Source organism: Talpa occidentalis, unplaced genomic scaffold (genome assembly GCF_014898055.3).
Source record: "Talpa occidentalis isolate TD23 unplaced genomic scaffold, MPIMG_talOcc4v2.1 talOcc4.14, whole genome shotgun sequence".
NCBI classification, from domain to species: Eukaryota; Metazoa; Chordata; class Mammalia; order Eulipotyphla; family Talpidae; genus Talpa; species Talpa occidentalis.
In genome coordinates, this window is record NW_023601433.1 from 1997268 (window position 1) to 2110704 (window position 113437).

Genomic DNA, 113437 nt, shown 5'->3' on the forward strand with positions numbered 1-113437 from the left:
GGACGAGCTGAGTCCGGAGGGCGGCCCGTCACGCCTGCAGATGCGCCGCAGGGGCCGCGCCCGGGCCCGGGGAGCCGCGTTCTGGGAGCCGCTCCCGCGGACCGCGGACCCCACGCGGAGCAGCGCCCAGTCCGGTTAGGTTAGGGGCGGGGGCGGGGGCGGGGGGGGCTCGGGGCTCGGGGCGGGGGCTCGGCCGCGGGGAGGGAGGCGGAGGGGGCGGGGCGCGGGGCTGGGTTGGGTGCGCGGGGCGGGGCGGGGGCGGCGGGGCGGGGGAGGGGCGGGAGGGCGGGGGAGGGGCGGGGGGCTGCGGGCGGGCGGGCGGGGGCGGGACTACAAGTCCCAGGCGGCTGTGCGCGGCGGCGCGGGCGGCGGGGGCGCGCGGGCGGGGGCGCGCGGCGGGGGCGCGGGCGGCGGGGGCGCGCGGGCGGCGGGCGGGCGGGCGGCGGGGGCGCGGCCATGCCGGGGCGCGGGGCGCGGGCCGAGGCGGGCGCGGCGCGGGCGCGGGAGCCGGCGCGCCTGTGCGGCTACCTGCAGAAGCTGTCGGGCCGGGGCCCGCTGCGCGGCTTCCGCAGCCGCTGGTTCGTGTTCGACGCGCGCCGCTGCTTCCTCTACTACTTCAGGAGCCCGCAGGACGCGCTGCCGCTCGGCCACCTGGACATCGCGGACGCCTGCTTCAGCTTCCAGGGCCCCGGCGACGCGGCCGAGCCCGGCGCCGCCCCGCCCGCGCACTTCCAGGTGCACAGCGCGGGCGCCGTGGCGGTGCTCAAGGTGGGCCCCGCGGGGCGCGGGGGGGGCTGGGCGGCCGCGGGCGGGGACCCGGCGCCCCGCAGACCCGGCGCCCCGCAGACCCGGCGCCCCGCAGACCCGGGACCCGGGGACCCCGCAGACCCGGCCCCCGCAGACCCGGGCGCTGGGCGCCCACTGCCCGGCCGCGAGTGGCGGAGCCGGTTCTGTGGCTCCGGCCCGGCCCGCGGGAGAGGTAGCAGGGGCGGCTGCCGCCACCGCCCGCCGTGCCCCTCCCAGCAGGAAGGAAGCGCGCGATGCCCGCGGGCCGGGGGGAGAGTGGCCGCGTCCCGAGTCCCCGAGACCGGGCAGAGCGCGCCCGGGCCTGGGTCCGGCGGGGCCCGCGGTGGCCTCCCGGCCTGCTGGCTGCCGGGGTCTCCGCCCGCCCCCCGGCCGCCCGGCTCTCCCGGCCGTGGCCAGCTGGGCTCTCCAGAGCCCGGGCGGGGCGCGGAGGCCCGCTGCCAGCTGGCCGAGTGGCGGCCGGCACTGGACTGCGCGCCGGGGCGGGCGAGGCCTCCGCAGGTCCTGCCTGCTCAGCACTTGCATTTCCTGCAGGGTCTGGCCAGTGGCTCTAGGGCCTCCCCACGGCCATAATAGCCCTGAGGCCGCAGCGGTGCCTCCGGAGGAAGCTGGCGGCTGCTGGCGGGTGCGGCCCCGTTGGGGCGGCGTAGAGTGTGGGGTGCCCATGCCCGAGGGGCCTCGGGCTCTCGGGCGCTGCCGTGACACAGGGGCGTGTCTGGAGACAGCCCCACGCTGTCCCGGGGGGTCTGGGGGGGGACACCGAGGACCTTGGACCTACGCCCGGGCCGCCAGGCGGGGTCTGCGCTGACCGGGGCACCGCTGCCCGCACCCCAGGGGAGCGTCAGGAATTGGCGACGGGCGGGCAGGGACAGGAGGGAGTCGGGGGCGGGGGGACTGGGCCAGGGCCAGGCCGGGAGGGCGAGGGGGGTGGCCCCACACCTGCCCTGCCCCGAGCGCAAGGAGACGCCGTCCTGGGGCCAGCCCTGGGCCAACACGGGGCTTCGCGGTGGGGAGGGCGGTGGACCGCGGCCGGGCTGTGGTCCCGCATCCTCCTGTCCTCGGGGGGCTGCCTTAAGAAGTCAGGAAAGCGACTTCCCGGGGGCTGCGCGCCAGGAAACAGCACGTGAGAAGCTGGTCGCCACGGAGCAAGGCAGCGGCAGCCCAGGCCTGTGCCGTGAGCCGTGGGGGGGTGGGGGCCAGGCCGGGTGGCCGGGCTGCTGGGGCGGCCTCCGGCAGGCGCCTCCCTGCACAACCGAGGCCTCAGGGAGCGACGCCCTCAGCCTGCGGATCCAGCGCGGGGCGGAGGCCAGCAGGCTGGGGCACGGCCCGTGGCCCACGGCCCGCTCAAGGCTGGACGCTGCCAGGGTGCCGCCCCTTAGCGCTCACCGGAGCGGTCCCAGGACATCTCGGTCAACTTGTCTTTTCCGAGACGCCAGACTGGTCCGGCGCCAGCAGCTGCAGAGGCGGGGAGGGCCCAGCGGGGAGTGGGCCGGGGTCTGTGGGAGGGGGCGCCGGCACCAGGCAGGAGGCTGAGCGCGTGGGGGTCTCGGCCCTGTGGGCCCCCGGCGGGCGCGACGCCGCCCACTCTGTGGGGGGCCCCCTGTCCGGCGAGAGGTTGAGGTTTCACACGTGTGTGCCACGCTGGAGTCTGCAGCTGACGCGCTGAGGCGTTGCTGCTCCCGGGCGGGGCTGGTCATGGGGGCCGGGGGGGGGGGGCGGGCTGGTCATGGGGGCTGGGGGGGCAGGCCATGCTGGCCGAGCCTCCCGGGGCTGCTCTCATGGACTTCTCGAGCCTCTTTCCCCGGGTGTGGAAGCTGCTTCTTGGGAAGGGAGGGAGGGCGGGCATCTGGGCGGTAGGCGCTGGCCGCCATGGTGCCCTCTCACCAGCTTCCCAGCGCCCGTGGGGCAGGCAGCGGGCCCTAGAGGGAGGGCAGAGCCCCGAGGCCGTGGACACCCCCGGGGGTCACCAGAGGGGCTGCTGTCCTTGGAGCATCGCACGGGGGTCTCAGGCCTCGGGGGAGACTTGGGACACCTCCCTGCCCGCGACCCCAGTGGTGCGGTCGGCCGGTGCTCCGCCTGGACCCTCGGGGGGGTCGGCCCCACCTGCCTGTGCCTCCTGGCTGTGCTGGGCATCTTGGCCCAGCCGGCGTCCTGCCCCTGGTGCTGGGCCGCAGGGACCGAGGGGGAGCCCAGTGACCGCCCGCGCCGCCCCTCCCGAGGCCCCAGCGCTGGCCAGGGCCTGCCGTGGGCCTCTGTTTCTGTTGCTGGGAGGGAGGAGGGAATCGGGGCTCTGCGCTTCTCGGGTGCAGGTTGCTGGCCACCCCGGGCCTGACTTGGTCCCTGCCGGGGGCTGGTGGCTCCAGGCGCTGCTGTCCGCCCTCCTGCTGACGGTGGCTCCGGGCACCAGGTGCGGCTGGGCCTCCCCCAGGCTCGCTGGGCTCGTCTGCGCGCATTCTGCCCCCTTTCCTCTCCTGGCCAGGGCCTGGGGCCTATGCCCGCCCCGCCCCGCCCTCCATGGCTGCTGGGCTGGAAATTTAAGAACGTCCAGGTTTTCAGAGAGAGCTGAGCTGCAGCAAGCCGCTGTCCCGGGCAGTCATGCTGCCTCCGACCGGCCTGGGCACTGGTCAGCTTTGAGAGCCCTGGGCACTGGTGAGTGCACTGAGGCACTGACCATCCCAGCCAGCGACTGCCCACTGGGGGGTCGGGGATGCATTCCCCGTGAACAGCAGCCTTAGCGTGGCGCCTGCCGTGGCCCTCTGGGGTGGTACTGTCAGCAAGAGCCGCGTGGGCAAGAGTCGGTTTGCCTGGTTCCAGCCAGTGCCTGGTGGGTCCCCGCGGGGGCTGGCGTGAGTGAGGCCACGGTCAGGTCTAGCGCGCGACGCAGCACCGCCCGCTGTGCCGGGGGCCTCGGAGCTGGGCGTGCCCCTCACAGCCCCGGTCGCCACGGCCGCCCCGATCAGGCCTGTGGGCAGAGCTGTGGGTCTGGGGACTGGTGGCCCATTACCCTAGTCCCGCCCCCACCTGCTCCTCTCTTTGCAGGCCCCAAGCCGCCAGCTGATGACCTACTGGCTGCAGGAGCTGCAGCAGAAGCGCTGGGAGCACTGCAACAGCCTGGCCCCAGCCCGCTGGGCCGGCAGGGCCTCCCCCGCCCCCGGGGACCCCTCCCAGGGGCTGCTGGCCAGAGACAGCACTGCAGGTGAGTGGCCCGCGGGCCCCGCGCCCTCGGGTCCAGGGCCAGTGCTCCCAAAGGCGGCCCTTCTGCATGGCCGCCTGCGGGCTGCCCTGCGCTCAGGGCTTGTGCTCCGGATGCTCCGAAGGACTCGCTGCAAGGCCGGCCCGGCCCCCAGATGCCACATCTGGGGGCACGTGGTGACTGATGTGTGACGCCCTGATCTGCTGGGGCTGCTGGGAGCCCAGCTGGCCCCAGATTCGACCACAACCCCGGCCTGTGGCGGAGCAGGACGCCAAGCACGTGCCGCTTCCTGGGACGGGGGGAGAGCTGCTCCCAGATGGGGCCCGTGAGCCCCTCGCCAGGGCAAGGCTCCGTGGGCAGGCGGCTGCCCGGACACAGACTCCTTCTGGACTTTCTGTGACGGTGGGCGCAGGTCCTGGGGGCCAGGGGCGTTGAAGGAGGCCACCTCCAGGCGGTCAGGAGGGCAGGGGTGACCGGGAGGAGCTGGGCAGGGGTCGGGAGCTGACCTGGAGAGACGTGTGGGCGCAGCTGTGTTCAGGGACGATGGGCCATGGCTGAACGGGGGGAGGGCGGCAGGTGGGCCGCCAGGGGCTCGAGGTCCAGGCTGGAGGCACACTGGCCGAGAGCACAGAGGAGCCGAGTTGGGGACCCTCCGGCCCCAGGACTGGAGGAGCCAGAGATCGGCTGGCCAGGGCCGGAGCAGTGGCGACAGTGGCCTGCTGTGAGGACACGCTGGGCCGCAGTCGGGGCAGAATCCCCGATAAAGGGGCTTGCGGGGTTGGGCGGCTGCAGGAGGTGGGCGAGGGGCGTGGGGGCGACGTGTATCTCCCCCGGGCTCCCCCTGCTGGCGAAGCTCCCAGGTCGGAGGCCGGCGCCTGGCCACTGTCCGCCCCTCCCACCTCCTCCTGCGAGACCATGACTTGTCACGTGAGGGGGGGAGGGTGCTGACCGGTGCCTGCTGGGCGGCTCCTGCTCCGCCTGCCCCCACGCCTTGTCCCGTCCCGAGTGTCTCGCTGCTGATTCGGCCACTCCCAGGGGGCTTTGGGACGTGTGTTTCTGGGGCCAGGGGCCACTGCCAAGTGTGGCGTCCATCCTGCAGCCCTTTGCACCCAAGTAGAGCGCGCTTCCAGGGCGGGCTGGCCCCACGGTATCTCTCTGCTCTGGCGCTGCGGTGGGGAGGCTCATGTCCGCTCCCTTTTTTTCAGATTCGCTTTTTCTGCACCCAGATGCATCTGCAGAAAAAGCCAGAAATGTCCTCGCTGTGGAAACCGTCTCTGGAGAGTTGGTGGGAGAACCCCCTGCCAGCCAGCCGGCCCCGGGACACGTGAACCCCATTAATTTCTCCTTGAAGCAGTGGGGCACTGAGCTCAAGTGAGTTTGAAAGCAGCTTATGGAGCGGAAGCGGATTGTCTCTGGCGAGACTGCCCGGCCTTAGCCGACACCACAGAGTTGTGAGGTTGTGCCAGTCACGTGGCTTGGCACAGCTCGAGAAGCCGAGGAGCACACCCTCTGTGCGCCATCTGTGCACCCACTGTGCTCTTGGTGTGCACCTACTGTGTGCCCTCTGTGTTCTTGGTTTGCGACTACTGTGTGCCTGCTGTGTTCCTGGTGTGCACCCGCTGCGTGCCCTCTATGTGCACACCCTCACACACTCACGTCCAGCCTTGTGCACACAGGGGCCACGCCAGGAAGTCCTTGTTCATGGGGGGCTGTGCTTCCTTTGAGGGGACACCTTGGTGAGACGTGACTCACATGCAGGCTGCTCGTTTGAAACACGCAGCTTGGAGGGCAGCACGTCCACTCCCACTTACCATGGCCACCAGTGTCCCTGCCCTAAGGAGGCCACCAGGCCTCGCAAGCCCTCCTCCCAGGTGGACTTTGGGGTTGTTTCCGTGTCATAAGTCAGTGGGTCCAGTGCTGTGTGGACTCCCCAAGAGGCCCATAGGTCTGAATGGGGGTGTCGCCTGGAAATGGCCCCCCGGCCGCTCCTCGCTCCTGTGCTGAGGCCACAGCGCTCCTGGCAAACCTGCTGGGTGCAGAGGGCCTTGTAAGGAAGCGTGGGGAGCCTGGGGTGAGCGAGGCCGGGGAGCAGGATGCGGTGAGGGGCGGGGGCTCAGCGCACGTGCAGCTCCTTTGCAGTGAAGCTGGGGGGGTGGGGTGATGAGATGGGCCCGTGGGTGCACGTGGCCACAAACCCCGGCCTGCTGAGTATAGCTGCCCGGGGGCCAGGCCCGCGAGTTTCCTGCCACTGCTAAGTGGTCCCGCCCGCAGGCTGGCTTTCCCACCGTCCACCACCCGCCAGGGCCCCTGGGGCAGGAGTCACCCACGCCTCCTGCGGGCCAGGCCAGGCGTGGGCGTGGGGCAGGGGTGTGTGGGGGTGGGGCCTATGGGGGACAGGCAGGGTCAGGGCGTGCAGGGGGTGGAGCCATTGGGGGACCCCTGCTCATGCCGTGCCCCTCTCCCCAGGCTGGTGAGCAAGCCCAGGGGTGCTGTCCAGGGCTCTGCCTCGCCCCTGTGCTGTGGGCTGCTGGGCATCTGGGGGCGGTGCCAGCTCCTGGTCCCACCAGCAGTGGGGGTCCCGGTTTCCCCACCACTGCCCCTTTGGTGGACACAGCAGGTGTTGGGGGTGCTCGCCAGTCTTACATGGGTGACGCCATGACGTTAGTTTTGCTCCACGACTTAAAAAGCGCCGTCCCTTCTCGCGGCAGAAACTCCATGTCCTCGTTCCGCGTCGGGTGGGGGCACGGCGAGCGCCGGAGGAGCGTGTTCTACACCAGCGAGGAGTGGGAGCTCCTGGACCCCAGCCCGCGGGAGCTGGAGGAGTCGGCGCAGGAGGAGCGGCGGCAGCAGAGTCCTGAGGAGAGCAGAGGTGGGCGCGGCCGCCCGCTCTGCGCGGTCCGGGTTTGGGCTGCCTCATGCTGACCCAGTGGGGGCGGCGGAGTTTTGGGGCCTGCCAGGAGGGTTTCCGGGGGCTCTACCTTCCATGCTGGGAGAGGCCCCCACCTGGCTTGGGCCCACCTGTGCGGGTGAGGGGTGTGAACAAGGCCGCCTGTCCTGGGCTGCAGCGACTGCACTCCCTCGAGGGGGCTTTGGGCCTGAGGATGCCCCTGACTAGCCACCAGGATGGGGCAGCGCCCAGAAAGGACGATGGAGGGGGGGGGACGCGCAGACAGGGTGCTCAGGCGGGGGCGCTGCTGAGCCCGGGAGGTGGGGGGGTGCACGCGGGAGGAACACCCTGCCTGCGCCAAGAAGCACCTTTGACTTCCGCAGGAGGCGCCGGCTCGGGCATCGCCTTCGACCAGGGCCGCATCTCCCACAAAGGAAAGCGCCCGCTGAAAGACATCATCGGTGCCTACCGGCACCGGAGCAGCAGCGGGGACCCCGCAGCCGAGGGGGCCCCGGGTGGCAGGCTGGGCCCCGACCCGCAGCTCCCGGCCCAGGCCCAGCAGGAGGAGCTGGAGCAGCTGAGGAAGGACCTGTCCAGCCAGAAGGTAGCTGCCGCGCCCGCCCTCTCGGCCCAGCCCTACCCCTGCCCCCGAGGCCACCGACCCGGGCTTGGGCCCCCCCCAGCCCACCTCACCCCTGCTGAGCGCCCAGGGCTCGGGGCTCCCCATCTGGCGGCGCTGACCACAGGCCACGCCCCCTCCCGCTTCTGCCGTGGCCGCCGCTGGGGCGAATGTCCTTCTCCAATCAGGGGAAGCCCGGCGCGGCTCCGGTGAGGGGTAAAGGGCCTGTGAGCCCCGGCCGCCTGCCCACCCCAGCCTCCCTGTTCTGTCCGCTCCTGCCCCGCCCCGCCCCACCCATCCTGCTCCCTGTTCCCCCCCCTCCCCCCAACCCTCCCCCTCCCCCCGCCCCCCCAGGAGCTGGTGCGGCTGCTGCAGCAGACCGTGCGGTCCTCCCAGTATGACAAGTACTTCGCAAGCAGCCGGCTCTGCGCGGGGGTCCCGGAGGACACGCTGGAGCTGCTGCACCAGAAGGATGAGCACATCCTGGGCTTGGCGGGCCAGCTGGAGCGGCTCTGCCTGGAGAGAGACCGCCTCCAGGAGGAGGCGCAGGCCCTGAAGAGCAAGGCGGGCGAGCTGGGCCAGCAGCTGGCCATGCTGCTGGAGACTGTGCAGGCCAAGGACGAGGTCATCGTCAAGCTGTCGCGTCAGCTCAGCGAGAGCCCCCCCGGTGCGGACCCCAGCTCCCCGACTGGCGCAGACCCCCTGGAGCTGGACCGGCTGAAGGTGAGCAGCTGCGGCCGTGCCGGCGGGGCGTGGGGGTGTCTTCCGTCCATTGCGGGGCGGGCGGCTGCTGTGGCGGCGGCCCGATCGCCCTGAGTCATTTCTCCGCCGACCGGGCTTGGAGGCGGCCCAGCTGGCAGCCCGGCGAGCCCAGTGGTTGGACCCGCTGCTTCCCGCTGACTGCCTGCGGCCAGCCCCAGCGCTGAGCCAGGAGCCCAGAGAGCGGGCGCCAGGCGGAGGGGCCACTGGCCCCCTGGGGTGCTGGCTGCAGGTGCCCCTGGCCCACGCCACGGTGCTTGGCGGCGGGAACGCGTGGCCCCGAGGCCCCAGGTGTGAGGCGGTGCCTGCGCCTGTGTCTCCTGAGGCCGTGGGAGCCCCTGGGGCACGCTGCTCCTTCGCTGCCTTAAGCGGCGTCCCTGAGGCACGACGCCCTTGTCACCCACTCACAGGCCTTCTGGCCGTGAGTCCTCAGCTCACAGCTCTTCCTCCTGCGCCCCCGCCTGCCATTGGGCCAGGTGTCCAGCAGCAGGGTCGATGCCCCCGTCTGGCCACACGGCATCATCTGGGAAGCAGAGACGGGGAATGAGCCTGGGCCCGCAGCGCTCAGGCAGGGAGGTTGCCGGGCTCAGAAGGCACCCGCAGTGGGCAGGTCCACTGGGCCGCAGAGCTCTGCCGACGCCCGCTCGGACCTGCCCGTGTGGTCTGCGAGCTGACCACACGCCGTGTCAGGCCAGGGCTCTCACCTGGACACGCGCCGGCCCGGGACCTGGCCGGTCCTCACTGCTGCTCTCAGCGCCTCAGCCCGGACAAGGTCCTCCCGGTGGCCCGTTAGGTCCCGGCTGGAAACACAGAGGACACCCACGTGTCCCTGCCCCTCACGTCCGTCTGTCCAAACCGGCAGCCCCTGTCCATCGTGATCAGCTGGCCTCTCGCTCTTTTCCGCTGCCCAAGCTGCCCTGTCCCGTGGTCGCTGCCTGCTGGGGCGGGCGAGGCCATGCTCTGGGGGAGGGGGCCCCACGATTCAGGGGAAGGGCGGCAGGGAGCCCCTTTGGCATCTGAGGTCTTGTCGTGAGGGTGTCTCCTGCAGCGCAGGTCGGGGCGTGGCCTCTGCGGGGCCTTGGGTGCTGGCGGGGGGTTCCCAATCTTCCTGGGGCTGCTGGGGGTGCTCAGCGTCCCGAGCTGCCTGAGGCCAGACCCTGGGGCAGGCCGGAGCCAGGGGCATGTCCGGCCGGGCTGAGTGGGAAATGCCAGGCAGGGGCCTACGGGGGTCTAGGGGGCTGCCCCCTTAGAAGTGGCGCAGACGTGGCGCAAGCCATGGAGTGGGCTGACTGACACTCGAGGCGCTTCTCCCATCTCTTCTGTAAGTTTGAAATTCCCAGTGTGGGACGCCCGAGAGCGAGAGCGAGCTTTCCCCGCCGGTGCCGGCCCTCGGCCCTCGCGGACGCTAGGCCGGGCCGCGTGGTTGGGCCCCGGGGCGGCCTCCAGGTGGGGCCCCTGGGCCGCAGTCGCTGTGGGAACCGACGGGGTGTTTTCCCCAATAGGATAATCTGCAGGGGTACAAAACCCAAAATAAATTTCTGAATAAGGAGATCTTGGAGCTGTCGGCTCTACGCCGAAACGCGGAGCAGAGAGAGAGGGACTTGGCAGCAAAGGTGGGTGCATGGGCTTGGCCCGGCGGGTGCGAGGCTCAAGCCGCAGGCAGGGACGGATGCGGCCCGCGGGACGGACACCGGGCTCTGACGCACGCAGCCTCCTCTGTCCTGCTGCTTGTGGGGGCAGAGCGGGGGCAGAGTGGGATCCCCGGCCACCTCAGGTCTCCCAGCTCCAGCCAAGTGCTGCCCACGCCCCTCTGCTCCCACACTGAGTGGCCTCCCGAGAGGCAGATGGGCCTGACCCCTTCAAGCTTCCTGGGGAGCTGCGTGGGCTGCCTGACCTCTGGGGTGGCCCGTGGCCGCCTGTGGCGCCCTGGAAGGGGCCCGTGCTGGCTGGCCCAGGGTGTGTCCCTCCAAGCGCGGGAGGGGCCTGTCCACCAAGGAGCCCAGCTGACCGCTGGCTCTGCAGTATTGCAGCCTGGAGGCCAAGCTCTGCCAGATAGAGAGCAAGTACCTGATCCTGCTCCAAGAGCTGAAGACGCCGGTGTGCTCGGAGGAGCCGGGCCCCGCCCGGGAGGCCATCGCCCGGCTGCTGGAGGATGCCCTGCAGGTGGAGGGCCCCGAGCTGCTGGAGCAGGCGCCGCTGAGGCCGCACCTCGTCAGGTAATGCCAGGCGGTGCCTGCCATGGCTGGAGCATCAAACAGGGGCTGTGGGGTCAGAGCACAGGGCACGCTCCAGACCGCGGCCTGGGGGCCTTGCTCACGGCTGCGCATGGACATCATGAGGCCCGTCCCATGGGTCCCTGGGGTGCAGAGACGCTGCCCCGAGCCCCCGCCGAGCGTGCTGCTCTGTGAGGAAATCCACACAGCGGGCTGGACCCCTTTCTCTGGGCAGGACCTGCTGGTCACGGCCTGTGGCCTAGAGGCTGCTCTGTGTTGCCTCCCCCTGCTGCTGAGTAAGGGTGTGGACCCCGCTCTCAGCCCAGCAACAACCCCACCCCCAGCTTTCTCTGCGCCCTTTCACCCAGGAACGCTGCATTTTGTGAGCGAGATGGTGTGTGGGGCGCGCACAGACGCCCCGTGGAGCTGGGCTGGGGCTGGGGCGGCGCAGGGGTGGGTCTGGCCTCCGGGGCCGCAGGGCGCGCTGCGGCGGGGGCGGGCCTTCTCTGCTTCGCTGGCTTTGGCCTTGGCACACCTTTCCTCGCTTCTCTCCCAGCGAGTACGACATCCACGGGTTCCGGACCGTGCCGGAGGACGATGAGGAGGAGCGGCTGGTGGCGAAGGTGCGCGCCCTGGACCTGAAGACCCTCCACCTGGCGGAGAGCCAGGAGGTGTCCACGGGGGTCAAGTGGGAGAACTACCTGGCGAGCACAGTGAACCGGGAGCTGGCCCGCGGCCCCGAGCTCAAGAGCCTGATCCGCGCGGGCATCCCGCACCAGCACCGCTCGCGCCTGTGGAAGTGGTGCGTGGACCTGCACACCCGCAAGTTCCGCGAGGGCGCCCCGCCCGGCTACTTCCAGGCCATGCTGCGGCAGGCGCTGGAGCGGCCGAACCCAGCCTCCAAGCAGATCGAGCTGGACCTGCTGCGCACACTGCCCAGCAACAAGCACTACCGCTGCCCCACCTCGGAGGGCGTGCAGAAGCTGCGCAACGTGCTGCTGGCCTTCTCCTGGCGCAATCCCGACATCGGCTACTGCCAGGGCCTCAACCGGTGGGTCCCCGCGGGGCGGGGCGGGCGCGGGTGGAGAGGACTCGGGGGCGGGATGGGCGGGTGGGGCTAGGGGGTAGGCGCAGACCGGGCGGGCGGCGGGGGGAGCGCAGGCTGTCATGAGTGCTGCGCTATTGGGGTGAGACTGCAGAGCACGGGGGCTGGTGCCCTCCTGCTGGCCGGGAATGGACGTTTGGCACCATTTATGGGGGTGGCCCCCCAGATGGCAGGCTATGGCCTCTGAGTGACAGGTGTGCCGGGGGAAGGGTTGGGTGAGCACTGAGGACACTGAAGCTGGGGAGTCCCAGGGTGCTGCGCCTTTGGCAGGTGCTGAGCTGCAGGCTGGGGCCATGTGGCAGGCTGCCCGTGTGTCCCGCCGTCCGGCATCGTGCCCCACAGGCAACTTCCAGACCAGGGCGTTTCTCTCCGGGCCCTCTGGCGCACCTCCTGGGCTGCCCCCCGTCCAGAACTGAGGCCTGGGGAAGGTGCAGCCCAGAGCCTGCCCCGAGGCCCAGCCCAGTGACTGTCCTGCACTCCCTCCTTTCTGCCCCGGCCCTGCTGCCTGCCTGCGTAGCCCCTTCCCGGTGCAGGTCTCTCTCTAGCCTCTCATCTGAGATGAGTGTTCCTAATCTTACCCCAGGAAGGACGACTCCAAAGCCAGACCCTGAGCTGCGGCAGCTGTGGGTTTCCCTGCGTGGCTCCCGGCAGCCGTCCTGGCCCGGGACAGCCTGGGCTGTCTGCTTGTTCTTTCCCTCCTGCCTGGTGTGGGCCGGGTGTGCACAGGGCGGGTAGGGGGTGCTCACAGGGGGTGAGTGGGTAGGGTTCGGGGGCCGGGGAGCAAGCAGGCCAGGGGTGCGAGGTGCTGGTGGGGGCTGGGGGGCGGGCAGAGGTGCTTTGACGCTGGCACACCCCGGGCTCCTGCCCCTGGAGGGCTTAGTGGGAGCTGCTTGCAGTGATCCCGCCCAGGCGTGTCCTGAGGACCTGGCTCTGAAGTGGGGCTGGGGCCGCGGGAGCCCCGGGGTGGGGAGCCGTGCTGCTGCTCAAGCTGAAAGGAGGTGCATCCCCTCGAGGACAGCCGTGACCAGAGGGGCGGTGGCACCTGTGTGTCTCAGAGACTGAGTACCCATCTGGGAGGGTGCTGTGCCCCTGGGGGCGCTGTGGGGGTGGGCACCATGAGGGGGCACCGTTAGGCAGAGTGTGTGGGTCGGGGGGGCCGCAGGGCATGGGTGCTGTGCGCCAGCCTCACCCCTGTCTGTGCACATAGGCTGGCAGCAGTGGCGCTGCTGTACCTGGAGCAGGAGGACGCCTTCTGGTGCCTGGTGGCCATCGTGGAGGTCTTCCTGCCCCGCGACTACTACACCAAGACGCTGCTGGGCTCCCAGGTGTGCGGGCGGGCGCTGTTGGGGCAGGGGTGCAAGCTAGCCGTGGTCGGCCCCTGCCGAAGCTCACAGCAGACTGGGTGCCCTAAGACCCGGGCCAGGCCCTCCAGGGACCAGCCCCTTCGGCCTCCTGAGGGGTGGCGGCAAGCCTGTCCCCGCCCCCGTGGCTGGACGCGGATGGGGGTGCTCCTGGCTCCCCTGCACTGCTCAACTCGCCCTCCTGGGCTCAGGGTCCCAAAACGCAGGTCCCAGTGCCTGGACTTGGGGAGCAGTGGGTAGGGCTGGGGTTAAAGGCAGGGCCCAGCGGGGGTGGGAGGGCGGGGCCAGCAAGCAAGGCCTAGTATCCTGCGGGGGGCGCAGGCTGGGGCGTCTCCCGGGCCTCACCCACGCCCCCTTCCGCCGTGGCAGGTGGACCAGCGCGTGTTCCGGGACCTGATGAGCGAGAAGCTGCCACGGCTGCACGCGCACCTGGAGCAGCACCAGGTGGACTACACGCTCATCACCTTCAACTGGTTCCTGGTGGTCTTTGTGGACAGCGTGGTCAGCGACGTTCTCTTCCGGATCTGGGACTCCTTCCTGTACGAGGGCCCGAAGGTGGGGCGCGGGGTGGGGGGGGTGCTGGGCGTCTGGGCGGGGCGTGTGCACTGGGGTCCGGCGGGCGCGGCCCCTCGCCAGCAGTGCTACCCTGAGCACATGCGCGGCTGAGGTTCCTGGCCCCGGGCGGGCGCCATCAGTGGCCTCGTGGCTGGCGGAGCCGTCTGGGAACGGAAGGGGCTGCTTCTGGTGTCCTGGCTGCTGCTCTCGGCTGGGCCGGGTCCTCCTCGGGCCACACATGTGCCTGCACGCGGGCCCACCTTGGCGGCAGCTGTGCGCGGCTCCTTCCTGGACGCTGCACGTGAGCCAAGGTCTCGGCAGGGTCCGGGTGGCTGCCAGCCTCCCCGCGTGGGCAGCTGCGTTACAGTCCCAGCTGGCGTGGCAGGTGCTCCAGCAGAGCCCACCTGCCTCTGGCAGCGCCACACGGGTGGGGCACATCTGTCCACGGTCTGCAGGGGACCGTCATGCAGGACCGTCCTCGCCAGCTCAGCCGGCGTCCCCTGTCAGCCGCGGCAGGGAGCTCGAGGGGGTCTGTGTGGGCACGGCTTTCCCAACGAGAGGCGGGCGCCTGCCCAGAGCCGCCGGGGACACCCAGCCACGGAAGCTTGGCCCCTCGCGGCCATGGTATAATCCTTAGTTCTCTACTTGTGCCGAAAGGACGCGTCTGGGCCGTGTTTACGGCCTGCGTCTGGTTCCGGAAGCCCCAGGGCCCGCACTTGCTGCTGAAGGGGGCGCGGGCGCGGACGCTGGGTCTGGCCGCAGAGCGCGTCCTCCGGGAGCGGGAGGGTCCTGTGTGTGGAGGGCTCCTTTCCGACTGGCTTCGAGCCCGCCTCTCCCCGGCCTGGCCACAGGTCATCTTCCGCTTCGCCCTGGCCCTCTTCAAGTACAAGGAGGAGGAGGTGCTGAAGCTGCAGGACTCCATGTCCATATTCAAGTATCTCCGGTACTTCACGCGCACTGTCCTTGACGCTCGGTGAGTCCCGGCCCAGACCCCAGGCGGGGCCTGCCCTGGCCATCCCAGCGCCTGTCCAGGCCTGCGCAGCCGAGAGGACACGCCCTGTGGCCACCGACGTCTGACCCAGCAGCTAAGGCAGCCGGTCAGCCAGGCGGGGGCCTCGGAGCGAGACCTCTGCCGGCGAGGAGGGTGGCCGACGGGGCCTGCCCCTGCTGTGGCGGACCTGGAGGCCGGCGCAGGCCACGCTGGGGCAGGCGGTGGGGAGGGTGCCTGGGAGGGGCCTCCAGGGGCACAGCCAGGCCCAAGGGAGAGGCTCAGCAGGCGGGGTCTGTGGCCAGCAGGTTAGGCCAGAGAAGGGCGTGTTTGGTTGGACGGGACGGCACCGAGAGCGGGGGCCTAGCTGGGAGGGGCTCCAAGGATGGGGCAGAGCGAACCAGTGGAGGCTTTGAACTTAGAAGGCCCTGGTATTCCTGCCCAGGGCCAGCGGCCCCGCCCCGCTGCGGCCCCGCCCCCCCCCCCCCGCCCGCCTGTGGGGAGGCCGCTGCGGAGCTCGAAGCCCCTGCGCAGCTGGGTGGGCGCGTGCGCCCGCGTGAAGACCAGAGCCCTTGGCCCGAGGCGGGGCTCACGCGCGCGCCCCGCGCTTCTGGCTGCAACCTCGGTTGGACGCCCCTGCGCCTGTAGCCTGGGGAGCGGGCTCCTGGGGCACAGGCCCCCCCTCCGCTCAGGGAGAAGCAGGGGCCGAGGGAGGAGCGGGGTGTCACGGGGGGCGGGTGCTGTGGGGTGCCGAGGGAGCGGGATGGCGTGGAGCAGCTGTGGCCCCAGGGCCGCTGTAGGTGGGACGCGCGGGCCTCCCATACACCGCTGTTCAGGGCTCGCTGGGAGATGGGTCTCGCGGCCCGGGAACGCCCCGCGGGGCCAGCGCGCCTCAGTGGGCCTCGTGCGGGGCCGCCCCGCTGTCTACCTGCCCAAGCTGGGCCGGCTCCCCAGTGCACTAGGGTCAGGGTCCCTGGGGGTGTCGCTAATGCCCAGCCTGGCCGGGCCCCGTTTTTGGGAGCTCCCAGACTCATGGCGCCGGGGGTGCCGTTCTGGTAGCGCTCGCGCTAGGCCGTGTGGGAGCGGCGGGCAGGCTGGCCCTCCGCGGACCGCGGCCGCTGCACCGGCCTCAGCTGAGGGGCAGCTCGCTCCGTGCTGAGAGGGGCTGGGTCTGTGGAGGCCAGGTGGCCCCCAGAGCGCCCGCCCCGCATCAGCAGCGGCTTCTGCCAAAGCAGTGACACCCCCACCCTCCGCTGAGCCGGGCACCAGGCTGGGGGGCAGGCAGCCTCCGGGCCCCAGGGCGGGGCTCCTGTCCTGGCCCGACATGTGACCGCCTGCTGGGGCTAAGCCTGTGGCGGGGAGGGCGCCGTTGGCTGGTTTTATTTGCCCTATGGCCAGGCCCACGAGGGGCGCTGGGCACCAGCGGATGTCAGGCCGGGAGGACGTGGAGGGCAGGGCCCGGCCCTGAGCAGCTCCTCCCCGCAGGAAGCTCGTCAGCATCTCCTTTGGGGACCTGAACCCCTTCCCGCTGCGCCAGATCCGGAACCGGCGCGCATACCACCTGGAGCGGGTGCGGCTGGAGCTGACGGAGCTGGAGGCCATCCGCGAGGACTTCCTGCGGGAGCGCGACGCCAGCCCCGACAAGGGCGAGTTGGGGAGTGACGAGGAGGACGCTTAGTGCCCGCCGGCCGCGGGGCGCTGGCTCCTGCCTGCGTGCCAGGGGCCTTGGCCCTAAGACTCCCGAGCGTTTCCTGCCCCGAGTGGCGGCTGGATCCCCAGGAGGCCCCGTGCACCGTGGCTGTGAGCAGGGGAGCCCCGGCCGGCAGGTCCTGCCCCACGCAGTCAGAAAGTCTCCAAGGGCATCCCCGGGGCTGAGCCACCCCTGCTAGGACTTGCTGGTTCGTGGCTTTGCGGGTGCAGCTGGCGAGGCCTCCGCGGCTCCTGGGTCCCGCCCGGGTCTGCAGAGCAGCCTCACCTCCAGGCCTGGTCCAGGGACACAGTGTCGGCTGCTTGCAGAGCGGGAGGCCCCTGGGCTGGGCCAGGGCTGTGAGGCCTGTTGGGCCTGTCCCCTAGGCTGCCTGTGCGCGGGGTCGCTGGCCAGGGGCTTTCGTTGACCACTGCCGCCTGCAGTGTGAATTCTGGCCAAGGCGCAGGCAGGGTGGTCACTCCGGAGCAGCCCCTGCAGGTCTGTGAGCTGCTGGCCGAGTCCCCATCGTGCGGACTGGGCTGGTCTCCTCCGGTGTCAACAGTGTGTGATCATTACCTTTTGGGGGGCAGCTTCTGGAGGCTCTTCCAGAAGCCGGGCGGGAGGGGATGGGTGAGGGTTGGGCTCTGGGGTCATGCAGCCAACCCGCCCGTCCTGGGCGCAAACCCGCCATTGCTCCTGGGAGGGCGGCCTGGAAGCAGCTGGACTGCGGCCCTGCCCGGGCACCCGAGCTGCTGCCTTTGCAGGGGGTTTGAGAAACCGGGGCCGGGGGGTGGGAGCTGAGACCATTTGGTGTGAATCGCTGGCGAAGGCCCCCCACGTGCGCCCCCACCACCCCCGGCGGACCCACAGTGGCCTGAGGCCGGGCCCGCTGGGAGCCTCTAAGACCTGACCTGGCGGGGTTTGTTCTACGGGCCGAACGTCTGTTAATACTTCTGTATATTTTCACTACAGTTTATATTTTTATAGGCTATTTTTATGGAAGTGTTTCTGGATTTTCTACATCTGTTTTGTATGGCGCGTGCCCCCACCTGTGCGTCTGCCACCCCTGCCCACCCCCTGCCCACCCCCTGCCTTCAGTGGGCGCCCCAGCGGCCGGCGCCCACCAGGGCGAGGGGAGTCCCGCGGCCCCTCCCCACGCGGCCCTGCTGCCGGCCGGGACCCGCTGGTAGGACCGGGTGCCCCGCGCCCCCCTTCTCCTGACTGCAGCTTCCGTGCTGACCTTCGAGTTAAACGTTGGAAAATGACTAAACGCCTAAAGCAGAATAAACAACTAATTTGTATAAAGTTCCGACTGGAGACACGTCAGCCCTGGGGACCCGCCCAGTGCCCACGGGGCGGGTACATCCCACTGCCCTTGGGCCTGGGCGGGGACGTCCTGGACAAGGACGATGCTGGGGCTCCAGGGGTGCTCCCAAGCCCACCTCGCCATCCAGCCCCGCACAGGCCAAGCTGCCGCTGCAGGGTGCGAGGGCAGCCCTACGGCGGCGTCTGAGGACCTAGGGGCCTGGGTTGTGCAGGGGGCACCGAGGCTCAGCAGGGCCTGCAGAGGTCGTCCCCCTCCCACATGGTCGTCCTGCCTTTTCATGGAGCAGGCGGTTTGCCTGGAGCCAGCACCCGCGGGCAGCCCCTCCCGCAGCCCTGCCTGAGTCATCTCCCCCTGACAGCCCCGGGGGTGGCCGAGCCCCCAGGCCGGGCGAGATGACTTGCTGTCTGCGGGGCAACGCCTGCGGGTCTCCCGGGCCCACTGCGATGGACTGGGCTTCCTGAGCCTCGTGGGGGGCCAGCAGGCAGGGGACACCAGCAGGTGGGCAGGCCCCGGCCTGGGCTCCCTGCCCGGAGGAGGTGGAGAGCAGCGCTCCCCAGCCTTGGCTTCGTAGGCAGGCCCAGGACTGTGGGCACGGCCGCCGCCAGGCCGTGGTCTGGACTCCTCTGCCCTGCCGGCAGCAGGGTGCCGAAGGCCGCACCGGAGGGGCCTGAGGAGGGCGGCCATGTGCTACTTACCCGGCCGCCCAGGCCCTTCCCACGGAGGGGACGAGGAAGACCACCCTGTGCCACCCCTGGGTGTGTCTGGCTCACAGGACCAGAGGGAAGGGACAGTCGGACTGTGGCCAGCGCTGGGCCATCGGTCAGCATGGCGGCCTCCGGCCAGGGGCTGTCCCCCAGCACAGGGACAGACTGGCTGGGGGGTGAGGCTGGGGGGGCCGCTTTGTCACCCCCAGGGTCACAGCCTCACTCATGCATATGACAAGGACGATGCTGGGGCTCCAGGGGTGCGCCCAAGCCCACCCTCGCCATCCAGCCCCGCACAGGCCAAGCTGCCGCTGCAGGGTGCGAGGGCAGCCCTACGGCGGCGTCTGAGGACCTAGGGGCCTGGGTTGTGCAGGGGGCACCGAGGCTCAGCAGGGCCTGCAGAGGTTGTCCTGCCCTCATGCCACCCCCGCAGCCCACCCTCGTGACCCCCAAATCCAAGGAGCCGAGGCACACTTTGCAAGGTAGATCATGTTTACACGTGCCGCGGCGACGTGCTTCACGGGGGGAGGGGTGGCGGCTGCGGAGGGAAAGCACCATCTGGGCCAGGGCCGGCTCCCTGCGGTGTGCTGGGCACCCAGGCCCATGCGCGATCAGTCTGTGCGGGCGTGGGGGCAGGGTCCGTGGCGGGCGGGGCGCCCTGGCCAGGCGGGGGCAGGAGCGGCAGCACTGGGCGCGGATGGTGGGCAGCTGGCAGCGGCCCAGCAGGCGCAGCATCTCGCAGAAGCCGAAGGCCAAGCGGTCCCGCTCGCAGTCTGGCGGGCAGGTGGGGGTCAGGGCTGGGCCGGGCACGGAAGGGCCCCGCCCCGTGCCCTGGGGTTCCCTCGGGCTGTGGTCCTGGGAGCACCGGCAGCTACCGCCAGGCCCGACTGGCTCTGCAAGCTCCCTGGCCTGCCCCGGCCAGCCTGCCAGGACTGCCAGAGGAGGCCCGAGGCCACAGCAACCGCCCCGCCACCCCACGCAGGCTGCATCCCAGGTCAGGATGAGGTCGGGGCTGAGCCGGGCGGCAGAGCCTGTGGGGCCTGTCTGGGCGGCAGGCGCGCTATGTCCTGGTCAGCTGTACTAGGCAGTGGCTGGCTCCCAGCCTCCTGGCCTCGGCCTCTGTGCCCGCAACTCCCCTCACTGGGCCCTGTGAGGGTGGGCGTGGGGGACAGCCGCAGCCCCCCCACCAGCTCTGGGTGGCAGACCCTCCCCCACGCTGGGCCCGCGACCTCGCTGGCCCCAGCCCCTCAAAGGCCAGGGCACAGTATCCACTGCCCGCTGCCCGCAGGGCCAGTACAGGGTCCTAGATGTCCCGCCACAAACCACCCACACACCCAGAGACGCCAGGCCTCAGAGTCTGAGCCCCCCACTGCCACCGCGATCCCCACCCAGCGCCGACCCCACCCTTTCCCCACCTGGCCCCGAGTGAGGCCAGCCAGGGCCGCGGGGCGACAGGCCCCACGGGGTGTGGCGGCAGCAGCCAAGAGACGCCTGCGGAGGCCGAAGCCGTGCCTGCTCGTGGCTGCCAAGGGCCAGCACGGGGAGGCGGGCAGTACAAGGCCAAACCCCAGGCTGGGCGTGTGAGGCAGGCGCTCTGCGGCTGGGGGCTCCGCAGAGAGATGGGCCAGGAGGGCAGCCCCGCCCCCCAGGGTTGGGGGCAGTGGATGTGCGGGAGGCAGAGGCCGGAGGGGGCAGGCGCCGAGGCTGCACAGCTGCGGGGCCAAGTGAGGCCAGCGGCTTGCCCCGCGGGCTGCGGAAGCACCCCTGTGTGCACACGTGCCCCGTGCGTGAGTGGCCGCCTCTGGCTGGGCCCCTCCCCGCCAGGACCCCGGGGCCAGGCCTCGGGCGCTCCAGCCGGATGGACACAGCTCGTCGGAGACAGGCCTGGCCTCGTTGGGGCACCGAAGGGAAAAAGCTTGCTCGAACCCACGTGGCAACTTGGGGGCCGGGTGCTGCCTTGCGGCAGAGCCCCAAGGCCTGCGGGGGCCCGTTGGCTCTGAACTGGTGCATCCTGTGCTGATAACCAGCCCACGGGGCTGTGGGCAACCCCCACTCCCCACTGGCTGCTGCCTCCCCTCCCCCAGCGGGGCGGGCACTCACGGGCAGGCGCAGGGGGCTGGCAGTCCTGGGTTCCACATGGCCGCGCACTATCCGGCCCGGCCTCGTGGCCGCACTGGCCGCTGTCCTCCTCGGGCAGCCCCGTCTGGGAGTTGATACAACTGACCAGGCGCCGCTGGACACCACCGCCGCAGGCAGTTGAGCACTGTGGGAAGTGGGGTGAGTGTCCCGTCTGTCCCTGCGCCAGGGAGTGGGCACCCAGACTCCAGAGAGCCACCCCCACCCGCTGCCCCACTCGGTGCCCTGAGGGTCCGTACCAACCCCAGCTCTTGGGGGCCGAGCAGAGGGCCTGAGGGGAGCAGGACAGGCGGAGGGGGAGGCCCCCTGGCCGGGCTGGTGTGCTCAGAAACACCCCAAGGGAGCTCTTCCCGTGCTCCTTCACCTAGCCCTGCCCCCAGCCCCGCCAGCAGTGGGGACAGCGGAGCCATGCCCGCCTCAGGACTGCCCGCGGGACTGACCCCTCCAGGCCCCGTCCCGGGCCTTGCACAGTCTGGGGGGTCATGGCCGCCCTGGGGCTGCAGGGAACCCCCAGGAGCCGCGCTCACCTGGCCCCAGGGCCCCACCACCCACTGGGCGCAGGGCTGGGTGTTGCAGGGCCTCGTGCCGTTGGGCCGCAGCGCCTCCTCGCAGAGCCCGGGCTCCGGGCAGGTCACCAGCCGCTGCTGCTCGCCGCCGCCACAGGCCTCAGAGCACTGGAGGGGGCAGGGTCAGGCCGGCCAGGGCAGGGCCCCCAGCCCGTCCCACCTGGACCCCAGGCTCACCTCCCTCCAGGCAGAGGTGTACCAGCCGAGGCAGGGCTGGGCCCCGCAGGGCCGGCGGGTCGGGGGCTGGGCAGGCCCCGGCTGGCAGTGGAAGGGCCGCAGAGGCCGGAGGTCACGCGTGTCCACGCACTGCACGTCCCGCACGGAGAAGCCTCCCCCGCAGCTGCGGGAGCACTGGCCAGAGACGCGCATGCGCGTGGGCCCCGGAGCACAGGCTGCCTCGCCCGCCTGCCCCCACTCCCCTGCAGGGCCCGGGCCACCGGAGCGCAGAGGGGCGAGGGCCACCGCGCTGGGAAGCAGAGTTAGGGTGCCTCGGGGGGGGGCAGGCACAAGGGCAGGGCAAGCTGGCAGGGCCCACGCACCTTGCTCCAGCTGCCCGCCAGCCAGGTGGCGCAGGGCCGCAGGTGGCAGCGGCGGGCAGGCTGGGGGCGGCTGGCAGGGGTGCAGTCTTCCTCCCGGCCGGAGCTGCAGCGCACGGGCCTCCAGGCGGCGCCCAGGCCGCAGGTGGTGGAGCACTGGGGGGCAGGGGGCTGTGAGGCTGGTGGCCTCCGGGAGACTGGGGGGCATTGCCGCCCTGCCCTGGGGGCCACAGCAGGCCCCCCCACCGCCCGCCAGGCCCGTGGCTCCCAGACGGTCGGAGGACGTCTCTTCACGGCCGCCCCCCAAGTTGGGTTGAACAGCCCATTTCTCCCACCCAGACGAGCTGGGGAGCTCCTGCGTCAGGACCCCGTGCTGTCTGGGCGTGCGCCTGGCCCTGAGCGAGCTGCCCGCATGCCCACACGGCTCCAGGGACACAGGCAGGGGGCTCCACCCAGTCTCGCCAAGAGGACACCGAGGCCAACGGGCACTGGGTGACCGCGCAGCTGCAGTGTTCCGAGTCCTGACCAGAACCCCCTAACCCTGCACCCCACTCCCAGGAGGCAGGACACACAGGCTGGTCTCTGTACTCACCTGTGCTGGGGGGGACGGTCTGTGGCCCTGCTCAGGCCCCCCGCCACCCCACGGGCATCCCACCCACCAGCGCCCCCCACACTTGCCTCACTCCAGTTGCCAACTTCCCAGCTGGCGTTCCCGGCAGGCGGCAGGCCGGTGGAGGGCTCCCCCTCAGCCAGGACGGGGGCCCAAGGCCAGGCCTCGGGGGCTCTGCTGCTGTGGGCCGGATGAGGATAAGCAGGGTGGGCAGCGGCACGGAGCCGGGGGACGCTGCGGGGCCCCAAGGCCCCGGGCTCCGGGTGGCCGCCAGAGGTGGGCGCACAGTGCCAGCCGGGAGGAGAGGCCCTGGCGCCCCCGGGGTCCACAGGCCGGGAGGGTCAGCTGGCAGAGTGGTGGTGGGGGAGGGGGTAGCACCCCCCACGGGGGGCTGCAGTTCACGCTCCAGCGGCCCCCAAGGTACAGCCCCGGGAGTCCCCGGCTCCACTGGGTCAAGCCTGGGGGTTGAGGGAGCCGCGCCCCTGGAAAACAGCGGGGCTGTGGGGCTGGGCCTTGGGGGCAGGGGCGACACGCCGGGGCCGGGGGCTTCCTCCTCATCCTCAGAAACCTCGTTGGTCTCCTCCCACCGGGGAGCGGGAGGGCCGCTCTCGCGGCCCTCGGCCCCCCGGAACGCAGAGTGGGTCCCGGGGCAGCAGGCAACTCCGTCCCGCCCTCAGAGGTGGGGGGCCGGAGCAAGCCGGGGAGCCCAAGGCCTGGGGCCCCTGTGGGGGCTCCCTGCTCAATTACAAAGGTCACAGAGTTCACCGGGGCTGGCTCCGGGGTCGGGAGTGGGGAGGGGTCAGGCTGGCGGGGCCGAGGGGCAGGGTACGTGCCCCGGGCCCCCTGGTCCTCGGTCCCTGGAGGCGCGCTGGCTGGCGCAGGCCTGCTGGGGGGCGGGGGCGTCTGGCCCCCCGTGCCCGCCTCGTCGGGGCTGGGCTGCCCGAGGGCCCCGTAGGACAGGTCCTCGTGGAAGGTGATGAAGTTGTAGTCGTAGTAGAAGTCGTCCACGAGCACGGGCCCCGGCAGGCCCGGCCGGGGGGCCTCGTCGATGGCATTGTCCTCGGGGGCCGGCGCGGGGGCCGGCGGGCGGGGGGGCGGCAGGCGGGGGATGAAGTCCACCTCGTTGAAGAGCTCGTGGCTGTAGGAGCCGCTGCCGGAGCCTTCGGGGCCCAGCACGCCCGGGACCCGCGGGCAGGGTGGCAGGGGGCAGGCGGCCTCACCGGCTGGCCGCTGGGCCTCCTCGCAGGGGACGCTGCTGTCGTTGGTGCAGAGCACGGTTCGGTGCCGAGTGCCTGCCCCGCAGGTGGCTGAGCACTGCGGGCACGGGAGGCTCAGGCCGGGAAGCTGAGTGGGCACCCTGCTCCCAACACGCCAGCGCCCCCACCTCACCCGCCCTGCCCTATCTGCCCCCCAAGACCGCGGTCCGTGGCAACACCTGGCCGGGGCAGCCCCCAGGTTCTGGGCAGGAGCAGGACCCGGGATGCCCCGTCTGGCCGGCCCCACCTCCCCGCATCCTTCCACCCCAACGCACCTGAGACCAGTTCCCCACGGCCCAGGTGGCCGGACAGGGCACGTGGTGGTTGCAGGGGGTCTCGGCGGGGGGTGGGGGCAGGTGCTGGCAGGCGGGCAGCTGCAGGGCGCGCTGTTCATGTGGGCCCACGCCGCGGACGCACAGCACGGCGCGCCGGGACAGGCCCCCAGGCCCGCAGGAGCGGGAGCATGGCTGCCACTCTCCAGCCCACCACCTGCGTCGGAGGGCGGGCACGTGGCGGGGGCGGCACCGGCTCTGGGTGCCCAGCCCGTGCCCCGCCACCCCGCCCTGGTCTGTCTGCGGGCGAGGACCGCAGATGAGGGAGCAGGCCCATCGGGCCAGCCAGAGGCGCCTGGGCCTGGGTCCGCCTGAGGGGCTGAGAACTGGTGCTGGGGCCATCAGCTGGTGGGGCGGGGGGTGGCCAGGTGGGGGTTCGGAGCAGCCAGGGCAGTGCCCGGCAGGCCCACCTGGCGGGGCAGGGCTCCTCGCTGCACTTCCGCTGGCGGTCCTCGGGCCGGCCCAGGGGGTCACAGTGCCCGTCGTCCACGGGGCCCGCCTGCTGACTCATGCAGTGGACGCTCTGCCTCTGTGTACCTGGGGGGCCACGTGCTCAGCCTGTGGGCACTGGAAGCCCTGCCCTCAGCACCGCCAGGCCCTCGCTGCCCAAAGCCCTCCACACTGCCTGCTGACCCTCCAGGTCCTCGGCTTCCGCCCCAGCTCAGGCTGAGTGGGCGGGACCAGCCCAGGCCTCCTCCCGGCGGAAGAGCTGCTCTGAGCCGGCCCAGCTGCTCTGAGCCTCAGCGTCGGCCCCTGCAACAGGGCACAGGTGGGCACAGGTGCTGACCGGCTGGGGCCTGCAAACCCCACCTCGCCACACCCACCTCGGCCCTGCTCAGACGGTGGGGGACAGACCCCAGCCGTGCTGCGGCCTCCCACCGCCAGAACTGCTTTTTGCTCAAGTCACGGTGGTTCCTGCTGGAAACCCCCTGCTGCAGTGAGGTGATGGGAACGTGGGCAGGGGCAGGGCACCCGGGACACAGAAGGGCAAAGGGACACGGACGCTGGGGTGGCAGGTGCCCGCCTCCCAGGAGGGGCTGGAAGTTGGGGCGCAGGCGGGACAGGCTCTGGGGGACCAGGCGGCCTGCTGCAGCAGGAGACGCAGCCCAGGGATTGCCGTCGGGCTCAGGGCGCCGTGAGCCGTCGTCCTCACCTGAGCCACAGGTGACCGTGCACGCGGTCCAGGGGCCAAAATGCCAGGAGAACACGGGCAGCTGGTCCTGGCCGGGCGCTGCGGCTGCCCTGTGGATGGTGTACTCGTAGCGCACGCCAGGGTTGCGCTCCTGGAACAGGAGCTGGGGGGCAGGGGCGTGAGCACAGGGGCCGGCCATCCCCCACCTGCCTCCGGGCTAAGCTGAGCCCGATGGGGAATCAGAGGCAGAAGGAAGTGACCACCCAGCACCCAGGTGCCCCCCACCCCCCGCGCCCCCGCACAGGTGGGCACCTGGATCCACACGGGCCGGAGAGTGGGGCCCCGGGACGTGAGGTTCTCCCAGTTGCCGGCGCGCCTGTAGGTGAAGGTGGCCCCCGCCACCAGGTAGTCCCCGGCCCACTGGATGGTCCAGCCGCCGTTGAGGAAGTGCTCCTCAGGGTCCTCGCCCCGCAGCGCCAGGAAGTTGGCGGCCTCGGCCACCTCCTCGATGCGGATGTCGCGGGCGCCCGCCGGGATCAGCGCCACATCCACGTAGCCTGCGGGCAGGGCGGGGTATGCACAGATGGCGGGGCGGCTGCCTCACCCCTGCCCACCGCAGCGTCAGCGTCCACCCCAGCTGCTGGCCAGCTGTGCCTTGTTCGCCCACCCCAGGGCGCCCCTCCTGGGGCCTCTGCCATTAAGGCTGCGCTGCCCCCCACCCCCATGGGACGGAGCAGACCCAGGCCCCAGGTTCTGCTGGGTCTGACCCAGCTTGCTCCGCCTGCCCTGCATTGCCCGGCCCAGGGCCCTGAGGGGTCAGGGGGCTCTGGGGGGCATGGCCTGCTCCTGGTCCAAGCCACCTGCGGCTCCCTGTGCTATCTCCAGCCCCTGGGGCACCATACCCAGCCCCTCGGCCTCCTGGAAGGTGGCTGTGACCGTGTGGCAGCTTGAGCCGTTCCCGCGGCACACGCCACAGCGGTCCTCCTCGGCCCCCGAGTCGATCTGGAAGTCACAGCCCACGCTCTGCAACACAGGGGGGCAGCGTGAGCCCTGCCCGCGCCGACGCACCCCGTGGGCCCCTCCCCGCCTTTCCTCAGCCCCGAGAGAGGGAGTCAGGCACCAGGTGGGCAGGAAGTGGGCCCCTGGTGCCCAGTGTGGACAACTGGTCCCAGGAAAAGGAGTCGGAACCCAGGATCCCCGCTGACTACCCTGAGCCAGGCCCCTGGGCCCTGGCCTCCGTCCCTGGAAACCCCGATAGCCTTGGACGCAGGCCATGGCTGCAGGGGTCAGGGTGGGGGAGCCGGAACTGCCTGCAGACCCCAGCTCCAGCGCCTCACTCAGCCCTGCTCCTGGACACACCCCGGGCAGGTCCAGACTGTGGGGTGGGGCACAGGCAGGGCTGGGGCTGTGAGGGGGCCAGGCCGGCCAAGGGCTTCACTGGCCTCGCTGGAAGGCCCAATGGCACAACTGAGGAGGTGGCCAGAGGGTCCAGGAGGGACACGGAGGCCCCGCCGCTCACCTTGCAGATGCCGTTGATGCAGAGGTCGCGGCTGGCCTGGCCCTGGTAGCAGGGCGTGCCGTCCACCACGGCGTCCCGCAGCTTCTCGGCGAAGTGCGTGCTGGTGGGCTGGCAGTGCAGCTCGCAGGGGTTTTCTGGGGCCGGGGGAGGGGCTGTGAGGGGGTGGGGCCCTGGCCCGGGCCCCAGCAGGGGTGTGTGCGGCGACGGGTGGGGCGGGCAGGGCCGCAGTGTCCCTGGGGGCGCTCACCGTCGTTGGCCACGGGCACCCACGTGTGCAGCTGGCCCTGGTACAGCATGGTGTCGAAGCGGCTGCACTGGACGTGGCGGAAGGAGGGGTGGCCGGGGGGGCAGGCCTGCAGGCTGCAGAGCCGGAAGCGCTTCCTCTCGCCCACGCAGTACCTGCCCTTGTACTTGGGCCTGGGGGACGGCGCCCCGAGACTGAGGTGGGGGGGCCAGGCGAAGCCACTCCCACGGGTGCTGGCAACCCCGGGGTGGGGGTGCCGGGCTCCCGGGACCCCACACACCCCACCCCCACAGCCCTCCCGAACGGGCGCGGGCACTCACGGGGGCTGCGTGCACTGCCGCTCCGCGCTCTGCACCCCTGCGCCGCAGCTCCGCGAGCACACGGACCAGGCGCTCCAGCCCGACCAGCCCCCGTCCACCGCCGCGGGCCGGAAGCCCACCGGGACGCACTCCCCGTTCAGACACCACTGCGGAGAGGGGGCCGCCCACAGTCAGTCACGCTGGCCGCCCCGACCGAGGAGGCCCCGCGGACACAGCACAGGCCCACGCCCCACCTTGCTCTCCCCACACCGGGTGCCGTCCACGGCGGCGTCCAGCTTGGAGTGGCAGGTGGTCCCCACGGAGCACCAGAGGGTGTGGCAGACATTCTGTGGGGAAAGACAGGCTCGCCCCTGGCACCATCCAAGGGTCCCGGTGCCCAGCTGGGACTGGCACGCAGGAGCCTTGTCCTCACTGTGCTGTGTGAGGGGTGCCAGGGCTGGGCCGGGCTCAGCTGACTGCTCCTGGGCCTCTGGCCACCCTCTACTCGCCTGCCCCGGCCACACCAGAGACCCCGGTACCGGGCACAGGGTCTCTGCAGCCCAGAGGCGACACTCAGGCCCCCTCCTGACCCTAGAGCCGGCAGGTGGGTTCAGACCAGGGGCCTGCCAGGCCTCTCCACAGGCCGCAGGGCATCTCTCAGTGTCTCTTGGGGGGGCCAGGCTGCTGGTGAGGGGACCCCTCAGTGTCCACTCGTGATTATGCTGGCGTCCACGTCCCTCACGCCCCCGCCCTCCATGCTCACAGCCCAGACCCCCGCAGCCGCAGCCCCCGCACAGCGCTCCCCACGGCCGCGCCGCTCACGTCCATGTCCCGGCAGAAGGCCGAGTAGGGCCCGTACTGCAGGCGGCACTGGTGGCCCACGTCGTACAGGACCCCGGGCGGCACGGAGGGGAAGTCGATGACGTCCTTGGCAGGAGGGTCGTCCAGGCACTGGCCCCACCCTCGGCTGCAGAGAGGACAGGGCCCAGGCCTGAGAGACCGCAGGGGGAGGGGAAGTCTACGAGGGTGGGGGGCGGGGCAGCTGGCGCCTGGCCGTGGGGGCACGCCAGGCCTCAGGCAGCTGCTTGGCGGGGCACTGAGCAGGGCACGGAGGGGCCCGGCTCCTTCACCCAGGACAGAGATAGGGCAGGCGCCGCCAGACGGGGTGGGGCGGGGGGCCGGGGGAGGCGGGTCCTGCTCCCGCCTGCCCAAGCCTCGGCCCTGCCCAGCCCGCCCGCGCCCTCCCCAGCCCGGGGCAGGGCTCACTCGAGGAACCTGGTGATGTACTGGCGGCTGCAGCGGGACCAGGTGAGGGGCGCCGCGTCGTACAGGAGCTGTGGAGACATGATGAAAGGCCGTTTCCCAACGGGCTGGCAGTCATTGCCGCTTCCGTCGTGCTGAATGCCAAAGCTGCGCGAGAGCAAGGCCGGGGCGGTGAGCGGGGAGGCGCCCAGCCCGGGCCTGCCTGGATGCCCTCCCCGCAGCCGGACCGAGGACCGAGGGTGGGGTGGCTGGCATGTGGGCAGCCGGAGGGTCCGGAGCCCTTCCCGGCCGGCCGAGGTGTGGGCGCCGTCCCAGCTGGGGTCAGGGAGGCCCGGGGTGCTGATGCCAGGAGCCCCCCGCAGAGGCCACCGGCCAGCCCCCCCGGCCTCGGGTCACAGAGCAGTGGGGGCCAGGAGTCCACAGTGCAAGCAGAGGGGCCCCACGGCCACTTTCCAGCTCCCCGCCCCCGCGGCCGCAGCCGGTCCAGCCCCAGGGGGGGTGGACACCGGGTGGACCCCTCCTGTCTGCCGCAGCAGCAACCTGGTGCGCGGGGACAGAGCAGACAGGGCGTGGCCAGTCCTCGCCCAGAACTCTGTGGTCCATGGCCGCTGCCTGGGCCCGGGGGAGGCGGGTACCTGTGCCCGAGCTCGTGGGCCACGGTGAAGGCCAGGGGCAGGCCCGAGTCCTCATTCACGCTGCAGCTGCGGAGCGGCTGGCACATGCCCGCCACGTGGGACAGGCCCAGGGTCTCGCAGGGCTGGTTCACGGCCGCACACAGGTCCTTCCTGCAAGGCAGAAGCGGCCTCAGGCTGCCCGCGGGCCCTGCCCACCCGGGAGAGGGCTCGAGGCTTGGCCGCTGTCCAGGCCCGGGACAGCCCCTGCCCTGGCTCGGCCAGCGCCCCAACTCTGGCCTGGGGAGTGGCAGCCAGCCGGGGCCCGCAAGCCAGCAGCAGGGGGAACCCCAGCGGGAAACAGGCGACTCCCCCCAGGGCCTCCGCACCAGAGTGGGTGCTACGTGTGGTCACACACTGTCATCACGGAGGCGGGGGCCGCAGCTGTCCTGCCCTCACAGCTGCTCCCAGACCCCCACGGGTGCGCAGGGCACGGGGCCAGGCCTGCGCGGGCCGGGTGAGCAGCAGGCTCCGACGTCCCCGCCCACCCGCCGCCGCCGCGTACCGGGTAAGCAGGATGGCCGTGTCGTGGTGCAGCGGGTGGGCGTCCCCCCGCATGTTGATGCTCTTCTGCCACTTGCAGAAGCTGCGCAGGGTGTGGTCTGCGTGGTGCGTGACCTTTAGGCCCTCCTGGGGGCAGAGAGCAGGCGTGTGAGCCCGCTGACCGAAAGGCCGCCCCATTTGCACACCCCGGGGCCCAGGCCGCTGGGCCAGGGGTCTGGTCCCGCCCGCAGCGTGACATTCCTCCCGGCGGCACCTCCGGGCGGGCACCAGATGGGCAGCGGGTGGGCGTCAGGCCGAGGGGCCCCCGCTGGGGCAGCCGGGGGCAGGGCGGGCCCGTCTCACCTCCTCATCCTCCAGCAGCACCAGCCGGACGATGGTGACGTGGATGGGGTTCCCGATGCTGGGATCGTGGAAGAGGCCGGCCACCTGCCGAGACAGGGGGTCAGGCTGCCCCGCCCCCGCCTGCCCCCTGAAGCTGCAGGGGACCTTCCCATGGGACCCCACCCAGCCCCTCCCAGGTCTGGAGCCCCATCTCAGGCGCTGACCCCACCACACCGCTGCCCAGCTCCCTGGCCAGTCCAGGCCCTCGGTGCCCGCTCAGCCCTGGCCGGGGCGGCCTGCCACCCGGGGAGGCGAGATGTCTAGTGGGCCTGGAAGGGCGAGGGGCCAGGGCGGGGTCTCCTGGGCTCTGCCAGCCCATCTGGCCGGGCTGGCTGGACCCCGCGCAGCCCCAGGAGGAAGGCCGCCCGCGACGGAAGCCATCTGCTCCTTCAAAGCCCCCCAGACCGCGAAGCTACTGGCTGCAGGCCCCGCAGCCCCGAGGGCAGTGGGCCCCAGAGCAGAGGCCAGTCCCTCTTCCAGAAGCCACAGAAGCCGGGGGTCTACTGGCCCCCTCTGCTGACCTCTCCATCCCACCACCACCACTGCCCTGTCCTTGACCAGCATCTTGTCTGGCCACTGCGGGGGTCCCCTGCAGCCAGCATCCGGGTCCCTGACACACCGGGGGCCCTAAACCTCCTGCGGAAGCTCCCAAGGGCCGGCAGGCTCCCAGGGGCCTCTCCCACCCCACACCACGGCCCCTCTGAGGCCAGCTGGGTGGCGCTGGGCAGCACCCCAGAGTGCCACCACCACCGCCCCGGGCCAGACCTCCCTCGCCTGCCACCCTCACCATATTCATGACGGTCAGCACGTAGCTCTCCACTTGCGGCTGCCCATGGTACTCCACCATCTTGGCGTCGGCCACCACCAGGGTCTCCACCCACTTCTCCTTGCTGACAGAGCGCTGCTGCCGCCGCTGCTGCCACTGCTCTCGCCGGGGCTCGGGCTCCAGGGACTCTGTGGGCCCAGGCAGGGCTCAGTTGCCAGCGGCCAGTCACGCACCTCGGGGCTCTCCTGGGCACGCGCTGGAGCCCCAGGAGCAGTGGCCGGCCTCCTGGGCTGGCACTGCCGTGTGGAAGTGGTCACAGCTAGTGGCCCAACCAGACCCCGGTGGTCAGGCAGAGGGTCTCGTGTGGGCATGCGTGGTCCCGCCCGGACGTGGCTGAGACGCGCCTGACTGACCTTGTGGGCTCCCCTGCCCACAGATCAGGAGGGGCAGATGATGAAGCTGGAGAAACTGAGGCAAGAAGAAGCCTCTGTGCCAACCTGTGCCAGCAAAGTCCCTGAGCTGTGGGCAGCTAACCAGGGAGGTGCCAGGGACGCTGCCCCCAACCCACTGCCCCAAGGACGACTCTGACCTGCTGGGGGTGGAAGTGGTTTCCACTAGCTGCCCCCACTGGTCCGGCCTCTGGAGGGGCAGGGAGAGGTGGGGGTGGGGTGGGGTCAGCCAGAGGGGCTGGTCTAAGGGAGCCTGTGCGTCAGGCCCACATGTGCCTGGAGGCACCGGCTGCCAGGGTGTCCGTAGGTCTGTCTGTGCCAGACCATCCAAGGGAGGCAGGCATGGGAGTGCCGAGAGAGGCTTCTAGAAAGGCCACCCATTGCCCCCAAGGTGCAGCAGAAGGGATACCTTGCACCCCGCAGGTGCCTGGGGGCCTGGAGCCCCCCCATTCCAGCCGCGGGTCCGGGGCCTGGCGTCTGTACACCACGTGGGGCTGGGCGCGGCCGGGCCGGGCCGGGGCACCCTCCAGGGGCTCGATGAAGTAGTCCTGGTCCGAGAGCCTGAACATGCCTTTCTGGGGCAGGCGGCAGGGTTCACGTGAGCAGGACTGGGGTGACGCAGCTACCCAGCCAAGCCCTCCTGCTTCCACTGCGGCTGAGCCCGAGCACCCCTGCCCGGGCTCTCCACTTTCCCCTGCCTGGAACTGTCTGCCCTGGCGTCCAGCCAGAGGCATCCAGGCTGACCGGCAGCCCCTTGGTTGCACTCACCAGGCCGTCGCAGGCACTGATGGCCGCCGGGCCGCCCTCCAGCTCGGGGTCCCGCACGTGGCCCAGCAGGTGGCAGGCGGGGGCTTGGGTGTGGACGAGCGTGCGCCCCAGGCCGCCGCGCCGCCGCGTCTCCCTCACGAAGCCGGGCGCCAGCAGGTGCGCGTTGGCGCTCAGGTTGAAGCGCAGCGTGCGGCCGTGGAACAGCAACTCGTAGAAGGCGGGCGCGGCCCGGGGCGCCGACACTGCCCTCTTGCGCAGCGCGCGCGGCCACAGCTCGTAGGACAGGAAGGCGCCCCCGGCGTCCACGCGCACCGGGTGCACGATATCCCGCGCGCCCCAGCCGGGGGCCGGCCCTGCGGGGACCAGAGCAGGAGGCGCTGGGGCCGCCGCTCGCCCTCCTGCGCCTTCCTCGGCTTGTCCCGGAGAGTCGCTGCTCTCACCTCAGGCTGCCGCTCCGGCCGCCCGCCCTCCCCCTCTGCCGCAGGGCCCTGCAGGGCTGGGGCCGCCCTGGCGAGGCTGTCACAGCCTCCCAAGTCCTCCCACTGCCCCGGCCCCCTGCGGTCCCTGAGACAAGCCACAGACGCCTCTGCCTGGAACCTTATTTCACCTACCTGCAGCTGCAAGCAAGCAAAAATATTTTATCTTTTTAATTTGGTAGCAAAAGCGCAGCTGTTCACTCCCTCGCCGCGTTGCTGATACTCATAGTGGACGGAAACGCGACGCCCACCTAGAAGCGGGGCCAGCTGGAGCTGTGGCCGACCCGTCCTCACCTCTCCCACCCCGGTCACTGGACGCTCCGGTAAGCCCGTGCCCCAGAGGCTGCAGACCCGGGCCAGGGCCTGGCGAGAGCCAGGGAGGCTCAGGGCAGGGGAGCCTGGCAGAGCACCCCACAGCCGGTGCCGAACCGAGGCTGGACCCAGCCCCCCAAGGGCCTCCCCTGACCACCAGCCCTCCGTGGCCGCCCTGAGGCCTCGACCTCGCGCTGGCACAGTGGGGGCCGGACTCCAGGCATCAAGCTCCCCTGGCCACTCGCGCCAGTCTCCAAAGGGGCCCGGGGCCGCACGTCAGTCAGCCCAGCCCTGGGGCGGAGGAGCCCGCGGCGGCCCCTCTGGCCCGGTCTCCCTCTGCGCAGTCTGAGGCTTCTCCAGCCCAGGCCCCACCTGACCGCGGGGAATGCCCAGCTCCCGGGACCCTGGCTGCTCATGGCCCGACCCCAGCCCCCGGCCTAGGGGCGCCCGCCGGGGGTGGAAGGGAAGCCGAGCCCGCTCTCCCTGTCTGCGGGCCACGCTGCGTGAGGCGCCCGCCACGGCAGCGCTGCTGACGTCCCGCGCCCAGCAGGCCCGCAGTGTCGAGACCCCGGGCCCAGGCAGGCGGCCCCGCGTCCGCTGAGTGGCCCTGGCGAGACTTCTGCCCCCGTTTCAGGAGCGAGGGCCTTCCAGGCAGCTTGGGTGAGTGTTTGCTGACAACAAACCCCAGGTGCAGCCCCACTGAGCCAGCTTCTCCGGGAAAAGGGGCAGGGAAGGGGGTCCAGACGCCCGAGGGGGCCCGGAGCCCCGGGGCCTGGGCCGTTCCTGGACTCTGAACACCCGTGGGTGCCTGGCCCACTCAGACCCGGGTTCTGGGGCTCAGAATCCACGTTTCCTGGGTTCTTCCAAACCTTCCGGGGACTCTGACGCGGACAGCTCAGGGGCAGGTTTGCCAGCCAGGGCTGCACCCTGGGGCTTTGCGCTAAGGCCGCTTGGGGTTGGGGCGGCACGGCCACGGCCACAGACCTGGTTTTCGCTTGTCACTTGCTGATTGGGGGGGTTGTCTTGGCTGGCACAGTATTGGAACATGTTAAATCACTTGTCGATATTTAAGTCACGTGATCTTGTAAAACACCTGCACATTCGGCTTTCCTTGAGGCCTTCCCGCCCCCCACCAGGCCTGCCTCCCGCCTGGCAGAGACCTCCGGCCTCGCAGGGCCCGGTAGGAAGGGCCTGGTCCCCCGTCTGAGTCTCCACCGCTCCCTATTGTCTTCCCAGCAGCAGGGAGGCCTGACACTGCCGGCGCCAGGCCCGCCCCGCGAGCCCCCCCAGTGCTGGGAGTCAGAACTCTGCGGCCGAGGGCGGCGCTGTCCCTTTGGCACGGTGTTCACCCTCATTTCCGGACAAGACCCCGAGTGACAAGGCAGGCCTTCCGCGGACCGCAGCGAGGCCAGGTGACACGCACGCCTCCTCCGGGGCTGCCTCGCGTGCCTTGCACACACACGTGCACACAGGCGGGGGCGCAGTGCTGTGCAGAGGACGAGGGAGCCCCGCGTGTGACACTTCCCCGGGCCAGCTGTGACCGCTGGGCTCCGCGGGCAGCGCCGGCGGGCAGGGTCAGGCTGGTCTCGGGAGCTCCGGGCTGGCCAGGGGGAGGGGCTCTGAGTGCAGCAGGCAGGGCTCCTCCAGGACGGGAGGCCGGACGCGCGCCCTGCAGGGGCCAGCCACACGGGGAGGCGCCCGCTGGCCCCTGGACCCCTGGCCTGTCCGGCTCACCTGGCGTCAAGAGACCATGCGTGGAGCGGGCGCTGCTGGCAGAGGCGCCCCCCTCGCGGCTCCCAGCCCGGGCTCCCCCAGAGCCGGGAGGTGGGCGCTGCCCCACAGGGCCGCCCTGGGTCCCGGGACGGCCCTCCCCAGGGTCCCGGCGGGGAGGCAGGCCCAGGGCCGCGCTGCCTCCAGCTCTGGCCGCCCCCGCAGCGGGGCGCGGGGGCGAGAGAGGCGAGAGCCGAGGGGCGCGAGGGGGCGCGAGGAGGCACTCGCGGGAGAGCCCGACCGTCCCGCGCGCCGAGGCCCGTCCGGTCCCGCCAGGCGGGGCTCGCTCGGCCTCGTCCTGGCCGCGAGTCCGCGGAGTCCCTCGGCCCGCGCGCCGCTTCCGGCGCCCGCCCGCCCGCCCCCCCTTGGGGACGCGCCCGGAGCGGCGCCCCGGCCCGGCCCCGCGTGGACAGCGCCGGCCCGGCCCACGCGCGCTCGCGGGGGGAGGAGCGGCAGGAAGTGCGAGCCGCGGGGTCCCCGCGCGCCCCCCGCCCCCCAGGCCCTCGCGGCGGCGGCCCGGAGCCCGGGGGGGGGGGGGGGGGCCAGGCGGGGCTCGCGGGGAGCGCGCGGCGTCCACGCCCTCGGGCCGCGCTGGGGGCGGGAGGTCCCGGACCCCACCCGGTGCCCCCAGCCCGGCGCGGGGGGGCGCGGGGGGGCGCGGGGGGCGCGGGGCGGGGGCGGCCACCCACCTGGAGCGGGCGCGAGGGCCCCGGGCGCCAGCGCGCACAGCAGCAGCAGCGGCGGCAGCAGGCGCCGGGCGGGCGCGGGCCCGGCGGGGGGCTGCGGGGCCGCGGGCCGCGGGGCATGGCCGGGTGGCCCCGCGCGCGCTCTCGCCCGTCCCGTCGGCTCGCGGCCCGGCCCGGCCCGGCCCGGCCCGGCTCAGCGCCTGCCCGGCCCGGACCCCGCCAGGCGCAGCGGCGCGCGGTCCGCGGGCAACAAAGGCTGCAGGGCCCGCCCCTCGGCGCGGCGGGAGACAGGCCGGGCGCAGGGAAAGGAGGAGGCGCGCCGGCCCCCGCCCCGCCCGCCCCGCCCCCGCCCCCGCCCCCGCCCCCGCCCCGGCCCCCCCAGGCTCGGCGGCCGGCGGGGCCCGCGGGCGGCCGGGACAGACGGGCCCGCGCGCGGCCGGGCAGCCACAGGCCGGCGGCCACCGCGCCCCGGCGGGACGCGCGCCCCGGGCAGCACCGGCCGGGCCCACGAGCCTGGGGCCGGGCCGGGCCGGGCCGGGCCGCGGCGACCCACGCCCGCGCGCCCACGGCCCCCGGGGCGCCCCCTGGCGGCAGAGCTGGGCCGGCCGCCCGGGCCGGGAGCGCGCGGGTCGCGAGCCTGGAATTCCCCGCCGGCCGCGCCGCCCGAGCTGGGGCCCCGCGAGGACCCCGTTCTCCCCCAGGCGTGCTCGCCGTTCCTGGTCTGCATGGAGGGTCAGCGGGCAGCCTGTGGCCACAGGCTCCCGGAGGGGGTGGCACTGGAAGCTTGGCACGACCACCCCAGCCTCAGTCCCAGGCCCTCTGCCCTTTGTGTCCCCTGCCTGGCTCTGCCACCCCCATGCTCCAGGGAGCCCCTCCAAGGGGTGCAGTCCCCCTCTGGCTCTGGGCCAGCCCCCCAGCTTCCTCCCTGGCAGCTGCGGCCTGTGGGGGCCCTGCCTCCCCGTTGTCAGCCTCCGAGCACGTTCCTCCTTCCAGGGAACCCCCTCCCGCACCCCAATCCCTGCCATCCTGGGGATCCACATAGCACAGTGCTGCCTCTCAGCTCCTTGACCCCAAGGAAGGCAGCCAGCCACCTGCTCTCTTGGCACTGCCCACTGTGTCGCCACTCTGAGCTCTGGGCCAGGCTTTTTCCCTTCGGAAGGCACAGAGGGGACAGGCTGCTCTGACCGTGCGCAGCCGTCACTGCACGGGCGGCTCCGTCCTGGGGAAGGCGGTGTCTCGCCCTCCCGCGGCTGGTTCTCCAGGGCAGCCCTGCTGGGCTCCTGGGATTTTGCAGGTTCCTGGAGGCTGGGGGGCTTTTGCACTGGGGGGCAGAGCCAGGGCCACTGCTGTGCCCCAGGGTGCCGGTCCCGCAGCGAGTGCCCCGCCGCAGACTCAGCAGCGCCGGCCCTGCAGAGCGGGCTTCCGAGGCGCACTGGAGGTGCGTCTAGCTAGGTGCCCTGGCGCTGCATTTACTCTGCGGGCCTCTCGCCGTTGCTCGGGGTTCCACTTTGGTTGTAGTTCCCAAGGGTCGGCGTGGGGTAACGTCCCAGACTTGCTGGATTGTGAGAAGTCACTCTTCCTTCCCAAACCTGACCCCCCTCTTCGTCCCCAGGGACCACAGCTATTTCCGTTTCTCATAAATTCTTCCAGAGAAGCTGCCGAGGGACACAGTCACAGGGCAGTGCGCACCCACTGCCAGCCCCACCCGCTGGGCGCCCCACGCACTGCCCTCCGGCCGCCGCTGTGGGAGGCCCCTGGGGAGCTGGGAGCAGGCAGCCAGCTCGGGCAGAGGCACTGGCTTTGCTCGCAGTGTGCCTGGGCGGCGGCAGCGCTCTGGGGCGGGTGGCTGCCCCCTATGCCTCTGGGAGGGGTGTGCTGGGCGCGCTGCCCAGCTGAGCGCATCCGGGCTGCAGCCTGGGGGCCGGAGCCTCTCCACGCAGCCACGACCTCGGTGGGCCACTAGCCCCCAAGTAAAGGTGTCATCTTTGGTGGGCCCCAACACCCCAGTCAATTGAAGAATTGCAAAAATAACTTAAATGTGAGCTTAGGGTACAGGTTGCTAAGCAAGGATGCCCGCCCCACCCCCCAAAAAAGAAAAGCAGGAAAGTAACTGGCCACGCGCTGGCCCCATTGAGACCTGCACACCACCCCCCAGCTGGGGCCTGCGGCACCGCTTGTCTTGCCCCCCATCGCCCAAGTGCTGCCTGAGAGTGGCCCGAATGTGCCCTGGGACTTGGGTCTTTGTCCCCACGGAGACACCAGCACTGCCTCTGCGGCGGCCTCCACCCTCCCAGCCCCAGGCAGGCGGGAGGGTGGGCGGAGACGGGAGGCTCAGGCGGCGGGCGCCCGGCCTGCGGCAGCCTTCATTCCCTGTGAACCTTGCCACATGGGGGACGCACCACCTCCTTTTACAACAAAGAAACTGTAGCGGGGGCTGAAGCCAAAGACAGTTACGGGGCGCCCCCTAGAGGGGGTGCTGGTGAGGACGGAGCCCCTGGGAAATGCTAAAAGGTATTGATTGCATTTTGGGGTGGAGACTCTGATAAGGAACACAGGGGGGCAGAAGCAGCCCCGGATTCCGTGTTGGGGACTCAGCGTTTTCAGATCCTCAGCGATTCCGGGGTCGGCCACTCCTGCCCCCGCAGCACCGATGTCCCAGGGGCTGGTGCAGCCGTCTCAGAGAGGGACAGTCCGAGGCTCCTCCTGAAACTGTCCCCGGTCCTGCTGCTGTCACGCCTAGCGGGGGTGGGGCGGCCCCGGTGAGGCTCCTGAGCCAGAGAGTGGCGGCTGCCGGGCCCTTCGGCTGCTCTCGGGCCCTTCGGCTGCTGCGGCTGCTGTCTAGAGCGTCGTGCGTCTGGGGCTGCGCAGGCGTCCCGCCAGCTCCGGGAGCGTCTCCTGTCGCGCCTCCTGCCGTCTCATGAGGTGGGTCTGGCCTGTGGTCTGGCTGCTGCGTGCTCCAGGCCACCGTGTGGGGAGACACCATCTTTAATGCTTTTTTGTGCAGAACTTTAAAACACCAGACACGGCTTCAGGGGAGGGAAGCAGCCATCTTGGCCTCAGTTACCCTTTGTTTTCCCTGGTTTGTTAAATAAACCCCATTGTTGTTGGTCTCAAACCTGGTCTCGCAATTGTGCGTGTGGGTGAAGAACTCAGACAGTGACCAGTCAGCTACTTGGGCGTGTCCTCGGCTGGTTTTAGTGCCCCTGCTGCCCGTACCAAAACCAGCAGAGAGGCCAGGGGCTGGCCAGAGGGCCCACATGATGGAGGCCAGGCCCTCGATGCTGGCAGGTTTCCTGCCCTCCACCCCCCGCCGCTGCGGCCAAGGACGGGGACTGTCCTCTGTGGCCCTGCTTCTGGAGTGGCCTCTGGGTCTGGCCAACGCCGGGGTGGCTGTCTCTGGACTCCCGCCCGTCAGTGCCAGCTGGCTTCCAAGGGGGCCGCTGGGGCCAGCCCCTTGCCTCCTGTGGCCACATGTGGCACCCTGGGGGCCGCCCATGAGGCCGGGGCTCTGGGCACTCGCTCGCCTGGGGGGCCAGACTGTCCTGGCCACTGCCTGCCTGACACTTTCCTCTGTGGTTCTCCTTTTCCGTTTTTGAAGATTTATTTATGTATGCATCCAAACGCTGGGGCGCAGGCCAGAGGTGTGGGGGAGGGGTGAGAGGATTTGTTATAGAGCAACCCCGATATTAAACGGGTTCCTGGCTGCTTAACCCCACCCTCAGGTCCCAGCCACCTTCCCTTTGGTGGGGATGGGATTTGGAGTTCCCAGTGTCTTTGGCTTTGGCCTGGGGTGGGGGTGGAGTCCACAAAGCCTGTATGGAATTTGCTTTGGGACATCCTTTTCCCCCTAACAGATTCACCAGAGACAGAGCAGGGAGCAGAACAGGCAGACTGACTGAAATACACTGCTGAGGGGAGCAGCGGGCAAACCAGGAGAGGTCTGCTGCGCCATGTGGGTAGCTCCCTGACCGGGGATCGAACTTGTGCTGCAGCGACTGTAGCGAGCTTCATAGGTTGCGTCTTAACCCCTTACGCCACCAGGAGGCCCTGTGGTTCTCCTTTTCCAGGTGATTGCCCTAGAGGTGCCCCCGCACGCACTGTCCAGATGGCGGGGCGGACCCTGCACTGCTTCTGGCTTTAGCCACACAGCGCTGGGCTCCTTCCGCCCGCTTTGGTCTTTTGTGTTTTATTAACTTCTGTAAAGAAAACACCCATCTCGACATTTAAAAAGCAGGCTTTGCGGGCAGCAGTGTTCTGGGCCAGGTCGGCGACTCTCCACTTTCTCTGGTCACCGGGTCATTTGCTCCTTTGCTCGCCAGCCAGTGTAGCCCGCGGGGGTGGACACGGCGCCGCCTGAAGACAGACGTGCCCCGTGGCCCAGCTCTGGGGCCTCGTGGGGGACGCCCCCACCCCAGCTGGGCCTGTGGAGCTGAGGGGGAGAGCAGTCTGGGGACCAGGGAGGAGCTGGCGCCTGAGGGGCCCAAGGTGGGTGCCCGCCCTGCAGGACTGTGGCCCCCGGTGGCCCTGTCACCCGGGAACCAGCAGATTTGAAACGGTGGACAGGGCCACAGGGCAGGAGGCGGACGGGAGGACGGGGCGGCTGTCCACCTGCCCTGGGAGACAGGAGCCACCTAAAAGCCCTCAAAGGTCAAAAGACCAAAAACCCAAACCGAGGGCTGTGGCAGCACAGCGCCCGCACTGCAGGGGCCTACGGCTGGAGACCAGTAACGGACGGTGCCCGATGGACAGGCCACATCTGTGGGCCTCCCCCACGCACGGCTGCGAGAGACCCCAGGAAAAAACAGCGGGTTCATCTTACAAACAGGACCTGAGGCGGGTGCAGACCCCAAGCCGTCCTGACCCTCCAGCCCAGGCACTGTCCCCAAGGCGGGGCCAGTGGGGCTCCTGGCCAGGGCTGACCCTGGAGGGCTGTTTCTGGGGGAGAGGGTGGGCAGCCGCTGTCCTGTGGTGGCAGTAGTCCCGGACCTCACCGCGGGGCACCAGGCCCGAGGCAGCAGGAGGCAGGAGGCCTGCTCCCCAGGGCAAGGTCCTGGGGGTCAGTGAGCACTGCTGCCTGTGCCTGGGGCGGCCCAGCAGCCTGCGGGGTACAGCTGACCTTGGGGTGGGTCTTGCCCGGCTGGCACAGTCTTGGCACTAAGAAGAGTTCCTTGCTCACATTGACGTTTCTCTTTAATTGAGGCTAGAAAGCAGCAGGGCCACCCCCAGGTCAGAGGGCGGGTCTGGCACTCGGCCTCCTGAGGCCGTGCAGTGCAGCACAGCAGCCGGGGTACAGGCTCTCAGCCACACGCAGACACGGGGGCTGCTCAGCACCTGCTATATGGCCCTGACAGCTTCTCCCAGGGGCTGGGGGTGCGCAGGGCTGGGGGGGGATGGAGGGGGCGCAGGAGGTCACGCCCTGCATGGCCCTTCCTACGACAGCCGGCATGCCAAGGCCTCTGACCTTGGCCACGTTGGCACCCCAGGCTCTGGCCTGCATCCAGGGCGTCGCCCCCACCCCACGCCCCGCCCTGCTGAGGGGTGGCTATGGAGCCCGGGAGCTGCCGTGACCAGGGCTGGCGCACAGGTCACCACGCTGAGGGCGGCTCACGCGCGCGCCAGCCTGGGGGTTGGGGGGCGGCTCCTCGTCAGCCGGAGAGTGAAGACTCTGGCCAGAGCCCCAGGCCCCGCTGCCGGCGCAGGGCCGTGGACTGTCCTCCAGGGGAAGCCGCGGGTGCTGCCACAGACATGACAGGCCCGGGGCCAAGGGCAGCCTGGACAGCCATAGCAGGTCTACGCCCCTAAGCCCGCGTTGTTCTTTTTCTTTTTGTAGGTGACTCACGTGCCATAAAATCCCCCCTTTTTGACGGAGCAATGTGCTGTGTGGTGTCCCGGGCCCTACAACGTTCCTTCCTCCTCCGCCCGGCCCTGGCGGCCTGCCCCGTCCTCCACCTCCACTCAAGGGCGGCCTGGACGTCCACACGGTGCCCGCCGCAGCGCGCCCAGCCCCACGCGTCCCGGGATCCCTGTGTGGCTGAACCACGGGCCGCGGTGCGGAGCGGCCGCTTGTGCCCGGGCAGCGCCGTCGCCTTGAGGCATCTAGAGATGTGTCCTGCCGCGGCCACCCTGTCGCCATGTGCAACGGCTTTGCCGCCGCGTCCACCAGTGCAGCCCTAGGCCCCGGTCTAAGCACTGTGCGGCCACAGCTCCCGTGGGCGTGAGCGCCCTTCCTGGGGCACCCGGGTGTTGCCCGCATGGCCTTTGGGGACGGCTGTGCTCGCAGTGTGGCGGGTCCTCATCTGCTCCCCTCATCTGCCCCCGCCCACCCCGCACCTGCGCGGGGCCTCCCTGCGGCCAAGCCCGACCCGTGCCGGTCATCCCGTGGCCTTGGGTGATGAGGGTCCTGGCAGGCGTCTTGCTTCACGGCTGTCCACCAGGCTGGACTTGGCCCTCGCCTGCCCGGCCCCCTACACTCACACTGCCCTGCTGGGGCGCCAGTGCACAGGCTGAGGGACTGGGCAGGCGGCCTCTGAGCTCACGGTCTCCCGCCACGGTGTGGAGCTGGCCGCTCCTGGCAGGGGCGTGGGCTGGGGCGGGACTGGCTGCCCGCGGCACTGGGCACTGGTGCAGGACAAGCTTCCCAGTGCAGCTCCGCGTGGCTGGGGGTCGGCAGCCCAGCAGCCAGGCAGAGGGGGCAGTGGGGCAACACCTTGCTCAGGACTTGGATTTTGGCTTCGTGCTGAGGCTGTGGACCACCCTGGAGAGGTGGCGGGAGGCCTGCCAGTCGGGGAGGCTCCCTATCACCCAGGAGCCAGGCTCACCAGGGTGGGGGGCAGGGCGAGAGTACCAGGGAGCAATTGTTCTCAGCTCTGTCGTATCCATGGCGACACTGGAGCTGAAGCTCTTCCTTTGAATTAAATTTCCCTACTGAGATTGCAAGTTTTCGTGTTTCAGGCTGGTCTGCCTCTGCCCTACCAGGGAGAGCTGAATTCGGAGGGCGAGGGAGTGGGGAGGAAATGCTGGCTTGAGCGTGCGCAGGCAGAGGGCCCCACTCAGCCGCCCCGCTCTGCAGCCTCGCTGCCCTTCCTCCACCCAGGCCTCCCGGGCCAGCTCTCCTGTCTCTTTGGAAGCACTTTCTCCTGTAGTTACTGGAGGTGCTCAGGAGGGGCCGGCACTGTGTCCAGGGGGCCAGGGAGTCCACACGCAAGGGGCTGGGCGCTCTGTCCAGGCCTGCGCGAACACTCCCTCTTCCCCACCCTGCCCCCCCCACATGCCCCTCCCCAAGTCAGACCTGGGCCTGGGCACGACGTGCACCCTGACCTGGGAGCAGGAGAGTGCGGGCACTGCACACAATGCCAACGGCGGAGCCGCCCAGACGCCCACCAGCAGACTGGGGGCGGGAAGGGCAGTGGCCTCACACAGGCCTGGCTTAGCAGGGTGGCCCCCAGACAGTGCTGCAGGTGGCCCCCAGACAGTGCTGCCTGAGCCACTGCCTGGGCCTGAGGCCAGGTCTGCAGAACAAGCAGAACAGAGGCGGAGAGAGGGCCTGGGGCCTCAGGAGGATGGAAGCTCCTGGGGGTGGACACCGTGCGGAACGCCACTGCATGGAGCATTACACACGGTCAGAACAGGAAGTGGCCGTTCTGTCCTGCCCATTGACAAACGACACAGTTGGCCAGAGCCTGCGTCCAGTGACGCTAGTGTTGGGTCCTTGGGGCTGCCCCCAGGGCAGGCTGGGCACAGGAACCCAGTTATCTTAAGGACTTGGCAGGCTGCCAGAGGCCCCTCCTCATTTGCCTGGAGGTGGGAAGGTTTTGGGCGGGTGCAGAGGCGCCCAGAGCTGGGGTTTTCCTGTCTGCTTCTCAGCTCGGCTGGTCTCTGTGAAGGCGCCCCCTATTCTTTTCCTGGTTGTCCCCATTTATGGCCCCCGCAGGTACATGGCTATTTTAGGAAATTAGAAAACAGTCACGAGCCAGGGAGCGCCAGTACTGCGCCTGGGCCTGCACCTGGCACTGGCTCCTTAGGGATGGATGCGCATTTTCTGGCGACCTGCTGGCTTCAGGCAATCACCTCCACTTCTGCAATCATTTCCCCCTCACCTAACACTCAAACCACACCCGAATGTGACCAGTGGACCCCAGGTCAGTCTCGAGGCTGCTCTGCCAGTCCAGGAGTGCCTTTGGCCATTGGGTCTCACTTAACCCCGCGATTGCTGATCCCCAGCCAGGATACGTCTGTGCTGAGGGTACCCCACAGTGTCTTCCTGGTTCAGGCACGAGCTTCCTGCCACCCTCTCCCCTTTTGTGCAGGCCCACCTTGCCCTGGAGGAGCCACGGGAGCCAGGTCTGCCAGGTGCTTGCATTGCTCAAGCCCCTCGGACTGACTGCCCCAGAGCGGATGGTCTGATTGCCACCCTGGATGCCTGTGCTGGGAAGCCGGGTTCCACTGGCCCGCGGGTGCGCCCCTCTCCCTGCCCTCTGGCACATGCTCCCAGCCACACAGCGGGTCTGGAGGACACTGCACCTTGCGCTGGAGCCAGCTGGGGGCCAGCGAGGGGTGCGGACCCAGAGGGTCCACCCAATTTTTCTAGAATATCTGTGGGATGACCCTCCCGAGCTGGCTTCTTCAGCCACACTCGGTGCTGCAGGGGGCAGGGCGGCACCCCACCTTGGGGATGGGGCACCCCAACCTTAAGATAAATGGAAAGCAACCCTAGCTCTGGATAAAGGGGGCGCCCTCAACCTCAGGATCTGATTTCGAGATAGGTGGGGCATCTCCGATATGGGGGTACCAGCCACGCCCTGCCTCCCCAGTACCTCGGAACATGAGTGTACTGCTCACATGTCCTTATTAAACTAGGTCTAACCGCTCGGAATATGAAAAAGTGGCTTTGCTGCGACCTCTGCAGCACGTGACAAGCCCCCGTCCTCCCTGAAGGCCTGACCATTGTTGTCGGGGTGTCTGGTTAGACGCCCCTCGGCACTGCCTTTCTCCCTTTTTTTTTTTTAAAAGTATGTGTTCTTCATTCTCACATACTGATGCCTTTTTTTTTTTTTCCAAAGATTTATTTATTTATACAAGCACTGGGTACAGTCAGAAGCCGGGAGGGTGAGAGGATTCACCAGAGCCAGAGCGGGGAGCAGAGCAGGCAGAGGGACCGAGGTGCACTGCCGAGGGGAGCAGCGGGCGGCAGGAGAGGTCTGCGCGCCCTGGGGGTCACTCCCTGGCCGGGGGTGGACGGGGATGGACTCGGGTCTCAGTGGCTGGGCATGGCTTGATGGCGCTGAGCCGGCCCCTGCGCCCCCAGGGCCCTCCTTCAGCACGAGAGTCACTCGAGTGCGGTCAGAATGAAGAGGCCTGTCTGCCCCGAGCTGCTGACCCGGAGAACTGTGTCCAGGACGGACGCGCCCCAGGCGGAGAGCGCGCGGCCAGCGCCGCGCCTGTGGGGGATCCCACGACCCACCGGCCAGCCCGGTAGGGGACCCCGCGCGACCCTCCGGTGAGGGGGCCGGGCCGGGCGGAGGGGCGGGCGGAGGGGGCCGGCCGGGGGCGCGCGGCAGCGGGCGGGGGACGTCGACGGCCCGGGAGCGCGGTCCCCCCTGCGCTTGCTGACTTCTCAAGACGGACTCTCCAAGGACGGGCTTTCCCGGGCGCCTGGGGACGGGCCCTGCGCGGCCCCCGCCGCCCCGGCCGCTCCTCGGGCGGCGCAGGCCGGGCTGGCGGGCCCCGCGGCCGCCCCTGCCGCCTTCCGCGGGCCCGGGGGGCGGGGCCGGGCCGGGGAGAGGACGGGGCGAGGGCGACGGGCCGGGAGGGGGGAAGGCCGCGGGGCCCCGGGGGGTTGCGGGGGTCGGGGGCCGGGGGTCGGGGCCTGGGGCCGGGGCGGGGCTCGGGGCCCGACCGGACTGGACGGGCCGGCGAGGCCGCGCCGGAGCCCCTTCCCAGCATGCCCCGGGCGCGCGGCGGCGGGCGGGCGCGCGGCGCGCGTGCGCAGTGGCGGGGGGCGGCCGTTGGCCGGCGCGCAGGCGCGGTGGCGGCGGTGAGGTCGGCGGCGCTGGCGAGTCGCGCCCGGGATGTAGAGCCGGCGGCGGGCGGCGCGGCTGACGCGGACCGGGCGGGAGGCGCGCAGGGGCGGCAGTCGGGCGGCGGGACGGGGGAGGCGCGAATCACTCATAAATGGCGCCGAAGCAGGACCCGAAGCCTAAATTCCAGGAGGGTGAGTCTGCGCGGCGGCAGCTAACGGGCGCGGGGGCCGGGCCGGGCGGCGGGGCCGGGCGGCGGGGGCGGCGGGGCCGGGCGGGCGCGGGCCGGGGCCGGGGCGGCGCGCGCCCAGCCGAGGCGCGGCGGCGGCGGGCGGCGGGCGGCGGCGGGCGCGGGCGCCGCAAGATGGCGCCCAAGATGGCCGCGCGCGCCCCCGCCGCGTGTCGCGGAGCCGCGCGCCCCCGGCCGAGCCTGCGGGCCCCGCGGCGCGGCCTTCCCCGGGGTGCGCGGCCCCGCCTCGGCGAGTCGGGGCGCCCCCTCCCCCGGGCGCGGGCTGCCGGTCGTGGGGCGCGGCCCCTCCCCGAAGGCGGCGCCCGCGGCCCCCCCGCCCCCCCCCGGCGCGCCCCTCCCCCGAGCGCGGGCCCGGCGGCCGCGCGGAGGCGCCACGTCGGGCGGGCGCGGGGCGCGGCGGGGCGCGGCGGGGGCGGGCCCTGGGCGGGCGCGGGCGCCGGGGCTCGTGCCGGCCCCGCCTGCTCCCCCGCGGGCGCCCCAGCCGCGCTCCGGCGACTCCCGGGCCCGCCCCGGCCGCAGGTTCGTAGACGCCCGGGGGCGCGGCGGCCTGGGGGCTCCTGGGGCCCCGGGCGCGGGGGGCGGCCCGGGCGGAGACTCGGGGGCTTTGGGTCGGGGGAAAGATCCCGGGGGAGCCTTGCCCGGAGGCTGGGCGGCCCGCGCCTGCCCGGCTCAGCGCGAGGAGAGCCGGCCTCCGGGGGCCGCCCCGCGCGTGCAGGGGCCCGATGGAGCGGCGTGGGGTGCTGGTCCCCGGGGCGCCTCGAGCTTGTGGCCACCCGCGAGGTCGCGCCAGAGCAGCAGTGATTTGAAAAGGCGCTGAGCCCTCGGGCTCTCCCGTCCTCGTCGGGGTCGGGCCGGCGGGCGCCCGCCCCTCTCCCGGGGCCCTGGAAACGGAGGGGACGGGGGGGGGCGGGGCGGGGCCCGGCCCGCTGCGGGACACGCCGGGAGGGGGTGCCGGGAGCCCCGTGTGTTGAGCAGAGGCGCCCGTGGGTCCTCCTGCCCTGAGTTCGGTTCGCTGGCGAGTCTTGGGGCAGGTTTCCTGGGAAGTGGAAGTGCCACGGCCCGGCTTCCAGCGAGCGTCGAGAACATCGCTGAGGCGCCGCGGCCCAGACCCGGCGGGGCTGCACCTGCGGTCCGGTGTGTGGGCGCTGAGAAGGCTGCGTGCCCGCCCAGCGCCGGGACCTTCCTGTCCGGATGGTGGGGACCGTGGGCCTTGCCTGCTTCCCGAGCAGGGGTTCGCGCTTCGGAGGGCTGGACGCCCCAGCAGCCTGTTGTGCTTGCTCGGGCCTGCGGGGGCTCCCGCGGTGACGCTTGGTCCTTGTGCGCCCCGTCTCGGTGCTGCTGCTGCGCGGGGCGAAAGCGTAGCTGACCCTGGTGTTCCTCCACAGGTGAGCGGGTGCTGTGTTTCCACGGGCCTCTCCTCTACGAAGCCAAGGTAGGGAGCCGTGCGGGCCCCGGGGGGGTGGTGGGTGCAGGGGGGAGGTGCCTGGCTCCCAGACTCCCCGCGCTCGGACCCCTTCTGGGTGTGCCTCTTGCTGCCCTGTTGGCCGCCCGGCACCGCGGGCAGCGTTGGAGGGGAGTGACAGGAGACTGGCGGTTTGTGGGTGCAAATGGCCTTGTGGCCGCGGGGACCGAGAGCCCTTGCGGGAGTCCCAGGGCCCGCGCGGCGGGGAAGGTGAAAGCTGCCAACAACGAGCGCCTTTGCTTCTTACTTGTTGACGTGGCCAAGTTTGAATCCCGGGAGACTTCGCCAGCGTTGTGCTCAGGTTACACACGCTGGCTTTATATTTAGTCAGACAAACAGGACGATGAATTCCAGAGTTGAGATGTTTTCAGTGTGTCGTTGCTGCCGCGGCCCCGCACGCAGGCGCAGACGGGCTCCCTTGGCCCCGCAGCGCGCCTGAGCGCGGCCTGGTCCGGAGCAGCCGCAGAGCCGGGTGGTCTCCAGGCGGCAGTTCCGTCACGCGTGTGAGATTTAAGCTTGCGGATGACTGGGGGTTCCTGGAGAGGCCCAGTCCGTACCCCAAGTGTCAGTTTTCTGGTAGCAATTTCTGGGGAACCCCTAGGCGGGCACCCGTCCCGCCCCTGCAGTGAGGCGCTCTGGCCGACGACGTCTGAGCGGTGCTTGGAACGGCTTGAACCCGGACGGCCCCAGACGGCCCCGGACGGTGCTGCTGGCGGGCGGCAGACCCCAGCGGGCGATGGTCCCGCGCGCCTGGCTGCTCTTCAGGTGACCCCGGCGCGGCCAGCCGCTGGCCCCTGCAACGAGCGGGTGACCGTCCCGCAGTGTAAACATTTCCCCGAAGATGAGATTGTCAGAAGCCCCGGTCCCGGGCTAGTTTGGCCTCGAAAGAGCACCAGCAGCCGGTGTCAACCTCTCGGAGACGGTCTCCTCGCGCCTGCGGGGCTGCGGCTGAGGCTTAGGCTGGTGGCGAACGCTCAGGGTCTTCAGCTTGGGAGGCCTGAGGCGGCAAACGGTGCCGTAGGAAGCGCCCATTGACCCGATGCCGCCAGCCGAATGCTGGGGGGTGCCGCCCGCATGCTGAGCGGGGAGAGTGTCTGGAGGCGCGCCGGAGGCGTCCAGCTAGTCTCTCCCTTTCCGCCGCCCTTCAGGCAGGTGCTTCCAAGCGCGCTCTCCTCTTTCTCGTTGCAGTGCGTGAAGGTCGCCATAAAGGACAAGCAAGTGAAATACTTCATACATTACAGCGGCTGGAATAAAAAGTGAGTATTCGCGCCCTGCAGACGGCGTTTTCCCAGCAGTTCAGGCAGCCCGTGCCCTGGGCGGGGCCACCGTCGCCGCCACGCGTGCCGGTTGCGGGGGAGCCGCCTCTGCTGGACGCGGGGGCACGCGGCCCTTTCACGTGGCGTCTTTGGGGTGCTGCTCGCGGGTGTCGCTAGCGTGTCGAGTGACCGTGGGCAGCGAGCTGCTTGTTTCCTCCATTTCAGAGCTGCGTAGGCCAGCTCGAGGGCTCTGCGGGAGGGGGCGCCTCAGCACACACGCCGTGTCCCATTCCGCTGCCTGCGCGCTGTGGCCAGTTGTCCTGAGCTGTGGAAACACTGACTGTGGACAGAGAGCGACCTCGCTTCTGAGCATCACTTCAGTGTGCAGAAATCTCATCACAAAGCCTGGCTTTTCTCCACGAAGAAGGGGGATTTTCAGAAGCGGTGGCGAGCGGGCCGCGCGGGGAGGGAGAGGTCTAGAGGGAGCGCGTGTCTCTCGCGGAGTCGCGGCCTCGCGGCCCCCAGGCGCGCGCCTGACGCCACTCCTTGGGCCGCTGGTAGTCGCGTGGCTTGTGAGGCGTTTTTAATTGCTTTTATTTGAGATTTTGGCCTTCAAAGATAGCACTGCCAGAAAGCAGCGCTTCGAGGAGTTGTTTTTCAGTAACTGTCACGGAGCCCGCCAGCCTCTGGCGTCCGGCTCTCCCGCGAACAGAGCGTCTGCCCTGACGCGCCAGTGGGAGGGAGCGCTCGCCCGCCGCCCGGCCAGCCCTGTTCATCGTGGTGGGGGTTTTTTCATGGCAGTCTCTTAGCTAAGAAGAAGTGTCGGTCCCTGAGCGGCTCTAATACCGGCGCGGCTGTAGCAGGGAGGAAATGCAAGCTGCGTGAACGCGCTGACAACCTGTGATTTTGTTCCTCTAGTGAGCGGCAGTTGTCGCGTGTCTAGTAGCGGGAGGGGGTGACGGGCTCGCAGTCACCCTGTGGGCTTTTATTTTGAATATGGAGAGAGTGGGAAAGTAGCGGACCGGACAGTCTCGGCTCATAGGCGGGAGCTGTGATTCGAAGTGGGACGTGAGAATGAACGTTCCCGTTGTCCTGACGTCCAGAAGTTCACCTGAGGGCTCCTGCCGTGTAGCGCTGCTTTGCTTGGTTAGCAAACGAGATGGTAAGACTGTCTTAGTTTTTCATTGGGCTTTATTTTTCCATACTCATTTTTTTACTATAGAACGCACCTATTTTGTGTTGCGTATCGTGTGTTTTATTAGACCTAACGTCGGCATTACCTGGGGGGGGAGAAGCCTTCTGTAGCGGGGCTCTCGTTTCTCTGCAGGAAATACTCACTTTATTTCATTTATGCTAATTCACGGGGAAGCTGAAATACACCCAAGAAATCAAAGGAAAATAGCAAATTTGTGGGCTAGCTCCACCCCTCCCTGCGCACACTTTTAAAGAATTGTTTTAGGATTCTTTAAAATGACTATGAGCATATCTTTCGTACTTTTTTTTCCTTCTTGTATGTAATGGTCTTACCGTGCAGGATCGTACTTCCGTAGGAACGGCCGGGAGACTTAGGTGACATCTCTGGAAATTGTGAAAAGTACCGAATGTAGTTTTTGATTTTATTGCTGCACAATGACGTTTTTCTTGGACATCGTTCAGTGAAACAACCTGTGACGGGCTCGTGAAGGTGGTTCTCTTTGTAACTAATGTTACGCATGCGTCCTTGGAAAGGGAACTAAAAAAGGGCGGTAGACTTGAGAGCTTTCAGTGACACGCACCGGGGAAAGGTGTTACATCAGAGAGGTTTTTTGGTGGCTGACTTGGTATTTACCCATTTTGAGAACTTGGATCTTCAGTGTTTAGAGAAGTCTTTGAATGAGCTCGCATTGGCGGGGGGTGCTCCGTGGACGCCCAGACATCCCGTCGCTCCTGCCGTGGTGCTGCGCGACCGGTGCCGAGCGGGGCTTGGCGCGCCAGTCACCAGCTTCCTCTGGAAACGCCGCGATTCTCCTCTGCTGGACCTCTGTCGAAAAGCTCTCAGAGCAAAAGATTTGCTTCATTTTCCTTTGGGCCGCAAAGGTTTTCAGCTCCTGGCTTAGAGAGGAGACTCCGGCACTGTCCTCCCTTTGCTGCGTTCCCGCGGGGGCGGGCGCGCGTGGTCTAGAGGGAGCGCTGAGGGAGGCGGCCACTGGCGAGGCCCTCGCGAAAGAACCGGAACCACACTTGAGGGCGTGCAGGTGAAGAGGGGGCCTCGTTTTGTGAATGGCTCGTAGGACACCGTTCTGCAAAAACTGCAACAAAACCCAGTTTCCAAGTTGGAATTTTTTAAGCTTGGGTAGATACCGTGCTTGCGCAGGCACGATGCGGAAGCGGCTTCTCCGTGTTGAAAGACCTCACCGGGCTCTGTTGACAGGCGTCGTGAGCGCTCCGCTCTGTAAAGAAGTCAGCTGAGCGCACGGCGGCTCTGGGCCTCACTGCTGAGCCCCTTTGGGCCGCGCTGTCTGTATCAGGAGTGCTGGGAGGCCCAGGCGCCCTGAGAACACTTCGAGGACACGTGAGGATCTCGTAGCCCTTTTTCCTGTTCCCGAAGGCGCTCCCTCAGTACGCCGCCCCTCCCGCGCGCGGCGGAGGTGCACGCTTCGCGTCTTCTCCGTGACCCACTCGAGCTTTGCTTTCTCCTCGGTCGGCTCCCTGGGGCCGGCTCACCCGAGAGGTCGGAGGCGGGAGTCGCTGTGCAGGCTCTGCTTCGAGGGCGCGCCCCGTGTGTCACTAGGGGGGCTCCCCTCCGCAGGAGAAGAGCTGAGGTGTCCCGAGGACAGGGCCTGACTTTGTTTGCCCCTGTGGAAAAAACCCGTGCCACGGGTCTCGTTTTGGAGCTCTTCAGAGTGCCAGCTGCCTTGGCAAGGAGATGCGTGGCAGTGGCGCCTCCGAGCTGGAGCCACCTTCCTGGCGGGGCCCTTGACGTGCTGCCGTGAGGGGCAAGGGGGTTTCTCGTGCTCGTCAGGCGGCGGCTGTGTGTGGTGGCCGCCTCGTGGGCGTGGTGCTGTCCGGTCTCCCGGTAGCTCTGGGGTAGGCGCCGCGCACCCCCCACCCTCCCGCCTTACTGGCGCGGGGCTGAGGCTCAGGGAGGCCTGTGGCCACAAGACGTGCCGCCACCGCCCCCCCCCCCCCCCTGCACCGGATGGCTGGATGTGCGCGTTCACAGTAGGCGCCTGGGCTGCATCTCTCGGAAGTTAAGACGCGACTTGTCAGAGACCTTTAAGGGGTGGTGGTGGGGGCTGGGGCCCCGGGGGCCCGCTTACAGTATGTCGGTGCTCACGCTTTGTGTTTTGAGAAATTTGCTTCCGGGTTCCTGGCAGCGTAGGCTGGGAATGCCGCTTCCTCTGCAGGGTAGAGGTTCTCTTGCTAGTGGAGGTGGGATTTGTAGGGTCCGCTACAGAAAGTCACTCAGAAACCCTGGCCTTGCTCCGGGGACCCAGCCGACAGCCGGGAGGACGGAGGGCGCGGGGGCGCGCGCCCGGGCTCACGTGGCTCTCCTCTCCGCAGCTGGGATGAGTGGGTTCCCGAGAGCAGAGTGCTCAAGTACGTGGACACCAACCTGCAGAAGCAGCGGGAGCTTCAGAAGGCCAACCAGTGAGTGTGCGCCGTGCGGCGCCTCGTGCTCCATCTGAGCGCAGCGGGGGCTGGCGGGCACCTGGGGGCACCTCGGCCACCGGCTCCTGCAGCGGGGGCTCCCTGGAAGGTCGCTGAGTGGATGGCGGGGCCCTGGGAGGCCACGAGCTCTGCAGGGCAGTGGGTTCCATTCCCGAGGTGCAGTGTCTGTCCTGAAAGTTGGGACCCGTGGAGCCACCGGGAACGACCACATGGGGACCATGAGACTGGGGAGTGGGAGCTCTGGCCTGTTCCTGGCGTCACCTCTGACCACATCTACTCCTCCTCCCTCAAGCAGTGGGTTTGAGGCTCTTCTGACGCCTTAGAGATGCCCCCCTCCTTCCCCACTTTGTCTTTGCAGGGAGCAGTATGCGGAGGGCAAGATGCGAGGGGCTGCCCCGGGGAAGAAGACATCGAGTCTGCAGCAGAAAAGTGTGGATGTGTAAGAGCGAGCCGCCTCGGTTTTGTGTGGTTTTCTTTCCGACTTCCTTCCTGCTTCCCTGCCCGTGTTCTCGTGGCGTGGAGCCCGTGTGTGGCAGGCTGCCGGCCGCCTGGCGGAGTATGGCTGAGTGGCGTTGCGCGCACGCGCCGCCCCGGGGCGCTGTCAGCGTCTGCCTAGGCGGAGCTGCCGTGGTCGCGGGACGCGGCTTCTCCGGGTCAGCGGGGAGGGTAGCGCGAGGGCCTCCACGCAGGGCCGGGATGGGAAGTGAGGCGTTCACACCTAGACTTCTGAAGGAAGGGCAGTCCCGGGTCTTCCTCGTCACTGGGCGGGTGGGACGATGTTGTGGGCTTTGCCGGCAGGCGAGGCGCGGGGAGTCGTGAGGGTTCACCATGCTGATTTTGTTTTTTTTTTGTCCTTACAGGAAGACAAAAAAGAACAAACAAAAAGGTAAACGTGTTGACTTTGTTGCAGTTTTGTCTTTGTCACGCTTAGGTTTTAAACTTAGTGTTAAAATTAAAGTGTCACCATTTCGGCGTGGGCCTGTCTTGCTGACAGTCTCAGACGCGAGTCACAGCAGGTGGGGTTACGCACGGAGCTGAGACGCTTACTGGGGTTCTCTGACCCTGAGGGGGTGGTGGTAAGCGAGGGTTAGAAGGTCAGTTACACGTGCCTTGTGCTGGACGTTGGGGACAGCCACTCGGCAGGTGTGGTTCTGTGACGGGGAGTCAGAAAGACCCGTGTGGTGGGGAATTGAGGAGAGAGGGCCGTGAGTCCTCTGGCTTACAAGAGCTCGGTGTTTGCTCCGCACCCCACTTCTTCCAGCTCCTGGAAACGGAGATGGTGGCAGTACCAGCGAGACGCCCCAGCCTCCTCGGAAGAAGAGGGCCCGAGTAGATCCTACTGTTGAGAACGTGAGTTTTCGTGATGCTTGTGGATGACACGTAGGGGCTTGGCCATGCGCCCGTGGGCCTTACCAGAGTGGCTCCTCTGAGCGCACCCCGTGGGGCATGGTCTGGTGCCCATCCGCACGCACTTTTGCTCTAGCTCCCCCCGCCTGGCCTGCAGCCTCACGAGGCCTGTGTTCCCTGAGTGTCTGGCGTGAGTGGCGTCTTGCAGGCCGTGGGAAGTGGCGCGATGTGTACCGGGGTGGTGAGGGGGCCCATGAGAGGCTCTGCGTGTGGATGCGGTGTCGGTGGTCTGCAATCCCGCGCGAGCGTCGGAACGGCTGTCTCTGATTCCCAGAGCGAGGAGTCTGAGGGGTTCCCGCGTCTGACTGATGTAGTTTAAGTCTGTGACGCTGAAGCCGCAGGGCAGGGACGGCTTAGGAGCTTAGAAACGGTGGTGAGGGTCCACGTGACTTGGGGCAGTGGCTGGTCGGCCTCAGTGGGAGTCAGCGCAGCCCATGTGTGCAGAGACGAGGGGACCGGCTCTGGAAACATGGGGCGCGGGGCAGGATCGTTTCCCGCTATATCTGACGTGGTCGCAGTGGCGTGTGCTCGAGAGCCCCTGGGAGCCGCTGGGTGCCCTGTGCTTGGGAAGTTTGAGAAAAGTCCTGTCCTTGGCAGTTGCCTTCGGCAGGGAAAGGTGAACACCTGGTGCCCTTTGCCCCTAGGAGGAGGCCTTTGTGAACAGGGTCGAAGTCAAAGTGAAAATCCCCGAGGAGCTGAAGCCGTGGCTCGTCGACGACTGGGACTTGATCACGCGGCAAAAGCAGGTACCCGGGCGCCTTAGTCTGACTCCGAGACCAAACAGCGTGGTCAGCAGAGAGGCCCGAGCCCTGGCGGTGGCCTCGGGAGCTGCCTGGGGCGGGAGTCCTCGGGGAAGCCAGCAGACGCCACATCTCCTCCCTCACTGTCCCTGGAGCCAGAGCCCTCACCGGGGCCCCTGCGGGGGCAGCTGGGACACGGCAACCCCTGCGAGGCCTTCATGGGCTCCGGGTCTGATGATGCGTGTGGACGCGGTGGCGGTGCGGGGTGAGCCTGTCTGACCTCAGAGGTGACGGTCCAGTGTGAGGAGCTGGGTTCCAGGACAGGAGAGGGCGGGCAGGGCCACCTCGGGCGGAGACGGGGCGGATGGCTGGGGCTCGGCTCCTGTGCCCCCTTCCTGAGCTTGTGCTCCTCGGCCCTTCCGCGCCCCCGGTGCCCGTGGGGCGGGAGGACCTGGCAGGAAGGCGCCAGTGCTGCTCGGGGATCCTGCCTTCCCCGTGAGCTCGCCGGTGTGACCTCTCTGGAGCGTCCCGGTGTGCAGTGTGGCTGTTTTCACAGCTCTTCTACCTTCCCGCCAAGAAGAACGTGGACTCCATTCTGGAGGATTACGCGAATTACAAGAAGTCCCGGGGAAACACAGATAACAAGTAAGGCTGAGCTGCGCTTCGCATGTTTGCCCGGAGGTGTTTTTTCCCTGAAATTCCCAAATAAGTGATCCAGCGCTTCTGCTTGCTCTGAAACGCCGTCAGAAACCTGGTAGAATTTCATCGGGCTGACCGGTGTTGGGTGGCCTCCAGCTTTGGTGAAGGCCAGTAAATATTTTTGGTGTAGAATTGTCGCCTCTCAGAGTAGGGCGGTGGGGATGCGAACCCACCCTCCCCCCAGGCTGTAGCCTGTTCCTCTCCCCACCTGTTAGCTGTGGGATTAGGTTCTTGGGCCTGTTGAAGTCTTCGTGATGTTCGTCACAAGTGCAACTCGCGGCCCGCCCTTCCCTGTGCGTGCTCACCTGCCTGGCGGCGATGCCTGAGACCGCTGCGCTCTGTCGCTCCCCAGGGAATACGCGGTGAACGAGGTGGTGGCGGGGATCAAGGAATACTTCAACGTCATGCTGGGCACGCAGCTGCTCTACAAGTTCGAGAGGCCGCAGTACGCCGAGATCCTGGCCGACCACCCTGACGCGCCCATGTCCCAGGTGTACGGGGCGCCACACCTGCTGCGGCTCTTCGGTAACCCCCCGCCCCGGGCTGCTAGCTCTGCCATCCATGCTTGGGCCTCTGGTTTTCTCTCTTTCCTGACAGACGTTGAGGGGTCACCTGAAGTGGAGCCCTAAGACCCGGTTCCATTCGAACATTGACTTGAACCTAAAATGTTTAAAGTCTAAAGTCTTTATTCTTCAAAGCCAGGGGTTCCCAGAGCCGTGTATTTTTTGTTTTAAGATTGAGTTATTTATGTGCGCAAGATCCGGGGTACAGGCCAGAGGTGTAGGGGGAGAGAAGATTCACCCGAGACAGAGCGGGGAGCAGAACAGGTAGACTGACTGATGTACACGGCTGAGGGGAGCAGCGGGGAGACAGGAGAGGTCTGCTGCGTCCTGGCTGGGGATGGACTCAGGCCTGCAAGGTGGTAGTGCTGAGAGTGACCCCAAGGCCACCAGGGAGGCCCGAGCCATGTATCTCTAAAGGACCCTGGTGCTGGCCGCACTTGCTCACGTCACACGGTGCTGCCCCGTCGTCGCGCTGACGACACTCTCCTGTTTGCACAGTGCGCATCGGCGCGATGCTGGCCTACACGCCCCTGGATGAGAAGAGCCTGGCGCTGTTGCTCAACTATCTTCACGATTTCCTCAAGTAAGTCTCGGCCTGCACTCGCCGCGAGACATGCAGGGGTCAACGCTGGGATAGGCCTGCCCATCGTTGCCACACGCCATGTTCTAGGTGCATCAAAAATGTAAAGATGTGATAGCACAGGAGAAAAGAGCGGGGGCCTATCGGTATGACCTTTGAGGCGCGAAAGGGCTAAAAAGTAATCTCAGAAATACAGGAAATGGTTGCGTGTCCTGTGGCTGTTGTCAAAGGTGTGAAAGTCCGATAAAGATGCCTCGGCTGGTGGGGGGGGCTGTTGTGAGGCGGCAGGGCCCGGCGCGTGGGGAGCCCTGCCCGGCAGCTCCAGGGACCCTCCCGCGCGTGGCCCGCAGGCTGCCTGGCCGCGGGGGCAGCGGAAGGAAGGAGGGCGGCCGTGCGCCTCAGGCAGCCGCGTGGCCCGCGGTGCTGGGTCACTCTGAGCGGACTGTCCGTTGGCAAATGCAAGCTGCAGCGGCCCGGGCGGCCCTCGGTGGGCAGCGGGGGGGGCGCGTGTCGAGGTGCCCGGCTTCCCTGTGCGAGCGACACGGGCGCTGCCGCCGCTTACGGAGCACGGCTTGGCGGCCCGGCCCTTCGCCACAGGGGGCGTGCGGCAGCGGGGGTGCAGGCCGGAGGCCCCGTCCCCGCTAACGGCACCGTGTCCTCAGGTATCTGGCGAGGAACTCGGCGGCTCTGTTCAGCGCCAGCGACTACGAGGTGGCCCCGCCCGAGTACCACCGGAAGGCGGTGTGACGCCCTCGCCTGCGCAGCACGCTCGTCCCCGGCCCTCCTCTTGTACAGACGACGTACCTTGACCATGTTAGCGTGTGACAGAGTTGGTGTTCGTTTCCTGTTTGATTTTAAACAGAGAAAATAAAAGGGGTTTCCGCTCCTTTCCTCTCTCTCCATTTCAAAGCTGCCCCCCACCCCACTCCCGTGTGCCCGTGGAGGGCGCGGAGCGGCGCTGTCCTGCCCACCGCCGCGCGGCCGAGCTGCTTCTGAGTGCTGGTGGCCCCGTCCCCGTGACACTGCGCACTTTCATGCTGTGTCCTCGCTCACGACAAACGCCCCGGTTGCTAGTGCCAAAGGTCACGTCCGCGCGCAGCTGACCGCGCTGTCGGGCTGCCCGCTCGAGGCCTGCAGCGCCGCCCGCAGCCCGCGCCGCCGGCGTCTCCCCGCTCAGACTGTGAAGGTGGTGGCCTGTCCCCTGGTGTCGTGTTTGTGTCTGGTGCACGTTTCACACGGTAGACGCAGCGCGCGGTGCCGCTGCAGTTTTCTGGAAAAGTCAGTCTTTTAGGAGTTGTTTTTCAGATCTTCAATAAATTTTTCTTTAAGTTTCAAAGAAGAGTGTGCCGTGTGGGTGTCTCACGGGGTGCGCCTCAAGTTTGGACCCCAGTTCTTCAGTTGGGTGCAGTTTTCTTGTTAGTTCCGTGGGGCCCACCTCCTCGGCCCCGGGGAGCGCAGAGCGGTGCTGGCTGAGCGCGCCCACGCCCGGGCCGCAGTCTCTGCTGCTCCTGAACCCCTGGGGGCCGGCAGCCTGCCTGGAGCCCTGCTCTCGGGCTGTGCGGGGTCTCGGGCGGGGAGGGTGGCTGGGGGGCCCCCAGACGGAGGCAGACCGTCCCGCGGAGGGCCGCGCCCTGGCCCACCGTCCCAGACCTGCCGTGCCGGGGCCTGGGGCCGCGCCTCGAGCTGCCCTGACGCTGAGGGCGCCGTGCAACGTGGCCCACCCGGTGGCGGTGGACAGAGGACAGGGCGTGGCCCACCTCCCACGAAGCCGCAGGCCTCAGCAGCCAGGTGTCCGTGGGCCGGGGCCTGCTCCAGCGAGGACACGTGGTAACTTAGGGAACCAAAGTCACTTCCTACGATGGAGCTTGGGCCCCAAGACGGCTCAGGGGTGCCGGGTGCCAGCGCAGACGTCTGTCCCGGGAGCAGGGCCGGCACGGGGTCTCTGGCCCGCTGGCTGCTCCTCCGCTGCCGGCGCCGACCCCAGTCGCGGCTCTCGGGACCGGTGGCTCTTCGTGCCGGGGCGGCCGGGGACCGCAGCGTTGCTGGTTCTGGGGGCGTGGTCCGTGCGCGGGGCGCGGGTGGGGGGGCAGGAGGCCTTCGCGCCGCGGAGGAAGGAGCAACGTCGGGAAGGCCCTGGCTGAGGAAACCGCGCTCGGGAAGGAGACTCGGGAAAGACGTCGGCCTCGCCGGTCTCCAGCCGCCCCGGGGGAGGCGTCTCGCTCTGCGCGCGCGGGGTGCTTCTCGCGAAGGAGAAACTCGCTTCTGAGCTGAGCGGACCGCGGGCCCTCGTGGGCGGGGAGGGGGCGCGCCCTTGGCAAGCGGGCAGGTCGCGGCCAAGCTGGCGTGTCTGGGCACTCCTGACCGTGGGCTCGCGCCGGCCTCAGCCCTCGGCCCCCCCGCTGCGCTGGACGGGCTCCGGGACACCAGGGAACACTTAGCCGGCGGCGGCTTCTCCCGGGGCGCGGCCCCCGGCCCGGCCTGCGGAGACGGGCGGCAGGGGGAGCCGCGGGGACCGGGCTGGGCTGCGCCTCCCGCGGGACCCGAGGGCTGCAGAGGCCTAGGGTTAGGCCAGGCGCTGACCCCACGCAGGGGAGGCCGGTGCTCTGTGGGGTCTCCGGGGTCCTCTGGGAGCCGGTGGGCATCGCTCGTCCGCGCTGGCTCCGAGGGTGCCGGGGACGGGCAGGGGTAGGTGGTGAGTGAGCAGAGGCCAGAGTTAGGCCAGCCGGGGCCGGGGCTGCGCCTGCCTGGCCGAGCCCTGTCATCGCCGGGGCACCCCCTTCTCGTCCCGTGTCCGGGTGCTCCTGAGGCTCCGCCTCCACCCTGGCGGCTCATCCCCTGTGCCCGGAGCCAGGAAAGGCGGCCGTACCCTGCCTGCCCCCGCCCGGCGCCCCCGCCCGTGGAGCCGGTGGACAAGACCGGGGTCTCTTCCATCCCGCGGGCTCCGACGCCGGCGCACGCCAGGCCCCGCGGTCAGGGCGGGTGGTTCTGGGACTGGCACGGCCCGCGGGGAAGGTGTGGTGAGCTCCCCCGGGCCCTAGACCCCTGCCAGATGCACCCGGCAGGGCAGCCTGCGTGAGGGTGCGGCTTCAGGGTCGCCTGCGCCTCTCCCGGCACCCCCGTCCAGAGCGCAGGTGAGGAGGGACAAGCCACGGGCCCAGAGGGCGGCTGCGGCCCGGCACGCTCCGGGACAGTCGGGGGCCCGGGGCGGTCACCCACCTGTTGTCCCGCCGGCCCCACAAGCCCACAGCGACCGCGCACCCCACCAGCCCCCGGCCGAGACCGCCCCGGAAAGCCCTCCTGGGTGCTGGCACAGCACAGCTTTATTGCTGAGACGGAAGGACAGCGGGGGGCTCCCACCCCTGCCCCGTGGCCAGCAGTCCGGGGCGCAGCTGCAGCCGTGGCCGGCGCGGGCATCGCCCGTGTGGGTCGTCATCCTGTCCTGGGGCTCCAGTGTGTGGGGCGTGGGGCCGCCTCCGCCAGGCGGGCTCAGACCAGGGGGACCGGGAAGGAGGCGCAGGCCGCCAGCCCGCACATGTTCTTCCCCCGCTCGATGAGGAAGTACCTGGGGGGAGGCGCTGCTGAGGCCCAGGGGCCGTGCCTCGCCCGGGGAGTCCCCGGACCAGGCTCTGCGTGTGGCCCGACCCCAGGACACGGGGTGGGGGGGGGACTGCGATTGGGGTCCAGCCTCTCCCAGGAGGCCGCAGGGCGGGGCACAGCCTCCTGGTTGGGTCTCCGTTGCGCTCAGCACCTCAGGACAGGCCCCAGGAGGGAGGGAGGGTCTGGGGGCTCTTGCCCCCTGCCTGGGCTGGCCACCCACACTCTGGGCAGCCCCAGACCCCGCGGGGCACACACGCCCCAGCCGCTGCCTACCCGTTCATTCCCCAGTAGGGGCCCCACGAGTTCTTCACGATCCAATAGGGCACCCCGTTTTCCTCGCCGTACCCCACAGCCAGCACTGCATGGTTGACTTTGTCCGGTGTCTTATGGCAGGAAGTACTGGGGGGAGAAAGGAAGGGTGAACGCGGTTGAGGGGGAACCCCAGGGCCCCGCGGAGGGTGCCGCGGCTCAGCCCCTGCTGTCCGAGTAGGCCCCCCCGGCCTGGCTGCGCCCCTGCCGTCACAGCAGCCCCCGGGGTTTGGGCAACCGCAGGGCCATGGGTCACCATGGCGACGCAGTTCCCGAGAGGGAATCCCAAGAAACCAGGAGGACCGGCAGGTGAGGGCGGCGGGTGTGGCCAGGGCGGCAGGAGGCCTCAGGGCCCCGGCCCCCGTCTGTCTGCCCGTCTGCCCGCCCCCTGGGGTGCCGGTGCTGCTGCTCGGCCCTGCGGCGCGTCTCTGGGCTAGGAGCGGCCCTGGCGCTGCCCACCGCCCTGGCCTTGGGTTGCCCGCCCCCCACCCCCGGGGCCCACCTGGAGTACACGCCCCTTCTGTACATCAGGAAGTCGTCGGTCACCTCGAAGGCGAAGCTCACGGGGCTGTGCAGGGCCACGGCCTCCACCATGGCCTGCTCGTCGCCCTGCGCACAGACCGCGGCTGAGCCGGCTGCGCCCCGCGCCCTGGCCTCCGCCCCGGGGGGCCAGCGGAGCAGGGTGAGGGGAGGCAGCCCCGGGGCTCACCCCTTTGAGGAGGGAATCTGGTGAGAGCAGGACCCCCTAAGAGCCCCGGGGGCCGGGGTCCAGGCCGAGGAGGTTTGGGGGGCCCCAGGTTGGAGCTCCCTGGGAGCTGAGATGGGGGTAAAGCTGTGAGCACCGAATCCAGGGTGCTGTGAAGGGAGGAGGGTCCCCTCGGCGCAGCCTCTCTGACGGGGACCTTGGAGCCGCGGGTGGTCGTGGGCAGCCCCGGCCCCTGCCCCGCCCCCGCCCCCGGTCAGCTCCCGGGGTGGGCAGCGCACGCACCATCGTGATGTTGGCCACGTCCTTGACGAAGGCGACGGCCTTGTCTGGCTGGAACTTGCAGGGGCCGTCCTGGGGGCGCGTGGGGGCGGGGGTGGAGGGGTGTGAGGTGCCGGGTCCTCGGGCTCAGCGCCCAGTTCCCAGACCTTTCAGCAGGAGCGCGGGGCCGGTTCGCACCCCAGAGGCTTAGAGGGGCCTCCCCAGGCTCCCCTCACGCGAGCCCGGAGAGGGCATGGGGGCCAGGGCATGGGGGCGTGGAGGGCCGGCGGTTGAGCCTGGCGCGCTGGGGAGCGGGGCCGGGTGGGGCCGGAGGGGGGCACTCACCCGGCCCTTGTAGGGGTAGGCGTCTTCGCCCATGATGCCCTTGTTGTAGCGGATGTACTCGAAGGCCTGGCTGGGCAGACCCCTGCAAGAGAGGGGCACCCCTGGGAGCAGGTGCCACCCACAGGGAGCAAGCCCGCCTGCGCGGACCTCGCTGCGCCCACCTTCCCCCCGGGCCAGGCCCTGAGCCCCCACCCCCGGGACCTTCACCCCGGGCCAGACCCTGTGCTCCCCCCCACACTTTACCCCGGCTCCCCTGAAGCTGGGCCCACGCGGCGGGCGGGCTGGGCTGGGGGCCGAGGGCTTCCTGCTCTTGATTCATTGGGTCTCTGGCCCACATGGTGGCGCCCGGGTGGGGATGGGGCGGGGGGGCGGGGGGACCTGTGCTAGGGGGTGGGGCTCAGGACCGACAGGCCTACCCCTGGCAGCCGTGGTTGTTGAAGGCCTGAGCACAGTCCACCAGCTGCTGCTCCGCCTGGAGGGACAAGCACAGGCCATGAGCACGGTCCTGTGCCCTGCACCATGCACGCCTGCGCCCCTGAACCCCACAGCCCACGCCCCTACACCCCTGCACGCCTGCTCAGGGAGAGGCCACGAGCTTCTGCAGGCGGGAGTGTCTCCTTGGACCTCAGGGTCAGCCCAGGGCTGCAGGCTCAGCAGCACCCTGCCTGTCTGGTGAACCCTGGAGGGGCCTGAGAAGGGGGTTCCAGGGGTTGGGGCGGGGCAGACAGGCCTGGCTCCGGCCCCAGCCCATCCGCGCCAGGGTCCACCTCCCCCGTCCCCAAGGGCGGCGTCCAGCCAGGGCTGGGCTTGAGCCTGGCCCCCGCTGCGGCCGCGCTCACCAGAGACAGCAGCTTCCCGCCGGCGATGGCGATGGCGGACTCCAGGGCCCCCGTGGTGGAGAAGGTCCAGCAGCTGCCGCAGGCGCCCTGGGGCGTGAGGTGCGAGGCGTGAGCGCCGGCCCCCAGGCCCTCCCCCGCCGCCCCACAGGCCGCGAGGCCCCCACGGGCATCCGCTCCTGACCCTCACCCCAGACCCGCCAGTCCACAGGGGGCGGCCCTGCCTGCCGCCGCCTACCCGCCCGCCCCACCCGGCCACCGCCGAGGCGCTCACGGCCCTCGTCCCGCTGCAAGGGGCCGCCCCGGCCCACCCCTCAGCGTGTGGCGGTTGGAGGGGCCTGGGCGGCGGGCGGTGGCCTCGGCATCGGAGGCCGCTGGTCGGGGCTGCCGCCTCCCACCCACGGGCTGCGGGAGGGGCCGGGCCGGGGCTCCTGCTGGCGACAAAGCGCAGCACCTGGTGGCCGAGGCAGGGCGGGAGCCCCAGTGGGGGGACCGAGAGGCGGCGTCCCCTTGAGGAAGCCACTCCCCGTCCCTCACGGGGGGGGGGGGGGGGGGGGTGGGCGCCAGGCTGCCGTGCCTGGCCTCGGCTCTGCAGGGGACGCTCGCCCCTTCTGTCCCGGGGGCCGGCGGGCGTGGGCGCGGGCGTCCAGGTCCTAAGGGCACAGAGGGCGCCCGGAGGGGGGCCAGGCTGGGGACAGGGAGACGCAGGCGCGGGGCGGGTCGGGCCTTCCCTGGCGGAGACCCGGGACAGGACGCCGCTGGGGAGAGCGCCGGGGCCCCCAGGGTCGGGGAGGGCGGCCGCGGTACCTGGTTCTTCACGGGGAGACGACGTTCCCCTTCTTCCTCCAGTCCACGGAGGAGGGTAAGGGGCCAGCGCCCCCAAGGTAGCTGCCTTTGGTGGCCGAGCAGTTCTGCGGGAGACGGGAGCGTGTCGGGAACCCCAGGGGTCTGCAGTGCCAGCCAGCCGCCTGCCTGCGGGGGCCTGCGGGGGCCTGCGGGCGGGCGGGGAGCGGGTGTGGACTGGCTCGGGGCGCGGGCCTACCTGGGGCTCTGACCAGAGGTACTTGCGTTTAAACTCGGCGAAGCTCATGTCTGAGAACTGGTTCAGCCCCTCTGAACAGGAGACGTGCCCGAGGTCAGGGAGCGCGCTCGCGTGCACCCCCGCAGGGCCTGCCCCCCCCCCCGCCCCCGCAGCTCCCCCCCAGGGCCTCTGGCATCGGCATGGGGTCGGGGTCAGGCCCCAGCCCACAGAGCCGGCCTCCGCCAGCTGCCCCTGCCGGCCCCCAGCCTGCGGCGCACTCTGGTAGGTGTGGTTCCCCGCGTTGTGGGCCTTGACTTCCCGCCAGTGGCCCAGGAAGGCGCGCAGCCGCTGGGGCAGCTCCCGGGCGCTGTAGCTCTTCTGGTGCTGAAACAGAGCAGGTGGTGGGAAGCTGTGCCGCCCCAGGGGGACACCCGGGGTGGCGGGACCCTTCCGCGACCCCCCCACTCCCAACAGCCCGCTGGCCGCAGGTGCTCGCGTTCCCACCGCCTAGCAGCCCCCCGCGCCCTAGGCTGCTTGTGGCCGGGCCACTTTCCAGCGGCGAGGCCCTCGGCCCGTGGCGGCAGCGGCGGGGGCGTCCCTCGAGGACACGCGGCGGGCGCCGGCCGGGAGACCCTCCAACTGTCTGTGCTCCCGGGCCTGGGGCGCCTGGTGCGGCTGCCCCGGTCAGGAAAGGCCGCTGGGTTGGGCTGGAAAGCCCCGCGTCCCCCCACGTTTGGCAGAGCCTGGCTTGCTAAGAGGAAGCAGCGAAGTGAAAACTCGGAAAAGAAGAAGTCGCCACCCACCTGCGCCATCCAGGCCCCGAAGCGCAAGGTCTCTGCGAAACAGGAGAACACGGTGAGCCGGCGCCGGGGGCGGCGGGTTTGCAATTGGGGAACAACTAGCGGGGCCTCCCCGGCGGCCGGCGGGCTGAGCGCGGCGCTGTGAAGCTGCCCGCGGCCTCTGCAGCGCGGGTTTGGTGCCCGGCGGCCGGGGAGATGCGCACACGGCGCGGCGGGCCTCTCCTGTCTCCCCGCTGCTCCCCGCAGCAGTGTCTTCCCTCCGTCTGCTGCTCTCCCCGCTCTGTCTCTGGAGAGTCCTCTCACCCCCCACATCTCTGGCCTGTACCCCAGCTCTTGTATAAATGAATCTATCTTTTTAAAAAAAAATCCAAAAAACTAGGCTGTGAGGGCAGCGCGGCTCCCTAGGCAGGCGCACAGGGCCCAGCGTCTGCCTCGAGGAGGGGGTGGAGGTGAGGGGCCCCCGGGGGCTGGGGTGTCCAGCTGCTGTGACCCCTAGGGCGTGCGCAGGGGCGACTGCGCCATCCTTGACGGCGGGCCCCGCCTGCCACCTCCGCCTGCCGAGGCCTCTGCTTCCCAGGACTTCATTTGACACGTCCCCCGCGGAGAGAGCGCGGGCCTGTGGCCGGTGTCCGCCGCCTGAGGGCCTCCCAGGCCGCTCTGTCAGGCCCGGGGCTGCTCTGCTGGCTGCGCCCGCAGGGAGGGGCTGGTGTGACTCCCTCTGGGCCCTTCACCCCAACTGGGCCCAGGGCCATGTTGGCTCAGGGCCTCCTGAGTCCTTGCCGGAAGGAAGCACATTCCAGCCTTTCCCTGTCTCCCGGGCCTGCCCCCCCCAACGCAGGAACCTCTGAGTCCAGTGCCCCCTGTCGTGAGTGTCCCCCCCCCCCCCAGTCGACAGCCACTCATGCGCATCAAAGCCTAGGGAGGTTGGGAGCTGTGGGGAGGCGCAGGCCACGGGCTGCCCGGGGGACGCCGCGGGCTCGGAGCGCGGGGTGGGCCCCTCTCCGGGCCCAGGGCCTTCTCCAACGTGGGTTTCTGGTTGTCGCAGAGTGGGGGAACTGGGCCCCCCTCCTTGTGCCCCCTCCCCCTGCACGCCCCTCCCTGGGCTCCTCTCCCTGCGCGCCCCCCTCCTGCGAGTTTTGCCTCCGCCCTCTCTTGCGATACAGAGGCCACAGGGTTCAGGCGAGTGACCCCCAGGGCTATTTGAGCAGAGTTGGGGGCGAAGGGTCACAGCACTGGATTCCTCAGCTCGGCCGCGCCCAGATCAGCTCCAGACGCCAGGCGGAGCCAGAGCCGTCTCTGCGCAGAGGCGCCCGCCCCCGGCAGCGGCTGCCCCGGCCTGATGTGGGCAGCTCCTGAGGGCCTGGGCAGGGGGGCGCGCAGGCTGGACGGGCGCAGGCTCTGCTCCGCACTGGCTGGAGGTCAGTGGGAAAGGCCGGGGATGGCCCTGGGGAGGGACCGAGGGGTTTGCTGCGATGCCCCCCACCACGGGGCTTCTGGGAGAGGGGTCCTGTCGGGGCGCCTGCCCGCACGCAGCCACAGCCCAAGGGGCGCCTGCGCTCCGAGTGTTAGGGGGAAAAGGAGGGGCTGTCCTGTAACACGAGCAGCAGGAGCACTTGTAGGCCCTCCTGGCCCCTGGAAACCCCGCGCAGCTGAGATTTCAGTGTTCGTCGTGATAGTTTTGGGGACACGACCAGGCTGCTTTCCCGCCTGAGGCAGAGGCCGCAGGGCCCAAGTCAGCCCCGAAGACTTACTAGCAGGGCGCAGTCCACCCTCCCCCGCAGCCGGGCGGGAAGTCCTGGCGCGGCGGGCACGCCCCCAGGCGTGGGACTCCCGGGCTGGCAAGGCTCACCCCAGGGGCCATCCACCTGTGCCCGCCAGCCCCCCTTCCGGCACCAGGGCCGGTCACGTGACCTGGGGGGAGACTGACGCTGGCCAGGCAGGCCCCCTGGCCAAAACTGCTTCCTGGCCGGGACCTCACAGGGGGGCGGGAGGAGCGCCCAGCCGGAGCGGGCCCCAGGGCCCTGCGAGCCGCCCAGGTCCCCCCATGTGCCCCCCAGGGCCGGGTGCCCATGTCCCCTGCCAGGGATCCCTGCAAGCAGACCCCTGGCCCGCGCGGCCCCCACCCACCCTGCGCCCGCGGCCCGGGGAGGCTGCCCAAAGAGGCGGGAAGTCCCGTCGCCTGGGGACAGACCAAAGTCCTCCCGGGGCGGAGGGGGGAGGGGGAGAGGGGCGGGGGCCGCGGCTCAGGGTCCAGGCTCGGCCGCGAGGGGCCTGGACACCGCCCGCCTGCTGCTGGCTGTGAGGACCAGCCCCGCGGCCCCCTGCACCGCGCGCGTGGGACACCACGTCCCAATTCCGACCTGGGGAGCCCCAGGCCTCGCGCCCCCGGTTCCCCGTACCTAAGGAGCTGGCGGGCGGGGCGACGGCGGGGGCCCCAGGAGCAGCGCCCCGGCGCAGAGCAGCGGCAGCAGGGCCCGCATGGCGCGCGGCTGGGTCGGCACTGGCGGGGCGCCCCGCGGCTGGGCAGCTGGGCGGGCGGGCGGGCGGGGCCAGCGCCGGGGCGGGGCCCCCACACCTGCGCCTGCTCCTCCCGCTGGGGTGCCTCTGACCTGCTCCCCGCCAGCCATCCCTGTCCCCGGCCCTCCCCCAGCCCTCAGCCCCTCTCTCCTGCGGGTCCGGGACTCTGGCCCAGACGGGCTGCGCCCCCAGGCTGCTGGTGGAGGGGTCACGCCTGACTTCTCGCCTCCCCAGCCCCCCCTCCCTGCCTTCCCCCCCCCCCTGCTGGCGAAGGGCTCCCAGCTGTGGGGGCGCGGCCCATGCTCCCCGTCTCGGTCGCCCTGTCCGCAGCGGCGGTGGCCCCCGGGACTCGCTCCGCTCGCAGTCTGGGGTGAGGCAGCGGCTGGCGGGGGCTGCAGGCAGGAAGCATGCAGGTGTGGGGCGACCCCAGGGCGCGTCCCCAGCCACTGGGCAGGATTTCGCGGGAGGGCGCTGGGGCTCCCGGGTGCTGGTCGTGGGGCGCGTCCCCCGGTGACGGCCTCAGGGGTCCAGGCGAAGGCAGCGCAGGTCTGAGAACTGGCCCGAGGCCCTCACCCTGGAAAGAGGAACCAGCCCGCCGGGCCCGGGCTGGGAGGCGCTGGGGCCTCGTGGGTCCCCCTGCTGCTTCCAGGGCCCGCGCCCCAGCTCACCCCACCGCCCCGGAGCGACCCAGATGGGGCACCTGCCTCCTCTGTCCTGTCTGCGAGAGGCCTCGCTCTTTGCGGACCCGCCCGGCGGGCTACGCTCCCTCCGGAGGGGCCGCCTTCGGGGAGAGGCGCGCGCGTGGAGTTGGGGTGAAGGGGGAAAGCAGCAGGGGGGGCTCCAAGCCCGCAGGAAGCTGACACCTGCGGTTCTGCCCGACCGGCCCCGCCCCCGCCACTTCCTTCCCGAGAGCAGACGGCCGTGAATCACCCCGCCCCGGGGTGCGGACCACAGGGACATCCCTACGTCCCACCCCCGCCCCATCCGCCCCGTGCCCCCCACCGCCCACCACCTGCGCTGCCCACCTGCGCGCACTCACCCTGCCCCGGGGCCCCTGCGTGGCTGGAAGCCATGGCTGTGAGGTTGTGGGGCCAGGCTGCCCTCAGCCCACGTGGGGACGCACTCGGGTGCTCAGAAGTTTTAGACTTTGGCGTCCGCTTTGTCCGCTCTCTGGCTGCCTGGTCTCCGCACGCGCTGACCCTGCTGCCGGGGCCGCTCGGGCGGCTGCGGGCTCTCCAGCGGCGGGGGGAGCTCGGGGAGGACAGGCAGGAGCAGGGCGGACCCCGGGCCCTGAGCAGCAGGAAAGGGCTCCTGAGGGCCCGAGGTGCTGCGGGCCGAGGCACCGGCCAGGGCGGCTGGGCCAGTCAGGCGGACCCGAGGGCTGTCCTCACTGGGCCGGACACGGCTGGGACAGTGTCGGCTCCTCCGGCACCGGGAGATGCTGGCAGCACCTGGCGGCTGGGGGCAGGGACGTGCTGACCAAGGACCCCAAAGGCGGAGGCTGGTGTAGCACAGTGGGCAGTGGCCGCGGGCAGGCGGACACTGGCCTGAGCAGTCTGGGCTTTCACCTCGAGGCCGGAGGCTCAGGGCCCGGCAGGGCCAGCACAGTCTGCCCCACTCTGGGGGGCGGGGCTTCCGGCCGGCCATGCATCCCCCACGGCCACCCCAGACACTCTCCCCTCCAGGCGGGGGAGGTTCCTGCACCGCTCCGGCTGGTCATGGCTCCAGGGCCGTGGCCGAGTCCTGCGGCTGGGCACGCTGCGGGGGGCGCGGCGGGCAGCGCAGCTGAGCTGCAACTGCCAAAATGAGGGCGTGGTTTTCGGGCGAGGCCTGGAGAGGCAGGATGTGGACAGCCAGGCCGGTGGACATTGGCCCGGCGGGCGCCCCACAGGGCTTGGCAGGGGCTTCCATGTGGGTCTCAAAGGGCTGAGCTCACAGTTGCGGGGCCGGGCAACTGAGGCCCCAGGGGCCTGCGCCTGCTGGGGACCCAGGGCGCATAGACGGCCAGGGTGGCCCCTGGGCTTCTGTCTTGTACAAAGGTGCTGAGGGGACCCACACGTGGCCGGGAGGCCGGGCCAGGCAGTCCCCACAGGGGCACGGCTCTCAGGGAGGCAGCTGGAGGGTCAACACCTGGCTTCATGGCACCCCTGGCCGGGTGGGCGTCGGGCGGTCTGGCGGCATCTTCCCCTCCCTGGACGTTCGCCCCCCTCTGGGCCTTCCCGCTGCGGCCCACCCAGCGAGCACAGCGCAGGGCAGAGCAAGGAGTGGGCGACGGGCACCTGTGGGGCCAGGGCCCCTGAGAATCCCGCTCTGTGCACACAGCCGAGCTGCCCGCCAGCCTGCGGGGACTCGACCCTGAGCGGCCTACAGGGGCGGGAGGCCGTGAGGGGGCCGAGGAGGACAGGCCCGGAGCACGGGCGCTGCTGAAGGGGAAAGACCGAGACTTGGTCCACGCGTCCGTGCCGCGGAGCAGTGCACCGGCGCTGCCTCCCACGGCTGTCTGCTGCCCTCGCAGGCGGTGGACGCGCCCCTCGCCCCGCCCGGCCGCCTCCTGTCTGTGCCACACTGCGGGCCATTCAGTGTCAGAGGCCTCCCGCCAGGGCAGGACCGGGTTTCAGGTCAGACGCGTCCTCCTATCTCCTCGGCCTCCCCCGCGCCCTGGAATGTCAGCCGGGCAGGGCCTCGGCCTGCTTCATTCCTGCGCCCACGGGCACTCGGGGAGGTGCACGGGTGGGAAGGCTCAGCATCTCTCACGGACGGGGACTGGGCAGGGAGCGGCCCTCCAGGCCTGAGCCGGGCAGGCTGGCCCCAGTGTGGTGGGTGTCGCCGGCCTCCTCCTGCACCTCCCGGTCCCCGCCCACCCATGACCCCAGGGGCGCTGCCCAGCCCCCCAGCCCCTCCTGTCAGGGGGCACCTCCAGCCTTGAGGTGGGGGCGAGGTCGCCGGGCAGGGCACAGCGCCCACACACTGCCCTCTCTCTGCACGTCAGCTCACCCTCAGCACCAGGCTGTGCACGTGCCACTGGGCTCTCTGCCGTGTGATCACAGACTGGCTTCGCCCCACTTCTCAGATGAAGAAACTGGGGCTTGGGGAGGTGAAGCAGGGGGCAGGCGGCAGACAGGGACGCCCTCCCTCCATGTCCCAGACCACAGCGCAGGCAGCGGGGGCATCCTGGGCAGAAGGCGGCCTCTGCCCAGGCCTGGCAGCTGGGCCTGCAAGGGTGCCCAGCTGCCCGCACCTGGGTGGCCTCTCCTCTGCCAGGCGGGCCCTGCCCCACGGCCCTCCACCAGCGACCCCGGCTCCTGGCGGTCTTGTCCCGGGCCTGGCCTCCTGCAGCCTGTCTCTTCGGAGCCTTCAAGGTGCCCATCTTTGCTCCTCTTTCCCAGGGGGCGCCAGCGGTTTCCCCCAGGAGTCCCGGCCCGGCGGAGGCCCACGGCGCCCTGCCCTACGGAGCCAGGGAGCTGCCCATGGAGGCCGGGCGGGCAGGGCGGAGTCTCCGCCGCGCCCGGCCCTGCGAGCACCAGTGAAACCCACCAGGCTCACGGTTCACCCTGAGATAGAATAGATTTATTAGCAAGAGGTAATCAGGAAACATATATTTTTACAAAAATGGTAATTTCTTTTTCCAAACAAGCTGTAAGTTGAAGGACTTTAGGACGTGACTCGGCTGGACACCACTAGGTATTGCTTGCGGCGCAGCTGTCCGTCTGCGGGCATGCCTCGGCGGGGCGGGCGCGGGCGGCCCTCGGCTCTGCCCGGCGGCCGCCGGGGGGCCGCCCGCCGGCCCGGCCACCACCCCGGCCGCGCCCGCCCCGCCTGGCCGTCCGCCGTCCCGGGGCACGCTGGGCAGCAGCGGCCGGGCCCGGGCTGGACGCGCGGGGCGGGCGGAGAAGCGGCCGTGGGCGGGGCGTGGCCACCAGCGGGAAGGGTCGTCCACGCCGGACGTCAGGGTGCGGCCCCCACCCCCCACCCCAGGAGACAACGACACGAACATGCTGGGAGCCCGGCGGGCGGCGGGAGGGCGGGCGCGGTCCGGCTGGGGGCGGGCGGCGGCTCTGGAGAAGCGCGGGGCGGCCGCGCCGCAGGTACAGGCGCCGGCTGCTCAGGTGGGGAGCTTGGGCTCCACCCGCAGGGAGGACTCGTACAGCCGCTCCTCGTCCATGACCGCCGACTGGTCCAGCAGGTACTGGGTCACCTGGGGGGGGGGCGGGTCAGGCGGGCGCTGTGCCCGCGGCTCCCCGGCCGGTGGTGGCCTGGCCTCGCACGGGCAGCCCCGCCTGACCACAGGCCGCGAAGCGCGGGCGGGCAGGGATGAAAGACCTGGTGTCCGCGGCGCGGCTGAGCAGAGGGCGTGGGGCGTCGCCTCCGCCGGGACAGCAGCCCGAGCAGGCGTGGCGAAGGCCGCGGCCCAAAGACCAGCCGGGCCAGGGCCCCTGTGCTCCCCACGTCCCTCCCGCTGGAATTAGGGGCCAGGGAGGGCCATGCCCGGTGCCAGCTCCGCGCCTTCCTGGCTCCGTTCAGCTGCGTGCAGTCAACAGCCCATTGTATGTCCACACACGCCCCGGAGGCGGGGACACCCTCCCGACATGGTGCCCGGCTTTTCCCCTCCTGGGCACGGCTGGGGTCAGCCATGGGGCAGGCCCAGGAGCGCCCCAAAAATTGTGCTTTATGGGCGACTGGCAGAGCCGCTGTGAGGGCCAGGTTGCAGAATTGGCTCTGCTGCTTGCGGGGCTTGGGGGGGTGGACAGAGGGCCGCCCCCACCCCCACCCCGCCTCCCGCCTCCCGCCCCCTTTCCGGGGAGGAGCTCGCTGGGCGCAGCTGTCCCCAGGCAGCAGAGGGTGCTCGGGCTGTTCTTGGGCTCTGCGGGGCCTGGACCCCGGAGCGAGGCAGCCCAGTCACCCCCGAGCGCAGGGCTGAGGACAGGACTGGCGGGCGCCCGCCGGGAGCAGTCTCTCCAGCATGCAGGCTGGCCCGGCCCTGTAAGCTGCCCCGGCTTCCCCATGAGGGCCCGCGGCCGCACCAGCCCCCCACACGGGGTCTCTGCCTCTCAGCGGGAGCCTCGGCACCCCTGTGGGAGACAGCCCCCCGAGTGGGTGGCACCAGGCGCTTGCCCACACCCTCCCGGCCGCCTGCGCTGGGGTCTTGTGGCTCAGCCCTTCCCCCACCGCCTGCGATGCGGTGTGATGGGGCTCCGCGAAGGAGGGGCCTTCAGGGAGAGTGTTGGTGGGGTCAGCGTCCCCCTTGTTGCGGTGCCAGTGCCCTCTATCCCCCCCGTTGCCGTGCTGGTTCCCCCCTCACCCCCTGTGGTGCCCCCCCAGGTCGGGGTGCTGGCGCCACCCACCTTCGCCTGGTGCTCGATCTTGTAGGCGGTTTGCTGGAACTGGCGGATCTCCCGGATGATGTGGGAAATCTGTGGGGACAAGGTGCTCGGGAAGCTGTCGCCGCCTGGTGCTGTCCCCACGGTGTGGGGGGGCGCCCACTCGGGCCTGTGTGCGCCGCCCGTCACGGGCACGCCAGCGTGGGCAGGGTCCCGGCAGGGCGGCAGGGGCTCCTGGCCCCGGGGTGCTGGCTGCCCAGTGTCTGCAGGTCGGCCATGCCCCGTGCTTGAGAGAAGAGATGGCACTGGATTGGGGTGCAAGCAGTGCACCCCTACACAGCCCCAGCGGCAGCTAAAGCACCTGGCACCTACTGCGTGTAGGGCAGAGGGGCTGGCACGCCGTCGCGCAGAGGTGCCGCCACCTCTTGCGCAAACCCGACAGGCAGAGCCCCCGGGTTGAGAGCAGAAACGGGGGTGCTAGACCCCCGCCCGCATCCTCTCCAGTTTCAGTCTTGCTCTGGGGCGGGGGGCACGGGAGTGACAGTCACAGGCAGGAGTGGACAAATGAAGTCGCCCAGAGCTGGCTAGACCCGCCGGGGGCCGGGCCGGGGTGGGCGGGGGGAGACCCACCATTCTCATCTTGGAGAAGTTCACCAGGCCGTCCTCCGTGTAGTTGGGGGTCCCCTCCTCGATGAAGGCCAGGTCTGTGAGGTACATGCCCAGGTACGGGACACAGGGGGGGTCGCAGCTGGAGGCAAGCAGGGAGAGCACTGATTGGGCCCCTGGGTGCCTCTACTGAGGGGGTGAGGGGCTTCGCGGGGGGGCGGGGGGTAGGGGTGGGGTCGGGTCTGAGGGCCAGCCCTGGGGCCTGGGGCTCCTCAGCCGGGAGGCCCCCTCTGCGCCCCGACTCTCCACCCGAGCCCTGCCCCGAGCCCCCACCCGCGTCCCCCCGTCCCGAGCCCCAGCACCCCGCCAGCCCGTGTCCCCGCCCCCGCCCGGCTGGGCCCCGCTGCTGCCTGCGCTGGGGACGGGCGCCCTGGGTTTGTGTCTGGTTCTGGCGCCTCCGGTGCTAGGGCCCCGGGCGAGGTCCCTTTGGGGGGCTCTGCGCCCCTTGGCTCACACAGACGAGGCGCGTCAGAGCGCCCACTCGGCCGCCAGCCTCTTGCTCATGAATTTAGGGACCTGGCGGCAGAGCAAGTTGACTCCAGGGAGGCTGTTTGGAAGCGCGGACGCCTGGCGCCCTGGGCTGCGAGGCTGAGCGTCCAGGCCGTGTGGGGCGCGAGGAATCGAGCCCTGCCGAGAAGCAGCCGGAAGGGCCCTGGGGCACAGCCGAGGGCACAGGACAGCCACGCCCGCTGGCCCGGCAGCCCCAGGGAGCCCCAGGGAGCCCCAGGCAGGAGTGCGCTGGGCGCGTGCGGCGGGCGGTTCACCAGCAGCGCCCACTGCCCCTTGCTGCCTTTAGGGAGGGGCCTGGGGCAGCGCCCGGACCAACGTGCCAGATGCACACACGTGTACACACACCATGCACAGTGCACACGGCACACGCAGGCGTGCCACATGCGTGTGCAGGACACAACGCATGCCCACGGGACACACTGGGCGCCGTGCACAGGTGACCCAGCACCCTGTCCCTGTGTCCCCACTGGACACCAGACGGGAGGGACAGCAGCTGAGGACACACACGGTGGAGGTGGCCGCCACAGTGGCACAGGCGGCAGGGACGGCGGGGCCGGGCCGGGGCCAGGTGCAGGGCGGCCGCCAGGGCTCGTCCTGTCCTGGGCAGAGGTGGTGGTGGGCGAGGCGGCCCCCTGTGTGCCGTGGGACCTGGGCCAGCGTCTCTTTGAGGTCTGGGGGCAGCGGGGAGCGGGGCTGGCCGTGGTCCCACAGTGGCTGCGAGTGCTGAGGGCGACCCGCTGTGCGCTGGGGCAGCAGGACGCCACAGCCGGGCTGAGCTGATGGCCGGTGCTGCCCAGGGCCCCGGAGCAAGTGGCCTCAGGCTGACGGGCACCCAGCCCTGCTGCCTGTGGGGAGGACAGGGGGTCTGTCCTCGGGGAGGCCCTTGGGGGACACTGTGCCGACTGGGGGCCCCAGGGGTGGGTGGGTGGAGGGCAGCGCCTGGGGGTGGGCACCCTGCAGGTTCCCTGGCTGACCCGGGCCGGGAGGCCGTGGCCCCGCCCTTGGCACAGCGGCTGCCGTTGGCAAAGTGCTGCCCTGGGTCCAGGACGGCTGTTCAGGAACGTGCTTTGATGACTGGTTCTCAAGTCAGGGACACCCAGTCACCCTAAACGGGCACCTCGATTCTAAGACATTCGATGCTAGAAACAGCAAGATGTTTGCTCTTCCGGCCGTGCCGGAGGCGCCTGCCCCGAAGCTGGGCTCCTGTGGGAGCTGGCGGGGGCCGCGGGAGGGGGACACATGCACAGACAGAGCTGCCCACGGGCCGCGAGGCCCTGGTTGGCGGCGACACACTTACTTTTTCAGGGCTTCTCTGAGGTTCTTAAATCTGCCCTCGGAGGACACAAGCTTCTGGAGCTTGTCAATCAGAGCTTTCGTCTGGAAGGAACCGGAGGGTTAGCTGCCCGCGCTGGCCCGCCGCGTGCTCCACCGGGCTGCGGGCACGGAGCCCACCGCCTGCCCTCACCCTCCGCGCCGGCCCAGCCTCCGCTCCCACCTCCTGCGCTGACAGCAGCCCCGGCAGGACTCTGTCGGGAGGACCAGCCAAGCGGGGGCCCCTGGGTGGGCCCCTCCGTGCTGAAGCCGCTGGTGTGTGAAGCGGGGAGACCGGCCACCGCCTCGCCAGCCGGGCACCAGCAGACAGGCAGCTTCGGCCCCAGTTCTTTAGAAGAGAGCGCCCTGCGGCTCAGCGGCCCCCAACTCAGCACACGGACAGCTCAATGCCGGCAGGGGGTGCCCTGGCAAACGGCCTGTGGCAGGGGGCGCCCCGGCAAACGGCCTGTGGCCCCGCGGGCCTGCCCAGGCCTCGCCTGATCTCGGACCCGCTCACTCTCCTTCCTTCTGGGTGGCAGCTCGTGCAGCCCCACCTCCTGCGGAGGGGTGCCTCCCTGGCCCTGGCCCCTGCCCCCCACCTCTCCCGGCCCCCCACTCCCCGAGCCCCGCCCCACAACACACCCCTCACCTCCCCCTCAAGGCAACCTCCCCCCACCCCCCAGCTCCCTCCCTGGCACCCCACCCCCACGCCACTCCCCTGGCCCTGCTCCCCCCAAAGCCACCCCCCTACCCCTACCTGCCCCCCCAAGCCCCGGCAAGGCCCGCGGCCGCGCGCCCACCTGCTTGGACACCTTGAGCCAGGTCTTCTTGAGCCGGAAGATGGCGCTGCGGTTCATGGAGGACGTGATCTCCAGCACCGCGTTGTAGTTGTGCAGGCAGCGGCAGATGTCCGCCACCGCCACCCACTTCTCGATGGCGCTCGCCCGCGCGCCGGGGTCCTCGTTGCGGATGATCTCGGAGGCAATCAGGTTGCTGATCTGCAGGCCCGCGGGCAAGGCGCGGGGCGGGCCAGGGTGAGCCGCCGGCCGCGCTGGGCCGCAGGGGACAGGGCTGTGGCCTGGGGCGGGGAGGGCGGGAGGCCACTCACGTCGTTGAAGTGCTTGGTGGTCTTCATGATGCACGGGGCCTTCTCGTTCTTCTCCAGCTTCATCCAGCCTTGTCCGAAGAACTCCCTGTGGGGCGCGGGCGGTCAGCTTCGGTCAGGTCGGCGGAGCTCGCCCAGCCTCTCGTCCGCAGCGGGGTGGCCGTTGGGGCGTCCAGTCGGAGGGGGCCGGCCCCCCAGAGGAGCAGGCCAGACAGCTGCGGCTCCCCGGTGGGGTGGGGTCGACCCGCTGGTGAAGCCTGGACACCTGCATGCTCACGGGGTGCTCCCAGAGCCCGCCCTGCTGGGGGGCTTCAGTGGCGAAACTGGGGTGTGTGCTGGAGGGCTGCCTCCCACCAAGGGGCAGACTGGCATCTCGGGGCCCCGGGGGGCTCCTCCAACTGCAGGTGTGCTGCCTTCGGGGAGAGACTTAACAGATGCCAACGCGGGCGGTCCCTGCCCTGCAGGGCTCACACCCTGTCCCCCCGCTGTGCCCTCTGGGCCTCCAGAACGGCAGCGTGCGTTGGAGAAGTTTCTGGGGCGGTGTGGGGAACGCTGCTGTGCCCCAAGAGGGCCCCGCGCAGGTGCTGGCCCCACGGCGCACTCACTCGTAGGGGATCTTTCTGAAGACCAGGTGGTCCAGCAGGGTCAGCTGCTCGGCGATCTCCAGCGCAGAAAGGCTCTCGAAGGGCTCGGCCTTCACACCGTCCGCCTGTGGCAGGGTGTGGGTCAGGCCCAGGGGCGCCCTGGGGAACCCCTGGTTCTGGGGGGCTGGAGCCCTGGGGGTCCTGCCAGACACTGGAGAAAGCAGACTCCTGGCGCTGGGCTCTAGCCCCTGGTCAGGGCAGGAGAGTGGGGGCCCCGTGCCTGCCTGTACCTGTGCACGTGTGTCTGTGCATGTGTGTGCCCGTGCATGCCTGCATGTGCATGTGTCTGTGTGCCCGCGTGTGCGTGTGGGGCTGGCATACACAGTCCCTGGGCCAGGAGCGGTCAAGGCAGAGGCCAGTGCAGGCAGGTGCCGGCTGCAGCTGCCAGGAAGGACGGGCGGGGTGGCAGCCAGTGTGAGTGCCCAGCAGCTGGTCCTGGGCCGGAGCCCAGAGGCTGAAGCATCTGGCCAAGAGAGGCCGGGACCAAGGGACCTACCCCGGGCAGGAGGGGGCAGGGACTAGGAGGGGTGGGTGGCCTCGCCCCGCCCGTGGCGTGACCCGATCTTGCCTCACGCTCGATGCCCGCTGCCTGGCCAGGAGGGCAGGGCTGGGCGGCCCAAGCGTGGGGCTCCGGAAGGGACAAGTGGCCCTCAGCCCCGGAGGGAGGCACTCCAGGCCCTTTGGGAGGCGCCATGGGTGGTGAGTGGGCCCCTGCCCTGGACTCAGCCCCAGCCCCGACGTCAGTCTGGGGACATGGGGGCATGCCCAGGTCCCGGCTCAGGTCCAGGAGAACCGGCTCTTCTGCGGGCTCTCGGGCTAGGAGTGTGGGGCGCAGGTGGGGTACACGGCAGGGTCCACTCCTCCCAGGGTCGGGGGAAGAGCCAGACCCCACGTCCGCACTGGGGCCTGTGCACAGGCGGCCAGACTGGACGTTGAGTGGCAGAGCCAAGGGGTTAGTCTGCCTGCACCCCTGGCTGCCAGGCTTGGAGCTCTGGGGTGTTGGGGCCCGGGGAGCACAGCACCCACCTGGAGAGGCCCCCAGGACCATGCCCTGAGCCCACCCTGGCCCCTGGGGCAGCAGCGGCTGGCTGATCCCTCGGGAGCGCCTGTCTGGAGGATGGGACAGGGTGCCCGGGGCACGCGGCTAAGGGTGCCCAGGGCCACAGGGTGCCCAGGGCATGTGGCTAAGAAGCTCCTCCGTCCTCAAGGGGCAGCAGCAGAGGGGACAGGACAGGAATGGGCACCGGGCGAGGAGAAGGACGTGGTGACGCTAGGCCTGTGCTGGGAGAGGCCGTGGCCGCGGTGGGGGGGGGGTGCTGGCAGTGGTGGGCACGTGTGGCTGTGTCTGCAGTGGGCAGGGAGGCCGCAGCACTGGACGAGGCCTGCCCCATCCCCCAGCAGCGAGGCCGCAGCACCTTGTGCCCGGCGGCCAGGGGCGGGCCCGGACAGAGAGGGCAGGGCGCTCACCAGCTGTGTGATCTCTTCCAGCGTGATCTGGTTGTCACCCGGGTCCTCCTGGGTCAGCGTCCTAGGGGACACAAGGCGCCGTGGCCCGTCCTGCCGCCCACGTGGCCCTCCGCTCAGCGGGCCCTTAGCACCGGCTCTCCCACGCCTGGCTTCTCCTGGGGTCGGGGCTGGGGCCGCTCCTGGACCCTCCCTGCTGGCTGAGGCCCCCTCTGGGGGGCAGGTGGGGGCAGCCTGTGGGGGGGGCGGGCAGAAGGAGACCTCCCCAGCCTCCCTCGGGGGCTTGTTCACCCATGCCCAGAGCAGAAGGGAGGCTCTGAGGGGGCCTGCTGGAGCCCTGGCCTCTGCCCAGAGAGGCCACTTGGGCAGGAGGAAGAAGTTCCAGTTTGGGGCAATTTAGCTCAATTCGAACCAGCAGGTGCTCTCTGAGCCCGGGGACGGGTGTGGCAGCGGTGGGTCTGCACCCAGGCCCCACAGGCGGTGCGCTGAGCCGGGCCGCTCAGACACAGCAGCTGGGACTGCCCTGCGTGGGGCCTGCCAGGTGAGTGGCTGGACACAGGCGGAACGGCAGCCGTGGCCTTGGGGGGGGCAGCGGAGCAACGGCCGGCCCCCGCAGGCTGGGCTGCCGAGAGGGTACTGCCCCTGCTGGGCCGCCCACTCCTGACCTGATGATGTTGGCCGCGGCCTTCCGCTCCTGGGTCAGCAGCTCCGGGTCCCGCATCACCTCCTCCAGGAAGCCGATCACCTTGCCCTGGAGCTCGGCATTGGCCTCGAAGTCCTGTGGGAGGGGCTGGGTTCTGGCTGCCATCCCAGGTCTTCACGGCTGCTTGGAGGCCAGAGGGCCGAGACCCCAGGAAGGGGAGTGGGCAGGACAGTCCCTCCATCCCAGCACCCCGAGGCCAGGACATGGGGCTGCAGGCCGAGGCGGGAGGGTGGACAGCGGCCCTGACACCTGGGCCGGAGGACACTGGAGGCCCCGCCCACCTGGACCGGACACCCGCGGCCCCGCCCGCCCGGGCTGACAGCCGCAGCCCTGCCCACCTGGGCGTGCTTGGACACCCAGTGCCGCAGCACGTTCAGGACGCGGTTGGTGGCGGCTCTGCGGATCACAAACTCCTTGTCTCCGTTCCTCTGGTCGGGGGGGAACCCTGGGGTGCAGTGGGGGCCGTGAGGACAGGAAGCAGGGGCCGCTCCTGACGACCCCGCCGAGCCCGGGTGGTGCGGGCGCCCGTGTGCCTGCGAGCAGACGTCCCAGCCGCCCACCGGCTCTCAGGATGGCCCTGGGCACACCTGCCGGGCCGCGCACCTTCCAGGGGCTGCGGGAGGCTCTGGCAGCCTCTCCGGACATGGCAGGAGCCCCACGTCTCCCGCAGGGCCCAGACTGCGGAGGGGGCTCCACCGGAGCAGCAGAGGGGCGGCACTGGCAGGGCCTGGGGTGCTGGGCGCTGAGCTCCAGCCGGAGACCCGGTACCTGCGCTGGCCAAGGACATCCGCCGGTACTTCTCCTTGTTGGGGGTGCTCTCGTTGGCCCCCGCCGTGGCGATGGCAAAGGCCGAGGCCGCCGACAGGGCGCTGCGGCTGCTGTCCAGCTCCCGGCAGGACGTCATGACGACGCCGTTGTTGTAGGAAAAGAGCGGGAACTCTGCAGAGTTGGAGCAGCCTCAGCCCTGCTGGCCCAGCCCGGCAGTCGGGGCTGGGCCCAGGCTGCACCTGGGCAGTGGGTGGGCTGGGCGGTGGCCCTGAGGTCCCTGCAGGGCCACCCGCTCTGTGCTGCCGGCCAGGGAGTCCCGGATCCCCTATCATGCGGAGGGTTCTGCCCCCCAGCCCTCCGGCTCATGACCGAGCGAGTACCCGGGCCTGCGGGGGGACCCTGGCCTGTCCGGAGCCCAGCCGGGGGGAGGTGGACTTAGGGGCCTTTCCCCTTTGCGGGACTCGGCCAGCGCCCCGGCCCTCTGAGCTCAGCTCCCTGGTATAGCCGGGGAGCCGGTGCCCACGTCAGGAGGGGGCCAGGGAGGAGAGGAGCAGCAGAGGGCGGGCGTCCTGGGGGGGCCGGGCCGGCGGCAAGAAGCCGGGGTGGAGGTAGTGCCTGGGCTGCGGGGGCTGGTGCCGGCTCCTGGGTCAGGGGGTGGGGGCGGCCTGGACACCCCCCGTGGCAGCCAGGCAGCTGGGGAGTCTGGGCCGCAGGACGCGCCTAGGGGGTGTCTGCGCTCAGCTCTCGAGTCTGCTCCCTTACTAGAAACACGGGGCCCCGGCCCTGCCCCGCCCAAGCAGACACGATGCAGGGCCCCAGGCCTCCGTGCGTTGGGGGGCGGCCTGGCCGCGGTGCTGCCCGCTCGGTGCCCCCGGACCCGTGGCCAGGCCCCGGCGTAGGGCCGCTCACGAAGCCAGGGCCCCTGCCGGCCGGCGCTTGGTAGTACCTGAGCTCTTGCCCTTCAGCGATCTGGGCGATGTGGGGGACTTGGTGGGCGAGGCCTCCGCCTCGGCCTCGTCGCTCGGGGCCTGCTCGTTGTCCGACTCCTCCCTCACGGAGACTTCCGAGCCTGCGGGGAATGGCCCCGCTTCTCAGGAGGCCGGCAGGGCCCTCGGGACCAGCCGGGGCCCTGAGAACAGGCCACCCCCCTGCAGCCAGTGTGGTGCGGCCCCGGGCGGCAGCCCTCGCCTGTCCTCAGTCCCTGTCTCCGGCCTTCCTCCGCCCGGCGAACAGCCAGCTGGCTGGGCCCTCACGGAGCCTCCCGCCCCTGCTGGCGGCCGGCAGCCCGTCCTCTGCACCCCAGCCCAGCATTTACCAGCGCCACCCCTCACGTCTGGCCCTGGCCTGAGCAGACCGTGACCCTGGCACGGCGGCAGCGGCAGACAAGCGGAGGCCCGCAGGAGGCACCGCCAAGGCGGGGACCCCGCCATCTGGGCTCCCCCTCGGCCCCAGACTGCACTACCAGCCTGTCCGACGGTTTCCCAGGCCTCCTGCTGGGGGCCCATGGGGCCCCAGGCCCTCCCCAGCTGCCGTAGCAGCCTGGCAGGACCCAGCCCAGGGGGCGGGGGCGGCCACTCACTCTGCTTGCTGAGAGTCGAGGGGTCGTCGGGCCTCTCAGCAGCCGCCTCGCCCTCGTCCGGAACCTTGCTGGCGAGGCTGCTGGACACGTAGAGCTTGCCAGGGTCCAGCGCGGCCTTGCTGAAGGGCGATATGGCCGAGTACACGCTGGTGTAGCCGTTGGGGCTGCAGCCCAGGGCCGCCAGGTCCAGGGCCTTCCCGCCCGTGATGATGGGGATGTTCAGCGAGAGCTTCCGCCGGCGGCTGGGGGAGGACGTCTTGCCGATGGACAGGGGTGGCGGCGAGGAGAACTTGCGCGTGGCGCGTGGGGACTTGGGGGGCTCCCCGTACAGGAGCTTGTTGTTCTGGCCGCTGGCGAACAGGAGCTCCAGTGACCTGGGGGGAGCGCAGGGTCAGCCCCGCTGCCGCCGGGGGTGCAGGCGCTGGCCCGGGCCCGGGAGCTGCGTGCTGGGGAGGTCTTGGCTTGGAGGGGCCCCGGCTTCCTCGCCCAGGCCCGCGGCAGAGGCCCTGGAAGCTCAGCAGACAAGGGCTGAGCAGTGAGCAGAGCTGCCTGCCCCCACCGCCCCTATCCCAGGTGGCCTGAACCCCGCAGGCCGGGGGCTCCGTGTGGCTCGGGGTTCCGGCCCCGGACAGCCCTGCAGCTGGGACTCTGGTCCACGTCATGCCTGGGAGGCTGGGGGAGCAGGCGGTGGGGCTCTGAGCTGGGGGTGGGTGGGCGGTGCAGGGCCGAGGCCGGCAGCCGGGTAAACAGCCGGCGGCCCCTCCCCCAGTTCCGGGAGGGGCCATGGGGCCTGTGTCCAGCTTTGCAGCTGGCCTCCTGCTGGCAGCCTGGGTGGATCTGCCCCCCACGTGTGTCCCGCTGGGCAGGGCCTGGCTGGCCTTCCAGGAGCCACTCGGAGCAGGGTCTGGGCGCCCCTGCTGGCAAAGCCCCCCGAACTCAGGCTCTGAGCCGGCCCTCAGCCTGAGCTCAGGCTCCGGCTGGTCTGCAGTGACCACGCGGTGCTGGCTGGGCTGCCCTAGACCCCGGGCTCCCAGTAGCCACGCCAGGCTGCGGCCTGGCCAGGGCCGCAGGTGGGAGCAGGGGGGCACAGGAGGGAAGGGCCACGCCCACCTGCCCACTGCCCAGGCTCAGACAGGGAGGTGCAGAGTGGCCTGGTGAGACCCGCCCCTCCGCCTCCGCCGCCAGCGGCCATCTCTGGGTCCTCCCGGGTCCAGCTGGCCCATCCTGGGTGGAGCTGGCCAGGGCCTCTGCCCTCATCTGACTCGCACTGGAGCCGGGGCCCCCTTCTCGTGGGGCCCAGGGGGCAGCCCCTGCCTCCCCCTCTGCTTCCTGGGGCGGGAGCCCCGGGCTCTGGCTGCCGGAGGCGGGGCCCACCTGGCGGGGATGGCGCTGATGGGGCGGCGGTAGATGGCGACGAGCTTGTCCAGCACCACGGCGGCCGAGGTGAAGACGCGGTAGGAGTGCAGGAAGGTGTTGAGGAAGTCGATGCTCAGGAAGCGGAGGTCGGTCAGCCGCTCCAGCAGCCGCTCCACGCTGGCATAGCGGATCTGCAGCACCTTGCAGGAGTTCATGGTCTTGCTGAAGCGGATGTCCACGTCGTCGCAGTACAGGGAGGCGTCTGACCTGCGGGACAGCGGCCAGGGACAGCGGCCGGGAGGAGCGGCCCGGCTCCGCCTCCAGCCGCCGCCCAGAGCCCCGAGCCGTGAGGCTCCTCGGACCTGGCGGCGCCACCCCGGCACTGGCCCGCCCGGCCCGGCACGAGCCCACCTGCCCTTGGGCACCAGCCCCCGGCACTGGCCCGTGTGCCCCTGGGGCTGCCTGTCCCGGGCCTGCGGTGGGGCCGCCGGGCACCGGGATGAGCTTGGCGCCTCTTCGTGTTATAAAACCAGCACCCAGGACGCCGCAGGCCGAGCACTGGGCCGAGGCTGGTGGGGAACTCCCAGGGCCCCCAGCAACCGAGGCCACAGGGCCTTGGTCCACCGGACGCGTGCCCCGGCACACCCCATGGGGCGGCCACTGGGGAGCCCTGACACCGGCCGGGTCCTTGCCGGCTCCGCGCTCGGTGTAAGCAGCAGCCAGGGCGAGGGAGGAGGAGCCGCCCGACACAGCCAGCAGGGAGCAGAGCACGGGGGGTGCAGGGCCGCCTGGGCACTGAGCACCCTCCTATGCCTGCCTTGTGGGGTCACAGTCAGCTGCTTGGGGTGATGCCTGCCCTACAGCCCCTGACACCCGCCTCCAAGCTTTCAGAGCCCCAAGCAGCCCTCAGGCTGACCCAAGCGGACAAGCTCACCCTCACCGGCCAGGGCACATGCGTGCCCTGCGGAGCTGGAGGGGCTGGCAGGGGTGGGGGCAGGGGCAGGCCGCTCCCGCCCCTGCGCCCCGCCTGGGCCTGCTGCCCCCAGCTAGCCTGTGGGCGGATCCCTCCTTTGCACCTGGCTCGCACCGGCCCCTCTGCCAGCGCACCCTCCTCTACACTCAGCGAGCACAGCCTCTCCCACAGCCTCGCCCGCACGCGGTTCCCTTGTCCCTTCCTGGGGGCCGTGCCAGGCAGTCCCTGGGCTTCCACTGACCCGGAGCTCTTGCCGCCAGCTCCTTGCCTTCTCCTAAAGGTGCGCCCCGAGGGTGAGCCCCAGAGGGGGCCCCCAGAGAGGGCAGACCTGGGCCTGGGGCCGGGTCCTCGGCGCAGTCACTCTGACCGGGGGGTTGTGTCCCCGACACCAGCACCGGGGAATGTCTCCGCTTTTCCTCCCGCGGGTGACTTGGCTTTGGGCTGCCCGTGGCCCGCGATGTGCGTTCTTTGCCAAAAACGGGCAGACGGCCACGACCACTGGCCACTCCACCCAGGAGCCCTCAGTGCAGGGGGCGGGACGGCGGGGCCCTCTGTGGGGCATGTCTGGGGGCACAGAGCCGCGTGGGTACCCCAGCCCTGGCCCAAGGTGGGTTCAGGGTGGACCCAGCCCCGGGCACGGCAGGTCTGGCCTCCTCTGACCTGCCCTCCCAGTGCGACCCAGGCTCTCGGCTGAACGAGGCGTCGCTGTCCAGGGTGGGGGCTGGGGGGGCAGAGCCGTGGGCGCCCGTGCTGGCTCTGGGCGGGCGCTGGGCACCGTGTGTGGGGTCAGCAGCTTTGGACGGAGGCCAGAATCTGGTAGGTAGGAAGCAAGGCCAGGAGCAGAGGTCTGGCGGTTTAGGGGGTGCCCCACACCCCCTCTGGGGCGCCTCAAGCACAGCCCTGGACCAGAGCTTTCGCTCTTCGCTGTGTTTTGAGGTTTCTCACTTTGAATTCGGAAGAGAAAGTTAGGAAGAAAACGCGCAACGGCTCGTCTTGCTGCGTTTGAAGGGCGAGACAGCGCCTTCGCCGACAATGCAGGGGTGAGGCCCGCACGTCCCACAAGCCCCCCGAGTCTCGGCGAAGCTTCACGGGGTGTCTGTGCCCGCTGAGCCCGGGGCCCCACTTACTTGATCATCTGGGGCACCGTGACCTTGGAGTTCTCCTCGAAGGCGTTCATCATCAGCCCGTTGCAGCGGATGTTGTCCACGCACTGCGGGGTGGGGGACGGGGCGGCCGTCAGCTTCGGCTGCGGGCAGGCCCCGCCCTGCCCCCTGGGTCCTGCCCCGCAGGCCCTGGCCGCGCAGCGCAAGGCATGTGGGCGTGGCAGGGCGCGGGCCGGGGTCCAGGGGCCGACGGGGCGTGTGCAGAGGCCCCACCTGGCTGATGTCGCTGGTCCACGCCGCCTTCTCCTGTCTGGACGAGGCCACGAGGATGACTGTGAAGGGCGGGGAGTCCTTCGGCTCCACCCCGATCTTAAAATCCAAGTGGTCGACATCTTGACCAGACCCTTTGGCTTCCAGTTGCAAAATACGGAGTTAGCGGGTGCGCGTGGCCCCTGGTGCTGGGGGGCCCCACTGCTGGCCTCAGCAGGTGCCTTCCTGAGGGGCCCGCCACGGAGCACCGCTGGGGCCCAGCGGCGGGGTAGGGGGAGGGTCCCGAATGGGCCCCTGGAGCCCCTGGGGTCAGGACCTGGCCAGGACAGGCGTGGGAGGCAGGCCTCGACGCCCAGGGCTCCCCACGGCCCCTGAATTCCCGGGGTTGGGTGACCGCTGTGGAGCTGGCAAGTCGTGCTCTCGGGAGCTGTTATTTGGGGAACCCAGGGCGGCAGCCACAGGGGACGGTGCGTGTCCAGGAGCAGCGTGTGGGGGCTTCAGCGGCTCCTGCGTGGCGGGGGGGGGGCAGTCCTGAGCCCTCGGGGGTCCCTGCCCCAGGGGAGCAGGCTGTGGGGCCTCGCAGCCCCCCACCAAGGAACAGGCCCAAGAAGGGGTCCCCACACCTGCCCTCCCTGGGCCACACACACGTGGCGGCTCCACCCCTACCTTCGTCCTCGGTGCTCTCAGGGTCCTCGAGCAGGGTGCAGTCGATGAGGGACACGACCCCGTTCTGCAAGGGGCTCCTGTCAGGGCTCGCTCCGGAGCGGGCGGGGGCGGGAGGGGCTTCAGGGCAGCATCCATGCGCACACGCAACCACACACAACCACGCACACCCGCACACGTGTGCACATGCAACCACATACCCGCCCACATGTGCACCCATCCACGTGCAAACACACACCTGTGCGCGTGCAAACGTGCACTCAGCCACACATGTGCAGGTGGACCCTGTGCACACACCACACTCGCGTGCACACGGGTCGTGGGGCAGGTGGCCCCACCCAGGACGCTCCCGCAGCGCCGCCTCCCAGGGAACTGGGTCCCGCGTCGCCCGCCTGGCGCAGGCCGCGGCGGGTGGGGGCAGGGCGGGCATCCGGTGCTGCCGCCCTCACCTTGGTCAGGTGGAGCTTCCCGCCCGAGCCGCGGGTGCAGATGATGAGGTGCTTGGAGAAGAGGAAGCACTGGCGCTCGCCCTCCTTGCGCAGGGACAGGGAGCCCAGGCGGCCCCTGGTGATCTTGCCCTTCTCCGACATGGGCACCTGGATGAGGGAGCCTGCGCGGGGTGAGCAGAGCCCTGAGCCCGCCCGGCCCGCGCCGCCAGCTCGCGCCGCCCGAGGTGACCGCCAGGAGCCCTCGCCTGCGGCCCGCCCACCCCGGTCCCCAGCTGGGGTCGGGCCGCCGGTGGCTCCCGGTCGCCACCCTCAGCCCTTCCCCGTCGGCCCCGTGAGCCCCATCTCGTCAGCCCCCCAACTGCAGCGCCACCCGCCGCTCTGCACCTGTCCCTGCCGTCCCCACTGTGCCGGGTGCTGCTGCCAGGCGGGACCGGGCTGCTGGGTGCCCACTGGTCCCAGCACTCGGGAGGGGAGGGCAGCTTTGGTGCGGCCCGTGCTGGACCGTGGCTGCTGCCTGCCGCGAGGCAGGGCCTCAGGTGGTTTCCAGCGGGGAGCTGGGGTGTTGCCTGGGCTGGGCGGGCCCCGGGCCGCCTGGGGAGAGAAGCGCTCCCCCGAGCACAGCCTTGGGAAGGGTGGACAGAGGACACAGCTGCCCAGGAGCAGGCCCAGGTGCCCACGGCCTGGGGACTCTGAGAAGCGACCTCCAGGGATGTGGGTGTCAGGTCCCCAGGGTGGCGTCCTGCCCGCACGCCCCCGTGCACGCTGCACGTGCACTGCACACACGGTGCTCGTGGGGTAAGCCCGCGGCGGCCAGCTGGCGGGCCGTGTCCCTGAGCTGTGCCGCCCACTGCGGCCCCGGGGCCTACCCTGTCTCACGAAGGTCTGGCTGGTGTCCAGGAGGATCTCGCAGCCCTCGATGATCATGCGCTCGATGGCCAGGTTCTTCCGGATGTTCTCGGTCTCGCTGACCTCGTCATGCATGATCCTGCGTGCGCGGGACCCCAGGTCAGGGCAGGGCACCGCGTCCTGGCGCCTCCGGGAGGGCCCTTCCTGCTCGGGCCTCGCGCCCGCCCACGCGCTCTTAGGGGCCTGTTCCCAATCTGTCGGGCAGTGGCGCGTTTGTGGAGCAGCCGGCAGCCCCGGCGGCTCAGGGGCGGGCTGGTTCTGGCCATTTCCACGGGCTGGGCTTCATTCAGGGTGCGGGATGCGCCGGCCCCGCCCCACCCCGGCAGGGGCGCCGCGGCACAGCCTTGAAGGGCAGGGGAAGGGCCGACCCGAGAGCCGATGGGTTAGGGGGTCCCGGGCCTGCCCCGCCTGGCGGCCAGCGCCGGCGCGCGCCCACACCGTCCACGCGCGGGGAAGGGTGCAGGGGACCCTCGGAAGCCTGCCCGAGCCCCGTGCCCGCAGAGCCGCCCTGCTCACCGGGACAGCTCCTCCAGCTTGGACTTGGCGTAGTCCAGGCTGTTCCGCTCCACGTGCTCGTGCGGCGTGTGGGCCAGCAGCTCGTGCAGCGTGAGGATGTACCTGGGGATCTGGGGGGTCGGGCGGAGGAGAGTGGGGGCGTCAGGGCGGGGCCGGCGGGGAGCAGGCAGGGCAGCGGGGCAGGGCGGGGCGACGATGAGCAGGACAGGGACAGGGGCAGCAGCGATGGGGGTGCTGACGGAGGGGCCGGGGGCCTCTGGGCACAAGCCCTGCGGCGGGCCTGGGAAGGAGGCCCTGTGGCGCCCCGGAGCCCCGCCCAGCCGGCTGCCCTAGGGGCTGGCGGCCGTGGTCAGCCCCCGCCCCCGCGCCCCAGCCCTGCGCGGCCTCGCCGCACCTGGAACATGGGGTAGGTGAGGAAGGTCTCCAGCGTGCGCTCCTCGCAGTCGGGCTTGGCCTCGTAGTGCTTCAGCAGCTTGTCGAAGTCGCGGTTCTGCTTGCAGTGCGCCAGGATCTGCAGGCTGTACTGGTGGTTGCGCACGAACTCCTGGTAGATGTTGAGCATGGGCAGCAGGATGTCGAACAGGTCAGCTGGAGGGAGGCCGGGGTCAGCGCAGGCGCCGCCGGGCGGGCCCCCGCCAGCCCGGCCGAGGACTCCGCCCGCACCTCTGCCTGGGACTCCGAGGGGGTGCAGCGGGGGCCCGCCCTGGTGGGGGCGTCCAGATGGGGTGAAGCCGCCGGCCTCAGGTCACCTTGCAGGGCGCTCTGCTCCCCGCCCTGCCAAGGCCTCTGAGGCTGCACCGCCCCTCGCCTGGCTCCCCACGGCTTGAAGGAGGCTCCCCAAGAAGCCCCCCTCCCAGAAGGCCCCTCGGACAGGTCACCACCGGCGTTAGGGATGCCCCCATCTCCCACCGCCTGCCGCCCCCGCCGATCTGCCGCGCCCAGGCGCCTCAGCTCAGCGGTGCACTGGCACCCCTGCATACAACCCCATTTTCACAAGGGGGCGCACTTTTCGTGCCGCCCCAGGGGTCAGCACCACCCGACCTCGCCGCTCCCCCCCAGAGGCGCGTGTGCCTGCCCCAGGCCTGCCCCCGCGCCCGCTCTCGGCTTTCCCGGGGAAGTGGCGGTGGCGGGCGCAGACCCGGCCAGGGCGCGGGCGGGCTGGGGGGCCGCGGGGCGAGGCGGGCGCAGGAGTCCTCTGGCCCATTTGCCAGGAACCGGCCTTTGGCACCTCGGCCAAGGGAACCAATGGGGGGCCGGGTGGGGGGGCTGGGCACACGGTGGGGGCAGGCGGGGAGAAAGGCGGGTCTGTGCGTGTGTTTGGGGGGTGTACGCGAGGGAACCCCGAGTCCGTGCCCAGGGTAAGCCGGGAGGAAGCCCCGCGGCGTTTCCAGCGACTCCTGGGCGCGGAGCGTGGTGGGTACTGGAAACGTTTTCTATTTTCCTGGCTTTCCAGATGTGCTCGAGTGCGGGCACAGGTGTTTTCCGTAAAGTGGGTAAGAAGCTAAAAATACGCCACCTCCCCCCGCGGCACAGCTTCGCTGCGTGTCCCAGCCCTCCCCTCGCCGGGTCTGCGGGCGCGGGCGCGGGGCTGGCAGAGCTGGCACGCACTCACCCAGCACCAGCGTGGGCCAGCTGGAGATGCGTGCCTTCAGGCCCTGGTAGAAGATCTGGTGCAGGAACATGATGGTCTCGCTGGAGGAGAAAGCGCGGGTGAGGGGGGGCTGCCCTCCGCCACGCCCCCAGACCCCCTTCCAGAGCGAGGCTGTCTGTGGACCACCGGGGCCGAGCTTGGGCCCTGTCCTGAAAGAGACCCTCAGACAGACGGGGCGGGCAGAGCTCCCCAGCCCAGGGACCGCGCCCCCCCTCCCCGGGCTGCCCCCGGGACGCAGGGCAGGGCTGGGGGGACACCGAGGGACAGCTGCAGCTGGGGTGAGCTGGGAGGGCCGGCGGGGACCTCAGAGGCGGTGCAGAGCCCTCCCCCAGCCTCTGCGTGCGTTACTGGGAAAAGCACGGAAACCCCCAAGTCTATTCGCCCCCCGCACATTCCCAGTGCACACGAGGGGTGCGCTCCCCAGGCGGCCACCCCTGCCCACTGCCCCCAGGCCCCTGGGCCGCGCCTCCCAGGGTGAGGGGTACAGGAGGGCTTGGGGAGCTGCCCCTGGTGCTCCCGCTGCTCCTCGCACTGCGGGGTTTGGGCGCCCCCGGGTGCGGCCGTGTCCCCTGTCCACGTGTGCAGAGGGAGCGCCCGTGGGAGGCACCGGCCCGGCTGAGCCCACCGCCTCGTGACCTGCATCCTCCCTCCCCGGCCCGACTCTGCTCCCCAGCCACACGGGGTGCTGGCTGGTCCCTCTCGGCCTGGGCGCCTGCTTTGCCAGGCCTGTGGGGTGGCCGCAGGGCCTCGGGTCCGTCCACCTGGCGGGCAAGGCTGGCAGAGAGGGGACACGTTCCCCTCCGGAAGCGGATGTCTCCGCCCTCTGAGCCGGGTTCTCGGTGCTGCCGCCACCGGGTGGAGCGGGTCACCGGCTGTGGTGGTCAGCCTCGCTGCCCACACCCCCAGGCCGGGACACCCCCACGGCCAGGGGTATCCCCGGGCGCTGCCGGATGCGGGGGTGCCGCCGCCCCAGCTGAGTCCCGGGTGGGCACCCACGGCTCAAGCAAACGTGGTGGGGTGTGGCCCAGACCCTGGGGGCTCCGCCCTGTGGCCTCCCGCCCCCGCCGCGCACCTGTTCAGGAAGATGCTGCTGACGTCGTCGTGGGTGATGGGCGGCTTCTTGGAGCTGGCGGCCATGCGCAGCGGCCGCAGGAAGTTGTTGACCAGGATGTGCAGCTGCTGCACGTACTCGGCCTCGGCCTCCAGCATGCTGAACACCACCTGGTTGCGCTTGCGCATGCTGTCGGCGTGCGGCGAGCGGATGTAGTCCTGGATGATGCTCTTCCACTTGCGGCGGCACAGCCAGCCCCGCAGGAAGCTCTGCACCTGCGGGAGCAGGGCGGGGCGGGGTCGGAGGGCGGGTCAGAGGGCGGGGTCAAAGGCCTGCGCCACAGGTGAAGGGTTCGGCTGTCCGGGTAGGCGCGTCGGGAGGGCACGGCTGGCCACCCTGGCCAGGCCCGCCGGGAACGCAGCCTCCCGGCCGCCCTCTGCTGCCTGGTAGCCGGGCCATGGAGCGGTTCCTGGGGCCTCCCACGAGGCAGTGGTGTAGACGGCCAGGCCGGGTGGCCAGCTCCACCCCCGTCCCCCGCCTGGGGCCACGAGTCTTGCTCAGAGCCCGTCTGGATGGAGAGCGAGTGCCACGTGGGCGGGGTGCAGCGAATCAGGTAGCTGTTTGTGGGGTGTCCCTGGGCTCCAGGGCAGCAGACCCCGTTGCCTGGTCTCTAGGTGGCCTGCGGGGCAGGGGCGCACGTGGGCAGGGGCTGGGGAGGCCTGGACATGCCCCACAGGGCTGAGCCCACACTGGCAGGGGGCCGGGCTGGGCCAGGCTGGCCTCTGCTTGGAGTGGCCACCTGTCACCCGAGGTGGCCGCCGCCCTGTGTCTCGCCAGCTGCCCGCGCACACCCACAGAGCCCTGAGCAGGCCTGGGACCTCTGGGACATCTGCCCCTCGGCACCCAACAGGCCAGAGCCGGCGGGGCCTCAGCCGGGACCAGTCTTCCTTGCTGAGGCCCACAGCCGAGTGGGGCGCCACAGGGTGTCTGCACGAGGGGACTCGCGGGGACTGGCCTGGCCCGGCCGTGGGGCCAGAGGCTCTCAGGGGGGCGCCACAGACCTTCTTAATCTTCTTGAGATCACTGTCTTCATCGTTGGGGGTGACGATCTGGGTGGACTGGACGCGTTCATTGTCCCTGAGCAGGGCCGCGATCTGCAACGCAAGCGCAGGTCAGCGCAGGCCCGGAGGCTGGCCGCCGTGGTGGATCAGCACGCAGTGTGGTCAGCGTGCAGCGTGGCCAGTGCCCAGGCCCCTCTGTGCCAGATGGTGGTGCCAGCTTGGGCCGGGACCCCCAGGCTGGGCAGCTGGGCTGGCTCCTGGGTGTCCCCTGGCTGCAGGTGCCCACCTGTGCTCCTGCAGCCTGAATCTGAGATGGCCCCTGCTCCCTGAGCAGCAGCCGGCCTGGCTCTGGACACTGAGGTGGTGACGTGAGCACCATGATCCGCCCTGTCCATGGCGCAGACCGAGGATGTGGGCCCGGCCTGGGCCTCTCCCACCGCCCACCCAGAGCGCTTAGTCCCCAGCAAGCTTCCCGCAAGCGCCCTGCCCTGCCCTGCCCCGCCCCACCCATCCTGGCGCCTGGTGACCGCGGACTTGCTGGCTCAGAGGCCTCCTTGGGGCCTGTGTCCGGCTGCTTCTCCGTGTCCCCCCGGGCACCACAGCCTGGAGTCTCCCCTTGAGGCCCACTGTGTGCAGAGGCCACACCTGCACGTGGACACTCGGGGAGTCCCTCGTTTTTCGAACACACCCATTCCCCAGGGAAGTCGTGGGCAGCCAGTGCCCAAGCAGGTTCCTGCCTGTGGCCCGTCCACCCCGTCTGCCCTGACCGCCCTAACCACCCTGACCACCGCAGCACACGACCTGGGGCAGGGACCCCTGGCCTGGACCCCGCGCTGGTCGTGGACAGAGAGGCCCGTCCTGCTCCAGAGCAGCGCCCATGGGGCCTGAGGCGGGTGGCCAGCCCGGCCAGGCCCTCCCCCCGTCCCCTGTGCGCAGGCATCACGCCGGGCTGGGGACGGGCCCTGGGCTCTCGGAGCCGCCCCAGTGCGTCGGGGTCCCCGGGGCCGCGTGCGCATGTCCCTGCCCGCCGCACCTCTGCCTTCAGCCGCTCGATCTCCACCTCCCCGTCCTCGATCTGCCGCCGCAGCTGCTTGGCCACCGTCTTCTCCGTCTCCACGATCTGCAGCAGGTGCAGGTACTTCTGCATCAGCGCCTCGTGCTCCGTGGCCAGTGTCCGGTAGCTGCGGACAGCGTGGACGCGGGTGAGATGCCCGGTCTGGCCCTCCCGCCCCGTCGGCCCCGGGGCGGCTCCTCTGTCTGCCTCTTCCTTCCCCCGCCTGCCCTGGCTGTGCTGGTGGCCCACGCGCCAGGGCCGGGGTGTCCAACCACCCCAGGCCCCCGAGACCATCCGGTTGGCCCCATGGGGGCCCATGGGCCCTACACCGACAGCCCCTCGCTGCTTGGTCCTCAGACGGCGCTGTGGGCCTGCTCTCCTGGTTCTGGGTCCCCCACTCAGTGTCCCTCCCACACGCCCACCACGTCCACCCACAGTGCAGCCGAGGCCAGGCAGCGTCCCACCGGGTCCTTGGCCACCTACGACTGGTGTGTCCAGCCAGGGCAGCGGAGCAAGGTCTCTGCCTCTACATCCCGTACACCGCCCGGTCCTCCTGCTTCTTCCTGGCACCCCAGAGCACCCATGTCCAGCACATGGGCCCGGTGTCCGGAGCTCCAGAGGGACAACCGGCGCCAACCGGTCTGCCCTGAGACAGAAGACACGCCTGGGCCGCAGCCGGCAGGGCCGCTCAGGGCTGCCCCTGGACAGCGCCGCGGAGCCCAAGCCGCCTGGCCTCGCTTGTGCGTGGGTCCTGGGGACGGCCCGGGTGGAGGGCAGAGCGGGGGAGGCTGGGCCCAGCCCCCACTCTGGGCCCTTGGGTTCTGGGGAGCTGCCTGGCCGGGCCGGGGCCTACCTGGCGTGGGCGATGGCCGCCACCCACTCGTCGCAGTCCTTGGCATCCTCCGTCCGCAGCTCCAGCGCCCTCTGGTTCTCGTGGCTGAAGGTGACGGTGAAGTAGTGCTGTGGGGAGCACGCGGGTCACAGCCAGCCAGCCAGGCACGCGCTGCGTGGGGACACCACGGCTGCGCGGGGACACGCGCCCAGGAGGTCTGACCCCGCGAGCGCGGTCGGGTGGGGGAGCAAGGCAGCGCTGGGGGCACGCGCAGGCTGCGGGTGCTCCTGTAGGCCCTGGGCAGGCCCCGGGGAGACTAAGCCAGAGATTTGGAGCAGCCCCTCCTGGGCAGAGGGGCGCCAACCCCGTGCCCAGGTTCCTACCTGAGCTGAGGGCTCCTTCCTGGGAGTGGCTTGGGCCCGGCCCCCTGGCCCTCGGGGATGGGGTGACCCCCTCTCTGGCCTCTAGAAGAGCCGGGGGTGCGGGCCTGGGGCTGTCACGAGGTTGGGCATCCCCTGTCCTCTGCCCAGCAGCTACCGCCCAGACTGCTGAACCCCAGGAGCACCCCCGGGCCGGCATGCGTGTCCCCTCCAGGGTGCAGAGGCCAGCGCTGCTCTGCCATGGAGCCCTCAGGAGAGGACATGGCAGGGCCGAGGCCCAGGCCTGTCTCCTCCACCTCACACCCAGGGCCACGTGGGGCCCGAGAGTCCGAGTGCTGGCGCCCAGGCGGCCCCCTCCCCTGCCCAGGAGCTCAGCGGGCACGTGGAGGGCACAGGGGGGCGAGCAGTGCCCTGGCCCAGGGCAGCAGCTCCTGCAGGGGCCAGGCCCTCTGGCCTGTCCGTGAGCCCGCGCCCCGAGTGCCAGGGGCCGCACGGTCACCTGTGATTTGGGCGAGCCTGTGCTTGGTCACCCCAAGGAGCACCCCCCCCCCACCGTTCCGCACGTACCAGCCCCCAAACCGTGTCCCAGCATACGGGGGTGTCCGGGGCCCCACTCCCTGCCCGCCCCAGCAGCAGAGGTTTCAGGGCGCAGGGGTCTCCCCGGCACCGTGGGGTGGCCTCGGCTCTGGGTGACAGCCAAGGGGCCTCGTCTGGGCCCCTGGACCTTGGGCCCTACCCTGGGGCATCCTAGCCTCTCACAGGACCCTGGGCCCTACCGGGGTGTCCTGGCCTCTCCGGCCTGGGGCTTCCCCTCCCGGCTGCAGGGCATCCGGGGCACGTGTGAGGAGGCTCCCCAAGCCGTCCCCAAGCCGGCCCTCGGCTCCCTGCCGCAGGCGCCCCTCCCCCCAGCGCGGAGGGACAGTCGCACCCCTGCTGGCGGGCACCCCTGCTGGCGGGCACCCCTGCTGGCGCGGCACAGGCCGGGGCCGGGCGCATCCTCGCGCGGGGACTGCGGCGCGCGGGCGGAGGCGCGCGGGGGAGGCGAGCGCCGCCTGTCCCGGCCTCTGCCGCAGCCCGGCCCCGCCGCGGGCAGCCGGAGGGGGCCCTCGCCCTCGCCCTCGCCTCGCGGCTCTGGGCCTGGAGCAGGCTGGGTCCCACCTCCAGGGATGCCACCGAACCGCCCCTGCGGCTCCCACCCCCACCTCGGCGGAGCCGGAGCCGCGCAGGCTCTCTGGGCTCCCGGCGCGGGGCCAGGCTGCGCGGGCGCCCCTGCTCCGCGAGCGCGGGGGGGACCAGCCCAGGCCGGCGCGGCGAGGGCCAGGCGGGCTGCGGGGGGAGGGGGCCTGAGGAGGGTCCGCGTCCGCGGCGCGTGCGCCCCAGACCCCTCTCCTCTCCCCGCCGGCCCTGGGCTCAGCCCTCCCGCCGCGCCGGGGGTGAAGGGCGGCCGCAGCCTGCCCCCCGCGCCCCCGCACGCCCCCCGCACCCCCCGCACCCCCGCAGTCCCTGCGCCGCCTCCCGCCGCGGGGTGGCCGGCCCGCCGCGCGCCCGAGCCGAGTCCGAGCCCCGAGCCCCGAGCGCCGCGGGCGCGGCCTCACCTGCTTCTCCAGCGGCTCCCTGGCGGAGGGCGCCGGCTTGGGCGAGGGCGCGCGGTCGCAGGCGCAGCCCTCCAGCAGGTAGAGGCCGGAGGGCCGCGAGCTCGAGTCGCTCTCGAAGTAGAAGAGCAGGTTCTGCAGCAGCGCGAACCACTTGGTTTGCCATTTTGTGTTGTCCGAGCTGCGCTTGCTCAGGTAGCCCCTGCGCGTGCCGTCCTTGCGCGCCAGCAGCCCCAGGGACGCGACGTGGCCGTCGTTGAGCCGGATGCCCTTCTGCATGGTGCCCGCGGGCCGCGCCGGCCTCACATCGTCCCCGCGCGCCGCGGCCCTCGGCGCGCCGCGCCCGCCGCCCGCGCCCCCCTCGGGCGCCCGCCGGGTCTGGCGCGGAGCCGCGCGCCCCGGGTCCCCGTGCGCCCCGGATCCCCGTGCGCCCCGCGCGCCGGCCCCGCGAGCTCGGGGCGCGGAGGGGCCGGAGTCGCCGCCGACCTGCCGGCGCCGGGCAACCTGGGGGCCCGCTGCGCCCCGCGAGGGCCGGGGAGTCAGGTGACGCGGCCCCGGGGAGCCCGCTCGGCGGCGCGGACGGGACACGCGCACGCAGCCCGCGAGCGCACCCGGCGCCGCCCCCCGACACGCGCGCGGCCCCCGCGCCGCCGCCCGCCCCCCCCCCGCGCCCGCGGGGCCGCTCGCGTCCCGGCTCCCGCGCGGACGGGGCGGCCGGCCCGGGCCCTGCGGGGCTCCCCGCGCGCTCGCGGGGCCGCGTTTCCACGGCGACCCGAGGCCCGGCCCGGAGCGCGCGGGGGGGGGGGCGGGGGGCGCCCGCTGGCGGGGGGCCCCGCACACACCCCAGGGCGAAGGCGCGGCCGGGGCCGGCAGCGGCGCTGGCGCAGTGACCCCCAGTGACGGGCGCCCGCGCGTATTTTTAGCTCCGCGCGCCCACGCGGCTCCACGCCGGCCCGCGGACGTCACGCCACCGCTCCCGGGCGCGCGGGCCGGGGCGCAGGGGGGCGCGGGGGGGCGCGCCTCGGGCGGGAGGGCGGGCGCGCCGCGGTCCACACCGGCCTCCCCGCTGCGACGGGCAGAGGCTCCCGCTGTGCGGGAACTGGCGCTGCCCAGGGGCAGGCCTGGCGCAGGGGCTCGCTGCTGGCCCGGGCTGGGGGCTCCAGGGCAGCGGCGGGGTTCACAGGTAGCGAGCACAGAGGAGGCCCAGGGCTGAGCCCCCGAGGGCAGAGGGCGGCTCCCAGCCGCCTCTGACCCTCGCAGCCTGCAGGGCCGGCTCCGCCTGCTCCCCTCGCGGCCCTCCCTCCGCGCGCAGCACCGACGGGGAAGCTGAGGGGTGATGTGGACGGGCCCCGGGAGGAGCTAGGAGGGGACCGGCTTTGCCAAGCCGCGTGGGGCTGCAGGGGGGGCGTCCTCACCACCACCCCGGCCGGGTGCGGGGCTGCTGGGGGAGGCGCCGCGCTGGGGGCAGCCCGGAGGCCGCAGCAGCCGTGGAGCCCACAGGTGTCCACTCCGGGCAAGTCTGGGCCACGGGACAGCGACCCTGCCACGCAGACGGGGCGCCCAGGCCCGGGGAGGGGTTCTGCGTGCTGGCCAGAGGCCTGCTTGTGGGGTCCCACCTCTTTCCACCCGGGGCCGCGGTCTCCCTCCTCCAGGAGCAGAAGAGTTGGGGATATGGGGGGTCCCCTGCGTCTAGAACTGACCAGCAAGAGCAGACCTGGGGTCAAGACCCTCTGGGCTCCGCGGAGGCCGGGCCGGCCCTTGGCTCTGCCTGCAGAGGGGAGGCGCGCGCCGGGGTCCGCTGCGTCGGGCTCTGTGGCGCGGCCCCGGCCTGTGGTGTGGCGCCGAGGGCCTTGGCTCGCGGGACCCGTCTGCGAGAAACACTGGCTTCTGCCTCCCCTAAGACGGGGAACGACACGCTGGAGTCACCGCGCTTCTGGAAATGGAGGCCTGGCCTGGAGCCTCACCCCTATCCCTCCTTCTGGTGCCCCCCCTCCCCCTCCCCCCCAGGGGCCTGGGCGCCACCGCGGGGGCGACGCCTTCACTCTGGCTGGGAAGCAGCCGCTCCTCAGGATTAGAAATGTGACGGGTGCATAAAAATGAAGCCTACATAGGAAATTAAGGGGCGACTTCTGCAGTGACTTTCTCTTGCTATGTCGTCTTCTTGACTGTTTTTAAAAAAGATTTATTTATTTATGCACACAAGAGCTGGGGTGCAGGCCAGAGGTGCGGGGGGTGAGAGGATTTACCGGAGACAGAGCGGGGAGCAGAACAGGCAGACTGACCGAAGTCCACTGCTGAGGGGAGCCGCGGGGAGCCGGGAGAGGTCTGCTGCGCCCTGTGGGCAGCTCCCTGGCCGGCTGGGGGTCAGACTCGTGCTGCAGAGGCTGCGGGCAGCTTGACAGCGCTGTCCTTAAACCCTGAGCCACCAGGGAGGCCCGATAAATAAATCTTAAAAAAAAAATGCAGTTTGATGGATACGGAGGTTACAGTCCGGAGGTGAAACCCTAGTCATCTGCACCGAGAGGACGGGAGTGACCCTAGATGTCTTGAGTTCCCTCTTCCTGTCCCAGCGGGGGTGGGGGAGCCAGGGCCGGCCTCTGAGCGCCCCCTGGCCTGGGCGCGGCTGCAGCAAGCCCCTGACTTCTCCCTTCTGCTCCAGCCACTCCAGAGCGAGGGCCGGGGCCTCACGGGGCGGCTCCCTCCGTCCTGAGGTGCCTTGTTCCATAGGCCAAGGGCAGGGCCAGCGTGGGGAGGCTCCGCGCCCCGAGAGCAGGGCACAGCAGGCACAGAGACACCCGAGCATGGGGGTGTGCCCCGCGCCCACAGAGACCCGGGGTTTGGCGGGGCTGCCAGGGACATGCTGAGCGGGGCTGGCAGAGCCACGGGAACTGGTGTCCGACCGAGGGGAGGGGAGGGGGCGTGTGCAGGACGGCTGGGGGGCGCCCGGGGCCTGAGTTTGGAGTTGGGGCTGACAGTGGCACCGGCCGTCTCCCCAGCCTCCCGGCAGCCGGAGGGGTCAGCCTAAGGGAGCAGCGGGATGGCCCACTGGCCCTGGACCCTGGGACAGCTGCAGGCGCCTGGGGGGACCCCCGCCCCCGCGCCAGAAGGCTGGGCACCCTCCCGTCAGCTTCCATGCGAGCCGTCCCCCCCGGGACACGGCCAGTGCGCGGCGCCGTGACGTCCTCGTGCCCAAGGCCGGGAGGTGAGAGAGTGTTTGGACTCGAGTGGATTCTCCCAGAGCGGCTTGGAAACCAGGGCGTGAGTGTCGGTGGTTGGGGTCCGCCCTGGGGGTGGGTGCTGGGAGCATGGGGACGATCGTCTGCCCTGTGGGGCCAGCTCTGCAGCCTCTGCCTGGCTTTGCGAGGGGCACCTGCTGACCTCTGACCGCTGGGCTCACACACACACCCCAACTTTCAGGGCATCTGAAGTCCGTGATGCTCGGGGGGTGGGGGCAGAGGGGGCTGGGCGAGGGGCCGGTGTGTCCCCAAGGGGCCGCTGGAGTATGCGCCTGTCCCCGGCTTCCCCTGCGCCCCGTCACTGCCTCTCTTGGGGCTAATTCTGAGCAGGCCAGCTCGGGGTCGGAGGTGGGGACACAGGCCACCCCAGGCCCCACGAACGGAGTCAGGCATCCCCCCACCACACCCCCTTCCCCGCCCCCCCCCCACGCGCTCCCTCTGGGGTCACCGCCTCTTACCCGCGCACCTGCTGGGTGAGCTACTGAGACAGCAAAACCCGGTGCAGCCCGACCCTCCGCACCCATCTAGCGGGTGCACCCAGGGTCCTCCACGAGGGTCGGGGAGGCGGCACGTGGCCCCTGCACCGGCTGGGGGCGCAGGGTCCCTGGTGCCGGACCCTCTTTCCACGTGCACGGTGTGTGGGTGCGGAGCTGCCCCGTCCGGCGCAGGGGCGCAAGCCCAGCCAGGGAGGGAGCCCCACGCGCACCAGAGCCCGCAGCGCCTGCCGCCATGGCAACGGCTGCATTTTGCTGCCTGCTAGGAAGGGGGGCGTCACCGGCGGTGCCCCCACCCCAGGAGCTGCTCACGAGCTCGCTAGGAGCTGGGGGCTGATCTGTAGGAGGACTACGTACGTCAAAGCGGCCCCCACTCCAGAGCCGGCGCCACAGGCCTTTGAAACACGCGCGGATCTTTTAACAGTCTTGGGCCGGATGTGTTTTTGGGGGCCTGGGAGCTGTTTTGAAGTAGGAGTGTGGGGGCGACCCCCCCCCCCCTTGCAGACCCTTCCACAGGCAAGGGAGGCTTCTCCTGGCCCAGGGTCTGCTTACCCTGGGCTTACCCTGGGGCTCCAGGCCCTGGGGCTCCTCCTGGATCTGCCGCTGTCTCCAGGCACCTGGCCTGGCTGTGTGTGTGGGGGTGGGGGGTGGGGGTGGGGGGGGTGGGGGGGGCTGTCAGAAACTGCATCCAGGCCCCCGGCACCCTGAGGGGAGGGTTCCCGGCTGGAATGGAATCTGTTTTCTTTGCTGAAAGTCGTGTTGTTGGGCCTCCCCTGGTGGCGCAGCGGCTGAGTGCTGGGCTTCGAGGCTGCCCGCAGCCTCACCTCTGCAGCCCGGGTTCGTTCCCGGCCGCCGGCGAGGGTCCCACAAACAAACAAACAAACAAACATCGTGCTGTTGCAGAAGCTGCTTCAGGGAGGGCCCCTCTCGGGGAGGCCTGCTTTGGGAGCCAGAGGGGCGGACGGTGAGCTCTTGGGGAGCGATGGAGGTGGAGGGGCCTGGAGAGCCGCCTGAGCCTGTGGGCGCCCATATGGACAGCACCGAGCCCCGCCCCAGCCCTGCAGCAGCCCGCCCAGGGGTCTGTCCCTCAGGGACGAGAAAGGCCCGGGCTAAGGAGGGGGTGTCCTGGCCGTGCATCCACCTGAGCTGGGCGTGCTGGAGGCCGCCGCCGGCTGGTCACTGCGCTCTGCAGAGCCTCTGTGGCCCCCGCTGCACGTCTGCGCGCCAGGGAAAGCCTCAGCGCGAGGAGGAATGAGCCATGTGGGAAGTGGCCTCGAAGAAGAGAGTGACCGGGGCAAACAGCAGAGGCCCTGGGAGAGACGTCCTGGCAAGGACCGCGTGCTTGGAGAGGCGCGTGGACTCCAGGATGACCTCAGCTCGGAGGCCCCGGCCGAGAGTTGGCGGCTTGACGCAAGACCCCGAGGCGGTGCGCGCAGAAACACAGACGGGAAAGACGAGACTGGTACCTGGGGCCGGACGTCCGCGGACGTGGCGTGCAGAGCGCTCACCTGGACCCGGGAGGGAACCGTGAGGAGCGGCCTGGGCCTGCTGGCTGAGCCGCCTGCTGAGAACCCAAGGCGGGGAGAAGCCCCAGGCGGCTGGGGGCTGGAGGGTGCGGTGGGCTCCCGGGGTGGCAGGTCACCCCCAAAAGGACCAGGCTAGGTCAGAGATGGCTGTGCACCGGCCGCTCCCTGCCACAGTAGCTCGACTTCTTCAAAGGTTTGAGGGACTTTTTTTTTTAAAGACTTATTTATTTATTTATGCATCCAAGAGCCGGGGCACAGGCCAGAGGTGCAGGTGTGGGGGGTGAGAGGACTCAACCGAGACAGAGCGGGGAGCAGAGCAGGCGGATCCGCTGAAATACACTGCTGAGGGGAGCGGCGGGGAGACAGGAGAGGTCTGCTGCGCCGTGTGGGTAGCTCCCTGGCCGGGGATGGACTCAGGCCACAGTGGCAGGCGACAGCCTGACAGCGCCGAGGCTCAACCCCTGTGCCACCGGGGAGGCCCCCTGGAAGTCTTTGTAGACTCTGCAGTCATATCTGCTGTTGCAGCCCGTCTGCTGTGGCTGGTCTGGGCTGAGGGGCAAAGTCCTAAAGGGTTCTGTGCCGGCCAAGGTGAAACGAGCAGGAACAGGGCTCTGTGGAGGCGCCCCTCGGCCCGACGGCCTGCACCGCTTGGGAGGGCTCTGCCAGCAAAGCCGAGGCAGAGAGAGGAAAAGCAGGGTGGGGCCCAGGATCCAGGAGCCACGGGGGCGCTTGGGATATGGCCTTGAGCCGGGCTGTGAGGGGCAGAAGTTCTGCTGGAGAGAGAGCGTGAGGGAAGCGTCAGGACGAGCGAGGGCTGGAGAGGCTTCAGACCCCCAGCCCCTGCCGCTGGCACCCCAGGTGACAGATGCCCCGGCCCTGCCCACCTGGCACAGAGTGTCTCCTGAGCTCCACTTTTCTAGGGCCTTTCCTGAGCCCCGAGTTAGGAGAAAATGGTCCCCAGGCCCCAAGCGGCTCGGGTTCAACCTCTCCCTTGCTATTGTGCCGGGGTGCCCTGGTCAGCCCAGGATGAAGGGGTGTGACGGGAGTGGGGTGTCTGGTCCCCAAGCGCCCAGGCTCCCCCGCCGGCCAGGCAAGGCTGGCCCTGTGCAGCTGCAGGCGAGGCGCTGCCCTCCCTCCCTGGGCTGTGGCCTCCGCGTGTTCGCACGTGGCACAGGCAGGGCCTGGGAGCTGGGCCCCTTCTGGGTGCTGTCTGTCCGCGCCCCTTGGCTTCAGGCCACAGCAAGTTGGGCGTATCCACACCCACATTCCTGACCAGGTCAAGGGGTGCTACCCACCAGGGGCACCTGGGTCGCTACCTGGGCTCACGGCCCGGCCTGGGAGGAATGGGCACCCGGCCTGGCTCTCCGCCTGGCCCCACTCGGCCCCCGCACCCCCAGGGGCCCAGCCGCGGGCCCAGTGCTTCCATCCCAGCTGGGGGGCGGGGGGCCTTGGGCGAGGGCCCTATGGCGGCAGGACAGCTGTGGGGCGCAGCTGGGGCCACAGGCACCGCGGGGAGGGGGCCGCATCTCCAACCAGATGCCCCCGGCCGGAGCACCCCACCTAGCTGCCCCTGGGCCGGGCAGGCTTTGCTCTCTGGGCGAGTGGACGGTCACTGGTTTCAAGTCGAGAGCTGCGGCGCTCTGGCCTGTCCGCGCCAGCGAGAGCGGCCGTGAGGGAGAGCTGCCCCTGCTGCCGCCCGGCCCGGCCCGCCCCGCCGCCCAGGCCCCTGCTCTGCCCTGAGAGAGGGGGCTGCCCTGGACAGAACCGGACCCTGGTGACGGGGTCAGCGGCTGCGGAGCAGGTGCTGGGCAAGGCGGCGAGGGCCGCAGGAGGAGGGGGGCTGGGCCGCTTCCAGGGGCCGGGTGCTGGCCGCCCTCCCGCCGGGGCCTCCACGGGTGGACGACGTGCCGCCAGAGCCACGGCGGGAAGCGGAGAGCGGCCCACGCCCCCATCGGAGACGAGCTGGGAGCCGGGGTGCCGCCGACGGGCCGGGGGCGGGGGCGGGGGCTTTCCCGGCTGAAGCCAAGGTGAGCGGCCCCGGCCCCGGCCGGCCAGTCCCACCCGGGTCAGCAGTGGAGGCTGCTGGAAGGCCCTTGGCTCGCAGCTCCGAGTTGACGTCCTGCTGCCTTGATGCTCTCCGAGGGGCTCGCTGGCCCGAGCCCAGGCTGCTGCCCGGCAGGAGGGGGCGCGATGGTGGCAGGCTTGCCGCCCCCCACTGCTCAGTTATTTAAAGAACGTGTCAAGTGTAAAATTAAACGGGAGGGAAGCGCTCGCTCGGGGCGCTGCCAGCTCCACGCCGCCCTCCCCCGCTGCAGCAGGGCTGGCTCCCCGGCCTCTCTCCATCGGCCGAGCCTCCTGTGCTGGCCAGGGGGACCCAGACGCGGCAGCCCCAGGTCCAGGCTGTGGGGTCTCTGGACCTCGCCCTGGCCCCGGCCTCCCTCGGACCCGCCTGTGCCCTGCGGTGCTCCCCACACCCCCTCTGCTTCGCCCCGAGCGCAGCCTCCCCAGCACATGGGTCCAGCGCTGCCTTCCCGCATCCAGGGCCGGCCTGGGGGACGCGCCGCACGGGCCCGCCCTGCGAGCAGACGGTGCACGGTCAGGCCAAACCAACGCGTCGGAGCTGGCTCCCCTGCGGCCACTGCGCCCCCCCAACCCAAGCTCTGCCCCCCGAGCGGAGCAGCCTCATGTGCCCCCCCCCCAAGCTGAACTCTGCTGTCGCCATCGGAGGTCACTGAGCGGGTGGCCTGGGGGTGTCTCTGTGTTCCTGCAGCCTGTCTGGCCCCAGGGGTTCACCAGGGACTGTGGGTGCTGGGGCACCCTGTGCGGGCGCCCCCCCTCCCGTCCCCCTGCTCTGCTCTGGCCCCAGCGGCTCACGCAGCCCAGGCTCCGCAGTCCTGTCCTCTCAACTGCGGCTGGGGCATGGGCGCCGCAGACTGCGGGACGGGAGCAGCCTCGTGGGCTGGGCAGACACACCGTGGCCAGAGCACCGGCCCCAGAGCCGCGGCGCCCAAGTGCCCTGGGCTGGGACGGTGGGAGCAGGAGGAGGCGGGGTGCACAGAGCTGGGGGCCTCTGCGGCTCAGGCCACCCGGACCACCCCAGGGCCCTCGCCCCAGGTGCCTTGCAGCCCTGTGGACTGAGCAGCCGCCGTTAGGCTCGGGTTCTGCCCGATCCTCTGACTTAGGGGGCATCTGGGCTCCGGCGGCCCGATGGACAGGACCCCGTCCGTGGGTCTGCCCCGCGCACAGCTGCGAGAGACCCCGGGCTCCAGGAACCACCCGGGCTCATCTTGCAAACAGGGCACAACGAGCTCGCCCAGACGGTGTCAGCGCTGACCACCGCCGGCCACCAGGCGTCTGGACAGCACTGGCCGGTGTGATGGTCACTGCTGGGCCCCCAGAGGCGGTGTCAAGAGACACCCCGTGTCCCAGCTCTGAGTGCGCAGTTGGGCGACGCCAGCAACAAACAGCTCTTTGGGGCGCCAGGCCGGGCTCGGGGCTCCCTTCGGGGGTGGAGAGACAGGACGAGACCCCGTCCCTGCAGAGGCCTCCGGCGCCTTTCCCTCGGAGGGCGGCTGCTGCTGCTCCCTGTCTGCTTTCTTCGGAGGCCAGGAGCGGAGGCCTCCCCGTCTTCCTTCTTCCCTCAGAGGTGGGCACTGGCTCCCCCTTGTTTGTCTCAGGTGCCGGGTCTCAGCTCGCGCGCCCCTGGCTTGTATCCTCTCTGGGGTGCCCCGCCCACACGTCTGATTGGGCCATTTCTCAATCCTGTGGCTGACTGGACCATTTAGCACCAATCAGCTCATAGCTCGCCCCTGATTGGTCCATTCCACGATCCAGAAGTTCACAGTTACATAAAGGGCTCTGGGGCGCACCTGCCACAGCCACGGTGACAGAGCCGCGGCCCCTGCCGGCTCCCGCCGCTGAGGTGCTGGGTTCGGGGAACAGCGTCCAAGGAAGGTTCCAGAGAAGGCGTGCCTCCCGCCTGTCCTTCCCCAGCTCGATGTCCCGGCAACTTTCCTGGACCCCAGGGGGCTTGGAGGGTCTCCAAGCACGGGCTTCCCCTCAGTTTACAGCCTGGGGTCTGACCTCCCCAAGCGCTGTGAGCGGCCGGCGGCTGGGCCCAGGCAGCAGGCTCTGGGCTGGGCAGACTGGGCGGAGTCACTGCGGGCCTGGGTGTCTCGCATCCGCCACCTGTGCTGTTCATGGGTCTGGGGGGCAACGTGAAGACCCCTTCACGGCCTGCCCCTTCACCCAGGGTTGGACATCTGGCTCGGCCCTGGCCTCCCGTCATGCCCTGGTCACCCCCTGGCTGCCGCCCTGTCACCCCCCACCCCGCCCCAGCCTGGCCATGGGCGAGGCTCCGGCCTGTGCCCTCTGAGGCCCAAGTCCGAGAGGACGAGGAGCCACCTCAGAGGCCACCGCGGCCTCTCCCTGAACTGTCCTTCCTTGGCCGCTGTGACTTTGGGCCTCTGTTACCTGCGACCGCAGGTTGATCCTGGAAGACACACAGCAGAGTCGAGAGCGGCCCCGCACCTGCCTGTGCAGGGGGCTGGACTGGACCGCACCTGGGCTTGCCTGGGAAGGGCAGGCTTGGGCGCGGGGGCAGGGCAGGAGGGCCCAGCCCTGCCCTTGGCCTCCGCACCCCAGGCGACTTGCCCCCAGGAGCCACCGCTGCACCCGAGCCTTGGCGTGTGGGCGCCTCTGCCCCAACACTGGCCTCCGCTCACCCCCTCGGGAAGCCCCCCATGGCTCCCTGCCTGCCCCGAGTCACGTCCAGGTCAGCCCCGCCTGCAGTGTGCCTGCTTCCAGCTTCATGGATGGGGAGCCAGGAGCTGACACCGGGGCCAAGCCGGCAGGCACCCCAGGCCTTGAGGGCCCCCTGCACCCCCACCCATTTTCCCTCAATGCTAACTCACCAAAGCTTCCAGGTTCTCAGCCCAGCTGCGCCCGGGGGGCACCAGGGCCTTGGTAAAAGGGAGGCCCGTGCCCCTCCCCCGGCTGGAGCAGGGACACCCCACCCAGCCGTGCTCCCGAACCTGCGCCTCTGCCTCTGGAAGGCTGGCTTCCCCCCACCCCACACCTCGCAAGGCTCTGCGTGGGTCCTAGCTTGGAAATAATCACTGCAAATCGGATCTCTACGCGCCTCCTCCCACATGCGCCTCTCAGCTCTGCACGTTGGCAAATACCAAACCACCTGTGTGAAAATATTTGCCCTCGCTCCCACACTGCTCCTCATTCCAAGTCTCTTGTCTCATGCCGCCTGGGAAGGGTGGACAGCAGATCTAATTACGACCTTACTGACACCTGATGTCCCTGTAGGGTCCGCCAGACTCCCAGCCGGAGACGGGAGGTAGCCGGGGAGCCGGTGGGGACCTGCTGGGCTCCCTGAACTCAGAAGGAACAGGTAGGGAAGGCCTGGCAAGGACCGGTTCACGCAGCAAGGGCCGCAGCCTGGCTGGAGGTGGGGGTTTCTAGAACTCAGCAGGGGCTGAATCCATCACTCCCCAGACCCTCTACTCAGGAGGGCGTGGCATGTCCCTCTGGCGTGTGGTTCCCAGGAGGGTGCCTGGCAAGGGCTGGGGACCTGGGGTGCACTGGCATGTAGGGGTGATGCTGCCAGAATCCTGGTTGTCACAGGACACCCCACAATAGTTATCGGCCCCGAGCGTCAAAGGGGCTGAGGCTGAGACCCCGATTAGGCGGGACGCCCCCCGCTCCTGGGTCCACTAGAGCCGCGAACCATCTGCCATTTCTCTGGCAGTGTTCTGGGTGTTGAACTGATGTGAACCTTTACATCAGCTCAGCTATAAGCCTTTTACAAAAGCTCATCTAAAAAAGGTGAATTCACAGCTGGGAGATGCAAGCGAAGGCAGAAGACTGTGTGATAGCGTCACCCGGATTCTAGCCGAAGGCAAGAGACAAGGAACTTTGTGAGGCAGGGACTTCACAGATAGAATCTATGATTTCCGAACAAGACATGACTGTCCTAAGTCTTAAATGCCATGCAAAATAGCGCTCATATAAACAACAATAAAACAAACGCTGCAAAAATAAAAAGGAAAACAAATCGAGGCAGAGCAACCAGGAGAGACACCCAGGGGTGTCAGTAGGGCTCCCCGAAACTGACGTGGCTGTTACTGACAATGGAAAGAACTGTACACCCTAAAAACCAAAAATTCAGTTTTTCAAGGGCCTATGGAACTTTTAAAAAAAAAAGATTTATATATTCATGCGTACAAGAACTGGGGTACAGGCCAGAGGTGTGGGGAGTGAGAGACAGAGCAGGGAGCAGAACAGGCAGACTGACGAAGTACACGGCTGAGGGGAGCAGTGGGCAGACAGGAGAGGTCTGCTGCGCCGTGTGGGTAGCTCCCTGGCCGGGGACTGAACTCGTGCTGCAGAGGCTGTGGACAGCTTGATAGTGCAGAGACTAAACCCTGCGCCCTCAATGATGCGACTTTTCATCAAGGCTGAATGAAAACCCACCGTCACCTAAAGAGGAACAGGAAACAGACTTATTTGTCAAGTAAGATGGCTATAAAAAAAAAAAAACCTTAAAAAAATAAATGATTCCGAGCCCGCGCTCTGCTTTATAGGGAATATGTCGCGGGACAGAGCCTGCGTGGGGAACGCAGCCCGTTGAAGGCCGACGCCCCGCGTCAGCTGCGGAGGCTTCAGGCCCGCCGGGCGCCGGCTTCCACCCGGTGGACAGACACGGTCCCTTCTGGACTGACTGGTGATCTAGCCCGTGTCGTCATCATCAACATAGCGGCCAACCCCTACATTACTAGAACATTCGGGGAACGCTTCCTGTGGCTGGAGCGCGAAGTCTCCCCAAGCAAGGCCAGAAAGACACCACCGACCCAGAGCGGACCCCGCGCAGCCCCGAGCTGATTTACAGAGACCCGGGACAGTGCCCCGGCCTGGCCAGGAGCGGGCGGCAGGGCTTCGGCAGGTGGCCGGGCAAGGGTGGAGCGAGGGCGGGCTCCCCGGAGACCTGCCAGCCGGGACAGGGACGCGCTTGAGCGCCCTTCATGCTTCTTTCCTTCTCTTTCAAAATAGCCCCCCGCCCCATGGCGACCGGGAGGAGGAGGAGTGGTGGGAAGACCCCGACGCTGGGATTTCTTCGGGGACCTTGCTGACGTTCGGGCAAGTGGCTCCCCAGGGCCGCTGCCCAGAGTAGCCCGCGCCCTGCCTGGCTCAGCCGGCAGCGCCTTTTGGCACAGGCGCGGCTGCCGCCACTTTGCTCCAGGAGCCGTGACACTCCCCGCCACCTGGGTCCAGGTGGGCACCCCAAGGTGGGCAGCCGGTGCTCACAACTGGTTTCCGGGGGGGCCGCAAGCTCCCAAGTAGCAAGTCCACGCGGTTTTGGCGCCGGCGGGAGTGGGGGCGCGGGAGAGCCCGCCTGGGGTTGTGGGAGGCGGGGGCGGAAGGTGGGTTCGAAAGTTTTCAGTCTCGCGTTGGTGCCAGGGGGTGAGATGTGCGGGGCCTGCAGTGTCGTGGGAAAGGGCTGGGGCACAGACCTGGCGGTCAGGTGTCTGCATCTCTGCAGGGGCTGACAGGGAAGCAGAGTCTACCTTTTTGCAGAAACCTGCCAGGGCAAGGCGGTGAGAGGCTGCGATCGTGAGGAGGCACAGATGTAGCAGGGGCGAGCCTGAGCGCCCCCGAGGCTTACCACCCTGCTTTCGCCCGACCCTCCTGTTTGGCTCCACGGAGACGCCCAGGCTCTGCAAGGGAGGTCGTCGCTCGCGGCCGGAGCCCTCAGCGTCAGCACCTCAGACAGCGCCCCAGCCCCCCCCCCCGTGAGGGGGGTGGGGGTGGGGGTGGGGGCGCCGCAGCCCAGCTCCCTGGGCAGAGCCCTGGGCGTCTGAGGTCCTGGGCTCGCCCCCCGCAGCCGGCCTTCCTTTGTGCCCAAAGTGGCCACATATGGCCGCCCCCTCCGCGAGAAAACTCCATTTCTCGCTTTTACTGCTCCCCGCGCTGCGGAAGGAAGAGGCCGCGGGCAGGATAAAGCACCCCTCCGTGAGCCCCCAGCTGCAGCGAGCACCTCTTGGGTTCCTAAGGCTTATTGTGCACTCACCCAGCGCGGGGCTGAGCGAAGCGCCCCAGCCACAGAGCAGCAGTGGCCGCCACACCGCCCAGCTGCGGACGCCCGTGCTCTGTCGGGCACCTCTCCACTGGGACAGTCTGGGCGTCGCGGTGCCGCCGGTCGCGTGAGCTCAGGGGACAAGGCACGCGTTCCAGCTTCAGGTTCCGGGTCTGTGAACCAGGATAACAATGCTTCCTTTGCAGAGGGTGGGGGAGCGCGGTCAAAGAGACCCCCAAACTCAGGTTGTGCGTGGGCAGAGGGCAGGCGACGGGGGCAGTTGGAGGGCTGGCATGGGCTGCCCATTGCCAGTGCCCTCAGCAGGGCCGGGCCGGAGGCAGAGATGACCCGGCAGGCGTCCCGGACGGTCTCACTTGGCTCATGAGTGCAGGACACTGCGGCCTGGTGTTGGCCGCGACTCCGGCCAGCGCTGTGCAGAGGCGGGGCAGGCCCGTACGCTGGGGGACAGCGCTGTACGGTGCCGTGCGGTGCGGGGGAGCCTCCATTCAGGGCAATGGTGCTTTCCCCAACTACTCGGCTACCTGACAGCAGAGCTGGACAGAGCCCAGGCCCTGGCCTCTGCCCGGGTCCTCCCCTGACGGCATTGCCAGGTGCTCAGGCCGGGAGCGGCACACGTAGGCGAGCGCTGCACACATCAGGCTGAACCGCGCAAAGCCGATTTTTTTACTTCTAGAAACAGCGATTTCCTATGGGTCAATGTAAAAATGTTCCACAGTAGCCTCTTTCATTACGTTTAAATAAATCCACAGATCTCTCAGTCTGTCAAGTTCACACATATCAGAGAGTATTTGAGAAACAGAGGCGGAGCAAGACTCAGGCTAAGCCAGAAGCTGGGTGGGCACGGAGCAGGCACGGCCCGAGGTCCGCGGACCTGCCAGCCGCTGGGCGCAGGCAGTCGCCCCGCCTGGGGGCCGGGAGCTGCTCGAGCTGGCAGGAGCCTGTGGCCCCGGCTTCGGCGCAGTTGATCACTGGGGCGGATGTGAGGAGGCCAGAGGCAAATGCAGGCCCAAAGGCCCACCACGAGCTAGACAAGCAGCTTGGCTGGAGCCCAGTGCCAGGTGGCTGGGGAGGGCGGCACCCGCTGTCTCTGTGTGGCTACAGACGCCACAGCTTCAAGTAGATCCACCTGTTCTGTTCCCCACTCTGTTCCTGGGGAGTCCCTCTCATCCCCCACCTCTGGTCTGCACCCTAACTCTTGTATGCATAAATAAATAAATCTTTTTTAAAAAACGACGCAGCTTCAAGCTCACAAAGCGGGATCTGTGGCCATCAGCTCTTTGGGCCCCAAGAAACAGGTTGCAGTGGGTGGGTGAAAAGGGCAGAGCCTGGCCGGTGCCACCCCCGCTGTGTGCCCGCGAGGACTGTTGCCCAGGCTCGAGGCCGCGAGAGTGGCCGGGCCGTGAGGTCGGCAGTGAGCACCCACCTTCAACACGCCAATCAGACATTCCAAAGTGCCACCCTGGGCAGGGACACTGGCCACATTCCCTCCTAACCCCCCCCCGGGGCTGCCCACCACTGCTGGGGGTCCACGCAGAGGATGGAGAGGTGCAGCCGGAGAGTTAGAGGCTCGTCCCCGACGCTAACCTGTCTATTCGATCAACATGGCCCTCTCCGTTTCAAAGACTTTGTAACTTTGTGGAAAAATTGAAAAGTAATCAAAGGGCTTCCAGACAGAGGTGGTGCCCCCATCGTCAGAGAAAGTGTGAGCTCATCTTGGGGTGCTGGGGGTGTGTCAAGTCTGCACCCTGGGAAAGTGTGGGGGTGCCAGCGCAGTGATGGGATGGGGGGTGCGTGCCCGGGAAGGACCCGTGGGGCAGCACCACCCCCTGCAGGGTGCCCAGGGGACCAGTGCCAGTGTCCCCCCCCCCCAGCACTGCACCAGGCCCTGAAGCTGCAGGAACTGGGGGGCACACTAGTGGGTGAGGAGGGTTACAGGATGCCCGGGAGGTGCCGCTTCCACGTCACCAAGGCCACGCGAGACACAGCGTGACAAGCGCACACCAGCTGTGAATATGCACACAACAGCGGGAACCAGTCCGGGGCGGGGAGGGTACGACGGGCGCCCTGGGCCTGTGAAATGCTCCGCTTCCTTGCTGAGAGTGGGAGCTGGCGAGCGGCGGCCATCGGCGCTGGCGGGTTCCGGGTAGCAGGCTGAGGGCGTCTCTTCTCACCCTCTCTAGTTTTCTTTTTCTTTTTTTTTTTTTTAATTTATTTATTTACGCATACAAGAGCTGGGGTGCAGGCCAGAGGTGTGGGGGAGGGTGAGAGGATCCACCAGAGACAGAGTGGGGAGCAGAACAGGCAGACTGACTGAAATCCACTGCCGAGGGGAGCAGCGGGGAGACAGGAGAGGTCTGCCGCGCCATGTGGGTAGCCCCCTGGCCGGTACTGAATTTGTGCTGCAGAGGCTGCGGACAGCTTCATGGTGCGGTGCTTAACCCCTTGCGCCACCAGGGGGGCCCTCTCTGTAGTTTTCTGTTTTGAAATTTTCAAAAGCAAAGTACATGAAAGACCGGGGCTCCACCGGCCACTCCTTCCACGGCTGCTGTGATGATGTGCCCGGGAGAGTCTCCGCAGAGTGAAAGCCCCAAACAGATGCCGGGGGCGCAGATAATCTCTTTGCTCTTGATTTTATTAAGCTCCATTTCCAAAGTTCAGGCTGTCTGACAGCGCTGGGTTTTGGGCAGAGGGGCTGCAAAGGCCCCTGCTGGCCTCCCTGCTGGCCTTATTCTGGAGCCTGGGGTCAGAGCACAGCAGCAAACCAGGGGGTGCGCAGCAGGCGGCGGGGGCAGGCCTGTGAGGAGGCAGCTCCCCACCGCTCAGGGGGGCCTTGCTTCCCTGGGGGGTGGCCCCGGGTGCCTGAAGGTGGCGGGTCCTGCGGTCCTCCCGAGGGTGCCCACGTTGTGGTGGATGTGAGCAGAGCCCAGGGATGCCGGGCCGGTGCCACAGAGACGGCTGCGCCCCACACCGCCACAGGGGCCCCTGGTCCCCTCAGCCCAGCTCTGCTCCTGGAGACGCGCCCCTCCACTGGCCTGTGCCCGCGGGCATTTGCGAGTGTTCCGGGAGGGGTGGTCACGTGACCGCTGGTCTCGCCAATCTGGGTGCCAGTGACGCCCAGACCGGTCAAGAGGGAAATCGGTGCACGCGGTGACCGCTCTGGCCTGGCCTGGGGAAGGACAGTGGCGCCGAGGCCCGGGACGGTGAGCCCCATGTGCTGCGGGAAGAGGAGGCGCGGACCCCATCCCTCTGCTTGTCCAGCGGGGGCCGCAGTCACCTTCAGCGTGGGGGGGTGCTCGGTCCGCAGGGCTCCTCCAGCGCGCAACCCTGCCCGTGGTCGCCCCTGCACCAGCTGCCACCCGGCAGAGCCACGGCGCCTGGTGAGCTCCGGTGCGCGGCCCCCGCCGCCTCCAGCCCAGCCTCCAGCCCCAGCCCCAGCCTCCAGCCCAGCCTCCAGCCCCAGCCCAGCCTCCAGCCCCAGCCTCCAGCCCCAGCCTCAGCCTCCAGCCCAGCCTCCAGCCCCAGCCTCAGCCTCCAGCCCCAGCCTAGCCTCCAGCCCAGCCTCCAGCCCAGCCTCCAGCCCCAGCCTCTAGCCCCAGCCTCCAGCCCCAGCCCAGCCTCCAGCCCAGCCTCCAGCCCCAGCCTCCAGCCCCAGCCCAGCCTCCAGCCCCAGCCTCTAGCCCCAGCCTCCAGCCCCAGCCCAGCCTCGAGCCCCAGCCCAGCCTCCAGCCCCAGCCTCCAGCCCCAGGCCCAGCCTCCAGCCCCAGCCTCCAGCCCCAGCCCCAGCCCCAGCCCCAGCCTCCAGCCCCACCCTAGCCTCCAGCCCCAGCCCAGCCTCCAGCCCCAGCCTCTAGCCCCAGCCTCCAGCCCCAGCCTCCAGCCCCAGCCCCAGCCTCCAGCCCCAGCCTCCAGCCCCAGCCTCCAGCCCCAGCCTCAGCCTCCAGCCCCAGCCCCAGCCCCAGCCCAGCCTCCAGCCCCAGCCTCCAGCCCCAGCCCCAGCCCCAGCCTCCAGCCCCAGCCCCAGCCTCCAGCCCCAGCCCCAGCCCCAGCCTCAGCCTCCAGCCCCAGCCCCAGCCCCAGCCTCAGCCCCAGCCTCCAGCCCCACCCTAGCCTCCAGCCCCAGCCTCCAGCCCCAGCCCCAGCCTCCAGCCCCAGCCTCAGCCTCCAGCCCCAGCCCCAGCCCCAGCCCAGCCTCCAGCCCCAGCCCAGCCTCCAGCCCCAGCCCCAGCCCCAGCCCCAGCCCCAGCCTCCAGCCCCAGCCTCCAGCCCCAGCCCCAGCCCCAGCCCCAGCCCCAGCCCAGCCTCCAGCCCCAGCCTCCAGCCCCAGCCCCAGCCTCCAGCCCCAGCCTCCAGCCCCAGCCCCAGCCCCAGCCCCAGCCTCCAGCCCCAGCCTCAGCCTCCAGCCCAGCCCCAGCCCCAGCCCAGCCTCCAGCCCCAGCCCAGCCTCCAGCCCCAGCCCCAGCCCCAGCCCCAGCCCCAGCCTCCAGCCCCAGCCCCAGCCCCAGCCCCAGCCTCCAGCCCCAGCCCCAGCCCAGCCTCCAGCCCCAGCCTCCAGCCCCAGCCCCAGCCTCCAGCCCCAGCCTCCAGCCCCAGCCCCAGCCCCAGCCCCAGCCCCAGCCCAGCCTCCAGCCCCAGCCCCAGCCCAGCCCAGCCTCCAGCCCCAGCCCCAGCCCCAGCCCCAGCCCCAGCCTCCAGCCCCAGCCTCCAGCCCCAGCCCCAGCCCCAGCCCCAGCCCCAGCCTCCAGCCCCAGCCCCAGCCCCAGCCCCAGCCCCAGCCTCCAGCCCCAGCCCCAGCCCAGCCTCCAGCCCCAGCCTCCAGCCCCAGCCCCAGCCTCCAGCCCCAGCCCCAGCCCCAGCCCCAGCCCCAGCCCGCACCTCCACGGCGCGCCCCGCCCCGCCCCGCCCCGCCCGCCCCGCCCGCCCGGGTGCGCGCAGTGCCCGCCCCGCGCCCTGCCCGCCTGCGCCCCGGGCGGCGGCGATGGAGCGGCCGCGCCAGGCCCCCCGCCGCCCGCCGCCCGGCCCGCGCCGCTGACCCCCCGAGGCCGTGCCGCGGAGGCGCCGCGCGACGCGAGGGCCGAGCCGGGGCCGCCCGGGTCGGGTCGGGCCGGGCCGGGCCGCCCTGAGCCCGCGCCATGCCCGCCGGGGCCCGCGGCCCGCCGCGCGCGAGGAGCCGGGGTGCCCGGGCCGCGGCCGGGCGCGCGCCGCGCAGGTGAGGCCGACGCGCCCCGGGGGCCGGGGCCGGGGCCGGGCCGGAGCGCGGCTCGGGGCGGCCCGGGCGGCGGGGCGCGCGGGGGAGCGGGCGGCGGCGGCCCCGCAGGTAACTTCGCGCGCGGGGCGGGGCGGGGGGCGCGCGGGGCGGGCGCGGTGGGGGGGGGGGTGCCCGCGCCGCGGGGGGTGCCCCGGGCTGCAGCTGCGCGGCCGGGACCCTCGCGGGGGGAGCGGGGCGGGGCGGGCCGGGAAATGCGCTAAGGGCCGCGGGCAGCCCCGCCGCAGCTGCGGCCTCGAGGCGGCGCGTGGGGGGTTCACTCTGCGCGCCTGGGGCCGGCACGAGAGCCCGAGCCGGAGCCCTAGGGGGCCGCGGGGCGAACCCGGGATGTGCCAGCCTGTGCCCCAGCTCCTGCTAGGCCCTCAGGCGCCGGCGCTGCGAGGGGTGGCGGCTCCCGGACTTCACCGCCACAGGCAGAGCCAGGGGGCCCTCCCGCCGCCCCACTCGGAGCACCCACTTCTCCAGCCTCCGCGTGGCTGCCCCGGCGGCTGCTGCCGGCGGGGCCTGTCCCCGGGGCCCTGGCCTGGAAGGTCAGCTCGGGCTCCGGCCAGGCTGGTGGCGGGAGGGCTGGCGGCTGCTCTCAGGAATCCCTTGGGTGGGATTGAGCGGCATTTGGAGAAGACCTTGGAGGAGGAACCCAGCCTGTTGGAGGCCGGCGGGAGCCCAGCCTCGGCTGGTGGCCACCACCCTCCCCCGGGGCTGGGCTGAGGCTTCGGGGCTAGGCCGGCTGGACCTCAGGCCTGGCTGGACCTCAGGCCTGGCTGAGAGTTGCCTGCAGGAGAGGTCAGGCACAGAGGTCAGGCGCCCCTCCTGGGCGCCCCCCCGCATGGCGGGGCCCTGCCCTCGCTGCAGGGCGCTCTGGGGGCTCCAGGCCAGCTGGCAGCAGCTGTTTTGGCACCACTGAAATAAGAGACTGGGGCTGCGGGGGGCTGGGGGGCTGGAGAGAGCGAGCTTCTTCCTGAGGGAGAGGAGCAGGAGAGGCAGCGGTCGCCGCCCAG

General features: G+C 70.3%; 5 protein-coding genes across 5 annotated transcripts; 2 read left to right on the forward strand and 3 right to left on the reverse strand.

Annotated features, from left to right (window-relative positions):
- Positions 1 to 429: 429 nt before the first annotated feature.
- On the forward strand, positions 430 to 17258 carry TBC1D2B (TBC1 domain family member 2B; the record flags this gene model as incomplete). The annotated part of the gene is made up of 13 exons (XM_037509981.2): positions 430 to 768; positions 3844 to 4000; positions 5203 to 5368; positions 6706 to 6866; positions 7268 to 7488; positions 7858 to 8226; positions 9765 to 9875; positions 10285 to 10478; positions 11032 to 11526; positions 12788 to 12905; positions 13311 to 13496; positions 14348 to 14469; positions 15970 to 17258. Coding segments are annotated over 13 exons (2832 nt in total), but the record flags the coding sequence as incomplete, so codon positions are not given.
- A 1163-nt stretch (positions 17259 to 18421) lies between these two features.
- ADAMTS7 (ADAM metallopeptidase with thrombospondin type 1 motif 7) lies at positions 18422 to 45046 on the reverse strand. Its single transcript, XM_037511391.2, is given in 26 exon segments — positions 18422 to 18975; positions 20303 to 20465; positions 20866 to 21012; positions 21082 to 21255; positions 21444 to 21596; positions 22119 to 22388; positions 22475 to 22623; positions 22626 to 23364; positions 23582 to 23795; positions 24049 to 24175; positions 24792 to 24933; positions 25083 to 25327; positions 25673 to 25793; positions 26290 to 26423; positions 26537 to 26706; positions 26854 to 26999; positions 27087 to 27179; positions 27655 to 27799; positions 28099 to 28242; positions 28731 to 28880; positions 29272 to 29396; positions 29613 to 29696; positions 30439 to 30605; positions 31276 to 31441; positions 31635 to 31987; positions 44503 to 45046. Coding segments are annotated over 26 exon segments (5619 nt in total).
- Positions 44982 to 56829, forward strand: MORF4L1 (mortality factor 4 like 1). The gene is made up of 12 exons (XM_037509983.2): positions 44982 to 45088; positions 46530 to 46576; positions 47795 to 47862; positions 51406 to 51492; positions 51872 to 51952; positions 52374 to 52399; positions 52775 to 52863; positions 53565 to 53666; positions 54217 to 54305; positions 54712 to 54884; positions 55421 to 55505; positions 56165 to 56829. The coding sequence occupies exons 1-12, from the start codon at positions 45049 to 45051 to the stop codon at positions 56247 to 56249; spliced, it is 972 nt and encodes a 323-aa protein (XP_037365880.1). The 5' UTR covers positions 44982 to 45048; the 3' UTR covers positions 56250 to 56829.
- A 1984-nt stretch (positions 56830 to 58813) lies between these two features.
- Positions 58814 to 66964, reverse strand: CTSH (cathepsin H). The gene is given in 15 exon segments (XM_037511393.2): positions 58814 to 59064; positions 59373 to 59498; positions 59911 to 60017; positions 60397 to 60465; positions 60718 to 60799; positions 61134 to 61189; positions 61557 to 61643; positions 62361 to 62377; positions 62380 to 62464; positions 62596 to 62666; positions 62853 to 62958; positions 63378 to 63409; positions 65774 to 65901; positions 66211 to 66283; positions 66931 to 66964. Coding segments are annotated over 15 exon segments (1149 nt in total). The 3' UTR covers positions 58814 to 58988.
- A 2981-nt stretch (positions 66965 to 69945) lies between these two features.
- On the reverse strand, positions 69946 to 94095 carry RASGRF1 (Ras protein specific guanine nucleotide releasing factor 1). Its single transcript, XM_037511394.1, has 27 exons — positions 93820 to 94095; positions 91866 to 91972; positions 90992 to 91139; positions 89959 to 90051; positions 88919 to 89172; positions 87808 to 87887; positions 86590 to 86783; positions 86196 to 86305; positions 85640 to 85758; positions 84774 to 84934; positions 84328 to 84391; positions 83665 to 83801; positions 83416 to 83498; positions 81334 to 81582; positions 79960 to 80333; positions 79327 to 79449; positions 78381 to 78551; positions 77951 to 78057; positions 77575 to 77687; positions 76913 to 76973; positions 75407 to 75510; positions 74805 to 74889; positions 74497 to 74694; positions 73683 to 73762; positions 71840 to 71957; positions 71234 to 71302; positions 69946 to 70086 (listed from the first exon to the last, which is right to left on the reverse strand). The coding sequence occupies exons 1-27, from the start codon at positions 94093 to 94095 to the stop codon at positions 69994 to 69996; spliced, it is 3771 nt and encodes a 1256-aa protein (XP_037367291.1). The 3' UTR covers positions 69946 to 69993.
- Positions 94096 to 113437: the final 19342 nt, after the last annotated feature.

Excerpts from the sequence above, each read along its gene's own strand:
- MORF4L1 (XM_037509983.2), top strand. The coding sequence starts at position 45,049 with ATGGCGCCGAAGCAGGACCCGAAGCCTAAATTCCAGGAGG. Across the intron at positions 47,863-51,405 it reads TACAGCGGCTGGAATAAAAA|CTGGGATGAGTGGGTTCCCG; the intron begins GTGAGTATTCGC and ends TCCTCTCCGCAG. Across the intron at positions 55,506-56,164 it reads TATCTTCACGATTTCCTCAA|GTATCTGGCGAGGAACTCGG; the intron begins GTAAGTCTCGGC and ends CCGTGTCCTCAG.
- RASGRF1 (XM_037511394.1), bottom strand. The coding sequence starts at position 94,095 with ATGCAGAAGGGCATCCGGCTCAACGACGGCCACGTCGCGTCCCTGGGG. Across the intron at positions 75,511-76,912 it reads TGGAAGAGATCACACAGCTG|GCGGACGGTGTGAAGGCCGA; the intron begins GTGAGCGCCCTG and ends ACCCTGCCACAG. Across the intron at positions 71,958-73,682 it reads CTCAGAGAAGCCCTGAAAAA|CTGCGACCCCCCCTGTGTCC; the intron begins GTAAGTGTGTCG and ends GCTTGCCTCCAG.